At 51.9% G+C, this 141,214-nt stretch overlaps 1 protein-coding gene, 1 long non-coding RNA gene and 1 pseudogene across 6 annotated transcripts; 2 read left to right on the plus strand and 1 right to left on the minus strand.

Moving 5' to 3' along the window:
• Window positions 1-34,932: 34,932 nt before the first annotated feature.
• LOC123346985 lies at window positions 34,933-39,185 on the plus strand (annotated as a pseudogene).
• Window positions 39,186-43,556: 4,371 nt separating this feature from the next.
• On the minus strand, window positions 43,557-70,945 carry LOC123345405 (zinc finger protein 883-like). Of its 5 annotated transcripts, none has more exons than XM_044982244.1 (6): window positions 67,901-70,943; window positions 66,634-66,732; window positions 64,840-66,282; window positions 63,287-63,382; window positions 62,335-62,437; window positions 48,218-48,864 (listed from the first exon to the last, which is right to left on the minus strand). In XM_044982244.1, exons 2-6 carry the CDS (start codon window positions 66,695-66,697, stop codon window positions 48,816-48,818), a joined length of 1,755 nt encoding a protein of 584 aa, XP_044838179.1. In that variant the 5' UTR covers window positions 66,698-66,732; window positions 67,901-70,943; the 3' UTR covers window positions 48,218-48,815. The 5 variants fall into 5 exon arrangements, 4 of the variants coding, with proteins under 4 accessions (XP_044838179.1, XP_044838180.1, XP_044838177.1 ...); XM_044982242.1 differs by lacking the exon at window positions 48,218-48,864 and adding an exon at window positions 60,771-61,108 and having other exon boundaries at window positions 64,840-66,279; window positions 67,901-70,945; XM_044982245.1 differs by lacking the exon at window positions 62,335-62,437 and having other exon boundaries at window positions 48,219-48,864; window positions 67,901-70,941.
• Window positions 70,946-73,832: 2,887 nt separating this feature from the next.
• Window positions 73,833-88,702, plus strand: LOC123345435. Its single transcript, XR_006572784.1, has 3 exons — window positions 73,833-73,997; window positions 85,652-85,764; window positions 86,407-88,702. It is a non-coding gene; the product is annotated as an uncharacterized LOC123345435 (long non-coding RNA).
• The last annotated feature ends 52,512 nt before the right edge of the window (window positions 88,703-141,214 follow it).

Here is a 141,214-nt window from a genome sequence, read left to right on the forward strand (position 1 = left end):
TTCGTGAAAATTGCTAAAGAGGAGACGTTCAGTGCAAAGCACTGCTAGGCAACACTTTCTCCTGGAAACATTTTACAAATGCTATTCGGTTGCATTGCTGGCCATACAACTAATCTGCGAGTGTGAATATTGATAAATATGAGAAATTCATTCAGATTCATTGCTAGGCACAGATTTCTCTGAGAATCTTCTTTCACAAGCCAATAGCACCCCCCTGCTGGACATTTGGTACATGAGCAGCTCACTGATAGGTACGAATTTCTCTTTGAAATATCCACAAAATAGCATTCGGTTGCACAGTTAAGCCCTTTGTTAGAGCTCCTTCCGTGAAAATGGCAAAACATGACCCTTTTCGCTGGGAGCGAGGAAAGTCTAAAGGAATCGTCCTCCTTCTGAATTCTGATACACTGCTGAGAATGTGGCAGCTATACATTGTGAAAACAGCGAAACATGAGAAATTCACTGCGGATTATTAGTAGTCATGAATGTCTCCTAGACCCATCTTACAAATTCTATTCAGATGCACTGCTGTCAATTTGACAGAGGTACGATTTCAACGAAGGTTTCAAAGCAGCTAAACATGAGAAAGGATTCCACATCATTGGTAAGCACGAATTCCTCCTGTTCCCATCCTAAACTTGCTATTCGGATGCACAGCAAAAACATGACCGAGATACGCTGCGAAAACAGCTACTCATGATCAATTCATTCCAAATCACTCGTAGGCAGGAATTGCTCCAAGAGCCACCCTAAAATGCTATTCGATTACACTCCTGCCCATTTGGCAGAGATCCGTTTGTGAAAATTCCTAAAAAGGAGACGTTCAGTGCAAACCACTGCTATGCAACACTTTCTCCTAGACCTATCTTACAAATGCTATTCCGATGCTTTGCTAGCAATTTGGCAGAGATCCGTATGGGAAAACAGCGAAATGTGAGAAATTCATTGCGGATTATTAGTAGTCATGAATGTCTCCTAGACCCATCTTACAAATTCTATTCAGATGCACTGCTGTCAATTTGACAGATGTACGATTTGTACGACGGTTTCAAAGCAGCTAAACATGAGAAAGAATTCCACACCATTGGAAAGCAAGTATTCCTCCTGTTCCGATCCTAAACTTGCTATTCGGATGGACAGCAAAAAACATGACCGAGATACGATGTGAAAACAGCTACACATGAACAATTCATTCCAAATCACTCGTAGGCACGAATTGCTCCTGGAACAACCGTCAAAATGCTATTCGATTACACTCCTGTCCGTTTGGCAGAGATCCGTTTGTGAAATAGCTAAACAACAGAAATTCAGTCAAAATGTAAGCTAGGCACTTGAAAAGAGCTAATGAAGAATTATTAAGCCCACCTCAGTGCTAGACACGACTTTCCCCTTGAACCAACCTCCAATTGCTATTCGAAAGCACTTGTGGTTATTTGGCAGAGGTCCGGTCGTGAAAATTGCGAAAGAAAAGACGTTCAGTGCAAAGCACTGCTAGGCAGCACTTTCTCCTGGAACCATTTTACAAATGCTATTCGGTTGCATTGCAGGCCATAAAACTAATCTGCGAGTGTGAATATTGATAAATATGAGAAATTCATTCAGATTCATTGCTAGGCACAGATTTCTCTGAGAATCTTCTTTCACAAGCCAATAGCACCCCCCTGCTGGACATTTGGTACAGAGTCCTTTCGTGAACATTGCTAAACATGAGCTCACTGATAGGTACGATTTTCTCTTTGAAATAGCCACAAAATAGCATTCGGTTGCATTTGAAATGTACGCTGTTTCAGAAAAGGAACTAGAAATGGGTTCAAAGCCTACAGCTACCCACAGCTCACAGGTATTTGCCTCAGGGGGTTGGTTTTGGGCCGCTCTAGAGACAGCGATTAGCCAACTATCTAAAGTTTAGGGTGTTCAGATGCACGAATCTACCTAGCTATCTATCTATCTATCTATCACGAACACTAATGAGCATCTTTAATTTTTCTTGTTTAAGCAATGCCATTGGAACTGCGGCAGTTTTACTGACCACATTACTGAAAAATTCTACAGTTACCTTATCTATCTACATATCTAGCTATCCATAAACACTAATGAGCAGCTTTAATTTTTCTGACTTAAGAATTTCCATTTGAACTTCTCCTGGTCTACTTACAACTTTTCTCCACATTGATCTATCTAGCGATCTAGCTAGCTGTCCAGCGACCTAGACAGCTATCTAATCACTAAAACTAATGAGCTTTTATTTTTTTTGTTTACGCATTTCCAGCGGAACTTTCCCTGTTTCACTGACAAGTATCAGAGGGGTAGCCGTGTAAGTCTTAGGTTAATGAGCCTTTTTTATATTTAATAATGTCTTATGTATTCAGGTGCCTGTCTGATCCGCTAGCTAGCTAGCTAGATTGCTAGATCGAGTAACTGAATAACGCTTGAGTAAAGCTATCAGGAAAACATGGACTCTTATAAAGAGAAAAAGTAAAGCTTCTTGTCACTGTTCGTGATTAGTTAGCTCCATCGATCGAGCTAGAGCAAGAGACAGACAGTGTAACTGTATAAATCTTGAGAAATGCTGTCAGTGAAACAGGAGAAGTTCCATTTGTAATTGTAAACTGTACACAAGAAAAATTAATGGTGCTCATTAGTGTTTGTGATTAGATAGACAATTAGATCGCTAGACCGCTAGCTAGCTAGCTGTCTAGCTACGTTGTTAAAAGTGAATAAAGTTGTAAGTAGAACAGAGGGAGCTCAAATGGAAAAGCTTAAACAAGAAAAATTAAAGATGCTTATTAGTGTTCGTGATTAGCTAGATAGATAGCTATTGCATCTGCACACACTAAACTTTAGGTAGTTGCAGAGGAGCTCTGTCTCCAGAACGGCAAAAACCAAAACCCTGCGCCAATACCTGTGGCTGATGGTATCTGCAGGCTTTGAAACCATTTCTAGGTCCTTTTCTGAAAGAGCGTACATTTCAAATTGTTCCCTCGTACCTGGACATTGCTCTAGTCTGCAGCTGCCCTATGATTCGAGCGTGGGTGTCTTTCAAATCACTGGCCGACTAACTCTTCATTTCTATAGCAGATTTGCTCCAAGACTCCTGTCCCGACTGAGATTCCATACCTCAAGTTGTTTTTAAAGAATTCGAGAAAGAGAAAGAATGTAATAAGCCGTATTTTGAAACTAGGAAGGGGGAACTCAAAAAGACAGACGACTTTTCCAATAAAGGCATTAAAAAGTCAGGAACGAGAATGAGCCTAGGAAACTTCTTTCCAGAGACTAATTCTTTCCAAAGCTCCAAGGGCCTGGATAGAGAGGCTAATATTACAAGCAGCAGCTTAGCCATAGCTAGATTAAAATGGCTCTATAGCTGTGTAGGCATACACATAGATTGCTGTTACAGCTCAAACTCAGACACCTAGGTAGTGGAGACTAAGTGAAATCCTGTCTGTAAACCCAGTAAACTATGCAATTTGGAACTGTATGAAGTAAAATTGGAATGCATGTTCCCCTTAACCTGGGCTACACAACCTATGGCACGTGTGCCGAAAGCTGCACAGAAGCTGATTTTCGTTGGCACTCACACTGCCCGGTCCTCGCCACCAATTCGAGGCAGAGGATTATGGGGAGGGGGGCGCTCTCCATTTTAATTTCAATATAGATGAAGCGTCTTCATCATTTAAGAAACCTTATTTACTATACATACAAACAAAGTTTAGTATCAGAGGGGTAGCCGTGTTAGTCTGGTTCTGTAAAAGCAGCAAAGAATCCTGTGGCACCTTATAGACTAACAGACGTTTTGCAGCATGAGCTTTCGTGGGTGAACACCCACTTCTTCGGATGCAATTAGTTTAGTTATACATTTTAGACATAAAGAAAGAGACCTTCTGAAAACCTTGATATGTATTTCGGTCACGCGAAACCTCAAAAATGAGTGACTAAATGAAGACTGGGCACACCTCTTCTGAAACGGTGCCGAGCCGTGCTGTAGCCAGTCTTATTGCACGACAGAGAGAGTTTTTCCTAGAAACCAGCAAGGGCTTTTGAAAAAGCTCCGGTGAAGTAGTTTATTTTTCAAGAGCGCTATGCTAAATGGACTAGAAAAATGCCACGAAATGAGCTGCCCGGGGAGCGGGCGCTTACGGAGGGTCGCGCGCCGGCCGGAGGAGCGTGGATCCCGCTCCCTCGGTGGGTCCGCGGGGTCCAGAACATAGAAAAGACTTTACAAAAGAGGTGATCCATTCTACTTCACTCCGAAGTAACAGAGCAGGCTATAAACACTACTATAGCGACTCATTGAAATAGTCACTGCCACACATGGACTTCTTGTCCTCAGGCGCTCTCTGAACTCTTCCCGGCTACGTTCTCAGCCATACTCTATTTTGGTGACAAAACCCTCTAAGTTGTCTCTCTTCAGAACCACATCTATTTCGTGCATCTCCACAATAAATGTCGGAGAGACCCTCTTCTCGGGCTGTCCCACATTAGTAAGACTTCACCATAGGCGACAGGTACAGTATTGTCTCGCTCTCCGGGACCAAGCTCCGCAACCCCTTTCTCCCTCTCCTCCGGCTGTAGCTCCACATCCCCGCGGCCCTCTCACCGGCCAGAACCTCGCAACTTCAGAGCTCCCAGCCGGAGCACCACAACCCCGCGGTCCCGCTCCGCCGCCCAAGTACAGAAACCCCGCAGCCCCACTCTCTTGTCCCGGAGACCCGCAACCCTCCACCCCCAGTCGCCGGACCGCTTGTACTCACCGGGCGGTGCTCCGAGTCTTTGGTGGCACTTTGGTGGTGGGTTCTTCACTCACTCCAGGTCTTCGGCGGCACTGAAGGACCCGCCGCCAAAGTGCCGCCGAAGACTCGGAGCGGGTGAAGGACCCGCCGCCGACATGCCCCTGAAGACCCAGAGCGCCGCCGGGTGAGTAAAAATTAAAAAGGCGCCTCTAGCCAGGGAAGGGATTCTTACTGGGTACGGGGCCCTCTTAGGCGTGGGTCCCAATTCGGGGGAATTGGTGGAATAGCCCTAAAGCTGGCCTGCAGCTACAAATTAAAACTCCGCAGTGTTTGTTGGGGCAACTGGAGCCGTGGGACCTACCTGGAGATGCTGAAATCTAACCCTTGTCTCTCTCCTCCTGTCTCTACCTCCGAGCCAGGCACTGGGCAGTTCAGTGGGGAAGGGATGAACTGATGATCATCAGTTTGTTTTATGATGGGGGGGAGTGGTTTAAACTATTTCCCTGAATCACGTCTCCCTTGCAGGGGCGGCTCTAGGGATTTTGTCGCCCCAAGCACGGCAGGCAGGCTGCCTTCAGCGGCTTGCCTGTGGAGGGTCCACTGAAGCTGCGGGACCAGCAGAGATCCCCCTGGCTTGCTTCCCCAAGCACGTGCTTGGCGTGCTGGGGCCTGGAGCTGCTCCTGCTCCCTTGGCAGCTCAGTCACCATTTTAGATAGAGCACTGCTGTGGTGCCTGGGCACTGGGCCACGCGGGGCCTTTAACACCACAGCCATGGGGGGGGGGCTGAGAGGGACCATCCTGCGAGGAACACGAGTCCTTCTACCATCCACCTCACCCTAGTTTGGAACTGCTGCTGCCGGCTCACCCCATCTGTGGGGACGTCTATTCCCTCTGCCTCCCTCTAGCTGGGGGGTTTCCCTTCTGCACCTACCTGGCAGGGCATCCCCTGTCTGAACCCCTGATCCTGTCCCAGTTTTGTCCCTCTGCCCATCCCGCCCCTCCGATTTCCCCCCTTCAGGGGGATTTTCCGGCCTTTGATTCCAGGGAGCAGATTCTGATGGTGCGTGAGGGCAGCAGCTTGCAGCTGTTACTGAGCATGTGAGAAGAGCATTGGAAGAGAAGAACAGCCAGACTGGGTCACACCAAAGCTCCATCTAGCCCAGTGTCCTGTCGACCAACAGCGGCCGGTGCCGGTGCCCCAGAGGGAATGAACAGACAGGAACATCCAGTGAGCCACCCCCTGTCGCCCAATTCCCAGCTTCTGACAGACAGAGGTTAGGGGCACCATCCCTGCCCACCCTGGCCCATAGCCACTGATGGACCTGTCCTCCACAGAAACACAGAATCATAGACAATTAGGGTTGGAAGAGAACTCAGGAGATCATCCAGCCTAACCCCCTGCTGAAAGCAGGACCAGGAATCTCTCTAGTTCCCTTTTCATCCACAGGACCCTGCTCAGAAACAGTGAAGTTGCAAGTTCTAACAGGAAACAGCTTCAGAAAGAAGGGCAGCTCCTCTTCCTCCTCCCCTCCCGTGGGGATGAGCACCCCCCAATTGCCTCTCTGCCCCGGCCTCCTTCAACCCATTGCCCCCTTTAGCCTCCCCCAACTCCCCCCATCGCCCCCTTCAGCCTCCCCCAACTTCCCCCATCACCCTCTTCAGCCTCCCCCATCTGCCCCCATTGCCCGCTTTAGCCCCCCCCAAATGTCCCGTTCCCCCATCTCCCCCTTCAGCCTCCTCCAAACTGTTCCCTTCCCCCGATCGCCCCAGTCACCTCCAGCCCCCCGTTGCCCTCTTCAGCCTCCCCCAACTCCCCCCCCCCACTGCCCCGGCTCCACCACTCTCAGGTTCCCTTCCCCACAACCATCTGCTTCCTCACCTTGGGGAACAGGAGCAGAAAATGCTTTAGAAAAAACCTTCTGCAAAGTAAAAAGTAAAACAAGCCAAGCAACCCCCTCCCTGGCTTTGTGCTGGGTGCCCAGCTGTGGGCTTGTGTGTGTGTGGGGGGGGGTAGGCTGTTCTGAGCACACTCCGGTCAGGGAAGGGGCGGAGTTGGCCAAAGGGGCAAGTTGAATCTTTAGCAGAGAATTCCTTTCTCCATGGTATTAGCTAAGCGTTGCTGTTAAATGTCAGCCGACGAATGCAGCATTTGAAACAATCTGACTCTAAATCCCCTGCCCTCTCAGTTGCTGTAGTTCTCACATCCTCTGCTCTTGTGATGTCACCACATGACATGGTGTCTTATTCTCATAGTGTCCTGTGGGTTAGACAGGACTTAAGTTTATGAGATAAAAACTGAAGCATAACTCCGTCCCTTCCTCCTTTTGACTTTGGAAAAATAAATTCTGTCCCCTCCCCCAGTCCCAACCCAGCCCCACAGGCGCTGCTGCGGCTTGGAGACAGGTGCCCTCTCACCTGGCTCTGAAATGCTGTGGGGAGAGAGGGCTGGAGGGGGGAGTCCTCTCTCCCTGGGGCAACCTGCTTCCCAATCCCCTCATTCCCAGCCCCACCCCAGAGCCCTCACCCCCTGCACCCCAACCCTCTGCTCCAGCCCTGACTCTCTTATCCCCAGGCCCACCCCAGAGCCTGCACACCCAGCCGGAGCCCTCACACCACTGCGCCCCTACCCTCTGCTCCAATGCTGAGACCCTCATCCCTAGCCCCACTCCAGAGCGTGCACCCCCAGCCGGATCCTCACCCCCCCTGCTCCCAACCCTCAGCCCCCGAGCCCCTCCCACACTCCAAACCCTTCAGCCTCACCCCTGCCACACACCATCCATGTGCAGAATGAATTTTGTAAGGAGCGCAATATGCAGGTGATGTGTCACACCTCACCTCCATATTTGTGCCCAAAACAAAATCCATTCCGCACATGGACATAACAAATTAGAGGAAACACTGCTCTCAGTGTTCACCCTCTCTCTCACATCTTGAATTTCATACATTGAGTGATCAGAATAAAGTGCCCTCAAGTGAGCTAGAGACCAACAGTGGTTCATAGTAATTATTCAGGAAGTATTTTAGAAGACCTAGAACATTAGAGGAAATCATATGACCTGCCAAGAGACAATTAATTGAGAGAAGCAGCCAGATTAATTCTATGATTCTATGATTCTATGATCTTCTTAGATCTGAGCATCCCCTTCCACACTGTTCGCTTCCTGCAGCGAGTCCACCCGGACGGGGTCCTGCACCCCAACTCGGCAGTCAGCAGTGACTCTCAGCCAGCTAGTAAAACAGAAGGTTTATTAGTTGACTGGAATGCAGCGGGTAGAATAGAACTTGTTAGCAGAGAAATCAGTGACTTTCAGCCAAGTCCATCCAGAAGCTCTGGACACACCCTCTACCACACCTCCCAAGCAGACTGCCTAGCTTCCAACAACCCGACCTCCGGCACCCCCCCATTGCTCTGACTCCTTGGCTTTGTCCTGCTTGCCAGGCAAGTTACCTGGGCGTCACTTGGGTGTAGTCCCCATCCTGGGTATCAGGTTAGAAAGAGCACCAGTCATAGCATATGTGCAGGCAGCTGGAGCAGCCCCACCTGCCCCAGAGGTCTCAACCAAAGTCACACACCCCTATTCCCACCACCGAGGTATTAGTGCAGCATGCAGGGAAACTGAGGCACACACAGTATTCATGCAAAACAGTAAAATTCACATAGGCTCAACAGTAAGACACACATACACCATAAAAAGGGAAAATCCCCACTTTGTCACACTGATGCTTCAGATTCCTGCTGTCTCTGTCTTGGTACATCATTTCACCCCACTTCTCTAGACTAGCTTATCTTTTTTTCTTTCTCTCTAGTCTGTTCCAAGTCTGGCCGGCCATAAAAATGACTCAGCTCTGTTATACGCTGTACTCGGCACCACAGGCTGAAGCAGCGTGAGCAGCATCTCTCTGGGAATGAGAAAGCTACAGTGAGATGTTCTCCCAAGTCCATTGCATGAGTCAGGATCCAGGGGCCGAAAGCGCTAGCTGGCCTTGTGTCCTGCCTGCAGCATCTGAGAAAGAAGCTTCTGTTGTTTTCCATCCCTCCTGGGTGGCTGCCACGACAGCAGTGCTAACCTTAACAAAAATGACTGTGGATCTGCTATTCCATATTGAACGGCCTTTCCCGTTCCTCCAGAAATGCTATTAGGGGGCAGGTCTGATGGAGCTATGGCACCAGCTGAGGGGTTGCCTCTTCTTGCTAGCAGGAGATTTGGGGCATGATTTTCCACACTCACACTGTTGAAGATCAGTATTAACTCAGTGGAGTTGCAGCAGTCTGAATGAGAGGAAACTTGACCCATGCAGATGAGCTGTTTCTTAATGAGACAGTGTGGGGGGTGGGGGGTGGAGAAAAGGGGAAACTGAAAGGAGAGATAGTAATATGTAAGCAGAACAGCAAGAGATGAGTGTCAATCTCTGTCACGGAGTGTGGGGGAGTCAAGGCCCTGCACCCCCACCATGACTCTCAGCCAGGCGGTAAAGCAGGTTTATTTAGACGACAGGAACACAGTCCAAGACAGGTTTTTGCAGGCACAGACAACAGGATCCTCCCCAATTAGATCCATCTTGGGGTCCCAGGAGCACCACTGCCGCCTTGGGGGGGTCTGACCCCTGTCTGTGCTTCCCTCCATTCCCCAGCCAGCTCCTGAAAACCCCCTCACTCCCCAGTGTCTCCTCCGCCAGGCCTTTGTTCAGCTTCCCAGGCAGAGGTGTCACCTGGCCTCTAACCCCTTCCTGGGTTCTCACATTACATGCTCAGGCATCTTCCCTCAAGGCCAGTCTCCCATCTCCCAGTGCAGACCTTTCTCCCAGGCCAACACCCCCCACGCAGCATTCACAGACCACAGTAAGCAGGGGCGGCTCTAGGAATGTGGCCGCCCCAAGCAGGGCGGCGCGCCGCAGGGGGCGTGCTACTGGTCGCCGGTCCCCCGACTTCGGGGGACCTCTTGCAGACGTGCCTGCGGAGGGTCCGGTTGTCAGCTGGTGGGGGGAGGGAGGTGAGGAGATCAGCGAGCGACAGGGTGGGGAAGATGGGGAGGGGGGGGCCCTTGAGGGAAGAGAAGGAGCAGGAGCAGTGCTTTCATAGATGAGGTGCAGCAGGGGGCAAGCCATCATGCCTGTGTGAGGTCCACCGGAGCCGCGAGACTAGCGCACCCTCCGCAGTCATGCCTGCGGGAGGTCCACCGGAGCCGCGAGACTACCGCACCCTCCGCAGTCATGCCTGCGGGAGGTCCACTGGAGCCGCGAGACTAGCGCACCCTCCGCAATCATGCCTGCGGGAGGTCCGCTGGTCCCGCGCCTCCGGTGGACCTCCCGCAGGCATGACCGCGGAAGGTCCGCCGGAGCCGCCTGCCGCCCTGCCGGGAAAATGCGCACTGGGGTCTGGAGCTGGCCCTGACAGTAAGAACAGTCCCAGTGCGTCACACTCTCATTTTCTGTCTCTGAGTGACCTTGGCACCAAGCGCCCTGCTCTTCGCTGACTTTGGCTATTATCGTCCCAGGCTAGATGTGACCTTCCTGCTTTGCAGGCTTAAGCTTCTTATTCTGTTAGTCACCATTTCTTTCCCCTTTCCTTTTGTCCTATTTTAAGGAGCAAATCCCTTACGCGAATAGGAGGACGAAGCAATTGCCCTGAATGGGGAATTAAATTTATCAGGCAACCACAGATATAGATGCTGGTCTCATTTACACTAATGTCCCAACATTGGCATCCATCGAGTTACTCCTGTTTTACACCAAACATGAGATCAGAATCAGGCCCTTTGCCTCCCCAGACACTGTTTTTCCATGATTATCTTGGGATGGGGCAAGGTGGGTCAGTCCGAGAGAAAAACCAGCGGGCCCAATTCATTACCTCACCTGCACAGACGCAAAAGGGGTGGAAATTGCTCCCAAATCAGAGTGGTAGGTTTTTATTTCCATTTTTAATAAGCCCTCCCTGAAGCCCTCCCTGAAGCCCTCCCCATTCCCTGCCACAAAACTCAAACCGATCCCCCACAGCACACCAAACCCTACCACAGAGCTCAAAGCTATTCCCCACAGCCCCCCATTTCCTTCCACAGCGTTCAAACCCATCCCCCAGAACCCCATCACAGCCGCCTCGTTCCCTACCACAACGCTCAAGCCCATCCCCCACAGCCCCCCATTCCGTTTCACAGACCTCAAACCCATCCCCCACAGCCTCATCACAGCCACCTCATTCCCTCGCACAGCTCTCAAACCCGACCCCCATAGCCTCTAATTCTCTGCCACAGCCCTCAAACCCATCCGCCACAGTGCCACATTCCCTGCCACAGCGCTCAAATCCATCCCTCTCAGACCCATCACAGCCGCCGAAATTCATGCCGCAGCGCACAAACCCATCCCCCTCAGCTCTATCACAGCCACCTCTTTCCCTTCCACAGCGCTCAAACCCATCCCGCACATCCCGCCATTCCCTTCCACAATGCTCAAACCGATTACCCACAGTCCCATAACAGGCGCATCATTCCCTGCCACAGCCCTCAAATCCATCCCCCACACCCCTGATTCCCTTCTACACCGCTCAAACCCATCCCCCACAGCCCCCGATTCCCTGCCACACCGATCAAACCCATCCCCCACAGACCCCCATACCCTGCCAGAGCGCTCAAACCCATCCCCCAGAGCCCCATCACACCCGTCTCGTTCCCTGCCACAGCTCTCAAACCCATCCCCCACAGCAACATCACAGCCGCCTCATTCCCTGCCACAGCGCTCAAACCAATCCCCCACAGCACCCCATTCCCTGCCACAGACCTCAAACCCATCACCCACAGGACCCCATTCCCTGCGACAGTGCTCAAACCCATCCCCCTCAGCTCCATCACAGCCACCTCGTTCCCTTCCACAGCGCTCAAACCCATCCCGCACATCCCGCCATTCCCTTCCACAATGCTCAAACCGATTACCCACAGTCCCATAACAGGTGCATCATTCCCTGCCGCAGCCCTCAAATCCATCCCCCACACCCCCGATTCCCTTCTACACCGCTCAAACCCATCCCCCACAGCCCCCGATTCCCTGCCACACCGATCAAACCCATCACCCACAGCCCCCCATACCCTGCCGGAGCGCTCAAACCCATCCCCCAGAGCCCCATCACACCCGTCTCGTTCCCTGCCACAGCTCTCAAACCCATCCCCCAACCCACCATTCTCCGCCACAGCTCTCAAAGCCATACCCCGCAGCCCCCCATTCCCAGACCTCAAACCCATCCCCCACAGCCCCAACACAACCGCCTCGTTCCCTGCCACAGCACTCAAACCCATACGCCACAGCTCTCCATTCCCTAGGACAGACAGGGCTCTGATCTCGCAATGGGGCTGTGGGGCTCCTGGGGCCCCAAGATGGGCCTAACAGCGGGGATCTGGTTCTCTGTGCCTGCAAGACCTGTGTTGCACTGTGTTCCTGGCATCTGAATAAACCACCTGGTTTACTGGCTGCGCCCGTGTCCCAGTACCCAGTGACCTTCCTTAGATCTACGTCCAGGGGAACAAGGCACTCTATCCGGAGGGGAGCCCCGTGCCCATCCTGTAAACCCAAACTTCGGAGCCTGGAGCATCCAGCCCCCCAAGAGGAACTGACCTGGGGCCCTCCTCCCTCCTTCCCAGGTGGAACGCTGCCAGCCCCCCTTTCCTGGGAATGTTGCCCCTCATCCGACTGGGTCTTTACCCAGTCAAACCTCTGCGGGTTGGGTCTGCTCGGTCTGTCCCTGAGAGTCCTGGTGACTCGCAGGAAGCTGGGGGTGCAGGACGCTGACTCCCCCACACTCCGTGACAGCTGGTGGCAGGGGCGGAATGTACTGCACCCCGTGGACGGCGCTTCCTGCAGTAAGTGACTAGGGAGCAGTAAAACGAAGGGGCGATTTCAGGAGGCAATTAACCCCGGGAGCGTGTGACCAGCGCAAAGGACTTTGCAGTAACAGGGTCCCCGGGGGGATTGCAGGAGCAGTCCCAGGGGCGGAGGACTCTGCAGCACGACGCTGGCCGAGAGGGAGTGACCTGAAGAAGGGCTGGTGCACGAGGGGTCTCCCTGGAACCGGTGGGAAGCTGAGAGCACACGCCGGCGAGTGGCCAGCAGGAAGATATATGCTAAGCACCTTAAGAAAGACCTGGTGGAGCTGTGCAGGCAGAGGGGGCTGCGCATTGGGAGGTCCACCAAAGACCAGCTAATTGCCCAGCTGGAGGAGAAGGATCGCTTGGGTGAACCGAGCCCTGTCCCAGAGGGAAGCCGCCCAACAGATACAGTGTGGGCCGCGGGGCCTGACATGGCTGGGAGGGGCCAGACTGCTGCCGAGGACACCCCGAGACCCTGCCCACCTATACCTAGGGGAGGGGTTGGCGGAAGCCCAGTGAATACTGAGGGCACCCTGAGCCCGGCGGCCAGCAGGGGATCGTCCCGGCAGAGCTCCCCGTCCCTGGAACAGATGCAGTTGGAATATGACAGAGGAGTTGAGGAGGCAAGAACTGAAGGAGCGGGAGAACCAGCATAAACATGAGGCGAACCAGCGCCAGCATGAGCTGGAACTGGCCCGGCTGAGGAGCAGCGGGGCCCCAGCTACGGTGAGCGAGGTGGGACCCAAGCCTACAAAAATCTTTGCTAAAGGCTTCCTGGAGCGGGAGGACATAGATACCTTCCTGACGGCCTTTGAGAATACCTGCGAGCTGCACAGGGTTGACCCTGCAGACAGGATCCCGTTTCTAACCCCCTTATTGGACTCCACAGCCGTGGAGGTGTACAGCCGAATGAAAGGGGCGGAGTCAGGGGACTATGAACTGTTCAAACAGGCCCTGCTCCACGAGTTTGGGCTGACTCCTGTGGGGGATGGGTTTGAGCGGTGTGGCAGGGAGCGAGGCGGCTGTGATGGGGCTGTGGGGGATGGATTTCAGCGCTGTTGCAGTGAATGGGGGGCTGTGCGGAATGGGTTTGAGTGCTGTGGGAGGGAATGGGGGGCTGTGGGGGATGGGTTTGAGAGCTGTGGCAGAGTATGGGGGATGTGGGGGATGGGTTGAGCGCTGTGGCAGGGAATGGGAGCTGTGGGGGATGGGTTTGAGCGCTGTTGCAGTGAATGGGGGGCTGTGCGGAATGGGTTTGAGAGCTGTGGCAGAGTATGGGGGATGTGGGGGATGGGTTGAGCGCTGTGGCAGGGAATGGGAGCTGTGGGGGATGGCTTTCAGCGCTGTGGCAGGGAACGAAGTGGCTGTGATGGGGCTGTGGGGGATGGGTTTGAGGGCTGTGGCAGGGAATGGGGGGATGTGGGGGATGGGTTTGAGCGCTGTTGCAGTGAATGGGGGGCTGTGCGGAATGGGTTTGAGAGCTGTGGCAGAGTATGGGGGATGTGGGGGATGGGTTGAGCGCTGTGGCAGGGAATGGGAGCTGTGGGGGATGGCTTTCAGCGCTGTGGCAGGGAACGAAGTGGCTGTGATGGGGCTGTGGGGGATGGGTTTGAGGGCTGTGGCAGGGAATGGGGGGCTGTGGGGGATGGGTTTGAGCGCTGTTGCAGTGAATGTAGGGCTATGGGGGATGGGTTTGAGCGGTGTGGCAGGGAGCGAGGCGGCTGTGATCAGTGGTTTCCCCAGGAATTGAAATTCGGGGGGGTGTTCGAATTTACAGGGGGGGTGTCAGGACCAATGAGATATATAAAAGAGATATGAATAAAGTAAATGTTTTGTTAGGATGATGCAAATTTAACATAAGAATAATGCAAGTTACACCAAAACACATAACAGGTCTAGATTTCTAAAAAAATATACATTTAAAAAAAAAGTATTTAATTTAAATTGACTTTTGAAAAGTAAGCCATCATGGGGTAAGAGGAAAGTCCTCTCATAGATCAGTAACTGGTTAAAAGATGGGAAACAAAGGGTAGGAATAAATTATCAGTTTTCAGAATGGAGAGAGATAAATAGTGGTATCCCTGAGGGGTCGGTACTGGGACCAGTGCTGTTCAACATATTCATAAATGATCTGGAAAAATGGGTAAACAGTGAGGTGGCAAAATTTGCAGATGATACAAAACTATTCAAGATAGTTAAGTCCCAGGCAGACTGCGAAGAATTACAAAGGGATCTCATAAAACTGGGTGACTGGGCAACAAAAATGGCAGATGAAATTTAATGTTGATAAATGCAAAGTAATGCACATTGGAAAACAATCTCAACTATACATACAAAATGAAGGAGTCTGAATTAGCTGTTAACACTCAAGAAAGATCTTGCAGTCATTGTGGATAGTTCTCTGAAAACATCTACTCAGTGTGCAGCGGCAGTCAGTGATACCCAACATTCTGTTTGCTTTTTTAAAAAGAACAGGAGCACTTGTGGCACCTTAGAGACTAACAAATTTATTTGAGCATAAGCTTTCGTGGGCTACAGTCCACTTCATCGGATGTAGCCCACGAAAGCTTATGTTCTTTTTGCAATACAGACTAACACGGCTGCTACTCTGAAACCTTTGCTTTTTTAAGAAAGGGATAGATAATAAGACAGAAAATATATTGCCTCTATATAAATCCATGGCACATGTACACCTTGAATACTGTGTGCAGATCTGGTTACCCCATCCCAAAAAAGACATACTGGAAATGCAAAAAGTACAGAGATGGGCAACTAAAATGATTAGGGGTATGAAACAGAAGAAGAAATTAAAATGAGTAGGAATTTTCAGCTTAGAAAAGAGATGACTAAGGGGGGATATGCTAAAGGTCTATAAAATCTTCACTGATGTGAAGAAAGTGAATAAAGTAAATGTTTTGTTAGGATAATCCAAATTTAACATAAAGGAAAATGCAAGTTACACCAAAACACATAACAGATCTAGATTTCTAAAAAAATATATAATTTAAAAAAATGTATTTAATTTAAATTGACTTTTGAAAAGTAAGCCATCATGGGGTAAGAGGGAAGATCCTCTCCTGGATCAGTAACTGGTTAAAAGATGGGAAACAAAGGGTAGGAATAAATTATCAGTTTTCAGAATGGAGAGAGATAATTAGTGGTATCCTTGAGGTGTCAGTACTGGGACCAGTCCTATTCAACATATTCATCTGGAAAAATGGGTAAACAGTGAGGTGGCAAAATTTGCAGATGATACAAAACTATTCAAGATAGTTAAGTCCCAGGCAGACTGCGAAGAGCTACAAAGGGATCTCACAAAACTGGGTGACTGGGCAACAAAATGGCAAATTAAATTCAATGCTGATAAATGCAAAGTAATGCACATTGGAAAACAATCTCAACTATACATACAAAATGATGGCATCTGAATTAGCTGTTAACACTCAAGGAAGAGATCTTGGAGTCATTGTGGATAGATCTCTGAAAACATCCACTCCATGTGCAACAACAGTCACAAAAGCATACAATGTTGGGAATCATTAAGAAAGGGATAGATAATAAGACAGAAAATATCATATTGCCTCTATATAAATCCATGGTACGTGCACACCTTGAATAGTGTGTGTAGATCTGGTCACCCATCCTAAAAATATATATATTGGAATTGGAAAAGGTACAGAGATGGGCAACTAAAATGATGAGGGGTATGAAACAGGAGGAGAGATTAAAGTGACTGGGAATTTTCAGCTTAGAAAAGAGATGACTAGTGGGGATATGATAGAGGTCTACAAAATCTTGACTGGTGCGAAGAAAGTGAATAAGGAAATTTTATTTAATCCTTCACATAACACAAGAACTAGCAGTCACCCAATGAAATTAATAGGCAGCAGGTTTTAAAAAAACAAAAGGAAGTATTTCTTCACACAATATAAAGTCAACCCAGGGAACTCTTTGCCAGGGGATGCTGTGAAGACCAAAACTATAACAGGATTTTAAAAAGAACTAGATAAATTCCTGGAGAACAGGTCCATCTGTGGCTATTAGCCAGGATGAGAGGGATGCAACGCCATGCTCTGAGTGTCCCTAGCCTGTTTGCCAGAAGCTGGGAATGGGCAACAGGGGATGGATCACTTGATGATTCCTTGTTCTGTTCATTCCCTCTGAAGCACCTGGCCTTGACCACTGTTGTAAGACAGGGTACTGGGCTATATGGACCATGGGTCTGACCCAGTATGACCATTCTTATGTAAAAATTAATTATAATAAAAATGTTTAGTACAGAAACTCCCCAACATAATGACCTCCCAAGATAGCAACAATGTGAGATAACAACCTTGACAAATACTGCATTTTAAAAATCTTGGCCTACTGGGAAACATATTTATATAAGTTTCCATTCCCAGTCACAAATCTAGCATTCTGGAGCAAAGTGACTAAAATATAGTCCAACAAACAAATGTTTGCTTAATATGCCCCTCACTTTTCCCTCCACCGCACTCCACTCACCGGTGTTGTCCTTGGTCAGTGGAGACTCAGAGTTCAGAGGTGCTTTCACGTGAGTACACCTTCCAGGTGGGGGACAAAAAGGCACAGTTCGCTCTGGCCACGGCTGTTCGTTGTGCCACCGTTCACTCCACCACTCTGTTGCCAATGGCCCTGCACAATCACCTTCTGCTGTCACCTACCACTGTGACCTCTGCGAGTTGGTCTCTTGAGGTTCCACCAGCTCTCAGTGATTTCAGCTCAGTTCTCAGTGTGGGAACCTCGCTGCTAGTGCAGTCTGGGCTGTCTCTTACACAAAAACACTGTCCCCACAGGAACACTGTCCCCACAACAGGACTAAGCACTTAGACCTGATTGTCAGTGATTTCGGCTGCAGTGGTCACTTAACAGAACAAAAGACTGTCTATGGAGCCTAATCAGCTCTGTCTTTAAACAGTGGAGAGGGACAGGTCCCCACCCTCTCTCTTGATGCCTTCAAATCATCACAGACTAAGTACAGTTCTACTGCCCTTTACTCATACAATAAGAACAACATTTCATCCCCTCTTCCCCCACATTCAAGTGGTTTGAAACCCAACCCCAGCCAAAATCTATCACTTCGACGACACAGCTCTGTTTGCTGGATACCTAGGTAGATTAGGTGTGAATGTAAATATAATCTGGCTCTGAACCCTTAACCCCCAGCTCATCACTAGCTGTCAGGGAGAGCTCATTTAGACTTTGCTTACAAATCATCATTTGAAATTATTAGGTTGGCCAACATCACCGAAATGAATGCACTGACATCATAAAAAACAGCTGTAGAAGGAAGCAAGGAAGCTAGTCTATGTTCATACTTTTCAAATCTATTATACTTTTTCAGATACACATATTTTTATCATACACTGTATAAGCTTTTAAAGTGTGTATTAATGTTTCAGTTTAAATTCAGATTTCCAAACAGTCACTAAATTGGTATGTAACTAGCTCACAAAACTGGGGGGGGTGTTGGGAAAATTCAGGGGGGGTGTACACCCCCCCGGGGGGGGTAGGGAAATCACTGGCTGTGATGGGGCTGTGGAGGATGGATTTCAGCGCTGTTGCAGTGAATGGGGGGCTGTGCGGAATGGGTTTGAGCGCTGTGGGAGGGAATGGGGGGCTGTGGGGGATGGGTTTGGGGGCTGTGGAGGGGTCAGTGGCTGTGGTGGAGCACACTGGGTCAGCGCATTCAGCTGTTAACCCAAAGGATGGTGATTTGAGCCCACCCAGGGACAGTACTGACCCTATACTACCTCCTTGGACCCTCAAAGGAACCCTTTTGCCGCTTCAGAGCTGTCCCTGCTGGCCTCAGTGTGTTTAGCTGGTGGCCCGAAGAGTGCACTGGCTGCGACACAAAAATCCATCTCCCAGCAGCCATGTCGGGGGCTCGGGCTTAATCCTCAAGGCCGAGCGCAAAACCCTTCAGCCGGGCATCTTTTGCTCCCTTTCCGCTTCTTCAGCAAGGGAGAAACAGAGGGGACATGCCGGCTCTAAGGGTATGTCTACGGGTAGCGATCGGTTTATCAGGGATCGATAGATCGCTTCCCATCTAGACGCGATCTATCGATCCCCGAACACGCTCCCGTCAACTCCAGAACTCCACCAGGGCGAGCGGCGGTAGCGGAGTCGACAGGGGGAGCCTCGGTCATCGACGGGGGAGACACGCAAGTCGAAATAAGAGACTTCGACTTCAGGCAAGGCAAGCTATTCCCCTAGCTGAAGTTGTGTACCTTACATCGACCCCCCTCCACCCACCCAGTGTAGGCCAGGCCTAGGAGTGCCTCCCTCCCACTTCCCTCTTGGCTGCTGTGATAAATGTGGGTTGGGGGGTAGCTCCATTTTGTGGACACCCAGCCAGCCAGTTAGCTATATAGTCCCTCTTGGTGGCTGTTCTCTGTTTGGTTTACCTGTAAAGGGTTAAAAAAGCCTCCCTGCATACGTAAAAGAAAGGGAGTGGGCCTCTGATCAAAAGAGCCAATGGGAGGGCTTATTAAAAATGGAAATAAAAACCTACAACTCTGATTTGGGAGCAATTTCCACCCCTTTTGCGTCTGTGCAGGTGAGGTAATGAATTGGGCCCGCTGGTTTTTCTCTCGGACTGACCCACCTTGCCCCATCCCAAGATAATCATGGAAAAACAGTGTCTGGGGAGGCAGAGGGCCTGATTCTGATCTCATGTTTGGTGCAAAACAGGAGTAACTCGATGGATGCCAATGTTGGGACATTAGTGTAAATGAGACCAGCATCTATATCTGTGGTTGCCTGGTAAATTTAATTCCCCATTCAGGGCAATTGCTTCCTCCTCCTATTCGCGTAAGGGATTTGCTCCTTAAAATAGGACAAAAGGAAAGGGGAAAGAAATGGTGACTAACAGAATAAGAAGCTTAAGCCTGCAAAGCAGGAAGGTCACATCTAGCCTGGGACAATAATAGCCAAGGTCAGCGAAGAGCAGGGCGCTTGGTGCCAAGGTCACTCAGAGACAGAAAATGAGAGTGTGACGCACTGGGACTGTTCTTACTGTCAGGGCCAGCTCCAGACCCCAGTGCGCATTTTCCCGGCAGGGCGGCAGGCGGCTCCGGCGGACCTTCCGCGGTCATGCCTGCGGGAGGTCCACCGGAGGCGCGGGACCAGCGGACCTCCCGCAGGCATGACTGCGGAGGGTGCGCTAGTCTCGCGGCTCCAGTGGACCTCCCGCAGGCATGACTGCGGAGGGTGCGCTAGTCTCGCGGCTCCGGTGGACCTCCCGCAGGCATGATGGCTTGCCCCCTGCTGCACCTCATCTATGAAAGCACTGCTCCTGCTCCTTCTCTTCCCTCAAGGGCCCCCCCTCCCCATCTTCCCCACCCTGTCGCTCGCTGATCTCCTCACCTCCCTCCCCCCACCAGCTGACCACTGGACCCTCCGCAGGCACGTCTGCAAGAGGTCCCCCGAAGTCGGGGGACCGGCGACCAGTAGCACGCCCCCTGCGGCGCGCCGCCCTGCTTGGGGCGGCCGCATTCCTAGAGCCGCCCCTGCTTACTGTGGTCTGTGAATGCTGCGTGGGGGGTGTTGGCCTGGGAGAAAGGTCTGCACTGGGAGATGGGAGACTGGCCTTGAGGGAAGATGCCTGAGCATGTAATGTGAGAACCCAGGAAGGGGTTAGAGGCCAGGTGACACCTCTGCCTGGGAAGCTGAACAAAGGCCTAGCGGAGGAGACACTGGGGAGTGAGGGGGTTTTCAGGAGCTGGCTGGGGAATGGAGGGAAGCACAGACAGGGGTCTGACCTCCCCCAAGGCGGCAGTGGTGCTCCTGGGACCCCAAGATGGATCTAATTGGGGAGGATCCTGTTGTCTGTGCCTGCAAAAACCTGTCTTGGACTGTGTTCCTGTCGTCTAAATAAACCTGCTTTACCGGCTGGCTGAGAGTCATGGTGGGGGTGCAGGGCCTTGACTCCCCCACACTCCGTGACAGAGATTGACACTCATCTCTTGCTGTTCTGCTTACATATTACTATCTCTCCTTTCAGTTTCCCCTTTTCTCCACCCCCCACCCCCCACACTGTCTCATTAAGAAACAGCTCATCTGCATGGGTCAAGTTTCCTCTCCTTCAGTCTGCTGCAACTCCACTGAGTTAATACTGATCTTCAACAGTATGAGTGTGGAAAATCATGCCCCAAATCTCCTGCTAGCAAGAAGAGGCAACCCCTCAGCTGGTGCCATAGCTCCATCAGATCTGCCCCCCAATAGCTTTTCTGGAGGAACGGGAAAGGCCGTTCAATATGGAATAGCAGATCCACAGTCATTTTTGTTAAGGTTAGCACTGCTGTCATGGCAGCCACCCAGGAGGGATGGAAAACAACAGAAGCTTCTGTCTCAGATGCTGCAGGCAGGACACAAGGCCAGCTAGCGCTTTCGGCCCCTGGATCCTGACTCATGCAATGGACTTGGGAGAACATCTCACTGTAGCTTTCTCATTCCCAGAGAGATGCTGCTCACGCTGCTTCAGCCTGTGGTGCCGAGTACAGCGTATAACAGAGCTGAGTCATTTTTATGGCCGGCCAGACTTGGAACAGACTAGAGAGAAAGAAAAAAAGATAGGCTAGTATAGAGAAGTGGGGTGAAATGATGTACCAAGACAGAGACAGCAGGAATCTAAAGCATCAGTGTGACAAAGTGGGGATTTTCCCTTGTTATGGTGTATGTGTGTCTTACTGTTGAGCCTATGTGAATTTTACTGTTTTGCATGAATACTGTGTGTGCCTCAGTTTCCCTGCATGCTGCACTAATACCTCGGTGGTGGGAATAGGGGTGTGTGACTTTGGTTGAGACCTCTGGGGCAGGTGGGGCTGCTCCAGCTGCCTGCACATATGCTATGACTGGTGCTCTTTGTAACCTGATACCCAGGATGGGGACTACACCCAAGTGACACCCAGGTAACTTGCCTGGCAAGCAGCACAAAGCCAAGGAGGCAGAGCAATGGGGGGTGCCGGAGGTCGGGTTGTTGGAAGCTAGGCAGTCTGCTTGGGAGGTGTGGTAGAGGGTGTGTCCAGAGCTTCTGGATGGACTTGGCTGAAAGTCACTGATTTCTCTGCTAACAAGTTCTATTCTACCCGCTGCATTCCAGTCAACTAATAAACCTTCTGTTTTACTAGCTGGCTGAGAGTCACTGCTGACTGCCGAGTTGGGGTGCAGGGCCCCGTCCGGGTGGACTCGCTGCAGGAAGCGCACAGTGTGGAAGGGGATGCTCAGATCCAAGAAGATCATAGAATCATAGAATCATAGAATTAATCTGGCTGCTTCTCTCCATTAATTGTCTCTTGGCAGGTCATGATTTCCTCTAATGTTCTGGGTCTTCTAAAATACTTGCTGAATAATTACTATGAACCACTGTTGGTCTCTAGCTCACTTGAGAGCACTTTATTCTGATCACTCAATGTATGAAATTCAAGATGTGAGAGAGAGGCTGAACACTGAGAGCAGTGTTTCCTCTAATTTGTTATGTCCATGTGCGGAATGAATTTTGTTTTGGGCACAAATATGGAGGTGAGGTATGACACATCACCTGCATATTGCGCTCCTTACAAAATTCATTCTGCACATGGATGGTGTGTGGCAGGGGTGAGGCTGAAGGGTTTGGAGTGTGGGAGGGGCTCGGGGGGTGAGGGTTGGGGTGCAGGGGGGGTGAGGATCCGGCTGGGGGTGCACGCTCTGGAGTGGGGCTAGGGATGAGGGTCTCAGCATTGGAGCAGAGGGTAGGGGCGCAGTGGTGTGAGGGCTCCAGCTGGGAGTGCAGGCTCTGGGGTGGGGCTGGGGATAAGGGAGTCAGGGCTGGAGCAGAGGGTTGGGGTGCAGGGGGTGAGGGCTCTGGGGTGGGGCTGGGAATGAGGAGATTGGGGAGCAGGTTGCCCCAGGGAGAGAGGACTCCCCCCTCCAGCCCTCTCTCCCCACAGCAGCTCAGGGCCAGGTGAGAGGGCACCTGTCTCCAAGCCGCAGCAGCGCCGGTGGGGCTGGATTGGGACTGGGGGAGGGGACAGAATTTATTTTTCCAAAGTCAAAAGGAGGAAGGGACGGAGTTATGCTTCAGTTTTTATCTCATAAACTTAAGTCCTGTCTAACCCACAGGACACTATGAGAATAAGACACCATGTCATGTGGTGACATCACAAGAGCAGAGGATGTGAGAACTACAGCAACTGAGAGGGCAGGGGATTTAGAGTCAGATTGTTTCAAATGCTGCATTCGTCGGCTGACATTTAACAGCAACGCTTAGCTAACACCATGGAGAAAGGAATTCTCTGCTAAAGATTCAACTTGCCCCTTTGGCCAACTCCGCCCCTTCCCTGACCGGAGTGTGCTCAGAACAGCCTATCCCCCCCCACACACACACAAGCCCACAGCTGGGCACCCAGCACAAAGCCAGGGAGGGGGTTGCTTGGCTTGTTTTACTTTTTACTTTGCAGAAGGTTTTTTCAAAAGCATTTTCTGCTCCTGTTCCCCAAGGTGAGGAAGCAGATGGTTGTGGGGAAGGGAACCTGAGAGTGGTGGAGCCGGGGCAGTGGGGGGGGGGAGTTGGGGGAGGCTGAAGAGGGCAACGGGGGGCTGGAGGTGACTGGGGCGATCGGGGGAAGGGAACAGTTTGGAGGAGGCTGAAGGGGGAGATGGGGGAACGGGACATTTGGGGGGGGCTAAAGCGGGCAATGGGGGCAGTTGGGGGAGGCTGAAGAGGGTGATGGGGGAAGTTGGGGGAGGCTGAAGGGGGCGATGGGGGGAGTTGGGGGAGGCTAAAGGGGGCAATGGGTTGAAGGAGGCCGGGGCAGAGAGGCAGTTGGGGGGCTGCTCATCCCCATGGGAGGGGAGGAGGAAGAGGAGCTGCCCTTCTTTCTGAAGCTGTTTCCTGTTAGAACTTGCAACTTCACTGTTCCTGAGCAGGGTCCTGTGATGAAAAGGGAACTAGAGAGATTCCTGGTCCTGCTTTCAGCAGGGGGTTAGGCTGGATGATCTCCTGAGTTCTCTTCCAACCCTAATTGTCTATGATTCTGTGTTTCTGTGGAGGACAGGTCCATCAGTGGCTATGGGCCAGGGTGGGCAGGGATGGTGCCCCTAACCTCTGTCTGTCAGAAGCTGGGAATTGGGCGACAGGGGGTGGCTCACTGGATGTTCCTGTCTGTTCATTCCCTCTGGGGCACCTGGCACCGGCCGCTGTTGGTCGACAGGACACTGGGCTAGATGGAGCTTTGGTGTGACCCAGTCTGGCTGTTCTTCTCTTCCAATGCTCTTCTCACATGCTCAGTAACAGCTGCAAGCTGCTGCCCTCACGCACCATCAGAATCTGCTCCCTGCAATCAAAGGCCGGAAAATCCCCCTGAAGGGGGGAAATCGGAGGGGCGGGATGGGCAGAGGGACAAAACTGGGACAGGATCAGGGGTTCAGACAGGGGATGCCCTGCCAGGTAGGTGCAGAAGGGAAACCCCCCAGCTAGAGGGAGGCAGAGGGAATAGACGTCCCCACAGATGGGGTGAGCCGGCAGCAGCAGTTCCAAACTAGGGTGAGGTGGATGGTAGAAGGACTCGTGTTCCTCGCAGGATGGTCCCTCTCAGCCCCCCCTCCCCCCCCATGGCTGTGGTGTTAAAGGCCCCGCGTGGCCCAGTGCCCAGGCACCACAGCAGTGCTCTATCTAAAATGGTGACTGAGCTGCCAAGGGAGCAGGAGCAGCTCCAGGCCCCAGCACGCCAAGCACGTGCTTGGGGAAGCAAGCCAGGGGGATCTCTGCTGGTCCCGCAGCTTCAGTGGACCCTCCACAGGCAAGCCGCTGAAGGCAGCCTGCCTGCCGTGCTTGGGGCGACAAAATCCCTAGAGCCGCCCCTGCAAGGGAGACGTGATTCAGGGAAATAGTTTAAACCACTCCCCCCCATCATAAAACAAACTGATGATCATCAGTTCATCCCTTCCCCACTGAACTGCCCAGTGCCTGGCTCGGAGGTAGAGACAGGAGGAGAGAGACAAGGGTTAGATTTCAGCATCTCCAGGTAGGTCCCACGGCTCCAGTTGCCCCAACAAACACTGCGGAGTTTTAATTTGTAGCTGCAGGCCAGCTTTAGGGCTATTCCACCAATTCCCCCGAATTGGGACCCACGCCTAAGAGGGCCCCGTACCCAGTAAGAATCCCTTCCCTGGCTAGAGGCGCCTTTTTAATTTTACTCACCCGGCGGCGCTCTGGGTCTTCAGGGGCATGTCGGCGGCGGGTCCTTCACCCGCTCCGAGTCTTCGGCGGCACTTTGGCGGCGGGTCCTTCAGTGCCGCCGAAGACCTGGAGTGAGTGAAGAACCCACCACCAAAGTGCCACCAAAGACTCGGAGCACCGCCCGGTGAGTACAAGCCCCATGTGTTTTTTTAACGTGTTTTTTTTTTTTAGTCATCCCTGCCGGGGCCCCATCGAAACTGTTCGAATTGGGCCCCGCACTTCCTAAAGCCGGCCCTGTGTCCTACCCTTCCTCCCCGAGCCAGCTCCAGTTCCCCCAACTCCCTCCAGTCCCTCCTCTCTGCTCAGCCCGTTTCCCCGGACAGGAGGTCACCTGATCTCTTTGTCTCCAACACCTTCAGTTGGCACCTTTGCAGAGGAGGGGCCCAGGCCAGCAGTTGCTAGGAGACAGAGTGTCGGGCATTTAGGTGCACTGGCCTCTTGCTTTGCTAGATACTTAAGAACTGCATAGGGGACACTGAGGCACCAACACAACATTCACAGACCCCAGTAGGAACAGTCCACCTTTGTCACAAGGGTTGCGGAGCCCTAGCAGGGGTGATGCCGGGAGAGCAGGACCGCGGGGTTGGGGGGGCTCTGCCCCGGGTAGCGGGGCTCTCGCCGGGGTGTCCGGTCACCGGGGCGCCGGAGTTGTGGGGCTCCTGCCGGGAGAGCGGGACCACAGGGTGACGGGATCTGGCTGGGGTGTCGGGGCCCTGGGGCTCCAGCGAGGAGAGTGGGCCTGCGGAGTTGCGTGGTTCTGGCGGGGGAGCGGGACCGCGGGCTTGCGGGGTTCTGGCCGTGGGAGCGGATCCGCGGGACTTGCCGAGCTCAGCTGGGACAGCCGGATCGCTGGGATGCGGACCTCCGGCCGGGGGAGCAGGACCAAGGAGTTGCGGGGCTGCTGCCAGGAGAGCGGGGCTCCATGGTTGCGGGCTCCTGCCAGAAGAGTGGGGGTGCGGGGTTGCCGGGGGATCGCGGTGTGGCGGGGCTCCGGTCCGGCGAGTGGGGCTGCAGGGTTGTGGGGCTCTGAGTGGAGAGAGTGGTTGCTGCACTTGGTCTGGGGAGTGGGACCGCGGGGTTGCAGGGCTCCTGCCGGGAGAGCAGGACCCAGTGTTGCGGGGCTCGGTCTACGTTAGCCGGGCTCTGTCCGGGTTGGCGGGGCTCTGTCCAGCGTGTCGGTGCCCCGGGGCTCCGGCGGCGAGAGTAGGTCTGGGGAGTTGCGGACTCCAGCCGGGTGAGCGGGACTACGGGGTGGCAGGGCTCTGGCCGGGAGAGCGGGGCTGCGGGGTTGCGTGCTCCGGTCGGGGAAATGGAGCCGCGGGACTTGCCGCGCTAGGCCGGGACAGCGGGATCGCGGGGATGCGGAGGTCCGGCCGGAGATGCGGGACCAAGGGGTTACGGAGATCCGGCCGGGAGAACGGGTCTGCTGGGTTGCGGGGCTCCAGCCTGGGTAGCGGGAGGCGGTGTTGCGGGGCTCTGGTCGGGAGAGCGGGGCTGCGGACTTACGGGGCTCCTGCCGGGAGAGCGGGGCTGCGGGGTTACGGGGTTCCGGCCAGAGAGGGGGGCTGCGGGGTTGTGAGCCTCTGACCGGGAGCTCTGGGGTTGCGAGGTTCTGGCGGGGACGCGGAGCTCCGGCCGGTGGGAGCGGGACGAAGGGGTGGCCGTGCTCCGTTCGGGGAAACGGAGCCGCAGGACTTGCCGTGCTTGGCCGGGACAACTGGATCGCGGGGATGCGGAGGTCCGGCCGGGGATGCGGAACCAAGGGGTTGGGGGCTCCGGCCGGGAGCACAGGTCTGCTAGGTTGCGGGGCTCCTGCCGGGAGAGCGGGGCTGCCGGGTTACGGGGTTCCGGCCACAGTGCGGGGTTGCGAGCCTCTGACCGAGAGAACGGGGCTGCAGGGTTGCCGGGCTCCGGTCCGGCGACTGGGGGTGGAGGGTTGCGGGGCTCCGGGACAAGAGAGTGGGGCTGCGGGGTTTCTGTACTTGGGCGGGGGAGCGGGACCGCGGGGTTGTGGGGCTCCGGCTGGGAGCTCTGAAGTTGCGAGGTTCTGGCCGGGGCAGAGGGCCGCGGGGATGTGGAGCTACAGCCGGAGGAGAGGGAGAAAGGGGTTGCGGAGCTTGGTCCCGGAGAGCGAGACAATACTGTACCTGTCGCCTATGGTGAAGTCTTACTAATGTGGGACAGCCCGAGAAGAGGGTCTCTGCGACATTTATTGTGGAGATGCACGAAATAGATGTGGTTCTGAAGAGAGACAACTAAGAGGGTTTTGTCACCAAAATAGAGTATGGCTGAGAACGTAGCCGGGAAGAGTTCAGAGAGCGCCTGAGGACAAGAAGTCCATGTGTGGCAGTGACTATTTCAATGAGTCGCTATAGTAGTGTTTATAGCCTGCTCTGTTACTTCGGAGAGAATTAGAATGGATCACCTCTTTTGTAAAGTCTTTTCTATGTTCTGGACCCCGCGGACCCACCGAGGGAGCGGGATCCACGCTCCTCCGGCCGGCGCCCGACCCTCCGTACGCGCCCGCTCCCCGGGCAGCTCATTTCGTGGCATTTTTCTAGTCCATTTAGCATAGCGCTCTTGAAAAATAAACTACTTCACCGGAGCTTTTTCAAAAGCCTCAAGGAAAGAGCCTTGACAAGGCAACAGCACCCTCTGCTGGTTTCTAGGAAAAACTCTCTCTGTCGTGCAATAAGACTGGCTACAGCAGGGCTCGGCACCGTTTCAGAAAAGGTGTGCCCAGTCTTCATTTAGTCACTCATTTTTGAGGTTTCGCGTGACCGAAATACATATCAAGGTTTTCAGAAGGTCTCTTTCTCTATGTCTAAAATGTATAACTAAACTAATTGCATCCGAAGAAGTGGGTGTTCACCCACGAAAGCTCATGCTGCAAAACGTCTGTTAGTCTATAAGGTGCCACAGGATTCTTTGCTGCTTTTACAGAACCAGACTAACACGGCTACCCCTCTGATACTAAACTTTGTTTGTATGTATAGTAAATAAGGTTTCTTAAATGATGAAGACGCCTCATCTATATTGAAATTAAAATGGAGAGCGCCCCCCTCCCCATAATCCTCTGCCTCGAATTGGTGGCGAGGACCGGGCAGTGTGAGTGCCACTGAAAATCAGCTTCTGTGCAGCCTTCGGCACACGTGCCATAGGTTGTATAGCCCAGGTTAAGAGGAACATGCATTCCAATTTTACTTCATACAGTTCCAAATTGCATAGTTTACTGGGTTTACAGTCAGGATTTCACTTAGTCTCCACTACCTAGGTGTCTGAGTTTGAGCTGTAACAGCAATCTATGTGTATGCCTACACAGCTATAGAGCCATTTTAATCTAGCTATGGCTAAACTGCTGCTTGTAATATTAGCCTCTCTATCCAGGCCCTTGGAGCTTTGGAAAGAATTAGTCTCTGGAAAGAAGTTTCCTAGGCTCATTCTCGTTCTTGACTTTTTAATGCCTTTATTGGAAAAGTCGTCTGTCTTTTTGAGTTCCCCCTTCCTAGTTTCAAATTACGGCTTATTACATTCTTTCTGTTTCTCGAATTCTTTAAAAACAACTTGAGGTATGGAATCTCAGTCGGGACAGGAGTCTTGGAGCAAATCTGCTGTAGAAATGAAGAGTTAGTCGGCCAGTGATTTGAAAGACACCCAGGCTCGAATCATAGGGCAGCTGCAGACTAGAGCAATGTCCAGGTACGAGGGGACAATTTGAAATGTACGCTCTTTCAGAAAAGGACCTAGAAATGGTTTCAAAGCCTGCAGATACCATCAGCCACAGGTATTGGCGCAGGGTTTTGGTTTTTGCCGTTCTGGAGACAGAGCTCCTCTGCAACTACCTAAAGTTTAGTGTGTGAAGATGCAATAGCTATCTATCTAGCTAATCACGAACACTAATAAGCATCTTTAATTTTTGTTGTTTAAGCGTTTCCATTTGAGCTCCCTCTGTTCTACTTACAACTTTATTCACTTTTAACAACGTAGCTAGACAGCTAGCTGTCTAGCTATCTAATTGTCTATCTAATCACAAACACTAATGAGCACCTTTTATTTTTCTTGTGTACGGTTTACAATTACAAATGGAACTTCCCCTGTTTCACTGACAGCATTTCTCAAGATTTATACAGTTACACTGTCTGTCTCTCGCTCTAGCTCGATCGATGGAGCTAAGTAATCACGAACACTGATAAGAAGCTTTACTTTTTCTCTTGGTAAGAGTCCCTGTTTTCCTGATAGCTTTACTCCAGCGTTATTCAGTTACTCGATCTAGCAATCTAGCTAGCTAGCTAGCGGATCAGACAGGCACCTGAATACATAAGACATTATTAAATATAAAAAAGGCTCATTAACCTAAGACTTACACAGCTACCCCTCTGATACTTGTCAGTGAAACAGGGAAAGTTCCGCTGGAAATGCGTAAACAAGAAAAATAAAAGCTCATTAGTTTTAGTGATTAGATAGCTGTCTAGGTCGCTGGACAGCTAGTTAGATCGCTAGATAAATCAATGTGGAGAAAAGTTGTTAGTAGACCAGGAGGAGTTCAAATGGAAATTCTTAAGCCAGAAAAATTAAAGCTGCTCATTAGTGTTTATGGATAGCTAGATATGTAGATAGATAAGGTAACTGTAGAATTTTTCAGTAATGTGGTCAGTAAAACTGCCGCAGTTCCAATGGCATTGCTTAAACAAGAAAAATTAAAGATGCTTATTAGTGTTCGTGATAGATAGACAGATAGCTAGGTAGATCCGTGCATCTGAACACCGTAAACTTTAGATAGTTGGCTAATCGCTGTCTCTAGAGCGGCCCAAAACCAACCCCCTGAGCCAAATACCTGTGAGCTGTGGGTAGCTGTAGGCTTTGAACCCATTTCTAGGTCCTTTTCTGAAACAGCGTACATTTCAAATGGACTGGGTCCCCTTGTAGCTAGACATTGCTCTTGTCTTGTAGAGAGTACCTGAAAGCCGTAGTTTTCTGCTAGAAAGTGGGAACTCAAAAAGGCAGACGATGATTAGGAGAGAAGAATCTATTAGTTATGTAGCACTGCCAAATTCTCAGCAGTGCATCAGAATTGCAGAAGGAGGACGAGTCAATTAGACTTTCATCGTTCGCAGAGATAAGGCTCGAAAGGGTCATGTTTTGCTATATTCACGGAAGGAGCTCTAACCAAGGGCTTAACTGTGCAACCGAATGCTATTTTGTGGCTATTTCAAAGAGAAATTAGTACCTATCAGCAATTTTCACGAAAGGAACTCTGCCAAATAACCACCAGTGCTTTCGAATAGCAATTGGAGGTTGGTTCAAGGGGAAAGTCGTGTCTAGCACTGATGTGGGCTTAATAATTCTTCATTAGCTCTTTTCAAGTGCCTAGCTTACATTTTTGACTGAATTTCTGTTGTTTAGCTATTTCACAAACGGATCTCTGCCAAACGGACAGAAGTGTAATCGAATAGCATTTTGACGGTGGTTCCAGGAGCAATTAGTGCCTACGAGTGATTTGGAATGAATTGTTCATTTGTAGCTGTTTTCACATCGTATCTCGGTCATGTTTTTGCTGTGCATCCGAATAGCAAGTTTAGGATGGGAACAGGAGGAATTCGTGCTTACCAATGGTGTGGAATTCTTTCTCATGTTTAGCTGCTTTGAAACCTTCGTACAAATCGTACATCTGTCAAAATGACAGCAGTGCATCTGAATAGCATTTGTAAGATGTGTCTAGGAGAACGTGTTGCATAGCAGTGGTTTGCACTGAAAGTCTCCTTTTTAGGAATTTTCACAAACGGATCTCTGCCAAATGGGCAGGAGTGTAATCGAATAGCATTTTAGGGTGGCTCTTGGAGCAATTCCTGCCTACGTGTGATTTGGAATGAATTGCTCATGAGTAGCTGTTTTCGCAGCGTAGCTCGGTAAAGGTGCTAGCTGTGCATCCGAATAGCAAGTTTAGGATGGGAAGAGGAGGAATTCGTGCTTACCAATGATGTGGAATCCTTTCACATGTTTAGCTGCTTTGAAACCTTCGTTGAAATCGTACCTCTGTCAAATTGACAGCAGTTCAGCTTGATATCAATTTTAGGATGGTACCAGGAGAAATTAATGACTACCAATAATCCGCAATGAATTTCTCACATGTCGCTGTTTTCCCAAACGGATCTCTGCCAAATTGCCAGCAATGCATCGGAATAGCATTTGTAAGATGGGTCTAGGAGAAAGTGTTGCCTAGCAGTTGTTTGCACTGAACGTCTCCTTTTTAGGAATTTCAACAACGGAGCTCTTCCAAATAGCCAGCAGTGGAACCGAATAGCATTTTTAGCGTGTTTCCAGAAGAAATTCATGCCTACGAGTGATTTCAAATGAATTGCTCAAGTATAGCTGTTTTCACAGCGTAGCTCGGTAAAGGTGCTAGCTGTGCATCCGAATAGCAATTTTAGGATGGGAGCAGGAGAAATTCGTGCTTCCCAATAATCCGCAGTGAATTTCTCATGTTTCGCTGTTTTCACAACGTAGAACTGCCAAATTCTCAGCAGTGTATCAGAATTGCAGAAGGAGGACGATTCAATTAGACTTTCCTCGCTCGCACCGAAAAGGGTCATGTTTTGCTATTTTCACAGAAGGAGCTCTAACAAAGTGCTTAACAGTGCAACTCTGCTTTACGAAAGGGCTCTGAACCAAGAGAGCCCAAATCACAGCCCCCCCCAGACTGGAACGCGGGGAGAAGACCCCAGCCCAGCTTGAACCCCAGAAAATAGCATTCGGTTGCACTGCTGATTATTGGGAAGCACGAATTCCTCCTGCTCCCATCCTGTGAAAACAGCTACACGTGAGCAATTCATTCCAAATCACTCGTAGGGACGAATTGCTCCTGGAACCACCCTAAAAATCCTATTCGATTACACTCCTGCCCGTTTGGCAGAGATCCGTTTGTGAAATAGCTAAACATCAGCAATTCAGTCAAAATGTAAGCTAGGCACTTGAAAAGAGCTAATGAAGACTTATTAAGCCCACATCAGTGCTAGACACGACTTTCCCCTTGAACCAACCTCCAATTGCTATTCGAAACCACTGGTGGCTATTTGGCAGAGTTCCTTTCGTGAAAATTGCTAAAGAGGAGACATTCAGTGCAAAGCACTGCTAGGCAGCACTTTCTCCTGGAACCATTTTACAAATGCTATTCGGTTGCATTGCTGACCATGAGACTAATCTGCGTGTGTGAAAATGGAAAATATGAGAAATTCGAATTATAGTGCAGCTACAGACAAGAGCAATGTCTAGCTACAAGGGGACCCAGTCCATTTGAAATGTACGCTGTTTCAGGAAAGGAAAATAGGAGAATATGAGAAAATATGAGAAATTATGAGAAATTCGTTCAGGATCATTGCTAGGCACCGATTTATCTGAGAATCGTTTTTCACAAGCCAATAGCATCCCCTGCTGGACATTTGGTAGAGAGTCCTTTCGTGAGCATTGCTAAACATTAGCCAGTCATTGCAGCTCACTGATAGGTACTAATTTCTCTTTGAAATAGCCACAAAATAGCATTCGGTTGCACAGTTAAGCCCTTGGTTAGAGCTCCTTCCGTGAATATAGCAAAACATGACCCTTTCGAGCCTTTTCTCTGCGAAGATTGTTTAAGCAATGCCATTGGAACTGCGGCAGTTTTACTGACCACATTACTGAAAAGTTCTACAGTTACCTTATCTATCTACATATCTAGCTATCCATAAACACTAATGAGCAGCTTTAATTTTTCTGGTTTAAGAATTTCCATTTGAACTCCTCCTGGTCTACTTACAACTTTTCTCCACATTGATCTATCTAGCGATCTAGCTAGCTGTCCAGCGACCTAGACAGCTATCTAATCACCAAAACTAATGAGCTTTTATTTTTCTTGTTTACGCATTTCCAGCGGAACTTTCCCTGTTTCACTGACAAGTATCAGAGGGGTAGCCTTGTAAGTCTTAGGTTAATGAGCCTTTTTTATATTTAATAATGTCTTATGTATTCAGGTGCCTGTCTGATCCGCTAGCTAGCTAGCTAGATTGCTAGATCGAGTAACTGAATAACACTTGAGTAAAGCTATCAGGAAAACAGGGACTCTTACAAAGAGAAAAAGTAAAGGTTCTTATCAGTGTTGGTGATTAGTTATCTCCATCGATCGAGCTAGAGCGAGAGACAGACAGTGTAACTGTATAAATCTTGAGAAATGCTGTCAGTGAAACAGGGGAAGTTCCATTTGTAATTGTAAACCGTACACAAGAAAAATAAAAGGTGCTCATTAGTGTTTGTGATTAGATAGACAATTAGATCGCTAGACAGCTAGCTACGTTGTTAAAAGTGAATAAAGTTGTAAGTAGAACAGAGGGAGCTCAAATGGAAACGCTTAACCAAGAAAAATTAAAGATGCTTATTTGTGTTCGTGATTAGCTAGATAGATAGTTATTGCATCTGCACACACTAAACTTTAGGTAGTTGCAGAGGAGCTCTGTCTCCAGAACGGCAAAAACCAAAACCCTGCGCCAATACCTGTGGCTGATGGTATCTGCAGGCTTTAAAACCATTTCTAGGTCCTTTTCTGAAAGAGCGTACATTTCAAATTGTCCCCTCGTACCAGGGCCGGCTCCAGAGCCCAGCGGGGCAAGCACCCGCCTGGGGCAGCCCTTTCCCGGGGGGGCGGCAGGCTGGGCCGGCGGACCTGCCGCAGTCATGCCTGCGGGAGGTCCAGCGGAGCCCCGGGAGCATGACTGCGGAGGGGACGCTCGGCCGGCGGCTCCAGTGGACCTCCCGCAGGCATGATGCGGACGGTTCGCTGGTCCCGCGGCTCAGCTGCGGGAGGTCCAGCCGAGCCGCGCGACCAGTCATGCAGTCATGCCCGCGGGAGGTCCGCTGCTCCCGCGGCTCGGGGGCGCCTCCCGGGCATGACTGCTTGGGGCGGCCAAATTTGTAGAGCCGCCCCTTCCTCGTACCTGGACATTGCTCTAGTCTGCAGCTGCCCTATGATTCGAGCGTGGGTGTCTTTCAAATCACTGGCCGACTAACTTCATTTCTACAGCAGATTTGCTCAAAGACTCCTGTCCCGACTGAGATTCCATACCTCAAGTTGTTTTTAAAGAATTCGAGAAAGAGAAAGAATGTACTAAGCCGTATTTTGAAACTAGGAAGGGGGAATTCAAAAAGACAGACGACTTTTCCAATGAAGGCATTAAAAAGTCAGGAACGAGAATGAGCCTAGGAAACTTCTTCCAGAGACTAATTCTTTCCAAAGCTCCAAGGGCCTGGATAGAGAGGCTAATATTACAAGCAGCAGTTTAGCCATAGCTAGATTAAAATGGCTCTATAGCTGTGTAGGCATACACATAGATTGCTGTTACAGCTCAAACTCAGACACCTAGGTAGTGGAGACTAAGTGAAATCCTGACTGTAAACCCAGTAAACTATGCAATTTGGAACTGTATGAAGTAAAATTGGAATGCATGTTCCTCTTAACCTGGGCTACACAACCTATGGCACGTGTGCCGAAGGCTGCACAGAAGGTGATTTTCAGTGGCACTCACACTGCCCGGTCCTCGACACCAATTCGAGGCAGAGGATTATGGGGATGGGGGCGCTCTCCATTTTAATTTCAATATAGATGAGGCGTCTTCATCATTTAAGAAACCTTATTTACTATACATACAAACAAAGTTTAGTATCAGAGGGGTAGCCGTGTTAGTCTGATTCTGTAAAAGCAGCAAAGAATCCTGTGGCACCTTATAGACTAACAGACGTTTTGCAGCATGAGCTTTCGTGGGTGAACACCCACTTCGGATGCAATCAGTTTAGTTATACATTTTAGACATAAAGAAAGAGACCTTCTGAAAACCTTGATATGTATTTCGGTCACGCGAAACCTCAAAAATGAGTGATTAAATGAAGACTGGGCACACATCTTCTGAAACGGTGCCGAGCCCTGCTGTAGCCAGTCTTATTGCACGACAGAGAGAGTTTTTCCTAGAAACCAGCAGAGGGTGCTGTTGCCTTGTCAAGGCTCTTTCCTTGAGGCTTTTGAAAAAGCTCCGGTGAAGTAGTTTATTTTTCAAGAGCGCTATGCTAAATGGACTAGAAAAATGCCACGAAATGAGCTGCCCGGGGAGCGGGCGCGTACGGAGGGTCGCGCGCCGGCCGAAGGAGCGTGGATCCCGCTCCCTCGGTGGGTCCGCGGGGTCCAGAACATAGAAAAGACTTTACAAAAGAGGTGATCCATTCTAATTCTCTCCGAAGTAACAGAGCAGGCTATAAACACTACTATAGCGACTCATTGAAATAGTCACTGCCACACATGGACTTCTTGTCCTCAGGCGCTCTCTGAACTCTTCCCGGCTACGTTCTCAGCCATACTCTATTTTGGTGACAAAACCCTCTTAGTTGTCTCTCTTCAGAACCACATCTATTTCGTGCATCTCCACAATAAATGTCGCAGAGACCCTCTTCTCGGGCTGTCCCACATTAGTAAGACTTCACCATAGGCGACAGGTACAGTATTGTCTCGCTCTCCGGGACCAAGCTCCGCAACCCCTTTCTCCCTCTCCTCCGGCTGTAGCTCCACATCCCCGCGGCCCTCTCCCCCGGCCAGAACCTCGCAACTTCAGAGCTCCCAGCCGGAGCCCCACAACCCCGCGGTCCCGCTCCCCCGCCCAAGTACAGAAACCCCGCAGCCCCACTCTCTTGTCCCAGAGCCCCGCAACCCTCCACCCCCAGTCGCCGGACCGGAGCCCGGCAACCCTGCAGCCCCGTTCTCTCGGTCAGAGGCTCGCAACCCCGCACTGTGGCCGGAACCCCGTAACCCGGCAGTCCCGCTATCCCGGCAGGAGCCCCGTAACCTAGCAGACCTGTGCTCCCGGCCGGAGCCCCCAACCCCTTGGTTCCGCATCCCCGGCCGGACCTCCGCATCCCCGAGATCCAGTTGTCCCGGCCAAGCCCGGCAAGTCCTGCGGCTCAATTTCCCCGAACGGAGCACGACCACCCCTTCGTCCCGCTCCGACCGGCCGGAGCTCCGCGTCCCCGCCAGAACCTCGCAACCCCAGAGCTCCCGGTCAGAGGCTCACAACCCCGCAGCCCCCCTCTCTGGCCGGAACCCCGTAACCCCGCAGCCCCGCTCTCCCGACCAGAGCCCCGCAACACCGCGTCCCGCTACCCAGGCTGGAGCCCCGCAACCCAGCAGACCCGTTCTCCCGGCCGGATCTCCGCAACCCCTTTGTCCCGCATCTCCGACCGGACCTCCGCATCCCCGCGATCCCGCTGTCCCGGCCGAGCGCGGCAAGTCCCGCGGCTCCATTTCCCCGACCGGAGCACGGTATCAGACACTTAGAAAACTGATTGGTGGCAGCGTAGTAAATCTAAACTAGGATTTTAGTTTAGAAGAAGGATTCATGCAGGTCCCCACATTGGAACCCAACAGCTCCAAGTGGGGGTGAGAACTATGACAGAGACTCTGATGGAATCGTCTCTTGATGCTGATAATCTATTTTGTCCTTTAACCGTAGTCTCATCTCAAGTTCTTTCCACCTATGGAATGCTCTCTGGTGATTTGCTGCCTTCTCATGGCATGCCAAGATTTCTAGCCAGATTTTCCAGTCCTTTGTTCCTGTAGTGTGGTTGGCTTGGCGGGTAGCGATCGGTTTATCGGGGATCGATATATCGCGCCTCATCTAGACCTGATATATCGCTCCCCGAACGTTCGCCCGTCGACACCGGAACTCCACCAGGGCGAGCGGCGGTAGCGGAGTTGACAGGGCGAGCCGCGGACGTCGATCCCGCGCCGTGAGGATAGGAGGTAAGTCGAAATAAGAGACTTTGAGTTCAGCTACGCTAGTCCCATAGCTGAAGTTGTGTATCTCTCATCGACCCCGCTCCCTAGTGTAGCCCAGGCCTACGTAGCTCCTCGCAGTGATCCCCTCCCTGTGGCCACTCTAACGTTACTGGAGAGAAATCAACCGCCCATCCAGGAAAGCGGGGGACGTTCCCGCTGCCTCTGCTGGGGGATGCGAACAGCCACAGCTGGGGGTTACCTAACCGGAGGAGGATCTGTGACTCCTGGCTCTGGGCCCGATCAGCACCAGGGTTAGGGCAGCTGGATGGGAGGGTCCTGTTGTATCTGAGATTGTAAACTCCAGCTATGGAGCTGGACACGATGGAGCTTGGCTCGGACACCATGGGGAGATTTTTCAGTTAGCTCCTGGGAGACCTCAAGGAAACAAAACTGTGTGTGAGACTCAAGCCCCACAGACCCACAGACACTTCCCAGGGAGGAACCCAAAGTGCCCTGAAGAAACAGCCAGTGTCACCCGCCCACTCCCAAACAGCTGCCCCCCCCATTCCTCCCATCCATCAAACTTGGGGAAGGCCTTTCGTTTTTCTGGGAAAGGTGTCTGCAACATCCTTGCTGGGCAGAGCTGGCTCCACAGTTGAAACAGTGACATTTAAAGGGAGGACTCTTCTGTCTGCCACAGTGGATGCTGGATGTGAGCCTTTCACCAAGAAGAAAATCATTGGCTTCACTGTTGGCTCTATCTCTTCCTAGTTCTATCTGTTCTCCCGAGTGCCCCAGATCTACACTAATTTCAAGAGGAAATTTACCCAGGGGTGTCATACTATCTTTTCGCTTTGGTGATGCTGGGGAACTCGCTGTATGGAATAAGTGTGGTTCTGAAGAACCCAGGCCCAGGGCAAGCTGAAGGCAACTACATCATTCAGCACCTCCCCTGGCTGATTGGCAGCATGGGGGTGCTGGCTCTTGATGTGATTATCTCCTTCCAGTTCCTTGCCTATTGGAAGAGAAGACCTCAGACTTCTGATAAGAGAGAGGCCTTGCTTGGCAAGCAAGATGAATGAACGCTTAGACGAAGGAACTGTCCCCAAGCAAGAATGGGATACTGGACTTCAAACTAGGGCACAGCAAGTTGCCATCAGGTTCCTAGACCTGTTTTCTGTTAAAAGGAGTTGCCCAAAGAGGATGTAAGCCAGTGTATGGTATGATGCTTCCTGCAGAAAGTGCTTGGCCACCTGGCAGAGGACTTTCCTGGTAGATCTCACCTGCTTGTAGTGATGACTCAAAAGGGATGAAATGCTGTGACATTCGTGTACCTGTATCATAGTCACTGCATTAATTGGAGCAGAGAACCCCATCCGTCAAACTTCCTTCCCCCTCTCCCACCCAATTCCTCCCTCCCCTCCCTCCGGGCTCACAATTCTCCCCCTGCCAGCTCTCGATCAGTGTCACAACGATCCCCTTCCCTAATCCCCAGCCCTCAGCCCCAGGAACCCCTATCCTCTGCTTCCCCATCCAGCCCCACTAACTCTTCCTCCCATGTCTGGCTCCTTCACCCCAGGGGATGGGCATGGGGTCCCACTCACCGCAATGCTCTCCACGAGGGCCGCTTTCAAAAAGTGGGGCTCCAGAGAGTCCCACCCGATTCTGTGCCGAGAAACACAGACTCGGGACACCTTGGATGAAGCGGAGCTGTTTGGCCCTGTTCTCCACCAACTAGGAGTGGGGTGGTGGGAGAGAAAGAGAGCCTGTTACATAGGGACCTCCCTCCCCAACCCAAACCAGCTCCAGGGCTCAGGACTTCCATGGGGTGGACAGGGAAAGCCTCCCACTCCCGAAAACAGTGTCGCCCTGCACAGCCAGGGGTTGTAACTTGGACAGTGTCTGCGGGGAGCGGACACCTTGGCCTGTGTGGGACAAAGACTCCCACATTGGGGTGCCAGATAGCAGAGAAACTGTGTCCCCCCCCATTGGGGGTGAGGGATTCTCTGGTACAAGACACCCCCCCCCCCGCCAGGGTGGGGATGGAACAAGAGGCAGGAGAGACACGGTGGCAGCGCAGCTGGGGGAGTTTTGTACCTCATCTCTGCCCTGGAGCTGCTGCTGGATGACCCTGATGGTGGCTTGTCCAGGGGACACATCCTCCTCCTCTTCCTCCTCCACCCACTCCAGCTGGGCACTGGGGAGCTCTTCACCAGGGAGAGAAGGAGAAAGTATAATCCCTTCTGCTGCTGGGGGGAATGCAGTGGACAGAGAAGGCGCCATGTTTCCCCCTCATTTGTAAGGAACCCCTCGGCAGCGTGGGCCCCACTCTACCCCTCCCAGAGACGCCCTCAGTCCCATCAGCCTCAGGCCCCAAGGCAGTTAGCCCACACCACCCCAACCTCATTAGGGGAGGCTGGAGCTCCCCCAACTCCGCCCAGCCTCCCCTGCCGCAGGGCGTGTCTGTGCCACCCCCGTGACGTTATTGATATAAACCGGGACCATATAGAACATGGTTTGCAACCAAGGTCCTGTAGTGGCACCAAATCTTATGTCAAGGTGGGGGGTCATATAAGGTGTCTAAGACCAGGTTATGGGTTGGTGGTTATGATTATGCTGTCTATATGTATTTATCATTTTGTAGTTAAAGTTATAAGTATTGACACTAGACTATCTGTATTTCAAATGTGTGCTGTGTTTCTGGGTGACGCCCCAGACAGGTTGCTGTTAGCTCTGCCTAGCCTGCTTGATGGCCCATTAAGGACCATCAGCTACACAATTGACCCACTGAGAGGAGGCAGATACGCCTTGTAACTCAGCAGGGTGTGCAGGAACTTGCCCATGTGACTCCAGACGCCATTTGGCTGTATTTTTCCACAGTAGGAACAAAGAGGTGTTCTTACACCTGGAAAAGCCTATATAAGGCTGATGTCTCGTCTCCATCTGGTCTTCAATCCTGCTTCTTACCTCTGGAGAGACTTTGCTACAACTGAAGCTCTGAACAAAGGACTGTTGACCCATTCCAGCGGGGGATGTTCTCCAGAGACTTGATTTGAACCTGCAGTTTATTCCATCACTGCTACAAGCCTGAACTAAGAACTTTGCCATTACTGGATATAATTGAGTCCATTTATCCAATTCTAGGTCTCATCTCTACTTTTTCCCCTTTATGAATAAACCTTTAGATTTTAGATTCTAAAGGATTGGCAACAGCGTGATTTGTGGGTAAGATCTCATGTGTAGATTGACCTGGGTCTGGGGCTTGATTCTTTGGGATCAAGAGACCCTTTTTCTTTTATTGGGGTGTTGGTTTTCATAACCATTCATCCCCAGGATGAGTGGCACCGGTGGTGATACTGGGAGACTGGAGTGTGTAAGGAAATTGCTTCTGTGACTTGCGGTTAGCCAGTGGGGTGAAACCGAAGTCATTTTTGTCTGGCTGGTTTGGTTTGCCTTAGAGGTGGAAAAACCCCAGCCTTGGGCTGTGACTGCCCTGTTTGAGCAATTGGTCCTGAATTGGCACTCTCAGTTGGATCCCGCCAGAACCGCATCGTCACTGGTGTCAGTGGAGCTCACATGGGGGATGGGTTTGAGAGCTGTGGCAGGGAATGAGGTGGCTGTGGTGGGGCTGTGGGGGATGGGTTTGAGCGCTGTTGTGGGGATGGGAGGGATAGGTCTGAGCACGGTGATAGGAGATGGGGGGGCTGTGGCTGAGGGGTTTGATGAGCACTGTGGCAGGGGTGAGGGGCTGTGAGAGATGGGTTTGAGTGCTATGGCAGGTCACGGTGGGGTTGTGGGGGATGGGTTTGAGCTCTGTGGCAGGGGGCTGTGGTGGGTGGGTTTGAGCGCTGTGATAGAGGATGGGGGGCTGTGGTGGAGCTGTGGGGGCAGGTTTGAGTGCTATGGCAGAGCACGGGAGGGCTGTGTGGTGCTGTGGAGGATGGGTTTGAGGTCTGTGATAGGGGACGGGGGGCTGTGATGGGAGGGTTTGAGGGCTATAGCAGGTAACGGGGGCTGTGGTAGGGCTGTGTTTGAGTGCCTTCGCTGTGGTGGTGCTGTGGAGGATGAGTTTGAGGGCTGTAGCGGGGAACGAGGCGGCTGTGATGGGGCTGTGGGGGATGGGTTTGAGGGCTGCGGCAGGGAATGGGGTGCTGTGGGGGAATGGGTTTGGGGTCTATGGCAGGGTCAGGGGGCTGTGGTGGGGCTGTGGGAGAATGGGTTTGGGGTCTATGGCGGGGTTAGGGGGCTTTGGTGGAGCAGTGGGGGATCGGTTTGAGCTCTGTGATAGGGGTTGGAGGATGTGGTAGGGCTGTGGGGGATGGGCTTGAGCGCTGTGGCAGGGGATCGAGGGCTGTGGTGGGGCAGCTATGGCAAGTGTGATAAATGAAGAGGGGGTGTGGCTCCCTTTTATGGATGCCCAGCCAGCCAGTTAGCTATAAAGTCCCTCTTGGTGGCTGTTCTCTGCGTGCTTTACCTGTAATGGGTTAAAAAATTCCTCCAGGTGAAGGAAAGGGTTTGGTCAGTGGGCTCCTGACCAAAAAGAGCCAATAGGAAGGCTAGAACTTTTGTAAATAGGGAAAAAAAACTTCCCCTTTGTGTCTGTTGTTGTTCTCTGGGGTAGAGGGGAACAGGGCAGCAATTTTGCTATGAGTAGCTTTAAGCTAGGTATGAAAAATTATCAAATCATACCTCAAGCCTACTTATCTGAAACCCCAACTATGTAAGTAAATCAGTGAATGTCTAGGAAGACGCAATTAGGGTTATTGCTTTCATCTTGGTTAACCCCAAATGCTTTTGTTTTGCTTGTAACCTTTAAGCAGAACCTCGAGAAGGTTATTCTTGATGTTTAATTTTGTAAATGGGATTTTTTAAATCTAGTAAAAGCCTAAGAGGCAGATGTATTTTCTTGTTTTTGTTTTTAATAACATTTACCTATTTTAAGAACAGGATTGGATTTTTGGTGTCTCAAGAGATTTGTGCATGTTTTTAATTAGCTGATGGCAACAGCTGATGTCTTTGTTTTCCTTTCTCAGCTCTTCCCCTGGAGAGGGAGGTGAAAGGGCTTGAGAGTACCCCACAGGAAGACATGCCCAAGTTGTACCTTCCTGGGTTCCCAGGGGTTTTGCATTTGGGTGAGAGCAATCCCAAGCTCAGAGAAAAACCTTAGGAGTTTAATACCAGTCTGGATTGGCAAGTATTAATTTTTAGAATCCTTTTGGGGCCCCACCCTACTTGAAGTGCCAGAGTGGAGAATCATTCCTGACACACACACACAGCTGCCTAGTGTTCCGAGAACCTCCCTTGTGCGCTCCTGTAGCAACCGCCAGCCGGTGTGAGTGGGAAAAGGGACAAGGAAGCACTGCTGCCTCAGGCCAGGACAGGAGACCCTTGCCTCATGCAGGCCTGCCTCTTGCCTTCAGCCAGAGGTGCCAGAGAGCTCCCTGGCAGGCAGCCACCTCAGCCACCTTTTGCCTCATGGCCTAGGTGCTCTGCTGGTCATCACCTCGCTTGAAGGCCCAGAGTAAAAAGAAACTAGCACATCCCTAGCAGGGGATGGTTTCAATCCACCAACCTCTGGGCCTAGCACACTTCCACTGCACCACTCTGCTGTGTCTTTGCACATAGCACCCAGCTGCCAGCATCCGGACTAGGACGCTGGCAAGCAGCTGCGAAGGCTGCTAGGGAGAAGCCCTGCTAGGTGTCCCTGTTGGCCTCAGTGTGTTCAGCTGCTGGCCCGAAGAGTGCGCTGGATGCAACACAAAAATCCATCTCCCAGCAGCCATGCCGGGGGCTCGGTCTTAAGCCTCAAGGCCAGGGCCGGCTCCAGGCACCAGCATTCCAAGCTGGTGCTTGGGGCGGCATTCTGCAATGGGCGCAGAGGGCGGGGGCAGTCCGTGTGCCCTTAGGGCGGCAGGCACGTTTCCGCAGTGAGGGCAATTCGGCCGCAGCTTCTATGCTTAGCTGTCCGGGGCGGCTTCAGCTAAACATAGAAGCTGCTGCCGAATTGCCGCCTCCGCGGAAACGCGCCTGCCGCCCTAGGGCACAGGGACTGCCGCACCACCCCCACCCGCGGGGGCAATTCGGCGCACTGCTTGGGGCGACGAAAACTGTAGAGCCGGCCCTGCTCAAGGCCGAGCACAAAACCTTCAGCCGGGCATGTTTCCGCCTCTGCCCGACCAGCAAGGGAGAAACAGACGAGACATGCCGGCTCTAAGACTGCCTCCCTCCCACTTTCCTGTTGGGTGCTGTGATAAATGAGAGGGGAGGAGTAGCTCCCTTTTGTGGACACCCAGCCAGCCAGTTAGCTATAAAGTCCCTCTTGGTGGCTGTTCTCTGCGTGCTTTACCTGTAATGGGTTAAAAAATTCCTCCAGGTGAAGGAAAGGGAGTGGGCTCCTGACCAAAAAGAGCCAATGGGAGGGGTAGAACCTTTTAAAAATTGGGGGAAAAAACCCTTCCCTTTGTCTGTCTGTCAGAAGCTGAAGGCCAGGTATAAAACCCATCAAAATCATAGCTAGAATTCCTTATTTGGAACCCAGATATGCAAGTAGATCAGAAAATGTGTAGTAAGATGCATGTCAGGGTTCCTTCCCCACTCTGAACGCTAGGGTACAGATGTTGGGACCTGCATGAAAATCCCCTAAGCTTATTTCTACCAGCTTAAGGTAAAACCTGGTACGCTGCCACCACCAAGTGATTTAACAAGAAACAGGGAACGGACCACTGGGAGTTTCTCTTTCTCCAAAATATCCCTCCAAACCGTTATACCCCCTTTCCTGGGGAGGCTTGAGAATAATATCCTAACCAATTCGTTACAAAGTGATCAAAGACCCAAACCCCTGGGTCTTTGGACAATGGAAAAAACAGTCAGATTCTTAAAAGAAGGATTTTATTAAAAAGAAAATGTAAAAATCATCTCTGTAAAATCAGGATGAAAAATAGCTTTATGGGGTAATCAGCTTCAAAGAGCCCAGAGGAACCCTGTCTAGCCTAAGGTTCAAAGTGATAACAAAACAGGGATAAACTTCCCTCTAGCAAATGTAAAATTCACAAGTTGAGAAAACAAAGACAAACTAATATGCCTTGCCTGGCTGTTACTTACAAGTTTTAAATATGAGCGACTTGTTCAGAAAGATTTGGAGAAAATGGATTGATGTCCGGTCCCTCTTAGTCGCAAGAGAGAACACAGCCAAAACAAAGAGCACAAACAAAAGCCTTCTCCCCTCCCCCCGCCCCAAAGATTTGAAAGTAACTTGTCCCTTTATTGGGCCTTTGGGTCAGGTGTCAGCCAGGTTACCTGAGCTTCTTAACCCTTTACAGGTGAAAGGATTTTGGTGCCTCTGGCCAGGAGGGATTGTATAGTATTGTATACAGGAGGGCTGTTCCCTTCCCTTTATAGTTATGAGAATACCAGTATAATGGCATCCACTCTAGGGCTTTTACCGGTGTAATTATTTAGCTCTAAAATCAATCCCCTCAATTAAATCGTTCAATTGGTACAAAAATGGTGCCTAGGGTCAGAAAGCAAGGCAAAGGGGGGGAGAATGTAATCTTAAAAAAACCCCAAGCTTTCAGACCTTCTTTATAGATTATAACAAGATCTAATGCTTCTACAGTGTTTTGAGCATATAAAGTGCTATCAAACACCAAGTGTTAGGATTATTAAAAGAGCACATGACTAAAAAAAGCCTTTGCGTAATCGCATATTCTGAATCAATTCCAGTCTGGGTAGTTGTATTCGGCCCACTTAAATTTCCCTTTCCAGTTAGCCAATGGTGAGCCCTGCACCTTGTGTCATCATGTATATATACATCAGTGCAAAGACCTACCACATAGCTGGGGGAGTTGATTTTGAGGCAACTGAAGAATTACAGTTGTCTGTTCAAGAAAGACTGGCTTGAAGCGGAATCTTTTTCTGTCTTTGATAGCAAAAGAAAAATTAGTTACAAGGGTCAAGGTACTGTACGTGAGGCCTTGTGGAGGCTTCTGCTTCCACCTACTGGCCGTTTGCAAAACTATGAAAATGCAGGGGGGGGGGACTATAGCTTTCACATTACTGTTTGAAATGTATAAAGTATTTTTCTCTTTAGACAAGGTTAACCATTTGTACGTAGGAATATGACTGAATCTGGTCACACCTGGGCAGGTGTGGATCCCAACAGGCTTGGTCTCTACACTACACCTCGCCTCGGAGACGTCGTTCACAGGCGATTCCGTGCTATTTTTCAGTCTCATAATCCTGATTGGCAAGACGTGGGCCAACTTTTAGATTGCCTACTGCGCACGGAGGAGAAAGAGCGGGTCCTAAGGGGGGCCCGGGAGGCAGCGGATGCTGCCGGTGACAGGCGTGATTTGATAGCTCTCACTAACCCTACCCAATGGAATCCAAATAATTCAACCCACCAGGCAAACTTAAAGAAATTTTTAACCCATGTTTTGACAGGTATAAAACAAGCAGGAGAAAGAACTCTAGATTGGTCAAAAGTCCATAATACTGTGCAAGGGAAAGAAGAACACCCTTCTGACTTTTATGAGAGACTTTTTAAAGCATTTTGTACTTTTACTAATATAGACCCCAAGGCTGCGGACATACAGTCCACGGTCAGGCTTATTTTTATCTCTCAGTCAGCTCCGGACATTAAGAAGTGGTTGCAGCAGCTCGAAGGCGCTGAGGGAAAATCCCTGGAGGAACTGGTAAGCATAGCCACCCGTGTGTATCACACAAGAGATAAAATTCAAGAGACCAAACAGGTGAGAATGCTAGCAGCTCTTGTGAACGCGGGGAGCGAAAGACAAGGAGGGAGGTGGGGACCCCCCAAGTGGCAACCACAGGCAGATCAAGGGGGGGCCCCAAGCCGTGCAAATGATGTATGCCATTACTGTAAGCAACTTGGTCACTGGAGGAGAGAGTGCCCAAACCGACGTACCCGACAACAGCCCTGACCTCGATATCAGATGGAAGTAGAAAGAACAGACGCTGTCAATAATGCGGAATGACGGCGACCTGGGGGTCCACTTGTTACCTACTCAAATGACTTTACCACTTATGTTTGTTCCTCCGCAGACCCTCAAGTCCGTTTAACTCTGGGAGGAACCGCTTATTCTTGTCTTTTGGACTCGGGGGCTGCCCTTTCCACTGTTATTGCCAAGCCAAAGGAAGGAAACCTCACAGATAAAAGCATTCCGGTAATGGGTATAGGCGGAAAGCCATTCGAGTGTTCTGTATTGCAGGAGGCTGCTGTAGAAATCTCTGGTGTCTCAGCCTCCCATGCATTTTTGTTAGCTCCTGACAGCCCAGTTAATCTTCTAGGCAGAGACTTGCTGTGTAAATTACGTGCTCAGATTTTCTTTTCAGTTGATAAAATCATTCTTCGGTTGCCTCAAAATCAACTCCCCCAGCTATGTGCCGCATTAACCCAGGCTACCAAGGACCCGATCCTGCCTGCGAGCCCAATGGACCTGCCTGAACGACTCAGACAAGAGGTACACGCCTCCCTCTGGGGCGCTTCCAAAACAAACCTTGGCACTCTCCGGACAGAGCCTGTGCAAATAACCCTGAAGCCAGACAATATCCCATCCTCCAAAAAGCTCTGCTTGGCCTCCGGAATCTTATCAACACATTCCTACGGTTGGGAGTGCTTATTCGTACTTCATCCCCTTTCAACATCCCCATTCTGCCTGTTAGAAAACCTGACCTGGATCCAGAAGGAAAACCGGTATACCGATTTGTGCAGGACTTGCGTGCAGTGAATAAAGTTGTTCAGGCTAGACACAATGTGATACCTAATCCTCACACAATTCTGACTGCCATTCCAGCAGGTACTGCTTGTTATTCAGTAATAGATCTGTGTAATGCCTTTTTTAGTATTCCTCTAGATCAAGACAGCTGGGATATCTTTGCATTTACATGAACGGACCCAGAGACTGGGAGAGCAGAATAACTGACCTGGACTTGGCTACCACAGGGATATGTTCGAGTGCGAGAGCATAACACTTGGATTCATTACACCCGAGTCAAGCTAGCCCCTAGGCCGGGGCCAGAAGCAGACGACTCCGGACCTCGAGGGAGCCCCGCCAGCTCTTCCCACCGCGACCCGGAAGAGCCAGAAGCAGACGATACCTGGAAGACTGAGCCTCTCGAGGGACTAAAGCTCCTGTTCGGATGGAATAAGCCCTGAGACTGTTACTGACTATGGATTTCTGGGTGGTGGGACAATGGTTGCTTGCTTTCAGTTTGCCCTTTGTACATGCCATCCCCCACCCAGCAGTTGAATCCTTGCAGCGACTGGTCCAGAAGTGGCTTAGCATACTAGCCGTGTGTTAGATGCTATGAATGGTGAAATGGGGGGGGGGGGGGCTTGTGCTCGCATTGGGGAAATATGTTGCTTTTATGTTACTGACTCTGGCTTAATTGAAAGGGATTTATAAGCTATTAAGAATGCTGCTGTTGTATTTCATGCTGTATCTCTTGATCACGCCTTTAGTTTTGAGGACCTCCTCCCAGACCTTGGGTCTTGGTTCACTGACCTTTTCCGTACAATTGTTAAATGGATTGTTTTCTGTCTATTCTTCCTATGTGCAATGATAATGATTCAATGTGCAAAATGTCTGTGTAATACTGTAACCAAAAGCTTTGCTGTCTGTAAGACAACCCAATACCTGTCTCTTCAGCTTGATCGTAAGTTACGTAACGGGCCTGACAATCTGAGCTGGGGGGGGCCCAGGAAACCTCACCCGGCCCGGACACGGAAAGGATTGACAGATTGATAGCTCAGATTGTAAGGCCCGAATGGGGGAACTGTGAAAGCTATAGCCCCCCCCCCCCCCGCCTTTTCATAGTTTTGCAAACGGCCAGTAGGTGGAGGCAGAAGCCTCCACAAGGCCTCACGTACAGTACCTTGACCCTTGTAACTAATTTTTCTTTTGCTGTCAGAGACAGAAAAAGATTCCGCTTCAAGCCAGTCTTTCTTGAACAGATAACGGTATTATGGGGCTTGACACCCACCAATGAAGTGTTAACACGGCATGGTCTTTGTCTGAAAGTGTATAAAAAGCTTGTGAAACTTGTGTGCAGTAGAGTCTTCTGTATTTACTACAGAGCTCTCCTTTCTTCTGCAAAATAAAGCATTTTTCCTTATCCCTGTCAGGCTGTTATTGGCTCTCAGCTAGGCAGACCCGATATTTCGGTAACAGTAATTATCCCATATTTAACTGCTGTCCAAGTGGGGCTTAAAACAGGTCTTTGCATTAAAAAGGTTGTCAAAAAATTGTGCAATTGTATAAACATTCGAGAGCTTGGTTATTCCTTAAAAACAAGTTCAACTTGAAATGAACTTTAGAAACAATTCATTAATAATTTGGAGCTTCCTTGGAAGTTTTATTACTGGAAGCATGAATAATTAACAATCAAACCTATGGTCTTCACTTTAAAGTGTTAGGCCTGGTCTACACTAAAAAGGGGGTTCGAATTAGGGTACGCAAATTCAGCTACGTGAATAGCGTAGCTGAATTCGAAGTACCCTAATTTGAACTACTCACCCGTCCAGACGCGGCGGGGTCGAACTCCGCGGCTCCCCCGTCGACTCCACCACCGCCGTTTGCAGTGGTGGAGTACCGGAGTCGACCGCGGCGCTTCCGGAGTTCGAACTATCGCGTCGACCCGGATGGTAAGTGTAGACTAGCCCTTAGTTTCCACATTATTCTGAGTAATGAGGATTTTCAGCCCATATTTATCTATTTACTGTGGAACAAGCAATGTTTGTCCTTATGGAGCATTTGTGAGCTTCGCCATAGGGATAAAGCTATTGAAGGATGCGGCAGTGAAGTAGCTGCCTACTCTGTAAAGCCTCCATCACATACACTTGCTGGTAAATGGCCACTGGAAAAACAAGCTCTTTCCCAATTTGGAAGTTAAGATTCTATTAGAGTCCAACCGGAACAGTGAATGGAAGTTAAGATGCTCTGGTACTCGCTCTATTAGAGTCCAACCAGGAACAGTGAGCAGAAGTAAAGTTTCCTCCCGTTCGATAACTGATGGGGGTGGGGTGGCGGCAGGGACAAGGGAAATTGAGAATGGGGGTGCTGACGTGTTGGGGTATGGAGTTCACTACTTCAGCTCCACAGGCTGGAGCCTGCACCTCTCGGGACAGGCAGAGTCTGGTGCAGAGCATGGCATGGCAGGGAGATGACATCTCTGTCACGGAATGGGGGGGTCAGGTCCTGTACCCCTCTCCCTGGAACTCACAGTGACTCTCAGCCAGCCTGTAAAACAGAAGGTTTATTGGACAACAGGAACGCAGGCTACGGCAGAGCTTGTAGGCACAACCAGGACCCCTCAATCAAGTCCTTCTGGGGGTTCAGGGAGCTTTGTTCCCAGCTTGGGATTCCCTGCACTGCACCCCGCAGCCCAAAACCGAAACTGACCCAACCCTCTCCAGCCGGCCCTCTGCCTTTGTCTAGCTTCCCGGGCAAAAGTGTTGACCTCCCCTCCCCCCTGCCTAGCTCAGGTTACAGGCCCATCACCTAAAGTCATCCCCTGCCCTCCCATTCATTGTGAAGACAGTTCCTATTCCATCACATTTCTCCCCGTTCGAGACTGAACTGAGCGGGGTCACTCTGCCCAGTGACCTGGGGAAGTTCAGGGCCCCATCTCCGGGACAATGCAGCCACTATCAGGTTGGCACTTCCCGTCACATGGACCACGTCCATGTCATAGTCCTGCAGGAGCAGGCTCCACCTCAGGAGCTTGGCATTGGCTCCTTTCATGTGGTGCAGCCAGGTCAGGGGAGAGTGGTCGATATACACGGTAAAGTGTCGCCCAAAGAGCTATGGCTCCAGTTTCTTAAGGGCCCACACCATGGCCAGGCATTCCTTCTCGATGGCCGCGTAGTTCTGCTCCTGGGGTAACAACTTCTTGCTCAGGTACACGATGGGGTGTCTCTCCCCCTTTTCATCCTCCTGCATTAACACCTCCGTGGGCAAATGTGGGTATACCCGCATGTCCTTGGGGCCCTCCACTTCAGGTGTACCCTCGCCACGGGCACCTTGAATGGGGGTCCTGCCCAGTCCCATCAGGGACAGGTAGGTTTTGGGTACCATCCAATCTGAGGCCACCACCTCGGGCCGGGCCAGCGTCACCTCTGCACCCGTGTCCCAGTACCCACTGACCTTCCTCCCATCTACCTCCAGGGGAACAAGGCACTCTCTCCGGAGGGGCAGCCCCACGCCCACCCTGTAAATCAAAAACCCAGAGTCTGGAGCATCCAGTCCCCCAGAGGAGCTGACCTGGGGCCCTCCTCCCTCCTTCACAGGTGGTACGCTGTCAGCCCCCCTCTCCTGGGAACGCTGCCCCTCGTCCAGCTGGGTCTTTACCCAGGCAACCCTCTGCGGGTTGGGACTCCTCAGCCTGTCCCTGAGCTTGGGGCACTGGGCCTGTATGTGGCCTTGTTGGCCACAGTGATAGCAGCCCATGTCTCGTGGGTTACCTCGAGTGGGTGGGACGGACCAGATGCTGGGATGTTCCCCTTTGGTGGAGGTTCTCCATAGGTTCCCGCTGGAAGGGCCCATGGTGACTTTCTCTCTGCGTTGAGGCAGGCCTGCTCCTTTGAGACTCCTCCCTGTTATCCCCTGCCTGACTGTCCACAAATTCGTCGGCCACCTGGCCTGCGTGCTGCGGGTTCTCCGGCTTCTGATCCATCAACCACAGCCTCAGGTTGGACGGGCACTGCTCATACAGGTGCTCCAGTATGAATAGGTCAAGCAGGTCCTCTTTAGTTTGGGCCCCAGCTGTCCACTTGCGGGCATACCCCTTTGCCCGGTTGACCAGTTGTAGGTATGTGACCTCATGGGTTTTACGCTGACTCCGGAACCTTTTCTGATACATCTCAGGAATCAGCCCAAACTCGCAGAGCAGGGCCTTTTTGAACAGTTCATAGTCCCCTGTCTCCGCCCCTTCCATTCGTCTGTACACCTCCACAGCTGTGGAGTCCAATAAGGGGATGAGAAACTGGATAATGTCTGCAGGGTCAACTTTGTGCAGCTCGCAGGCCTTCTCAAAGGCCATCAGGAAGGTATCCATATCCTCTCCCTCTTCACGCTGGGCCAGGAAGCACTTATCAAAGCTCTTTGTCGGCTTGGGTCCCCCCTCACTCACTGCAGACGGGGCCCTGCTCCTTCTCAGCCAGAACAGTTCCAGCTCATGCTTATGCTGGTTCTACTTCTCCTCCAGCTCACACTGGCGCTGGTTCTCCCGTTCCTCCCACTCCTGCCTCAGTTCTTGCCTCCTTAACTCGAGCACCTCCCTGTCATATTCCAGTCGCATCCGCTCCAGGGACGGGGAGCTCCGCCGGGACGATCCCCTGCTGGCTGCCAGGGTCAGGGTGCCCTCAGTATTCGCTGGGCTTCCCTCAACCCCTCCCCTACGTTTAGGTGGGCAGGGTCTCGGGGTGTCCTTGGCAATAGTCTGGCCCCTCCCAGCCATGTCCGCTGGGCGGCTTCCCTCTGGGACAGGGCTTGGTTGATCTGAGCGATCCTTCTCCTCCAGCTGGGCAATTAGCTGGTCTTTGGTGGACCTCCCAATGTGCAGCCCCCTCTGCTTGCACAGCTCCACCAGGTCTTTCTTAAGGTGCTTACCATACATCTTCCTGCTGGCCACTCACCGGCCTGTGCTCTCAGCTTCCCACTGGTTCCAGGGAGACTCCTTGTGCACCAGCCCTTCTTCAGGTCACCCCCTCTCTGTCAGGATCGAGCTACAGACTCCTCCGCCCCTGGGACTGCTCCTGCAATCCTCCCAGGGAACCCTGTTACTGCAAAGTCCTTCTCTTTGGTCACACACTCCCAGGGGTTAATCACCTCCTGAAACCGTCTCGCTCTGTCTCTTCAGCCCATCTGGTCCCTGTCCGTCCCCCTTTGTTTTACTGCTCCCCAGTCACTTACTGCAGGAAGCGCAGTCCACAGGGTGCAGTAGATCCCACCCCTGCCACCAGTTATCACGGAGTGGGGGGGAGTCAGGCCCTGTACCCCTCTTTCTGGGACTCACAGTGACTCTCAGCCAGCCAGTAAAACAGAAGGTTTATCGGACAACAGGAACGCAGGCTACAGCAGAGCTTGTAGGCACAACAAGGACCCCTCAATCAAGCCCTTATTGGGGTTCAGGGAGCTTCGTTCCCAGCTTGGGATTCCCTGCACTGCACCCCCCCAGGCCAAAACCGAAACTGACCCAACCCTCTCCAGCCGGCACTCTGCCTTTGTCTAGCTTCTCGGGCAAAGGTGTTGACGTCCCCTCCCCCTCCCCGCCTAGCTCAGGTTACAGGCCCAGGTACTGTCCATCACCTAAACTCATCCCCTGCCCTCCCATTCACTGTGCAGACAGTTCGTACTCCATCACAATCTCCAACAATGCCGGGGCCCTTTCACAGAAAGGGTGGCACCTCCCCATGATAGCACGGACCCCACCCACTTCTCCTGCTTTCTCCTGACAACAGCACCACCCTTCATGGCACCACCTCATGGTAACTTCTGCTTCTGGACTCGCACCGGAAATGGGAAGTCCAGCCAGGCCTGGCAGTGGCTGACAGGAAATGGAGACAGGAGACACTGCCACTCCCAGGGTGCCACAGGGCCCACCATGGCTGGTGGGAGATCGATAGATAAATGTCTGTGTACCTCCCAGCACTATGTCTCCTTTAGTGCTTGTGTCCCCCTGTCCTGCTTAGTCTGTGTGTTCCTTACCTGAGCACACTGTGTGTCCCAGGCATGTTCTGTCTCACCTTTGGGTCCAGCCTAACAGGGGTGTCTGTCCCCATCCTCTCACCAGTAACTTCTCCCCCAATGCACACAGGACAGGGAGCTGGCTGGTGCCCTTCTATAAAGGGACTGCTCTGTGCAACAGAAACCAGCCTATTCCCCACCCCGCAAGCTGAGAGCTTGCTGCTTCCTTCAATCGCATCACAAGTCACAACAAATCTCTGAGACTAAACAGGATGGGGTGGAGCATGTCACCAGGCCATAATATTCTTGGTAAGCCCTTGATGACCAGTTTAGGATCATCCTCTCATGTGGCCTTCCTTGCCTCTGGCTAGCTGTGATGACAAGAGGGGGATATTGTCCCCCTTCCTCTGGCTCCCCTGGCTGGCAGAGGCTCGTGTTACTACCTTGGCATGTCAACCGGGGAGTAGAGCTCTTACCTCTGTTAATCAGGGGTTAGCCCCACAGCCAGTGAGGGGATGAGGTAGGGCTCAGTTGCTAATTTGGGGCCTGGGATTGCCCACCTCTACAGGCTCAAATTTGAGGGGGGGCAGTGGTCCCCCCAATCACACACACCTTAAAGTAGGGAAATGGCCTGCACCTACTTATAATTGCACCCTAAATAACCTCTGGGATACTTTATTTTTGGTCTCAGAAGGTGCCCATCACCATATTATCTGAGCTGACTGTCACAGAGTCCCCAAATCACAGAGACCCCCTCTGGAACTTCTCCATACGAGGCCAGTCAGGACTCTGGGGGACCCTCCTCTCTGTGAGCGCACTATCTCCAGGGCAAGATTCTTACACAGTTTCGACCTTCCTGGATCTGACCTCGGATCATTCAGCATCCCCTTCCACACTGTGCGCTTCCTACAGCGAGTCCACCCGGATGGGGCTCCTGGGGAAGCCAGAGGGCCCTGCACCCCAACTCCGCAGTCAGCAGTGACTCTCAGCCAGCTAGTAAAACAGAAGGTTTATTAGTTGACAGGAATGCAGCAGGTAGAACAGAACTTCTTAGCACAGAAATCAGTGACTTTCAGCCAAGTCCATCTTGGGGAGTCCTGAGCCAGAAGCTCTGGACTCCCCCTCTTCCAGTCCTTCCAAGCAGACTGCCTAGCTTCCAGCAACCCGACCTCTGACACCCCCATTGCTCCTCCTCCTTGTCTTTGTCTTGCTTCCCAGGCAAAGAGTCACCTGGACGTCACCTGGTTGTAGCCCCCTCCTGGGTATCAGGTTACAAAGGGCACCAGTCATAGCATACGTGCAGGCAGCTGGAGCAGCCTCACCTGCCCCAGAGGTCTCAGCCAAAGTCACACACCCCTATTCCCACCACCGAGGTATTAGTGCAGCATGCCCAGAAACTGAGGCACACACAGTATTCATGCAAAACGGTAAAATTCACATAGGCTCAACAGTAAGACACACAGACACCATAACAAGGGAAAATCCCCACTTTGTCACACTGACATTTTAGATTTCTGCTGCCTCTGTCTTGGTACATCACTTAGTTACACCGGTAAAAGCCCTAGAGTGGATGCCATTATACTGGTATTATACTAGTCTATCTTTTTTTCTTTCTCTCTATTCTGTTCCAAGTCTGGCCAGCCTTAAAAATGACTCCGCTTTTTTATACGCTGTACTCAGCACCACGGGCTGAAGCAGCATGAGCAGCATCTCTCTGGGGGTACGTCTAGACTACCCGCCGTATGGGCAGGTTGCGATCGATTTCTCATCTTAATGAGACAGAGTGTGTGTGTGTGGGGGGGGAGTTGGTTGGAAGGAAGGAAGGTGAACTGGAAAGGAGAGCTAGTAATATGTAACCAGAACAGCAAGAGATGAGTGTCAATCTCATTTTCTTTCTCTGAGTGACCTTGGCTCCATGTGCCCTGCTCTTCGCTGACCTTGGCTTTTATCGTCCCAGTCTTGATGTGACCTTCCTGCTTTCCAGGCTTAAGATTCTCATTCTGTCAAGGTATGTCTATACTACCTGCCGGATCAGCGGGTCGACTCCAGAACACCACCAGGGCGACAGGGGCGGCTCTAGGATTTGCGCTGCCCCAAGCACGGCAGCACGCCGCGGGGGGTGCTCTGGCGGTCGCCGGTCCCGTGGCTCTGGTGGACCTCCTGCAGACGTGCCTGCTGAGGGTCTGCTGGTCCCGCGGCTCTGGTGGACCTCCCGCAGGCATGCCTGCGGATGCTCCACCGGAGCTGCGGGACCAGCGGACCCTCCACGGGAACGCCTGCGGGAGGTCCACCGGAACCGCCTGCTGCCCTCCCGCGGGACGCCGCCCCAACCGTGTGCTTGGCACGCTGGGGTCTGGAGCCGGCCCTACAGGGCGAGCGGCGGGATCAGCGTCGACAGGGGGAGCTGCGGCCGTCGATCCCGCGCAGTGAGGACAGGATGTAAGTCGGAATAACATACTTCGACTTCAGCTACGCTATTCCCGTAGCTGAAGTTGCGTATCTCTCATCGACCCCCGCCCCCTAGTGTTGACCAGGCCTATGTCACCATATCTTTCCCCTTTTAACCTATTTAACAAGCAAAGCACTTAGGCAAATAGGAGGAGGAAGCAATTGCCCCGAATGGGGAATGAAATTTACCAGGCAACCACAGGGATCGATTCTGGTCTCATTTACACTAATGTCCTAACATTGGCATCCATCGAGTTACTCCTGTTTTACACCAAACACGAGATCAGAATCAGGCCCTTTGCCTCCCCTGACACTGTTCTTCCATGATTGGCCGTGCACCTTATCTTGGGATGGGGCAATGTGGGTCAGTCCAAGAGAAAAACCAAAGGGCCCCATTCATTACCTGACCTGCACCCATGCAAAAGGGGTGGAAAATGCTCCCAAGTCAGAGTGGTAGGTCTTTGCACTGATGTATATATACATGATGACACAAGGTGCAGAGCTCACCATTGACTAACTGGAAAGGGAAATTTAAGTGGGCCAAATACAACTACCCAGACTGGAATTGATTCAGAATATGCGATTACTCAAAGGCTTTTTTTAGTCATGTGCTCTTTTAATAATCCTAACACTTGGTGTTTGATAGCACTCTGACTTGGGAGCATTTTCCACCCCTTTTGCATGGGTGCAGGTAATGAATGGGCCCCTCTGGTTTTTCTCTTGGACTGACCCACATTGCCCCATCCCAAGATAAGGTGCACGGCCAATCATGGAAGAACAGTGTCAGGGGAGGCAAAGGGCCTGATTCTGATCTCATGTTTGGTGTAAAACAGGAGTAACTCGATGGATGCCAATGTTAGGACATTAGTGTAAATGAGACCAGAATCGATCCCTGTGGTTGCCTGGTAAATTTCATTCCCCATTCGGGGCAATTGCTTCCTCCTCCTATTTGCCTAAGTGCTTTGCTCATTAAAATAGGTCAAAAGGAAAGGGGAAAGAAATGGTGACGTAGGCCTGGTCAACACTAGGCGGCGGGGGTCGATGAGAGATACGCAACTTCAGCTACGGGAATAGCATAGCTGAAGTCGAAGTATGTTATTCCGACTTACATCCCGTCCTCACGCCGCGGGATCGACGGCCGCAGCTCCCCCTGTCGACGCTTCTCCCGCCGCTCGCCCTGCTGCCGTCCCGGAGTCGACGTGCGCGCGTTCGGGGATCGATAGATCGCGTCTAGATGAGACGCGATCTATCGATCCCCGATAAACCGATCGCTACCCGCTGATCCGGCAGGTAGTGTAGACATACCTTGACAGAATGAGAAGCTTAAGCCTGGAAAGCAGGAAGGTCACCTGAAGACTGGGACGATAAAAGCCAAGGTCACTCAGAGAAAGAAAATGAGATTGACACTCATCTCTTGCTGTTCTGGTTACATATTACTAGCTCTCCTTTCCAGTTCCCCTTCCTTCCTTCCTTCCAACCAACTCCCCCCACCCACACACACTCTGTCTCATTAAGACGAGAAATCGATTGCAACCCGCCCATACGGCGGGTAGTCTAGACGTACCCCCCAGAGAGATGAGGCTCATGCTGCTTCAGCCCGTGGTGCTGAGTACAGCGTATAACAAAGCGGAGTCATTTTTAAGGCCGGCCAGACTTGGAACAGAATAGAGAGAAAAAAAAGGCTAGTATAGAGAAGTGGGGAGAAATGATGTGCCAAGACAGAGGCAGCAGGAATCTAAAAGGTAGTGTGACAAAAAGTGGGGATTTTCCCTTGTTATGGTGTCTGTGTGTCTTACTGTTGCGCCTATGTGAATTTTACTGTTTTGCATGAATACTGTGTGCGCCTCGGTGGTGGGAATAGGGGTGCGTGACTTTGGCTGAGACCTCTGGGGCAGGTAAGGCTGCTCCAGCTGCCTGCACGTATGCTGTGACTGGTCCCTTTGTAACCTGATACCCAGGAGGGGGCTACAACCAGGTGACACCCAGGTGACTCTTTGCCTGGGAAGCAAGACAAAGACAAGGAGGAGGAGCAATGGGGGTGTCGGAGGTCGGGTTGCTGGAAGCTAGGCAGTCTGCTTGGAAGGACTGGAAGAGGGGGACTTGGCTGAAATATAGATAATATGGTGATGGGCACCTTCTGAGACCAAAAATAAAGTATCCCAGAGGTTATTTAGGGTGCAATTATAAGTAGGTGCAGGCCATTTCCCTACTTTAAGGTGTGTGTGATTTTCCCTTGTTATGGTGTCTGTGTGTCTTACTGTTGAGCCTATGTGAATTTTACCGTTTTGCATGAATACTGTGTGTGCCTCAGTTTCTGGGCATGCTGCACTAATACCTCGGTGGTGGGAATAGGGGTGTGTGACTTTGGCTGAGACCTCTGGGGCAGGTGAGGCTGCTCCAGCTGCCTGCACGTATGCTATGACTGGTGCCCTTTGTAACCTGATACCCAGGAGGGGGCTACAACCAGGTGACGTCCAGGTGACTCTTTGCCTGGGAAGCAAGACAAAGACAAGGAGGAGGAGCAATGGGGGTGTCAGAGGTCGGGTTGCTGGAAGCTAGGCAGTCTGCTTGGAAGGACTGGAAGAGGGGGAGTCCAGAGCTTCTGGCTCAGGACTCCCCAAGATGGACTTGGCTGAAAGTCACTGATTTCTGTGCTAAGAAGTTCTGTTCTACCTGCTGCATTCCTGTCAACTAATAAACCTTCTGTTTTACTAGCTGGCTGAGAGTCACTGCTGACTGCGGAGTTGGGGTGCAGGGCCCTCTGGCTTCCCCAGGAGCCCCATCCGGGTGGACTCGCTGTAGGAAGCGCACAGTGTGGAAGGGGATGCTGAATGATCCGAGGTCAGATCCAGGAAGGTCGAAACTGTGTAAGAATCTTGCCCTGGAGATAGTGCGCTCACAGAGAGGAGGGTCCCCCAGAGTCCTGACTGGCCTCGTATGGAGAAGTTCCAGAGGGGGTCTCTGTGATTTGGGGACTCTGTGACAGTCAGCTCAGATAATATGGTGATGGGCACCTTCTGAGACCAAAAATAAAGTATCCCAGAGGTTATTTAGGGTGCAATTATAAGTAGGTGCAGGCCATTTCCCTACTTTAAGGTGTGTGTGATTGGGGGGACCACTGCCCCCCCTCAAATTTGAGCCTGTAGAGGTGGGCAATCCCAGGCCCCAAATTAGCAACTGAGCCCTACCTCATCCCCTCACTGGCTGTGGGGCTAACCCCTGATTAACAGAGGTAAGAGCTCTGCTCCCCAGTTGACGTGCCAAGGTAGTAACACGAGCCTCTGCCAGCCAGGGGAGCCAGAGGAAGGGGGACAACAGCTAGCCAGAGGCAAGGAAGGCCACATGAGAGGATGATCCTAAACTGGTCATCAAGGGCTTACCCAGAATATTATGGCCTGGTGACATGCTCCACCCCATCCTGTTTAGTCTCAGAGATTTGTTGTGACTTGTGATGCGATTGAAGGAAGCAGCAAGCTCTCAGCTTGCGGGGTGGGGAATAGGCTGGTTTCTGTTGCACAGAGCAGTCCCTTTATAGAAGGGCACCAGCCAGCTCCCTGTCCTGTGTGCATTGGGGGAGAAGTTACTGGTGAGAGGATGGGGACAGACACCCCTGTTAGGCTGGACCCAAAGGTGAGACAGAACATGCCTGGGACACACAGTGTGCTCAGGTAAGGAACACACAGACTAAGCAGGACAGGGGGACACAAGCACTAAAGGAGACATAGTGCTGGGAGGTACACAGACATTTATCTATTGATCTCCCACCAGCCATGGTGGGCCCTGTGGCACCCTGGGAGTGGCAGTGTCTCCTGTCTCCTTTTCCTGTCAGCCACTGCCAGGCCTGGCTGGACTTCCCATTTCCGGTGCGAGTCCAGAAGCAGAAGTTACCATGAGGTGGTGCCGTGAAGGGTGGTGCTGTTGTCAGGAGAAAGCAGGAGGAGTAGGTGGGGACCGTGCTACCATGGGGAGGTGCTACCCTTTCTGTGAAAGGGCCCCGGCATTGTTGGAGATTGTGATGGAGTACGAACTGTCTGCACAGTGAATGGGAGGGCAGGGGATGACTTTAGGTGATGGACAGTACCTGGGCCTGTAACCTGAGCTATTGAGCATAACCCCTGGTTCTGCGGATGTTCTCATTTGTGGGCCAGCCCCACAGCCCTGACAGCCTGATTTTCTGAACCTGGCCTCTGGGTATGGGGGCAGGGGCAGTATCTGGCCTTTCCCCTGCTCCAGGGGTTGGGGTAGGGCATGGTGCTGAGAGTGAGGTGCTCGGCCTTGGTTTCTCTCAGTGCTGTGGTCTCTATGTCCGCTCTCCCCTGCCCCCCCCCCCCCAGGCACAGTGAGACAGAGCAGTACCTGTGCCAGGGTGTGGGAGTTTGTGGTTATGCGAAGAGGGGGCCCTTCAAGGCTATCCCATGGAGCAGAGCCCCTGCAGTGCTTTGGGCACCTGGTGCAAGCACCTGATGTTAAATAGATGGGCCATGACCTTCGCTGTAATGTACTCCTGCTGCATGGGAACAAGGATCAATCAGAGGCTTGGACACCCACGAGAACAAAGGGTATTAACGGCATCAGGACCCAGCAAAATTTCTACTCCACCCCCTACCCATCTCTGAGGGAGGGATTCCCCCACCCAACCCCTGAGATCAAATCTTGTCTCCTCTCTAGTGACTTCCAACCCCTCTCCCACCAATGTGGAATGAACTCCTGCCCCCACTCCTCTCAGTCCTCCCCTGAGAGCCGTTCTACCTCCCAACCCAGCTGGGGATTCAGCTCCGCTTCCCAGAATCCCCTCAGCCACCGTCTCCCTGTCCAGCTGAGGGGCTGGGAGGCTTTGGGCAGTAGTGCCATGGGGTGAGAGGAAGTGGACACCTTTCCCCAAGGGATCCTCCTGTCCTTCACATGATGCCATGGATAGTAGCTCTGGTGAATGGGGCACTTAAGCAGCCTCTGCTGACTAACTTCTCCAGTTCTCCCAGAGCAGGTGGTGGCTGGGATAACATGATACCAGAGCACTAGGAACTGGCCTGAGGCCCTGAGGGGTATAAAAGGCTCACAGAGATGGCTAGGGGAGTTGGCAGCCCCTAGCATGAGCAATGGCAGCGTGTCGTGTTGATGTGATGCCTGTTAGGAAATAGCCTTACTGGAGAGCTGGGTTTGCCCTGCTTTGAGCTGCTCAGGCACCTACCAATGGCACCTTCATCCTCCCCTTACTCCCTGGTCAGCGCATGGGGATGGGATGAGAGTGATTTCCAATGGCCTGGAGGTGAAAGGCCCTGGGGATCCCTCCCCAGTTGATCCCCCTTTGGTTACCTCATCCCCTATCAGCTGACTGGCTTCCCCCAGGATGGAATATGTGAGCACCAGCACTGGCTGACATGGAGCTGGGGGTCGTGTATGGCCAGAAGCGCCACTTGGAGGAAAGTTCTTCTTTGGTCTTCTGAAGACCTAAAACCTACAGCACCAGAGCCCTTGCAATTGTCCAGAACCAGGCTCCAAATCCCTCTAGTGGCTCACAAGGTGGATAAGAGTCCTGGGGCAGCCAACCTTTGGGGTCCCATGGACCAAGGAGCCCCCTTCAGTAGGAGGTTGCAGGCACTGAGGCCTCAAATAGCTCTTTCTGGAGGAGGATTCACCGCAGGTGTCATGAGATGCTGGAAATGTGTTTGCGCACTCTGGAACCCAACTCATACAGACAACAAAGGACACTCTACTGCTCCCAGCAGCAATATCTCCTGCAGCTCACCCACTAGAGCAGGGGTCGGCAACCTTTCAGAAGTGGTCTGCCGAGTCTTCATTTATTCACTCTGATTTAAGGTTTCACGTGCCAGTAATACATTTTAACCTTTTTAGCAGGTCTTTCTATAAGTCTATAATATAGAACTAAACTATTGTTGTATGTAAAGTAAATAAGGTTTTTAAAATGTTTAAGAAGCTTCATTTAAAATTAAATTAAAATGCAGAGCCCCCCGGACCAGTAGTCAGGACCCGGGCAGTGTGAGTGCCACTGAAAATCAGCTTGTGTGCCGCCTTCGGCACGCGTGCCATAGGTTGCCTACCCTTGTGCTAGAGATTAGGGGTCTTTTAGATCTGGTTCATTCCCATGCCTCATCTCACTGACATTTCCATGAGCCTCATATACTCTGCTGGAAATAAGTAGCAGGCTCTTGCTCTGTATCCATGACACACTCACTGCAGGGGGAGACAGCTCCACACCTGAGCACCGGTGCAATGCACTGGTGGAGAGTCCTTATCTCCCCCATCCTGGCCATGTTCCTATAGCCCAGGCACTCGGTGTCCTGGAGCCTGTCCCGACACCACAGCTCTCTTGCCTCTCTGATGTTCAGCCCTGGGGGAGAAGGACACACCCATTTGGGACATTTGGCATTTCGGTTTCAGTGCATGTTTCCTTCTGTTCCCATTGCTGGGTACACACTGGCCGGGGTCCTCGTGGCATCCATGGACCAATGGACTTGCAGGGTCCCCACCAGGTGGTTTAGTACCAGAAGGGGGATTTGTTTCAGTCACCGCAGTAATCATGGGACCCTTATGGCCATTGTGCTCTGGGAGTGGGTGCCTGTTAATGGTGGTGTCTAATACTGAGAACCCCCCCACCCACTGAAGTCAAGCCCAACTGGTGACATCCTATAAGCTTTGTGTCCTTCCCCTGTGGTTCCTGCTTCAGCTCCTGCCCTCATGATGGGCTCTTTCCCTCCACATGTCTCAATAGCTCCGTTCCTGTCCCCTCACTAGCTATCTGCCCCGTCAGAGGGCTGATTTCCCTGGGCTGGGGGACAGAGCCGGGCTCTGAGATAAAGCAGCCAATTTCCCTGGCCCTTTCACACTCACCTCCCTAATTCAGAGAGAGGGGAAGAGAAAGCGTCACCATCTAAGCTGGGGTCGGTCTCAGAGGAGGGGACTTCTTTTTGTAGGGTCCCATTGCCCAGCAGAGGGAGTCTCAAAGGAGGGGCCTTGTTTCTATTGGGGTTCCTCTGCCCCGCTACAGTGGGTCTAAATAGAGAGGCGTCCCAATGGCCAGCTGGAGCTAGTATCTGAGAGGCTCGTTTCCATGGGGTCCCATTGCGCAGCTGGGTTTCTTACTCCTCTTCTGCAGCAGGAGCCTGTGCAGCCCATATAGCCCACCTCTGGCTTGCCAGCTGATGTTGTTGGCTGGGTGAGATACATAGAGACCCAGCTGCAGCACAAAGTTGCCTGCCTTGGGGAAGTTGGAGGAGCTCTGGTGGCAGGATGAGGAGAGGGGAGTCCATCAACATTCTCCCTTCAGCTCTCCAGAGCTCTGCTCCCACCCCTCTATAGGAGGCGCTGGGGCAGAGGAGCAAGACCCCTCTTCCTCTCTGCCCCCAAGGGAGCTTGGAACAAAGGGACCAGGACAAGGGCCCTCGATGAGCACTCACTGCCTAGCTGCTCCAGAATATGCTATGGAATGCATATGGAATATGCTATGATATGCTGCTCCAGCTGCCGATGGAAAGCAATCCCTTACGGACCAATTAGCCAGGGGATGAGGACTCAAGCCCTGACTCTGCAGGATGCTGGGGGTCAAAGGTCACTTACATCAAATCCAGGCAAGGAGGTGGAGAATTTGAGCAGGGCAGCACTGCTCTGTATGGCCCTGGCTCTCCTCGGTCTTTTTGGAGAGGAGCCTGAAATGGATGTGCTGCGGGAGGAGGCAGGGGAGGGTCAGCGGGCAGGCGTACATGCTCTACAAACGAGCCTCTTCCCCTCCCCATGGGACTGAGACTTTGTGTTCAGGGTGGAAGAATAGCTGATTTGAAAAGTGACACTGCCCACATCTTGCTGGGCACAAGCTCATTGTCTCTCTAGGCTGGGACAATGTTCAGTCTTGGGTCTGGTCTATTTGCTCTGAACCCCTGATCCATGAACAGCATGTCAGGATCAAGGCACACGCCCTTGACCCCCAGAGCGCAGCTGCAAAGACCTTGGTAGCATGGATGGAACAGCCGTGAGGACAATCCCTCCAGGAACTCCAGTGTCCCTAGGACAGAAGAGCTGATTCCCTGAGGCTCCTCCTGTATCTCAGGGTCTCCCTAGAAAGGAGCCAATTACTTTTCTCAGAGGCCCATATTGTGCATCTCACAGGGGTTTCAGTCAGTCCGCAGCCAGGCCTGGTTTTCACTGTTAGTGCTTAATGCAACCTTGCAGAGCTCTGGATGACAGTCCCAGCTCCTTCCCCCTGCACTAACAGCTCTGGGAAAGTGTGGCCGGCTGGGTCCAAGCTGGGGGGAGGGATAGCTCAGTGAGCATTGGCCTGCTAAACCCAGGGTTATGAGCTCAATCCTTGAGGGGGCCACTTAAGGAACTAGGGTAAAAAAGCTGCCTGGGGTTTGGTCCTGCTTTGCGCAGGGGGTTGGACTAGATGACCTTCTGAGGTCCCTTCCAACCCTGATATTCTATGAATGGAAATAGGGCTCTTTTAGTCTGTCCTTTGCAGCCCTCCCACAGAGCTAAGGGGAAATTCCACCCCAGACCATCCCATTCTACTCACCTACAAGAGGTGCTGCAGCTTCTTCAAGGTGGGGGTCTCTGTCAGCAGGCCCCTGAGCATGGTGTTTAGGATCTGTAAATAGCTCTTGTGCAGAGCCTGCAAGCAGAGGGAGCACCCGTCAGTCATGGGACATGGGGCTACACCAGTCAGGGGACAATTAGGAGGGTTCTCCAGGAGCCCTGGCAAGACTCAAAAGGCACATCCTGGCCTCTCCCATTCATATCACTCCAGTGACACTTAGCAAGAGTTCATGGCCGGATGCCTGCTGCCTCTTCAGTCCTTGCTCTTAGCAGTTCTCTGTGCAGGGCCTGGTACCCAGCAGACTATGGAACAGCCAAACTATAATGAGTGGGAGGTAGGATCCCCGGGAGAGTCCAGGCAGCAGATCAGAGAATGAGGAGAGGAGGAAAGTCTGGGATCAGCCACAGGGGCCCTCCCTGACCAGTCCTTCCAACAAACTCTATAAAATATTCAAGAGGGAATGATCTTTTATTGGTCCCTGGGAGAGTCTTTTTTCTATTTTCTTCATACACATCCCTCTATCTGTCACCTTAAGCATTTCCATACAGACCATAATCATTGTATGTAAGAGAGCAGTATCAAACATCCAGCTGCCGGAAGTATTTGTGTGTGCCCTCTGGCATGTCCAGATTCTGCAGAATCTAAGCTTTCATTTGTTAGGGAAGGGAACCTTTCAAACGCAAGGTGAGTCTGGTTCAGTGGTGTCTGCAGAAAGCCCTGCCCCCTTTCCTCTCACGGTGGGGTTTCTACTGAACCCCTATGGCACTATACATGCCAGCCCGACTGTATCATTGCTTGTCCTTGTAGCAGAGGGGATGAGAGGAAAGGGAGTAATGGCTGCGTGAACTGCTGCAGCAGAGGACATGCTGAGGGAAGACAGGAGGAGAAATACAGAGGCAGGGGAGGGACACCTGGAAAGAAGGGCGGAGAAGACACTCAAAGGATGAAAAAAAGCAGCAGATTTTACCAGGAAGTGATGACACAAGTGACTAATGGCAGTCATTAAAAGTATCAGGATTGGCTTTCAGAGATGTTGAGACTCCAACTGAGGGGAATGGAGCATCCTAACCCTGCCCATTCTCCTCCTGCTTTGAGCAGGGGGTTGGACTAGATGACTTCCTGAGGTCCCTTCTAACCCTGATATTCTATGATTCCTTAACCCCCGGTCTCCAGACACTTAATACCCCTAGCAGCCAGCTGCCCCACTCTGCTTCCCACCACCCCCAATCCTGCCCCCTGGGTATCTCGGGAAATCCCAGCTGTAATGCCCTCCTCTAGTGCTTCTCCTGAGGCTGGTGGCCTGGGGAAGCAGTTAAGGGGACGGGGGATCTTTCAGTCCAGGGAGATAGAGACATTCTCCCTCCCTGCACCGTCCTGGCAGGAGGCAGAAGAGCTCGGCAGCTCGGCAGCGAGTTCAGCAGCACTTAAAAGGGGCTGGCTGAGGTCTCCCCTGCTCTGCCTGGGGTTTGCCAGACCAGGCATAGGCCGAGGGTCACTGATCAGTTTGGGGCTGGTTATGGCTGCCTCCTCACCCCACAGTTGGGCAGCCGGATACTCTTGAGCCCAGTTCCACGCCCGCCCGCTGGAATCGATGAACGTATGTTTCATTTCTGCCATCCAGTCGGGGGGCTTGGAGAGCATCTCTGCCTCATGGACCCTCTCATGCCTCGTGAGGCTGGAGAGTTGAGTGAAGCTTTTGCTGCACACGGAGCATTTAAACGGTTTCAGGTCCATGTGGGTGATCTGGTGCCTGGCCAGGATGGAGCGCTTGACAAAGCTCTTGCCACACTGGGTGCATTTATGGGGCTTCTCAGCTGTGTGGTGTTTGAGGTGAGCCCGGAGATTTGATCTCTGAGTGAAGCATTTACCACACTCCTCACATGTGTATGGCTTTCCCCCTGCATGGCTAATCTGATGGAGGAGCAGCTCTGAGCTCTGAAGAAAGCATTTCCCACAATCTGGATAGATGGTGGGTTTCTCGTCCGCGTGGATTCTCTGGTGCTCAGAAAGAGCTGAGCTCACCCCGAAGCTTTTCCCGCAGTTAGAGCACTGGTAGCATTTCTGCCCCATGTGGATTCGCTGATGTGTGACGAGGCCTCTGCTGTCCCTGAACCTTCTCCCACAGTCAGGGCATGTGTAGAGCTTCTCGTTTGACAGAAATCTCTGATGTGAGAGAAGGGAGGAGCTTTCCAGCTCCTCCTCCTTTGCATGCACGCGCTTGTGTCTTGCTAAATGGGACCTCACACTGAAGCTCTTCCTGCAGTCCGGGCACTCATAAGGCCTCTCTCCCGTGTGGGTCCGGCGGTGCCTCGTGAGGTCTGAGTTGTTACTGAAGAGTTTCCCGCAGTCGGGGCATTTATGGGGTCTCTCTCCTGTGTGGATTCTCTGATGGTGAATAAAGTTTGAGCTCTCGCTGAAGCTTTTCCCACAGTCCAGGCACTTGTAGGGTCTCTCTCCTGTGTGCAGTCTCTGGTGGGTGATCAGGTGTGAGCTCACACTGAAGCTCTTCCCACAGTCACTGCATTTGTAGGGCTTCTCTCCTGTGTGCAGCCTTTGGTGTCTAACAAGGGCTGATTTCTGGCTAAAGCTTTTCTCACAGTCAGGGCATTTATTGGGCCTCTCTACAGGGTGGATTGTCTGCTGAACACTAAGTTCTGAGCTCTGTCTACAGCTCTTCCCAGACACAGTGTGTGTATCTCCATTTTCACCTCCTTTCCTTTCTCTCGGACAGGCTGAGATGTCTTTTGGTTTCTTGAGTCTTTCCCCACAGCAAGTGGGTTTTCTCTCTCCCTTCCCTGGCTGGTTTTTCTGATGCTTCTCCAGCCTGCACTGACTCTCACAGGCTTCTCCCTGCTCATGACTCTGGGAAACATCCCTTTCAGCTCTTCCCAGTAACATCCCAGGTGGTTCCACTTGCTCGGGACCTTCCTGCTGAGGGGTCTCCTCCTTGTTCTCACTCACTGTCCCGTCACCTGCTGGAACAGAGAGAGAATCCAGACAGGCGTCATTCCCTATGCCGGGAAGACAGAGAACCTCACAGAGGGGACCAGGAAGTGGGGGAACAAACCCAAATAACAAATGGAGAGCCTGGAACACCAGGAGATGAATCCCCTGGAGGAAATGGGGAAGAGACATTCCCACCCAAACACTCCAGCTGACAGGCAAGGTGGATGGGAAGCTATGATGAATGACATATGCGATGAGAATACGACCCCCGTGGGGGACAGTCCCAGGGAAGGCAGAACTGGGGGAACACATGGGGTGCTGGTGGGAATCCCTCATTTTTACTTCACTTGCTGATGGCTACCAAGTTAGTTTAACCTCACCTGCAATCTCCCGTTCCTCACAGCCCTGGAGATCTGGGACCCACAGCTCTTCCCCTTGTTCCATCTGAGAGCTCACATTGGAGTTGTCAATAAGTAATCCTTCTCAGGAGAAAACACACAAACAACTGAGATCAGGGTTTATTCCATTTCCTTAAAGTGTTACATATGGTTTTAACCCAGCCCTATTCCATACTGAGGGGCATGAGAGCCGAACAGATAGGAACCTGGTTATGGAGACCCTTTGTGAGAGACAAATGCCTGCTGAGGAATGTATTGTTTCCCTTGTAGATTTTAAGGCCAGAAGGAATCATTATGGTCACTTCATCTGATGTTAGGAGAGGCAGGGAACCAAAAGAGCATTCTAAAGCACACACTAGCTATCAAATACAGAGCAACCCCCATCCCACTGGTGTCACGAGGCTAGCTTGGCTAAAGGCTTCCTGCCCACAAAAGAGAGAATCCCACTTTGTTTTCTGAGTGTGGATTTTTCATGCAAGTTCCTTAAAACCAGATGCTCCCAAGTGAGGACATGGATCTTAAGTAGCTTCTTGTTGCATTCAACAAGCATAAGAGCTTTGCTCTCACAATTCTGTACAAGATAGCCCCTCCCTCCACTATTCATAGACTCCAAGGCCAGAAGGGACCATTGTGATCATCTAGTTTGACCTACTGTAGGACACAGACCAGAGACCTGCCCCACAATAATTTGTGACAAAGTTCCTCCTCTACCTTGGTGGGTCCTGTGCTTACTAGTAGATTTGCTCGCCTCAGAGATTCATGGCAGCCCTCAGTTTGCAGGGGCGGCTCTAGCTTTTTTGCCACCCCAAGCATGGCAGGCAGGCTGCCTTTGGCGGCGTGCCTGCGGGAGGTCCACCAGTCCCGTGGCTTCGGCATACCTGCCACCGAATTGCCGCCGAATCCACAGGACCGGCGGACCTCCTGCAGGTGCACCGACGAAGGCAGCCTGACTGCCGCCCTCACACCAACCGGCAGGCCTTCCCTCCATGGCTTGCTGCCCCAGGCACGCACTTGGAGTGCTGGTGCCTGGAGCCGCTGCTGTCAGTTTGGCCACTTTCATGGCTCAAATCTGCTGTTTTACTCAGATAACTTCATCACCGGCCAGCAGGGGGAAAAGGAAGGAGAACAATCCCCGCAGTCTCTGCTGATCCGCCATGTGGGTTGGGGAACAGCCCAGAGACCTTCCCTATAGTCCGGGTCTAAAAATCGACTTCTATAAAATTGACCTAATTTCGTAGTGTAGACATACCCTATTACTTTCACTGGCCACAGCACGTCACCTTCGGCAACCCTGGCTGCTCTGCTCAGCCCCAAAAGCTGCTGCACTTCCAGGTACACTGATTTTGAGTATCTCACATGTCATGTGCCCACGGTGAGACGGTTATGGATCTTAAGAGGTGCTGGAGCCAATGGGAACTGCGGCTGCCCAAGGTGTCAAGCTGGGTTCCTAAAAAACGGAGGCTATCAGTGAGGCCACTTTTTAAAAATGTGTGCCATTAAATGGTCAGCTAAGAAAGATTCAACACAAGCATGACCTATTATTACAGGGTATTCTATTCTGGTGTACAGTAGCAGCTAGGAAGACATTCATGTGCATTTGTCAGCTCCTAGAAGGACCTTAGCTTAAATATGGAAGCTAGAAGCATAAATACTTTAAAGCAATTCCTTTCACTGCTTTGGGAAAGTTACTGTTAACTCTATGAGGGTCATTTCAGGGCAGTTCCCAGGAAAGAGGCAAATAAAGTTCATAACAAAACCTGGCAGGTGTCACAAAGTGGCACTGTTACACACAGTCTCCAAACCCTTTTCCTAGGCATGTGAGCAAGTTTTGACTCTTGGGATGATATATTGTGCTTCATTAGTTTTGGATTATGCCAGGTTTGGAGTAGAAGCAGCTTTGGGACAGGAGAAGCTACGCGAGGAGCAGGCAAGATTGCTCTGTAAATACAGTCTGCTCCAGACAGAGCTGCTGTCTGGGAACTGGTGTGGAGTTGAGATTCCTAGGAGAAGGGATTGCCCTGCATGCAGTTTGACCTTCTCATGTCAGGATTGGTGTACTGCAATTTACCCTTACAGTGTATACAGACTGATTTCAAATTTAAAAGTACGTTGGTATAGCACAAGTTTAGTGGCCACAGCATGTTACCTTGAGTCACCCATGTGTGATGAAAACCAGCTGGCTGGAAACCCTCATGGATAATCACTGATTTCTCCCCCACTGCAAAGTCAACCTGCAAGACCTCGGACAACTGCTACTGCTTGATAGAGGGACCAGGTTGGTGTCAGAAGGGGATACTGGTGTCAGAAAAGGAGGAATCCAGGCTGTTAGTGCAATTCTCTGTTCTGCTGTGATAACAAAACCATCCCTCAGAAGTGTATCTGAGTCCAGAGGGATAGAAATCCTGCTTGTACATGGAGCAGCATAATAATTAACGATATACACCCAGTGCTTAATCTGTAATGAAAGAGGTGCCGGGGCTCAAGATGAGCAGCTGGAGAGTGACGGCTGCTGGCTGGGCACCCAGCTCTGAAAGCAGTACTGTTGTCAGCAGCAGCACAGAACTAAGGATGGCATGGGATAGTATTGCCAATCTTCCATCTGTGCTGCTGGTGGTGGCGGTGCTGCCTTCTGAGCTGCGGCTGCTGGCCAGGAGCCCAGAGGTGTTGGTGCTATGAACTGCCAAGCCTCGAGGTGCTAGGGCTCAGCCCTGGCACAAATTAATCACTGCCTACACAATTATAGAAGACAGAAGTGACCATATGACAAATCTGTTTCACTAAAGATTTACTGTAGGATTTTGGCCACGGGGACGTTGTTATCGGCATGCCAGGTGACACAGTTATATTACAGGGTGTCACACACGTGCATTTAAGATTGTAGGAAAAAAACCATGCAGTGTATAGTACAAACGTAGGAATTTCCAGACTGGATCAGATCCAGGTATGGACTTAGCCCAATATTCTGTGTCTCAGAATGACCAGTGCCAGCTGCTTCAGAGGACGGTGTAGCTGTGTGGGATAGTGTGCCACCATATTAGGTCTTTTCCTGGTCTCTATTAGCCAGAACTTGGCTTCAGACCTGACGTGTGATGTCCATGTAAATGTCCAATCCTTTTCTGAATCTTATTAAATTCTTGGCTTCAACAACTTCCTGAGACAATGAGTTCTGAGAGATAATATGTGACCATGTAGTAAAACACAGTGTCCTAATGCTTAAGCAAAAGGGAGCAGTTAAAGATGCACAAGGGGTCCCTTACCTGTGGCCTTTCCTGGCTTTCTCATGCTTGACTGGAGTGATGGTGTGCCACCCAAGAGCCACCCCCTGGTAGCATGCTTGGTCCTGCAGACCTGCAGCTCTTTCTCGCTCTCTTGCAAGGATTACTCCCAGACCAGAATGCTCAGACCAACATTCTTCCTTTGTGGGGCTTATTTCATTAACTCAAAAGTACAAACCTTTAACCCTTCCAGTCCACCCATCTTCTGTGTGCTAATCCAGCCAGGCATTCTCTCCTAAACTCACAAGATCGCAGCCTCCTCCTGGGCCTGTGTAATCATTCAGATAAGCTAACTGACTTACATTTAGGTGTCTGACTACATCCCAGTTTCGGGTGCCATTTTATACAACCCCTCTCTCACTGCACATCTAAATTACTGCTGTAAAAGTTCTCCAGCTGCCTAATTTCCTGTTCTGGTCATGTACACCACTTCCTCCCTCTAGGCATCCAGACACTATCTCCTTTCTGAGCCCCAGCACAATCCCTGAACCAGGCTAAGCCAGGCAGGTGAATTCCTAACGTCCCTGCAAGGCCTGATCTGCTAGGTGCGCTCAGAGCATGCCTCAGCAAGGGCCCGTTCCAAACCCAGAGGAGAAGGTGCCCACAGTATGACTCAGAGACCAGTAGTTAGCATTCAGCTGGGATGTGGGTCAAACAGGTTCACTTCCCCCCTCTGCCTGGGGGGGGGGGGGAGAAGGATCTGACCAGAGATTTGTATACACCCCCTTATTGCTCCTGCTGCCCCATCCAGTCTCTCCCACTGTCTCCCTCCTGCCCCCTCTCCCCTCGGGCTGGGAGACTCGGTCCCTGACCCGGGCCCGGGCCGGTCGCTCTCCCGGAGCTGGCTTGGCTCCTGCAGGCGCTCAGGGGGGGCAGCAGCGCTGGGACTCGCAGACCCCCGCCCGGGAGCAGAGATGGGTCCCCTCCTCCGGCTGGACACAGAGGGGCGGTAGGAAACGGCTCTCCCCGCACAGATTCCGCTGGGGAGGGGACTGGAGGAGCAGCTACTCCGGATGGAGCAAGTGTCTGACCTAGGAAGTGCAGCCTGCATGCAGAAAGCAGGAGCAGCCTCCCGTCCCGCCCCCTCCCGGAGCAACATCCAGGGCCCGCTATCGACTGCAGCTAATGAGCTCCCCTCCCTGCGCTCCCCTAGAGGGGGGTGGGGAATCCGGCCAGAACTCTTCTCTCCTGCCTGAATAGAGAGAAATCTCCAGCGCGAACGAACCAGAGACAGAGCCCCACCGAAACTTGTCCCCTGCTGCCAGACAGGGCTCGGGGCAGCCCCTGGAGCCAGGTACCCATCAGCCCAGACCTCTTTATTTGGGGGTCTCTGGAATCTCCTTTCCTGTAAAAGCCACTCCCAGGCAGAGCGCTCCGGCTCCTCCCTTGGGGCTGGGGACGTTGCTCTCCCACATGCCCCAACTGGCGGAAGCAGCTCCCCCTCCTGGCTGGTGTGGTGAAGACTCCCCCTTTTCCAGTCTGTTTTAACCCCTGCAGCTGGGTCAGGCCTTCAGTCTCCTGTGGCATCTGAGGAGGCGGCAGAGGCTGTGTTGGGTCTCACGGGTGGGGTGATGCCAGGCTAGTGCTTTGTGTGCCCAGCACTGTGCCAACCCTGAACACTCCTGACACTTGTCCCTGGGGCTCAGTGCAGGGGCATGCATGACCCAGCTTCCTGGGTACTGGTCCCCATGCCACCCTTGCTCATGCCAGCACAGTTAGGAAGGGCCGCCAGGAGCGGGGCAAGTGGGGCGATTTGCCCCAGGCTCCGCAGGGGCCCCCACGAGAATGGCTGAGGCTCCTGCCTGACCCCACCCCTCTCCCTGAGCCTCAGTGCATCCAAGAGCTTCCCGGGACAGCGGCAGCGGCTCTGGTGGGGCCTCTGAGCTCTGCCCCGCTTAGAGCCTTGTGGTAAGGGGGCGGGGCTGCGAGCTCCACCCTGAGCAGAGGCAGCTGAGCTCAGCCTGGAGCTTGCAGCCCCGCCCCCTTACCACACGGCTCTGAGTGGGGCGGAGCTCAGACCCCGCCAAGCCACACTGCCGCTGTCCCAGGAAGCTACTGGATGTGCTGAGACTCTGGGTCAGGGCCGGCTCTAGGCACCAGCCCTCCAAGCATGTGCTTGGGGCGGCACCTTCTAATGGGCAGCACTCTGCCCCCAGGGGCGGCTCCAGGCACCAGCACGCCAAGCATGTGCTTGGGGCAGCAAGCCACAGGGGGCGCTCTGCTGGTCGCCATGAGGGTGGCAGGCAGGCTGCCTTTGGCGGCATGTTTGCGGAGGGTCTGCTGGTCCCACGACTTCTGCGGACCTCCCACAGGCTGCCGCTGAATTCGCGGAACTGGGGACCTCCTGTAGGCAAGCCGCCAAAGGCAGCCTGCCTGCAGTGCTTCGGGCAGCAAAATGCCTAGAGCTGCCCCTGTCCTCCCTCCCTTTTTATTTTTATTTTTTATTTTTTTGCTTGGGGCAGCATTGTCGGAAGCTGGCCCTGGCACAGCCACTCTCCTGAGCCAGGATCCACACCCCCTGCCCAGCCTGGCAGCACCCTGCACAGCCCACTCTGGCAGGGAAACGCAGCGCCGCCCTGGGGAGACTCAGAGTGGCAGCAGGACCCCTCCTCCCTGCACCCCGGGCCCCGCTTCCCTCCCTCCTGAGCTCCTCACACATTCCAGGAGCCTCTCTCACCACCACCGCAGCCCAGGCTCGGCTCCCCCTCCCTCCCATCACATGCTCCGGGAGCCCCTCTCGCAGCCGCAGCTCGGGCTGCGGTAGCGGTGAGAGGGGCTCCCGGAGTCAGGGCCACCCGGGGGGGGGGGAAGTGGGGCAATTTTCCCCAGGCCCCCATGAGAATGTCAGAGGCTCCCCCTGCCTCCATCTTCCCCCATCCCCCAGTGTCTCAGCTGGTAAGGGAGCGGGGCTACAAGCTGCCACCGAGCAGCAGGAACTCAGGCCCCGCTGGAGACACCATGCCGCTGCAGCGCTGTCCAGGAGAGGGGGTAAGCTGCATGGTAAGGGGCCGGGGCTGGAGCCGGGCACTCCCCCCAGCCCTGACCCCCAGCTCCGAGCCCAGCCCCTCTGAGCCAGGCACTCATCCCAGCTCCGAGCCCAGCCCCTCTGAGCCAGGCACCCCCCGACCCCATCCCCATCCCCCCCACAGCCCTGACCCCCAGCTCTGAGCCCAGCCCCTCTGAGCCAGACATCCCTGGCCCCATCCTCCCCACAGCCCTGACCCCCAGCTCCGAGCCCAGCCCCTCTGAGCTGGGCACCCCTGCCGACCCCATCCCCCACATTCCTGACCCCCAGCTCTGAGCCCAGCCCCTGTGAGCCAGGCACCCCCCGACCCCATCTCCCCACAGTCCTGAGCCCAGCCCCTGTGAGCTGAGCAACCCCCAACCCAGAGCCCAGCTCCCCACTCAGCCCTGGGCAACAGCAGCACCACCCCCCAGGCAGCAACAGTCCATTGGCACCAACCATCACCATCACCCAGGAACAGCCCATTATGTAATTGCAAATGTAGACATACCAGTAAAGCATTTAATGTTTTTAAATAATTTAGTGTATTTTCAAATTACTACAAATTAATTTTTGAATGTATTTCATGAGTTATTTTTTACATTTCCAAATATATGTTACTATAGTATTGCAACTTTTTTCTATGGAAGGGGCCCCCAAAATTGCTTTGCCTCAGGCCCCCTGAATCCTCTGGGCATCCCTGCCCAGAGTGTGTGAGGAGCTAGGGAGGGAGGGAAGCGGGGTCCCCTGGAGCCGAGCCCCGGCTGCGGCAGCGGCGAGATGGGCTCCCGGAGTGTGTGAGGAGGTGAGCAGCCGGCTGGGCTCGTTGGTGCTGAGCAGGTAGCCCTGCAGCCGGAGATCCTCGCCTTCCTGCCTGCTGCGGCTGGGCCAGGGCACCTTGAGGCTGAAGAGCAGCAGGTCCGGGAGGCTTTCCAGGTCCTCGGCCGCCAGCATGTCGAGGGTGAGGGCGGTGAGCACGAACTGATCCACCTCGGCCACCAGCAGCGCCGCAAAGCCCAGGGAGGGGACAGTGTTCTTCACCATGCCCCGCAGCCACACTGCCACCTGTAAGTACTCCTGCTCCATGCCGCCCAGCAGCTCCACCTGCATGGGGACAGAGTCGCAGCTGGGCCAGGGCTCGGCTGCCGTGTGTTGGTAGCGGATCCCACGTTTGGGGGGAAGCCCAGTGCTGGGGCTGCAGGGGGTGTGAGTGGGGTGGGGAGAGCTCAGGTCTAGGGGGAGGCAGCCAAAATTTTTTTTGCTTGGGGCGGCAAAAAACCTAGAGCCATCCCTGCTCTGGGTGAGGGGGGAGCCGGGGGGGGTTGTCTAAGGGGCAGGAAGTCCCAGGCACAGACAGGGCACAGGGAGGGGGCAGAGGTTGAGGGGGCAGTCAGGGGACAGGGAATGGGGGGGTTGGATCATGGGTGTTCCGGGGGTCTGTCAGGACTCAGCAGGGGGGTGGGTAGGGGTGGGGTCCCGGGTTGGTGATGGTGTCTTTGGGGGACGGTGAGGGGACAAGGGGGGGTGGGTAGTCAGGGGGCAGGAAGTGGGTGGGGGTTGGATAGGGAGCAGGGCCAGGCTGTTTGTGAGGCACAGCCTTCCCTCACCTAAAGCTCATTCAGCAGTTTGAGGCTTGCAGAAGAGCCAAGCTGTTAGCTTTTCCATTAGGGCTACCATCCTTTTCACTTCTCAAATGCCAAATTATAGTCTGTATTTAATTTCAGTGCCATAGGGAGATTCATGTCAGGGGAGGGTAGCTTCATTTAAAATTAGCCACTGGGGGAGGGATCAGATGAGAAGAGCAATATCCTTCCCAACCCTATCAAGAGAGACCCCCCCCCTACATTCCCTGAGGCTCCAGAGGGGTTAATTCAGTGGTTCTCAAACTTTTATACTGGTTACCCCTTTCACATAGCAAACCTCCGAGTGTTAAATTACCCCCCTTTATAAATTAATACCCCCCTTATAAATTAAAAACACTTTTTTATATATTTAACACTATTATAAATGCTGGAAGCAAAGCAGGGTTTGAAGTGGAGGCTGACAGCTCACGATCCCCAGTAATAACCTCGTGACCCCCTGAGGGGTCCTGACCCCCAGTTTGAGAACCCCTGGGTTAATTTAATTTTAGCACCCTATGTCCATTCACATGCATGTGCTATTTTGAGCATTTCAGTTTTCACAACATAGGCTCATCCCAGATTCTGGAACAAGCTCAAATGCTCAATTCATGGACTATGTACATAAGCTATACTAAAGACAAACCCACAGTAACCATCTCCAGTTTGTGAGGGACCACATGGAGTCAGTCTCTAGGAAACAGATAAATGCATGGAGGTTAAGTCCATTAATGGCTATTAGACAGGATGGGTAAGGAATGGTGTCCCTAGCCTCTGTTTGTCAGAGGGTGGAGATGGATGGCAGGAGAGAGATCTTTTGACCTGTTAGCTTTACTCCCTCTGGGGCACTTGGCATTGGCCATTGTCAGTAGACAGGATACTGGGCTGGATGGACCTTTGGTTTGACCCAGTATGGTTGCTCTTATGTTTTAAGCTAAATGAACCCAAAGTTATGGAGATAGATATGAGTCAAGGAAGCGAGCAGAGTATCAGAAACCTGGAAAAATCTCTGACTGGATGGGCTCAGGTGTTTGGTCACAAGCTGAGGCGGTTCAAAAGTTTTGGATTTTTAAGCAGAATTTTTTTATTGTTTCTTTAAACAATCAAACACAGAAAGCAGCAAATATTTGGCCACACACTTCTGAAACCCCAAACCATATTCAGGTTTTGGTAGACTAATTTCAGCTTTTCAATTAAAAAAACCACAACAAATTTTGAAGGAAAGCAGACATTGTCTGTGATTTTTTTCTGCTTTTTAAAAACCCCTAGTTTTCGATCCAGAAAAAGTTTTGATGGAAAATATTTGTCCAACCCTTTTAATGAGCTTTAGTGCCTTTTACCACTAGCTGATGCTGAGAACCAGTGATACCTTGTAAAGAAGTTCTCTCAAAACTGGGTTTGTGCCAAGATGCAGAAGGTTTATTTTTCCCAGGGCCGCCCATGGGTGCAGAGCAAGTGGGGCAATTTGTGCCGGGCCCCGCAGGGGCCCCCACAAGAATATAGTATTGTATAGTATTGCAATTTTTTTTTATGGAAGGGGCCCCTGAAATTGCTTTGCCCCAGGCCCCCTGAATCCTCTGGGTGGCCCTGCAGTTAGGAGAAAGGACCCATCCTGCTGCTCCCAGTGGGGTTGCCATGCATCCTGGTCTGAGTGGGGAGCAGGAGTCCTCAGCCTGTCTCCAGATGGCCTGAGCCAGGAAAAGAGGTGATCAATTTTCTCCCACAGTGACTTCTGGGGGCTCTGGGAGGTCCAGCAGCTCCTCAAAAGGTATTCTGGGAAAAGGTCCTAGAAAAGTGCAGATTCAGTCATCCACAGAGGAATCAGTGTGTCTGTGTCACAGCCTATGGACCTGACCCAAAGCCCATTGTAGACAAAGGAAAGACTCCCAGAGACAAGGGGGACAAAATGGCAGAATGAATGGCCACATTGGGGTACTGCCATTCACTACACAATTAGAGAGTTGGGAAAGTGTGATTTCAACAATATTTGTGATGGTAGCAGCTCATGCTGGTTTCTTTCCAGCAAGGAAAGGTTACAGATGGTCGTTCTGCAGCAGCCTGAAACCCTCAAAGCTGGGCTGACTGTCAAGATAATTATCCCTTGAATGTGCAGGGGGGAGTAGCCCCCTCACCAGCCTGAGAAGCCCCAAAGCCTTGTCTCAACCTGCCTCCCAGACACTCTCAGTAGGGCTGAGGCGAGGAGCGCACTCTGCTTGCTCCCCACTGGGCACACAATGGATGGGGGGCAGGGTGCTGGAACAATTTGCATAGTGGGGTTGCCAAGAGCCATCAAACCAAATTGTAAACCCTGTGTATGATGGTAACCACTTCAAGTCAGGGATGCAGCAGAACCCATGCACCCCTAGTTCCAGCACCTATAGTAGGGGGACACCTCAACAGCAGTCCCCCATTGCTCTGCACAGCAGATCAAGAGCCTCTTGGTCCCAAGCAGCTGCAGCCAGTGGCAGGTGTAGTGTATTAAACTGCTCCACATAGGAATGTGCTACTTGTAGCAGTTACTGATATGGAATGGATTGTAAAAAACTGCTATTGTAGTAAACTGCTACCTGATGTAGCAAATGCCTACAGGTAGCAGCTTCTTGCACTATAATATATGTGAAATTGCTCCATGTAGAAATGCGTTATCTGTAGCAGTTATTTATACATATAGATTATAAGAAACAGTGTAGATGAGAGGACTCACCCCTGTGGCACCTCCTGCTGATGACTTCTGGGAATTAGCTTGGTTCCAGCTCCAGAGCACCCTCTGCAGGCTGGTGAGCCACCTGTAGATGTCCCATGTCCCTCCCTGGACCCGGTGCCCTTTTACCTGGGGTGCTACCCCCTTGGCAGGAACCCCTCAGTCTTAGGGTCTCCCCTCCCTGGGGAACCCCCACCCGCTGTTCCCACCTTGCCTCAGTATAAGGCTACTACCAGTCATCATCTAGCCCCATGCCCTGGGGCGGACTGCAGTATCAGCCTACTCATCACTGGCAAGGTTGGGTTTGCACCTGCTGCCTTGGCCTACCTCTGGGCTGCCCTCTGCACCCCCCAGTACCCCTTGGCCTTCTGCTAGGCCACAACCTGGGGCTTTCTAGGCTGGAGCTCCCCAGTTCCTCTACCTTTCCCCAGCCCTGCTCCACTCAGGTACCCTGTCTCTAGCTCCCTGCAGCCAGGCCCTTCTCCCTCTACAAACAGAGAGAGACTTCTGGCTCACAGCCTCTTATAGGGGCCAGCTGGGCCTGATTGGGGCATGGCCACAGCTGAGCCTACTTTCCCCCAATCAGCCCAGGCTTCTTGCCCCAGCCGCAGCCCTCTCCTGGGCTGTTTTAACCCCTTCAGGGCAGGAGCAGCGGTCCACCCTGCTACAGGGACCTCTCTGTCTGCTGGGGCTGCCCTGCTGGCTGGAGTACTCCCCCTTCTCTGGCTGCCTTGCTGGCTGGAGCTCCTTCTCCCTTCCTGGGCTGCTGTTGCTGCTGGCTGGAGGGCTCCTTCCTGGACTGCTGCTGCCACTACTGCTGAGCAAGTGAGTGAGGGGTGGGGGGGGGCCTTGCTGGCCAGCCCCCACTCCCCCTCTCTGGAGGGAGACGCCAGGACCCCACCACCACTACAGCTACCACCTGTGGGGGGTCCTTCCTGCCTAGCCACCAGGGCTGCTGGAGAAGGAGGAGCTGCTGCTGCTGCTGGAGCTGTGTTTGTCCTGGGGAGCTACTGGAGCCTGGAGGAGGAAGAGGACTGAGAAGACCACCGGCTGCTGGGGAGCGCACAGGACTCTGAAGACCACTGTGGAGGGGGCCACCAAAGACTGAGTAACTCTTTAACTGTGCTCTAGTGGTGGGGGTTTAGACTGTGTTTGTGGGGACACGGGGTGTGGCGTGGAGCCTGCCCCCTGGTCCATCTGTGTCCCGTCCCCCCCAACCCCCACCACCACCGCTGCCCCCTCCACCACCCCTGCAGTCCCTTACCATCTGCCTCAGTTCCTGCCTCTGGGACTCAGCTGCTCGCCTGGCCTGCCATGCCCTATTGCCACCGTTTGGGCCCCCAGCAGCAGCCTGCCAGCCATTGACTTTGCACAAGTGCTCGTGGGTGCACGCACACCCCCCCTTCCCCGGACTGCCCCCCGCCCCTCTGCAACAGGCCCCCTAGCTTTGCCCCTGGTAGCCTTCCCCCACCCCGCCCAGCTTCAGTTTGTTTGCCTGCCCCGGCCGTCTCCCTTTGCAGCTTTGTTTGTCCTGCCCCAGCCCTGAAACCAGCCCCTCGGTCCCTCTGCCCCACTCCCAGCCTGGTTGCTCCCCTCCCTCCGCGGCCCCTCACCCTGATTAGCCCCTCCCCTCGTGCGCCCCTAGCCCCATCAGTGCGCTTGTGCCTCTCCCCTGTTTAAGTTGCCCCTCTTGCACTGCACCCCCCGTTGCTCTTGTTTCCCCTCCCCTCCCCTAGTGCAGCTAGAGGAGCCGGATTTCAATCTCGTGTCGGTGACTGACCCCCCGCCCCAGTCGTTGATACTCCCCCTATCTGCCCCCCTCCCCCAGTTTGGCACCCTCCTCCCCTGCCCACAGCCTAGCAGGGAGGAGTGGGTGACCTGTTCTTCCCCCCCGCCCCCTTTCTCCGGTGTTTGCCCTCCCTCCCGACTCAGCATGGCGGGAGACGCGGAGGGTGGGACCCCTGGGACAACGCTTGTCCCCCCTCCCCCGCCTGCTCCTCCCAACCCCCCCCCAGTCTCGACCTCAACCGCCGCTGCCGGACCACCTGCCACCGCTCCCGCTGAGGCGCCGGCAGCGGCGACCGATGGGGTGCCCTCTGCTGCTGCCACGTCCCTCGCCCCTTCCGCCTCTGGGGGAGCCCCCCCAGCCGGCGGAAAGGGCCAGGGCAAAAAGAAGGGAAAAGGCCCCGCTAGGAAGACAAAGCCCTCCATGGCGGAGCCTGCCACCGCTGCCGCGGCCCCGCCACTGGCCGCGGCGTCCCTCCCCGCTGTCCCCTCCACCAGCTCTGCGGGTGCCCCTCCCTCGGCCCCCAGAGTGTACACCCAGGTGGCGGCGGCCCCCCCGCCCGCCGCTACGTCATCTCCCCCGACCGCCGCCTCCGCTACCATCTACAGCGGCCGGGGCCCCTTCCCCACCTTGACCCGGAAGCACGGCGTCCGTTGCCTCCTGGTGCCCGCCTCGCCCCACGTGGAGACCTACGTGCGGGCGCTGGCGAGGGTGGTGGGGCCCACAGCCATCGTGGCGGCCTCCAAAATGTACGGCAAGGTGGTTTTCTTCCTTGCCTCGGAGGCCGCTGCCCAGGAGGCGGTGGAGAAGGGCCTGGCGGTGGGGGGCGTGTTCGTCCCCCTCGAGCCGCTGGAGGACCTGGGTGTCCGAGTGGTCCTGACCTCCGTCCCTCCCTTCCTGCCCAATGTCGCCCTGTTACCCGCCCTCTCTACTCTGGGGAAGCCCATCTCCATGGTGAGCCCTCTTCCCTTGGGCTGCAAGGACCCCGCCCTCCGTCACATCCTCTCGTTCCGCCGGCAGGTGCAGCTTCAACTGCCGTCGGCGGCGCGTGGTGGAGAGGCGCTCGAGGGGTCTTTCCTGGTCCCCTACCAGGGGGCCCATTACCGGGTGCACTATTCGACGGGGGAGGCTCGGTGTTACCTCTGCCAGGCGACGGGGCACGTTCGGAGGGACTGCCCTTTGGCCCGGCACGGGGGAGCGCCCGGGACCCCCGAGCCCCAGCAGGGTGCCGGCCCCGTCGTCGCCGGCGCCCCTGGCCGCCCGGTGCCCAGAGTCGCCCCTCCTCCTCCTCAGCCCATCATTGCTCCCGCTTGGGCCTCAGGGGTCCGTCCTCCAGTGCGCCCAGACGAGCGGGAGAGCCCTTCCTCTGCTGCTTGCACTCTGGCGGGGCCTGTGGAGGAGGGTGCGGCAGGGGTACTGCCGGGCGTGGGAGAGGGCTCTCCCCAGGGGGACTCTTCCCTCTCTCCTACTGTCCCCCCAGTGCCTCTCCAAGCCCCCGAACAGGCATCCTTGCCCCCCAACCCAACCCCTGTCGACCAGCCCGAAGACTATGCCATGGAGGGCTGGACCCGGGTACGGGGTAAGCGGGGCAAGCGGAAGGCTCGGGCTCCGCCCGTGCCACCTGAGGCGGAAACCCCCCGTAAGACCAGAAAGGGGGCCGCCGACACCGAGCCTTCCGCCGTGCCCCAGGGGTTGACCCATCTGCCGATGACGGCTAGGGCAGACATGGCAGCACCGGGGGGTGCCACCATCCCCCCTCCGCAGTCCCCCCCTGCGGAGGCCTCCGCTGCGGCCCCTCCTGTTCCCTTGCCGCCTGTACCCCCTGCACTACCCGAGGTGAGCGTCGCCTCGGGCGCGAGTGGGGAGGACCCCGGGGTGGTGGGAGGTGAGCTCCCCTCCATCTTTGCAGAGATCGAGGCCCTGGGTCTGACCCCGGTCACCCCGGGGGAGGACGACCCTCTGCCCACGGGCCTCGATCTAGCCGACCTCACCCCGGCTTCCCCTTCCCCGTGCTCCACCGACCCTCCTGCTGCATCCGCTCCCGCCTCCGAGGGGCCCCTGGACCCCTCAACCTGTCCGGCTGCAGACGGCACCCTGCTGCTGGCCGCCGAGCCTGCTGTGGCGACGGCCGGTGCCTCGTGGCCGGGAGAAGGGCTACCAGGGGTGTCCCTCGGTGGCGCGGGGCAATCGAGTTCCTTCCCGGGCAGGGGCCCCCCTGAGGGTTCTGCATCTCCCCTTGCCGAGGCTGCTCTACCTGCCACTGAGCCCGAGCCCGGTGTTGCTGGGGACCCCCTCCCTGCCCCTCAAATCCCCGTACCTGGCCGCGAGGAGCCGCTTACTGATGGTTCAGCTCCTGCGGCCCAGGGTCCCGTCTCTGTCCCTCCCCCCACCCCTGCTCCTGACCCCAGCCCTGCCCCCTCCACCTCCCACAATGTTATTGCCGCCCCTGGAGCTGTCTCCTTCCCTTTCCCGGAGGATGAGTCCCAGGGAGCGGCCTTTGAGTTTCACAGTCCCGACCCACTAGGGGCTGCACTCTTCCCTCCGCCGCCCCCCACTGAGCCAGGGTCCGCCCCTTGCTTGTCCGTCCCAATAGGCCACGGGGCTGCGCCAGAGGCCCCATCCCCCCATACGCTGAGGGAGGAGTTGCAGGAGTTCCTGGAGGACGTCCGGGGCTCCCGCAACAAGATCCCGCTTGCTCTCCAGCGCTGGGGGGACTTCCACAAAATCCTCCTAGCCACGAGGGCCCTCATGGGGGAGGGAAAGAGGACCGGGAAGCAGGGTGCTGCGGCTTACCATCGGGTGCGCAAATTCCGTGACTCCTTGCTCACCTTCGGGGTGCGCCAAGGAAACATCTCTACACGCTTGTGCTCCATACCCTTCACTTCCTCACCCTCGTGTCCCACCCTGACACCAAGTGGCGGGACCTTCTGCCACCTTTGGTGGGTGAGGAGCCCCAGTGGGCCAGCCTCTACTCCACCCTGGTCCCAAGGCCCGCCGGGGATATCAGTTGGTGGCTCCTCCATGGGGCTGTGAGCACAGGCGTGTACTTGGCGTGGTTTACCCCTGTCCCAGACACCTGCCCCTTCTGCGGCGTGAGGGAGACCCTGGTGCATGTTTACTTAGAGTGCGCCAGGTTGCAGCCCCTATACTGGCTCCTCACCAATATCCTGTTACGTTTCTGGCTGCACTTTTCCCCTCACCTCCTTCTCTACGCACTTCCAATCCGTGGCCCCACAAAGTCACGGGACCTCCTGGTCAACCTCCTCCTCGCCCTGGCTAAAATGGCCATCTACGCGACCAGGGAGAGGCGGTTGGCCAATGGAGACTCCTGTGACTGTGGGGCTTGTTTCCAGTCCTTGGTCCATTCACGTATCCAGGCGGAGTTCTTCTGGGCGGTGTCCACTGGTTCCCTTGACGCCTTCGAGGAGCAGTGGGTGCTGTCTGGGGTTCTCTGCTCGGTGTCCCCGTCAGGCTCCCTTCTTATGACCCTTTGACCACACTCCTGTCCCTGTTCTTTTATTAGTTGTCCCCCGCAATTAGTGAGTTTCTGAGGTCCCGTAGATCCTCCCCTTAGCCTGGGTGGGGGGGATCCTTTAGCATTGGGCGGGGTCCCGCCCGCCCAGTTTCCCAGAAACCCAATAGATACAAACAGCTTATGTAAAAAGATGCTACCTCCCTCCAAGGTCATGTTTTCTAGACCTTAATTTTTTTGTTTCTCTTCTCTGGACTCTCTCCAATTTGTTCACATCTTTCCTGAAATGTGGTGCCCAGAACTGGACACAATAATCCAGATGAGGCCTAATCAGCGCAGAGTAGAGCAGACATCCCAGAGTGAGCTTCTGGGTTTTTTTTTTTTTGCAGCAGTGTTACACTGTTCACTCATATTGAGCTTGTGGTCCACTAGAACCCCTAGATCCCTTTCCACAGTACTCGTATTCAGCTTGTGGTCCACTATGACTCACTACAGGGTCAAACTCTAAAACTGCTGCCCCACCTCCAGAGGGGGGCACTTTCTCCAGGGACTGGAACCAGCCTTGGGCTCTGCTGACACCAGCCCCTGAGCCGGAGCCTGCAGATGAGGGGAGAGACCCAGGGGAAAGGGCTGGGGCCAGGCAGGAAAGTGACTCTTCACCAACAGCCCCTCCTCACCCCAGCTCTGCTCCTGGGTGGGGGTCTGTGAGTCCCAGAGCTGCTGCCCACCCTGACCCCTCTAGTCTTTGCTCTCCTGAGCGCCTGAAGGAGCCGAGCCAGCTCAGTGAGAGTGAACACCCTGGGACAGGGCCAGGAACCGATTCCCCCAGCCCAAGGGCAGGGTGTGGGAGGAGAGACACAGGGAGCATGTGCTTCCCCATGTGAAATTGCATGCTCATTACCTAATGAGATAATTTGGATAAATGTAGAGGAATATAAACTGCAGCAAATGTTTTATTACGTGTGTGTGTGTGTGTGTCCTTGAATTCACCCCAGAAGCCACATCTCCTTCTCAGTGTGTGTGAGAGAGTCCCTTGGGGTGAAGTGCTGCCCTGTGGAAGGAAGGCTTTGTCTGTTCTCTGCCCCCACATTGAACTCAGCTCAGCTCCAGGTGGGGTAGAGAGGATGGAGTGGATAGCCAAATGATGAAAGAATAACTGAGTTTTCAGTTCAGTGGCCTAACAAAAACAATAATAATAAAATAAATAATTTTTAAAATGGTGTTTTGAACAAAAACTGATTTTCCCCCCAGTTTTTCTCATTGAAAGAACATTGTTTGTGTCCAATGCCATTTTGAAATGAAATGCCAAAGTGGTTAATTTAAAAAAAATGTGGAAAAATAATTTTAGGGTGGCAAAACTACTCATTGAATTTGCTTGGATATAGCAGATAGTTTTGGTGCCCTGAAAAATGTATTTTTCTGTGAATTTACTATTCCTCAGAGAAAATTTGCCCCAACTCTTATGTAGTAGTCACACAAATGGGACATTGATGTTTTTACCACCATGTCACTTTACAGCACATCTAGATGTTATGGTGGTGGTAGAGTTAATTGCCTGATTCCTGTCCATCCTAGTGCTCCAATTGTGGCTGCTCCTGTGTGAGTACACTGGTGGGAGGTTTCCAAAAGAAAACATCTACTCTAGACAAAGCCAGAGAGGCTGGGTTTAAAATCCTGGAACAGTCTTTGTGACATGTATGACAGATTGGATCACAGAAACCCTCTGGGGGTTGCTACCTGATGTGCCAAGACTACTTCTGCCCCTGCTTTCCTGCTCACCAGCCTGGGACTTCAATGCCCTGCCTGGTTTGAGCCAGACCCACTAGCCTGCTGCAAACCCAGACCCAGGTCTGAACCACGTCCCCTAACAGCTCCAGGCTTAACTGAAAGCAGTTTACAGAAGCGTTCTTGTCTTTAACACTCAGACGCCCAACTCCCAGTGGTGTCTAAACCCAAATAAATCCATTTTATACTCAAATTGTTCACCCTCTAAAACACTGGTAGAGATATTCACAGCTATTTGCCCCACCCCAGGTATTAACACATACTCTGAGTTAATTAATAAGTAAAAAGTGATTTTATTAAATACAGAAAGTAGGATTTAAGTGGTTCCAAGTAGTGACAGACAGAACAAAGTGAATTACCAAGTAAAATAAAATAAAACACGCAAATCTATGTCTAATCAAACTGAATACAGATCATCTCTCCCAAAGGCCTGGTCTACACTAGGGTGGGGGGTCGAACTAAGGTACGCGACTTCAGCTACGCGAATAGCGTAGCTGAAGTCGAACTACCTTAGTTCGAAGTACTCACTCGTCCAGACGCCGCGGGATCGAAGTCCGCGGCTCCCCTATTGACTCCGCCACCGCTGTTCGCGGTGGTGGAGTTCCGGAGTCGACGGGAGCGCGTTCGGAGTTCGAACTATCGCGTCTAGATTAGACGCGATAGTTCGAACTCCGAGAAGTCAAACTCTACGCGTTGACCTGGCAGGTAAGTATAGACCTACCCTTAGAGATGCTTCATCTTCCAGGCCTGGCACAATTCTTTCCCCTGGTACAGTTCTTGTTTCAGCTCAGGTGGTAGCTAGGGGATTCTTCATGATGGCTCTCCCCTTTGTTCTGTTCCACCATTTATATATCTTTTGCATAAGGTGGGAATCCTTTGTCCCTCTGGGTCCCCCCACAATGGAAAAGCACCAGGTTAAAGATGGATTTCAGTTCAGGTGACATGATCACATGTCACTATAAGACTTCATTACCCACTTGCCAGCACACACGGATACAGGAAGACTTACAGGTAAAACAGAGCCATCTGCAGTCAATTGCCCTGGTTAATGGGAGTCATCAAGATTCCAAACCACCATTAATGATTACATAATTAGAATAGGCCCTCAGAATTATATTTCATATTTCTAGGTTCAGATACAAGAGTGATACATTTATACAAATGGGATGATCACACTCAGCAGATTATAAGCTTTGTAATGGTATCTTACAAGAGACCTTTTGCATGAAGAATATTCCAGTTACATTATATTCACTCATTAGCATATATTTATAAAATCATATAGAGTGCAATGTCACAACACATTCTCAGCCAATATGTAACAAACCCAGATATGGCCTGTTCTTTCTCCTGAGCAGGATTCCAATGCCCAGACTTGATCTGACATCCCAGCTGGACCGAGGGGAAGCACCCTGGCTCCTGGCTCTTCAGGGCTCCAAGAAAAGGGAGCTCCTGAGAGGCACCTGCACAGGTGAGGAAGTGCTTAAACCAACTCAAAAGGCTTCTAAAGTCTCACGTGCTCTCTTAGTTATGCCTCAGCTCAGTCATTCAGAATTGTTACAAGTATGTGTTGTAGTCTCATGGCAGACGTCACTCATGGCTTCCCACCCATCCTACCTAATATCTGGCCACTAACCCTTCCTCCAGGTGCTCTCATGAGAGTCATAGATTCTAAGGCTGGAAGGGACCACTGTGATCACCTAGTCTGACCCCCGCTGTATAATACTGGCCAGAGAACTTCCCCAAACTAATTCTGAGACCAGATCTTTTAGACAAACATCCAATCCTGATTTAAAAGTTGTCAGGGATGGGGAATCCTCCATAATGCTTGGTAAATTGTTCCAATGGTTAATTACTCTCACTGTTAAAAAAACAAACAAACCTCTGCCTTATTTCCAGCCTGATTTTTTTTAATCTTCAACTTCCAGTCTGTTGAAGAGGATTTTCCCTGATACCCTCTTTTCTGTGGAACTCAGTTCCTGATTTTCAGTTTTACCAACAGAGATTTTAGTTTAGTTTTTATCCTTGTGAAAAACCCTTCCCCATTCCCCTCTCTCAGGTTCCCATGCCCACCAGCACAGGGAATGACTCCTATCTGTATCCTCTATCCCAGCAGGTTACAGGATGGTGAAGGAAAACGGGGAAGAGAATCCTCTGCAGGCAGGTCTGGAGCAAGTGGCACCACAAGGGAAGGGCTCGGGAAGGGCTCAGGAAGATCCAAAGGGAGCGTTTCCAAGAGTCCTGAGCAGGAAAAATCCTGTGACCGTCAGAGTGAGCCAGTTATGGAGAATGGACACCCTCTAAGGAAGAGAGGGAATAAGTCCACTCACAGGACAGCCAAGAAACCCCAGTGGAAAGAGATCAAACATGTGGTGAATGCAGGAAAAGCTTCCGTTGGAGATCCAGTCTGATCACCCATCAGCGACTGCACACAGGGGAGAAACCCTACAAGTGTGATTGCAGGAAAAGCTTCAATGAGAGCTCAGCCCTTAGTGTGCACCGGAGGAACCACATGGGAGAAAAGCCTTTTATATGCCCTGACTGCAGGAAAAGTTTCACTCAGAGCTCAAACCTCATTCAGCACCAGAGGATCCTCACAGAAGAGAAACCCTACAAGTGTTGTGACTGTGGGAAAAGCTTCAATGACAACAGGCACCTCATTAGACACCAGGCAGCTCATGTTTCTGGAGAAAAGCCATACAAGTGCCCTGAATGCTGGAAAAGTTTCAGCAAGAAATCAGACCTTGTTAGACACAAGGGAACCCACATCACGGGGAGACCCTACAAATGCCCCGACTGCGGGAAAAGCTTCAGCCAGAGCTCAGAACTCATCAGACACCAGAGAATCTATACAGGAGAGAAACCCTACACATGCCACAACTGCAGAAAAAGCTTCGGCCAGAGCTCAGCACTGACTAGACATCAAAGGATCCACTTGAGTTAGCCCTTCACCTTCGGGGACCTGCCCCATCCAAATCAGTGAAGAAGTGCATGGTGTGGGAGGGGTGGCTGGAGACCAACGTATGTTGGGAGATGGAGGGGAAACTGCTGGTCGCTGGGATCATTCAGAAACAGAGGATATTGGTGTTCTTGTCATTTACAATGCCTCCTTGTCCTGGAGTGTCTTTGGGCTGGAAGGAGGAGACACGAATCTAATGGGACTTGGTGGAGGATCAGTCTGGGATCTAATTGGAGGCTGTATGGTGCCCCCCCTTTGGGGTATGTAGTCTCTACACTCTGCGAGTGGCAGAGTCTGCAAGGAAACCTAGAGAACCCCACCTACTCTGAAGGAAGTTGATAAGCAGCCGGTGGTGGGTGGGCTCAGCTGATGTGGCTTTATTTAAACTGATGGGGCAGGAGGGAGGCTGCAGGTGAGCTGAAAATAATACAGTATTGATAAATGCTAGACATTTGAGTCAACACAATTAGACAAACACCACCAGCCCATCACCCACACATCACAAACAAAACACCAGCTGTGCCCACTGATTGCACCCACATACCTGTACACACCCATTGCCAGCTGTGCTGCTGAGTGCACTCATACCCTCACACACCCAATGCCAGCTGTGCCTGCTGAATGCACCCACATACCCATACACATCCAATGCCAGCTATGTCCATTGAATGCACCCCTGGCAGCACAACAATTAACTCCTAGTGTGTAACACTGAGTGCTTAGAGGCAATCAGCTCAGTTTACTGTGTGAAAGAGCTTATCAGCTGGTGGTCCCAGTGATGGTGCAAGAGATAGGGGAAAGATTCTCTCTACAAATGCTCAGTCTCTACATTTGAATAAGATTGTGGAATCTACTCCAATTAAACAGTTGTGGGATGGTCCTCAGCTCTACTCATTCCTTGCTCCTGGCAGGAGTGGGAACTTCCAAAGAGGGCAGGGGCAGGCAGGCCTGTCCTGACAAGGGTCTTTTCTCTCTTGACACTGGCCTGGCATGATCCCTGAGGTCCTGACTGGCAGTATAAAGGTACCTCGTGTCAGTAGCTGGCAGTGCCCTCTGAGTGGAGCTTTGGGTATGGAGTGCTGTCTCCCTGAAGCTACCCTGGTAGACTGCCCAACTTCAGGGCTCCCTCTCCCCAGCCTTTGGGGAAAAGGGCCTGGCTTCTGACTGGGTTAAAGGGCTCAGGTACCATCACTGGTTAGTCAAAAACAGGAATGTGGGCGGTGACAGAGGGATAGCTCAGTGCTTTGCACGTTGGCCTGCTAAACCCAGGGTTGTGTGTTCAGCCCTTGAGGGGGCCATTTGGGGATTGGTCCTGCTGTTGAGCAGGGGGTTAGACTAGATGACCTCCTGAGGTTCCTTCCAACCTTGATATTCTATGACTGAAAATTTTTTATTTGTTGTGACATTTTCAATAAAAAAAATTGTATTTGTCTTTTATTCTTCTCCATTTTTGAAATATTAAATGTTCATAAAATTAATTATTTTGGGGTTGTTTAATCTCCTAGTGAGATTGTTTTGGAGGTTGGGCACAGAGGGGCATTAGTGAAGGGATCTCCCCACACCAACCCCGCTGGGGAGCAGCAGCACCCAGGTATGCTCAATCTGGGAGATGGTTAGCAAAGAGAGCTGCCTCCTTCCTCTCCCCTAGAAATAACCAGAACCTTCTGGTGGTGACAGCTAATGATCACCCCTGGACAGAAACAGGAAAAGGAGGGTGAGGGGTGGGGGAGGATCCAGGTCAGGTCAGAATCCTTCTATTTTTCCTGAACAGAGAGAAACCTCCAGAGCAAATGGACCAGAGACAGAGCCGCAGAGAAACCTGCCCCTGCTGCCAGCCAGGCTTTGGGGCAGGCCCTGGGGCCAGGTGCCCATCAGCCCAGGAACTTTTTATTTTGGAGGCACCCTGGGACAGCCCCAGGTCCATCCTCCTCCAGTTCTGCAAGAGTCTCAGATCCCTGTCCCTGGGGGAGGCTAATGAGGATGCAGCCATGATCATTAGATTCCCCTGTTAGAAGGCAGAGTAGGGTTGACAGTCAAGGTCCCATAGGGGCCCCAGACATGTGGAGTCTCACAGGGTTCTGGACAGAGAAATGACTGGCTAATCGGAGCCATCAGAGGCCATGGCTGGGATCTGATATGTCCATGAACTGGGGGTTCTTGTAGCAGGGCAGTTCACCTATTAAGGGCTGTAGGCAGGGGTGAGCTTGAGCCGGTTCGCACGAACCGGTTGTTAAATTTAGCAGCCCTTTTAGAACCGGTTGTTCCAGGACAACCGGTTCTATAAGGGCTTTATTTAACAAAAGCTCCTGCCCAAGCTCACTTCCCCCTCCTCTCCTGCTCCGCCCCCCTTCTCCTCCCCCTCCCCTGCTTCCCACGAATCAGATGTTCGCGGGAAGCCTGAACAAGCAGCAGGCAGGCAGGTAAGCTGGGGAGGGGAGGTGCGGCTGGCTCAGCAGCTCCCTCAAGCACAGCTCCTGGTCCTGGAGCGCGGCTCCCTCCAGCCTGGCACCCCCCGGCCGAGCGCCCCCAGCCCGGTCCCGGCCCCCGCCCCCGCCGAGCGCCCCTAGCTTCGGCTCCACAGCTCCAGCCCGGCCCCCGCGGTGCCGGTGCTGGCTCCGGCCTCGTGGTTGTGGCTCCGGCCCGGCCGGTCCTGGGTGCCGGTGCTGGGCCCAGCCCCTGCGGTTGCGGCTTGGGCCCCACGGTGCCGGTGCTGGTCCCGGCCCCCGCAGTGCCAGTGCTGGTCCTGGCACCGCAGCTCCGGCCCAGCTGGCTCGGGCCCCACAGCGCCGGTGCTGGTGTTGGTCCCGGCGGAGCGGCTCCAGGCAGCGCTGTAAGAGAGCAGGGAGGGGGTGTTGGAAGAGGGCAGGGGAGTTTGGGAGGTCGTGGGGGGGTGGATAGGGGTGGGGCGGTCAGAGGGCAGGGAACAGGGGAATTGAATGGGGGCAGTCAGGAAGGAGCAGTGGTTGGATGGGGCAGGGGTGTCAGGGGGCAATCAGGAATGAGAGGAGGGGTTGGATGGGGTAGCAGGGGGTAGTCAGAGGTCAGGGAAGGGGGGTGGATGGGGCAGGGGTCCCAGGGGGGCATCGAAGAACACGGGGGGTTGGATTGGGTAGGAGGCCCAATATTTTGGCAGCTCATCACTGGCTGTAGGGCCTGGGGTTAGCAATTGCTGATGACTAATGAGGCACACCTGGGTTAGATTAGCTGTTTCCCTACAAAGAGCAGCAGGAGGCACTCAGGAAATTGCAGAGTGAGGAAGGTTGCTGTAGTGAAGACCCTATGACTGGGGAGTTGCCCCAGTTAAGAAGGGCTGAGGGTTGCCCACTGACTCAGGAAAGACTGTGCAGAGGGAGTTTGTAGGGAGTACAGCAGCTGCCTGGGGAGGGTGGGCTCCAGCAGAGAAATCTTGGCTTTGGGGAATGAGACAACAGTCAGGAAAGGCTGGGGTACGTGGGTGGACTTGAGAACTTTATTCTGCATGCTGGTTAATGTAATAGAGCATGATGTGTGAAGGGATGGGACAGGACAGGTCAGGTGTTTATGAAACATCCCACTAAATGAAGGCTGCCTGTGGTGTGAGTCTAGAGGGATCACTGGAGGTGCCCTGCCTGCTTACAGTTCTGTTATTTCTGGGTGTGTTTTCAACACCAATAACTTGGGCAGGGGGAAGCAGTGGGAGGGGGTGAAATTTGCAAAGAGAAAAGTGAGGCTGAGTCTCTGGAAAAATGTCCTGGCAGTGAGATCTGTGGGGCCAGGAAGCATGTCCCTGGGGGGCTTGGACTTAAGGAGTCAATGGAAAGGGTTGGTACTGGGTGAGGGGGTCTCCTCCCTTTATGGGCAATGTCGGTGTCCCTGCCAGCAGGTAGGGGATCTTGGGGGACAATTACTGCACTGGTGGGGTGCAAAATAAACTTTATTAAGCAAATACAAAAACAGAGAAAATTCAATAGTGGGGGGTATGGGGTTTGTTAAGGTAGACAATTGGGGAGGGTATCAGAGGGGTAGCTGTGTTAGTCTGGTTCTGTAGAAGCAGCAAAGAATCCTGTGGCACCTTATAGACTAACAGACGTTTTGCAGCATGAGCTTTCGTGGGTGAATACCCACTTCTTCGGATGCAATTGGGGAGGGGTTTCTTTTGGTGAACAGTAAGGGGGTTTCAATAGTGGGGTACAACACAGTAGGATACAATACAGTGGGTAACCAATTAACACTGAAGTATAAATGTAACAGGTAGCTAACAATTTCTATGTAAAAAGGTGGGTCACAGCAGCATATAACCAACTAACAGTTATGGATAAAATATGTTAAATAGCAAACAATTTTAGGTAAAAATGTGTCACAGTGGTGTAAATGTAGAATGTGAGGTGTATCAGAGAGGAAAAAGTAACCAATGGGGGTTTTATGCTAGATTGGGATGGGGGAAGAGAAGCACGTGGTGGAGCAGAGAGCAAAGACAGAGGCGCTGCAGAGGGAGATTTAAACTCAGAGAGACACAAAGAACAAACAGACTGTAAGTGGCTGGGGAAGCCGGAGGGGGGGGCTGACAGTGGGAAGACAGACTTAATCACAATTATACAGAACCCAGCAAAATCTTACCTATGATCTAACTTAATCAAGACTACACAAATTAGCAAGTAACAAAACACAATGTAACAATTCTCTAAGCCTAACTTACAGAGTACAATGCTAAACCTAACTTAATCACAGCTATGCAAAATGAAATTACAATTTATTTACACTAAAGGCTAAACCTAACCTAATGGGTGCACCTTATGCTAAGGGTAGTTTTAGAGGGCAGAGTGGTGTGTGCCCAGTGGTGGCTGCAGCAGTGGGGCGGCTGCAAGCTAGAAGCAGATTACAGATACAGACCAAGGAGTTAACTTGGGTCTGTCTGTTGGGGAAAGAAAGCCAGCAGCTAGGACAGGGGGGGTTTGCAAGAGGGAGTTCTTACCAATCCCCAGGACAGCAGCAAAGGCAGAAGCAGGTACAGTAGTTTCAGCATCAGAGGACTCAATTTGCTCACAATAATCAGGAGCTCTCCAGGCAAAATTCGTTGTTCGTGGGAGGGGAGTTTAAAAACGGGGTATGCTCAAAAACAAACGAGAGCGGGGAGAGGGCCTCCCAAAGACTCCTAGCTGATCAGACCAGGTGGCAAAGCAAGGACCTTCTCCGAGGTCTGATTAGAAAATGTCTGGTTATATAGGCAAACTTAGGCAGTTTCCCGCCAGTAACTTTGATTGGTTCCCCTTCTTACAGGGGAGGAGAGAAGACTTCAGGTGAGCACAGACATGTCCGGGCTAGCTCTAAGCCACAGGCATGACTCACATGCTCAGCTATGTGGCCATATAAGGTCTTGCACATCTGGGCAGTGCACCTCTACACTGAAGCCTGGTCTACAGTAGGCATTTAAATCGGTTTTAGGAGCATAAAACCGATTTAACGCTGCACCCGTCCACACTAGGAGGCACCTTATATCGATTTTAATGGCTCTTTAAATTGGTTTCTGTACTCCTCCCCGACGAGAGGAGTAGCGCTAATATCAGGATTAACATATCGGAATAGGGTTAGTGTGGCTGCAAATCGACGGTATTGGCCTCCGGGCAGTATCCCACAGTGCACCACTGACCGCTCTGGACAGCATTCTGAACTCGGATGCACTGGCCAGGTAGACAGGAAAAGCCCCGCGAACTTTTGAAATTCATTTCCTGCTTCCCCAGCGTGGCGAGCTCATCAGCACAGGTGATCACGCACAGCTCATCTGCACAGGTAACAATGCAGTCTCCTGAGAATCGAAAAAGAGCCCCAGCATGGACTGCACGGGAGGTACTGGATCTGATCGCTATCTGGGGAGAGGATTCAGTGCTAACAGAACTGCGTTCCAAAAGATGAAATGAAAAAGTATTTGAAAGAATTTCTAAGGCTATGACGGATAAAGGCCACAGCAGGGACTCAGTGCAGTGCAGAGTGAAAGTTAAGGAGCTCAGACAAGCCTACCAGAAAACCAAAGAAGCAAACTGAAGGTCCGGGGCAGGTCGAAAAACATGCCGCTTCTATGCTGAGCTGCATGCAATTTTAGGGGGCTGCACCACAAGTACCCCACCCCTGACCGTGGATTCCGAGGTGGGGGTTGTAATCTCTGCCATGGCTGAGGATTATGCAGACGGGGAAGATGAAGATGAAGAAGAGGAGGAAGACCTAGCAGAGAGCACACAGCACTCCGTAAGCCCCAGCAGCCAGGAGCTTTTTATCACCCTGATGGAATTACCCTCCTCCCAGCCCTCCCAAGCAAGTATCCCAGACAATGACGCCATGGAAGGGAGCTCTGGTGAGTGTACCTTTGTAAATAGCAAACATTGTTTTTTAAGCAAGCGTTTTTTTAATGATTGATTTGCCCTGAGGACTTGGGATGTATTCGCAGACAGTATAGTTACTTAGAAAAGTTTGTTAACATGTCCGGGGATTGAGAGGAAATCCTCCAGGGACATCTCGATGAAGCGCTCCTGTAGGTACTCCAGAAGCCTTTGCAGAAGGTTTCTGGGCAAGGCAGCCTTGTTCCGCCCACCATGGTAGGACACTTTACCACGCCATGCATGTAGCAAGTAGTCCGGTATCATTGCGTGGCAAAGCATAGCAGCGTATGGTCCCGGTGATTGCTGGCATTCAAGAAGCATCCACTCTTTATCTCGCTGTGTTATCCTCAGCAAAGTGATATCGTTCAGGATAACCTGGTTAAAAATCAGGAATTTAAGTAAGGTGGATGGCCATTTTCCTACTGGGTTCGTGGACTGCAGCAGCTTAAAAAAAAATCCTTTCCTCCATGTAGCCAAGCGGGGGGAGGGGAGGAATGAAATGCCGATGATCTTTTTTGTGTTTGGCCAGCGGGGCTTCCCCAAACTACCAGCCACGCAGTGGGAAGGGTGTTGATTAGCAAGGAGATAGCGTGGTATTAGCCATGCATTGGGGGGAGGGGTAAATCACTGCAGAAGCCGAAAGACAGTGGCTTACCATGGCTGCATGCAAGCTGAATTCTGATGCCTGGACCTGTGTCTGTGAGATCTGTAACTACAGAGCTGCAGGCACTCAGTATTAAGATGAAAAATGCGACCTTGTAGGGAAATCACATGGGCTATGTAAGGTGAATAGTGCTGTTCACTGTGAAAGAGTATAACCATTGTTCTGTAAAATGTATCTTTTTAAATATTTCTCTCCCTCTCATGCAGCTGCAAATATTTCAAGCGTCCCTCCTCCATCCCAAAGGCTAGCACAGATAAGGCGCAGGAAAAAGAAGACGCGAGATGAGATGTTCTCGGATATTATGGAAGTTACACGCACTGAAAGAGCTCATCTGAATGAGTGGAAGGACGTGGTATCAAATTACAGGAAAGAGGCCAGTGAACGTGAGGACAGGAGGGACAACCGAGATGAGAGGTGGCGGCAGGAAGATCAGCGGTGGCGGGATGCAACTCTGGGGCTGCTGCGTGATCAAACTGACATGCTCCGGCGTCTGGTGGAGCTTCAGGAACGGCAGCAGGATCACAGAGTACCGCTGCAGCCCCTGTGTAACCACCCTCAACCCTCACCATGTTCCATATCCTCCTCACCCAGACGTGTAAGAACGCATGGGGGGAGGCTCCGTGCACCCGCCCACTCCACCCCCGTGGACAGCCCAACCAGAAGGCTGTCGTTAATGTGAAATTTTTTTAATGGCCTTCTCCATCCTTCCTATCCTCCTCCCAAACCACACCCTTACTTCTCTCCCTCTTTTTATAATGAATTAATAAAGAATTCATGATTTTTAAACGAGAGTGACTTTATTTGCATAAGTAAGCTGTACTCGAAGGGGGAGGGTGAGTTGCTTACAGGGAATGAGTCAATCAAGGGGGGTTGGGTGTTCATCAACAAACACAGCAGTCACACTGTACCCTGGCCATTGATGAAGCTCGTTTTCAAAGCTTCTCTGATGCGCACCGCTTCCTGGTGTGCTCTTCTAATCTCCCTGGTGTCTGGCTGCACGTAATCAGCGGCCAGGTGATTTGCCTCAGCCTCCCACCCCGCCATAAAGGTCTCCCCCTTACTCTCACAGAGATTGTGGAGAATACAGCAAGCAGCAATAACATAGGGGACATTGGTTTGGCTGAAGTCTGAGCGAGTCAGTAATGTCCGCCAGCGCGCCTTTAAACGGCCAAATGCACATTCCACCACCATTCTGCATTTGCTCAGCCTGTAATTGAACAGATCCTGACCACTGTCCAGGCTGCCTGTGTATGGCTTCATGAGCCATGGCATCAAGGGGTAGGCTGGGTCCCCCAGGATAACGACAGGCATTTCAACATCCCCAACTGTTATTTTCTGGTCTGGGAAGTAATTCCCTTGCTGCAGCCGTTTAAACAGAGTAGTGCTTCTGAATACGCGAGCGTCATGAACCCTCCCTGGCCATCCCACGTGGATGTTTGTGAAACGTCCCTTGTGATCCACCAGTGCTTGCAGCACCATTGAAAAGTACCCCTTCCGGTTTACGTACTGGGTGCCCTGGCACTGCGGTGCCAAGATAGGGATATGGGTTCCATCTATCGCCCCACCACAGTTAGGGAATCCCATTGCAGCAAAGCCATCCACTATGGCCTGCACGTTTCCCAGAGTCACAACCTTTCGTAGCAGCAGCTTAGTGATTGCTTTGGCTACTTGCATCACAGCAGCCCCCACAGTAGATTTTCCAACTCCAAATTGATTCCTGACTGACCAGTAGCTGTCTGGCGTTGCAAGCTTCCACAGGGCTATCGCCACTCGCTTCTCTACTGTGAGGGCTGCTCTCATCGTGGTATTATGGCGTTTCAGGGCAGGGGCAAGCAAGTCACAAAGTTCCATGAAAGTGCCCTTCCGCATGCGAAAGTTTCGCAGCCACTGGGAATCGTCCCACACCTGCAACACAATACGGTCCCACCAGTCAGTGCTTGTTTCCCGGGCCCAAAATCGGCGTTCAATGGATAGAATCTGCCCCATTACCATCAGGATCTCCAAAGTGCGGGGGCCCACGGTTTGAGAGAATTCTGTGTCTACGTCCTCATCACTGTCATCGCCGCGCTGCCGTATCCGCCTCCTCCTCGACTCGGTTTGAAGGTCCTGGTTCAGCATATACTGCACGAGAGTGCGCGAGGTGTTTAAAACATCCACGATTGCGGTATTGAGCTGAGCAGGGTCCATGCTTGCTGTGTTATGGCGTCTGCACAGTTCACCAAGCAAAAAAGGCGCGAAACGGTTGTCTGCTGCTTTCAGGGAGGGAGGGGTGAGGCTGTACCCAGAACCACCCGCGACAATGATTTTTGCCCCATCAGGCACTGGGATCTCAACCCGGAAATGCCAAGGGGCGGGGGAGGCTGCGGGAACTATGGGATAGCTATGGGATAGCTACCCACAGTGCAACGCTCCCGAAATCGACGCTAGCCTCGGACCGTGGACGCACACCACCGATTTAATGTGTTTAGTGTGGTCGCGCGCAATCGATTTTATACAATCTGTTTTACTAAACCGGTTTATGTAAATTCGGAATAATCCCGTAGTGTAGACGTACCCTGAGCCCAGGTCTAATCAAAGGAGCCAAAAGCCCACCCCCCCTGAGCAGAGCAATGGCTCCGGTTAGTCTGCAAAGGCCATTCCAATGAGCAGGGCCAGGCTATGACTTTTGTTAGCCCATGGCCGGGAGGGGCGGACACACAGAGAGGAAAACAAAAAAGGAAAGCAGCAGGGAGACAGCTGTAACAGACAGTCAGCAGCGATTTTACAATTTTTTCCCCCAAGGGCTTTAGGGCTTCATTCCCTACCCCAATGACACTGACAGAATCTGCTCTCTTCTCTATCCCCTCCCCAGAGATGCCCACAACATTGTCAGCTTGTGCATGCAGAAGGGAAGGAGAAGCATGGGCCATGAATATTTCTGCTAAAATGATCTGCAGGGAATTTAATTCATAATGTTGCTATGGAAGTGTCATCATTAGGGGTATGGCTACACTTGAGATTTGCAGCGCTGGTGGAGGCTTTCCAGCACAGCAATTAGTAACTGTCCACACTTGCAGGGCACATCCAGCGCTGCAACTCCCTGGCTGCAGCGCTGGCCGTACACCTGGGTCTGCTTGGGGAATAAGCATTGCAGCGCTGGTGCAGCAGTGCTGGTCGTAAAGTGTGGCCACACACCAGCGCTGTTATTGGCCTCCAGGGTATAAGGATATATCCCAGAATGCCTGTTCAGTCACTCTGCTCATCAGCTCGGACTCTACTGCCCTGGCCTCAGGTGACCCGCCCTTTAAATGCCCTGGGAATTTTAAAAATCCACTTCCTGTTTGCTCAGCCAGGTGTGGAGTGCAGTCAGTGACTCTTTCCAGGTGACCATGCCTCCACATGCCAAACGAGCTCCAGCATGGAGCAATGGCGAGCTGATGGACCTCATCAGTGTTTTTGGTGAGGAATCTGTGCAGGCACAGCTGCGCTCTAGCCGTAAGAATTATGATACCTTTGCCCAGGTATCAACGGCCATGCTGGAAAGGGGCCATGACCGGGACGCACTGCAGTGCAGGATTAAAGTAAAGGAGCTGTGGAGTGCCTATTGCAAAGCACGCGAGGGAAACCGCTGCTCCGGCGCTGCCCCCACGACCTGCCATTTTTACAAGGAGCTGGACGCGATTTATGGGGGTGACCCCACTGTAAATCCAAAGGACCACGATGGACAGTTCAGAGCAGGGAGAGGAGAGGGAGGTGGAGGGGGGGATGGAAACAGACAGTGAGGGTACTGGGGTGGGGGGAAACACCCCGGAGTCCCAGGAGACATGCAGTCAGGAGCTCTTCTCAAGCCAGGAGGAAGCTAGCCAGTCGCAGCACCTGGAACTTGGTGAAGAAGAATCACAGGAGCAGGTCCCAGGTAAGCAGCTTTTATTGCAATGGAAATGTTTTGGGAGAGGAAGGGGCGGGGTATGGCTGCATGCATGCATGCCTAGACGTGGAATATCCCATTGATGTGGTCTATCACGTCGCGGTAATCGGCCTCGGTAATCTCTTCAAAAGTTTCAGCAAGAGCATGGGCAATGCGCTTGAGCAAGTTTAAAGGGAGAGCCAGTGTGGTCCCTGTCCCAGTCAGGCTAACGCGTCCGCGCCACTGTTCCAGGAGGGGTGGGGGGACCATTGCTGCACACAGGCAAGCTGCATAGGGGCCAGGGTGGAATCCGCATTGTTGTAGAAGACCCTCCCTTGCTTTCCAGGTAACCCGCAGCAGGGAGATATCTTCAAGGATTAACTCCTGTGGGAAATGGAGGGACACTGTTCATTGCAGGTCCCAACAGCAGCTTTCTGCTTTTACCAAAGCACAGAAACACCAGTGCAGCCCTGAACCAATCAGCCCCCCTTCCCAGGCAACCCGCGGCAGGAACATATCTTCCAGGATTTATGAACTTCTACACTAATGTTTTACCCTTACTCACCATGTCTGCGAGGCTGTGAATTCTCTAGTTGTGTTTGGAATGTGTGAGGAATGCTACAGTGTGAGACTGGAAACTACCTCACTGAGATTATACACAATGCTGGCTCTCTTAAAATGTATCTTTTGTTGTATTTTTTTTTAGTGTCCTTGACTAGTCCTAGAAATGGACCGGCCTTATCAGAGACTGAAAAAAAGCTTCAAAACTTAAGAAGGAAACCTAAAAAAAGCAAGGAAGATTTGGTGAAAGCAGTTATGAATCAGTGTGCAAGAGACAATAAAACTACGCAGGAATGGAGAGACAAAATTCAGCACTGGAAGGAAACACAAACCAGGAGAAAGGAGTTGTCGCTGAAGAAAACCATGAGGCAGCTTATAAGCCTCATGGCAAGCCAAACGGACTGTATCCAGTCACTGGTAGCCATGCAGGCAGAGCACTACCGTGCCAACCCCCTCCCTCCCAAACCTCTTGCCCTTGTGCACCAATGTCAGCTCCAAACCCCGTTCCCCAGCATCCAGGTTCTTACCTACACCACCAGCAGCTGCCCCCGACACCTGTACGGTCACCTATGGGCCCAGAGAACTACAACCCTTACCCTCTGCACTCAACCCCCATCACCATGCAGTATTATAATCCTGAAGTGCACAGCACTCCTGGCAGTACATATGCAAACCTATGAATGTACAGTTCAACAACCAACCCCCCTACCCTTTTACTTACTTTAAAAAAAAAAGATTTCTTGGAGTATGAAAGTTTTTATTATTGCATAAAGTGAAAGATAACAAACCCCAAGGAAAACACAGGCACTTAAAATCACTGTACCCACTGCACTTCACTCCCGTTTAAGGCAAAAACCATTACTGTTGGCTTTTAGCCTCAAATTCCTCCCTCAAGGCATCCCTAATCCTTGTAGCCCTGTTGTGGGCCTCTCTAGTAGCCCTGCTCTCTGGCTGTGCAAATTCAGCCTCCAGGACTTGTACCTCATTGGCCCATGCCTGGCTGAATGTTTCACCCTTCCCTTCACAAATAATATGGAGGGTACAGCACGCAGATATAACCGCAGGGATGCTGCTTTCCCCCAAGTCTAGCTTCCCATAAAGCGCTCTCCAGCGTCCTTTTAAACGGCCAAAAGCACACTCCACAGTCATTCGGCACCGGCTCAGCCTGTAGTTGAAACGGTCCTTGCTCCTGTCCAGCTTCCCTGTATAGGGTTTCATGAGCCAAGGCATTAACGGGTAAGCGGGGTCCCCAAGGATCACAATGGGCATTTCAACATCCCCTACTGTGATCTTCCGGTCTGGGAAAAATGTCCCATCCTGCAGCTTCCTGAACAGGCCACTGTTCCGAAAGATGCGTGCATCATGCACCTTTCCAGGCCAGCCTGTGTAAATGTCAATGAAACACCCACAGTGATCCACAAGCGCCTGGAGAACCATAGAGAAATACCCCTTCCGATTTATGTACTCGGAAGCTAGGTGGGGTGGTGCCAGAATAGGAATATGAGTCCCATCTATCGCCTCTCCACAGTTAGGGAAACCCATTTCTGCAAAGCCATCCACAATGTCCTGCATGTTCCCCAGAGTCACGGTTCTCCTTAGCAGGATGCGATTAATGGCTCTGCAAACTTGCATCAAAACGATTCCAATGGTCGACTTTTCCACTCCAAACTGGTTCGCGACCGATTGGTAGCTGTCTGGAGTTGCCAGCTTCCAGATTGCAATAGCCACACGCTTCTCCACTGTCAGGGCAGGTCTCAATCTCGTGTCCTTGCGCCGCAGGGTGGGGGCGAGCTTAGCACACAGTCCCATGAAAGTGGCTTTTCTCATACGAAAGTTCTGCAGCCACTGCTCGTCATCCCAGACTTCCATGACGATGTCATCCCACCACTCAGTGCTTGTTTCCCGAGCCCAAAAGCGGCGTTCCACGGTGCTGAGCATTTCTGTTACCGCCACAAGCAATTTCATGTCACACGCGTCAGGCGACTCCAGATCATCGTCGGACTCCTCACTGTCACTTTGGAGCTGAAGGAATAGCTCAACTGCCAAACGTGATGTGGTGGCAACACTCATGAGCCAAGTCCTCAGCAGCTCAGGCTCCATTTCACACAGAAATCGCGCTGCACTCACAATGGCAAGAAACGTGGACAGGAAAACTGTGACTGCTGGGATGTGAAGCGATGCACCATGGGGCGTTGGGACAGGAAGCGGAATGACCCGCACCCTTCCTTCCCCTTCCCACAATACTCAGCACCAAAATGGGACGAGGTGCTCTGTGGGATAGCTGCCCACAATGCACCTCTCAATACAGCACTGCAAATGCTGCAAATGTGGCCACACTGCAGCGCTGGTAGCTGTGAGTGTGGCCACACACCAGCGCTGCCCCTACACAGCTGTACGACCAGCGCTGTAACTCCCAGCGCTGCAAATCTCAAGTGTAGCCATACCCTAGGTCCCAGCATCAACATCATACTTGAATGGACAGAGACTGAATCTTCCAGGAGCAAAATCCTTTCAGAGGTGGGGGGCTCTGTGCTGGTGCCAGTCTTCAGGGCACTGGGACTCCTTATCTACCTGAACAACAAGAAAGGGAATTGGCTCAGGAGTGGGGCAGGTGATCTGCTGGGCAGTGGTCATGGAGCCTTTCAGATTTTACTAGAGCTTAGGCTCATCATGACGACTGACTTTAACTTCCTCTTCAGGAGGAGACATTAGGTTGTTGTGGACACATCTGGTAGAATCCAGGAATCATGAAGTTCCTTTTTGTTTAGAAGAGCAATCTGAACTTCTGACCCTGAAGTTTAGTTTGTTGAATAGGAATGGTTTATCTCATCCTGTAACCTGGATCCCCTTGCATCCAGTTAAACATTTGACAGATTTGGAATTGTTGTATATCAGGAAACCCACAGGGAAGAGAAACTGTGGGGAAAAATCATCATTCAGTGCTCCTACCTGATCACCCATCAGAGAATCCATGAGGCTTAATTTTTGAAATCTGTGATGCTTAATTTTCCCTGCTTCATTTGAACACATCAAGAATTGTGTTGTTTAAGGATTGAAAGGGGATTGACGTCTCTGGCAGATGCAGAGGAATCCCGATATTGTTGAGACTGAGAATTTTGGAAATTCGGGTTGGATAGTATTTGGGACACAGACATGATTTTCAGTGCCCCTGTGAAATTCCATCAGGTTACCAACCAGCCCGACAAAATTGCCTTGGGCATATGTGCAGAAAAACTTCAAGACTTGTCCCTTAACCCTGAATATTCCATTGCACATGCTCCAAATCCCTGTGAGCCTCCTACATCATATCATATATGCCAGACACAGAGTTAGAGCTGCAGACGTGACACTGGGTGGACCATGGATTCATAGGGTGAAACCCTGGCCCCTTTGAAGTCATTGGAAGCCTTGTCTTACCACACAACTTCTTATGGTGCCACCTCTCCCAACAATAACCTTTATCCTCAATTTTTCATGGGATATATCCTGGATGGCCTTGAAAAGCAGGTGATTCCCTTACTAGGGCTAAGGCCAAGCACTCAAAAAAATCATGAGGAAAGCCCCCAAATATCCTGAGATTGGCTTAAAAATCATGATTTTAAAATACAATACAATTGGGGTTCTTTTTATTTGCCTTCTGGTTTTTGAGCTTTTAGGGTTCCAGTTTTCCAGCTTTGCCCCTCTCCCATGAGGGCTAGTATCTTGTATTTGTTGTTGTTAATAGCTGAGATTCTCACATACTCACAGGCCTCTATGTGGGGAGGCTCTGAAAAGAATAATAAATGTCACTAGATCAGTGCTTAATTTGTAATGAAAGGTGCCAGGGCTCAAGCAATTTTTTTACTTTCATAACTGATGCAGCAAGCCCAAAGGTACCAGGGCTATGACTTGCCAAGCCTACAGGTGCTGGGACTCAGCCTTGCCAAATGCTTGCACAAATTAAGCTCTGTGATAGACTCATAATAAAATGGTTAGAGTTGGCAAACACAGAGGAACTGAGCTCTCAGGACAGGGCAAAGACTGAAGGTAACTGCTCCTAATTGCTCCCCCCCCCCCCGTCCCCCATTAAAATTGGAAGTGCAGCTTTGTGAGGCCTGTATTGTGAGGCCTGTAGTGCTGGGGAGGAGCCGGTGGTCGTGGTACATGTAGGTACCAATGACATAGGGAAGGGTAGGAGAGATGTCCTGGAAGCCAAATTTAGGCTGCTAGGGAAGAGACTGAAATCCAGGACCTCTATGGTGGCATTTTCAGAAATGCTCCCAGTTCCACGCGCAGGGCTGGGTAGGCAGGCAGAGCTTCTGAGTCTCAATGTGTGGATGAGACGATGGTGTAGAGAGGAGGGGTTCACGTTCATTAGGAACTGGGGAAACTTCTGGGATGGGAGGAGCCTATACAGGAGAGATGGGCTCCACCTAAACCAAAGTGGAACCAGACTGCTGGCACTAAACATTAAAAAGGTTGTAGAGCAGTTTTTAAACTAGGAGATGGGGGAAAGCCGACTGCTGCAGAGGAGCGTGTGGATCGGACACAGACTTCTCTTAGGGGAGAGTCTGATGATAGAGAATCTCCAGGTTATAGTCAGGAGCAGAGGACTGAGAAGTATAATGTAAGGGCCGGATCAGATGATAAACAGTCACATAAAAAAGAATCTGGCACATCAGAAAAAGGCAGGCTAATAAACAGGGACAAGTTTTTAAAGTGCTTGTATACAAATGCCAGAAGTCTAAATAATAAGATGGGTGAACTAGAGTGCCTTGTGATAAAGGAGGATATAGATATAATAGGCATCACAGAAACCTGGTGGACTGAGACCAATCAATGGGACACAATCATTCCGGGGTACAAAATATATCGGAAGGACAGAACAGGCCGTGCAGGGGGAGGAGTGGCACTATATGTTAAAGAAAGTGTAGATTCAAATGAAGTAAAAATCTTAAGCGAATCCACAGGTTCCACAGAGTCTCTATGGATAGAAATTTCATGCTCTAGTAAAAATATAACAGTAGGGATCTATTATCGACCACCTGACCAGGACAGTAATAGTGATGATGAAATGCTAAGGGAAATTAGAGAGGCTATCAAAATTAAGAACCCAATAATAGTGGGGGATTTCAATTATCCCCATATTGACTGGGAACATTTCACTTCAGGACGAAATGCAGAGATAAAATTTCTCGATACTTTAAATGACTGCTTCATGGAGCAGCTGGTACGGGAACCCACAAGGGGAGAGGCGACTCTAGATTTAATCCTGAGTGGAGCGCAGGAGCTGGTCCAAGAGGTAACTATAGCAGGACCGCTTGGAAATAGTGACCATAATACAATAGCATTCAACATCCCTGTGGTGGGAAGAACATCTCAACTGCCCAACACTGTGGCCTTTAATTTCAAAAGGGGGAACTATACAAGAATGAGGGGGTTAGTTAGACAAAAGTTAAAAGGTACAGTGACTAAAGTGAAATCCCTGCAAGTTGCGTGGGCCCTTTTTAAAGACACCATAATAGAGGCCCAACTTCAATGTATACCCCAAATTAAGAAAAACAGTAAAAGAACTAAAAAAGAGCCACCGTGGCTTAACAACCATGTAAAAGAAGCAGTGAGAGATAAAAAGACTTCCTTTAAAAAGTGGAAGTCAAATCCTAGTGAGGCAAATAGAAAGGAGCACAAACACTGCCAACTTAAGTGCAAGAGTGTAATAAGAAAAGCCAAAGAGGAGTTTGAAGAACGGCTAGCCAAAAACTCCAAAGGTAATAACAAAATGTTTAAGTACATCAGAAGCAGGAAGCCTGCTAAACAACCAGTGGGGCCCCTTGACGATGAAAATACAAAAGGAGCGCTTAAAGATGATAAAGTCATTGCGGAGAAACTAAATGGATTCTTTGCTTCAGTCTTCACGGCTGAGGATGTTAGGGAGATTCCCAAACCTGAGCTGGCTTTTGTAGGTGACAAATCTGAGGAACTGTCACAGATTGAAGTGTCACTAGAGGAGGTTTTGGAATTAATTGATAAACTCAACATTAACAAGTCACCGGGACCAGATGGCATTCACCCAAGAGTTCTGAAAGAACTCAAATGTGAAGTTGCAGAACTATTAACTAAGGTTTGTAACCTGTCCTTTAAATCGGCTTCGGTACCCAATGACTGGAAGTTAGCTAATGTAACGCCAATATTTAAAAAGGGCTCTAGGGGTGATCCCGGCAATTACAGACCGGTAAGTCTAACGTCGGTACCGGGCAAATTAGTTGAAACAATAGTAAAGAATAAAATTGTCAGACACATAGAAAAACAAACTCTTGAGCAATAGTCAACATGGTTTCTGTAAAGGGAAATCGTGTCTTACTAATCTATTAGAGTTCTTTGAAGGGGTCAACAAACATGTGGACAAGGGGGATCCGGTGGACATAGTGTACTTAGATTTCCAGAAAGCCTTTGACAAGGTCCCTCACCAAAGGCTCTTACGTAAATTAAGCTGTCATGGGATAAAAGGAACATAGGCGGCAGGTTTGTATAATTTTTGGTGGGGCCCAAAATGGTGGTGCCCCCCTGCTCCCGCCCTGTAAGCCGATATAAAATGAAGCTACAACGCGTCAGCGCCACAAGATTACAAGGGTCAATTAAAAGTGGAAAGTCAGAAACAGCACTTGCCTACTTCAATATACAGTATTATATTTTGTTGTACCTGTTGTGATGAAGTGGGAATGTTCTTAATATTTTCTCTGAATACTGTGTGGGTGCCTCAGTTTCCCCTGCAAGATGCCAACTGAAGGTGTTGGGGACAAAGAGATCAGGTGGCCTCCTTGTCCGGAAGAGACACAGAGGCCAGAGGAGGGAGTGTCAGTTTGGAGCTGGCTGGGGAAATGGGGAGAGACTCAGAAGATGGACCTGACCGAGGGGTTCTGTTTTCTGTACCAACAAGCTCTGTTTAAACTGTGTTCCCATCATCTAATAAACCTTCTGTTTTACAGTCTGGCTGAGAGTCACATCTGACTGCCGAGTTGGGGTGCAGGGACCTCTGGCTGCCCCAGGACCCCGCCTGGGCGGACTCACTGCGGAAAGTGCATGGTGTGGAAGGGCATGCTGAATGCTCTGAGGTCAGACCCAGGAAGGTGTAAGCTTCTTGCCCTGGAGACAGTCTGCTCAGAGAGGAGGCTCCCCCAGAGTCCTGACTGGCTTTGAAGGAGTGGTTCCAGAGCATCCCAGCATCTCCTTCCACCCCATGCACTTCTCAGAAGTCCACACAGGCACTAACACTCCCTCCTCTGGCCTTTGTCAAGAAGGCTAACATCATTTTGGGCTGTATAAGTAGGGGCATTGCCAGCAGATCGAGGGACATGATCATTCTCCTCTATTCAACATTGGTGAGGCCTCATCTAGAGTACTACGTGCAGTTTTGGGCCCCACATTGCAAGAAGGATGTGGAAAAATTGGAAAATCCAGTGGAGGGCAACAAAGATGATTAGGGGGCTGGAGCACATGACTTCTGAGGAGAGGCTGAGGGAACTGGGATGGTTTAGTCTGCAGAAGAGAAGAATAAGGGAGGATTTGATAGCTGCTTTCAACTACCTGATAGGGGGTTACAAAGAGGATGGATCTAGACTGTTCTCAGTGGTAGCAGAGGACAGAACAAGGAGTAATGATCTCAAGTTGCAGTGGGGGAGGTTTAGGTTGGATATTAAGAGAAACTTTTTCACTAGGAGGGTGGTGAAACACTGGAATGGGTTACCTAGGGAGGTGGTGGAATCTCCTTCCTTAGAGGTTTTTAAGGCCCGGCTTGACAAAGCCCTGGCTGGGATGATTTAGTTGGGAATTGGTCCTGCTTTGAGCATGAGGTTGGACCTTATTGACCTCCTGAGGCCCCTTCCAACCCTGATATTCTATGATACTCTAAACTGACCACCAAATTTAAGTTGCGTGTTTTTCCGGTCAGGTGAGGACTCTGGGGCAGGGCTGGGGATAAGGAACTTGGGGCGCAGACAGGCTGCCCCAGGGCTAGGGCCAAAGAGGACTCCCCTCCACCCTCCCTGGCAGCAGCAAGCTCCAGGGGAGGGACCCCTCCTCTCCCCCACAGTTCACTGCACATGCTCCTAGGGTCCCTCTCAGGTCCAGAAGGCCCACTCAGCTCCCCTATGGTGGGTACCGAGGGGGGAGGTTGCCATCACGTATGGCCTCCCCTGCTGCCACCCCTCACCATAGCCTCACTGGGGATGGGGCTGCCCCTTGCCCAGCATGGTGCAGGAGTGGGGACTGCAGGGTGGTAGCTGGGAAGGGGCACAGTATCACAAAATTCACCTAAGCCCCAGCTGCACAGGTCTAGGAAGCTCCCCTCCCCAGTGGTGTAGCCAGGTTCTAACATCAGGGGGAGCAAACATATCCAATTACTAAAAAAGATGCCAGCCAACATATCCAATTACTAATCAGGTAGTTCTATAACAGGCTGCCCTGACCCCATCACCCCCTGAAGCACAAGGTAGGGGTAGGCACCACCATGTTGTGCAACAAACACTTGACAAAATTACTGGACTTAGTGACGGACAATGCAGGCAGGTGGGTATTATGTCATTCAATCATTCAACCCATAAAATTGCACACATTTTGCCTCAGTGAAATTAAATATCCAGAGAATTACTGGGCCTGTGATGATGATGATGATGACCAGGGCTTGCTCACCTGTGGCTCCCCCTCCCTGTGCTGTGGAGGCACAGCCAGGCAGGTCTGCATCTGCAGGCAGGCACCCTGCCTCAGGTGCAGCTCCCATGGGCCCTGCTAGCTACTAGACTGGGAGCCTCCCGGCCAATGGAATGGGCTGGGCTGGGCTGGGGGGCGGAAGGCAAAGGGGGAGATTGTAGGGAGCTTTGGAGGAGAGGAGGGGAGGGGAGTGGGCTGGCACAAAGGGGAGGACTCTTTGGAGAGGAGTGACAGGGGCACAGGGGTCACTGGGAGTCTCTCGAGGGGGCAGAGGGTTGTGTGGGTCTCTGTGGGGCAGGGGGCTGTGATGGGCGGAGCCAGCTGCAACCTGGGTCTGCTCTGTGGGGGGTGTTGCTATAGTCCCTTCAGGAAGCCCCCCCATCCTGTGTATTTTATACCAGCCCCGGGGTGCCCATTGCTGCTCCTTTCCCCACCCACGACTCCATCTGTCTGTCCCCACATCTCCCCCGGCTGTGTCCGTCTGTCTGTCCCACAACCCCCTGGCTGTGTCCTTGTGTCGGTCTGTCCCACAACCCCCGTCTGTGTGTGTCTGGCTGCCCCCACCACCCCCGGCTGTGTGTGTCTGTCCCCCTTCCCCCCCGCTGTGTGTGTCTGTCCCACAACCCCCGGCTGTGTCTGTCTGTCTGTCTGCTCCCCGCTGTGTGTGTCTGTCCCACAACCCCCAACCCCCTGGCTGTGTCTGTTTCTCCCCACCCACCCCCGGCTGTGTCTGTCTGTCTGTCTGTCCCCCCTCCCGCTGTGTGTGTGTCTGTCCCACAACCCCCTGGCTGTGTGTGTTTGTCCCCACCAACCCCCCCTCCCCGGATGTGTGTGTCTGGCTGCCCACAGCTCACCGTCTGTGTCTGTCTGCTGCTCACAATGCCCAGGGCTCAGCCGCTGCCTGTGGCTCGCTCCCCCTCCCTGCTGTGGAGGCGCGGCCAGGCAGCTCCGGCACCGCCCCCGGCAGCTCCCATTGGCTGGGGTTCCCAGCCAATGGGCTGGGAGTCCAGTCACTCCTGAGGCCCCTCCCGGGAGCTGCCGCTGCCGCTGCCGTGAGTGAGAGCACCAGGTGTTGCAACGCGGGGACCCCCAGCACAGGGCCTGGGGCCCAAACATTGGTGGGGCTGAGCCCAGCTCCTGGATTATTGGTGGGGCCTGGGCCCCACGGGCCCATATAACTCGCCGCCCCTGAAAAGGAAAGGTCCTTTCATGGATTGAGAACTGGTTAAAGGACAGGGAACAAAGGGTAGGAATTAATGGTAAATTCTCAGAATGGAGAGGGGTAACTAGTGGTGTTCCCCAAGGGTCAGTCCTAGGACCAATCCTATTCAATTTATTCATAAATGATCTGGAGAAAGGGGTAAACAGTGAGGTGGCAAAGTTTGCAGATGATACTAAACTACTCAAGATAGTTAAGACCAAAGCAGATTGTGAAGAACTTCAAAAAGATCTCACAAAACTAAGTGATTGGGCAACAAAATGGCAAATGAAATTTAATGTGGATAAATGTAAAGTAATGCAATTTGGAAAAAATAACCCCAACTATACATACAACATGATGGGGGCTAATTTAGCTACAACGAGTCAGGAAAAAGATCTTGGAGTTATCGTGGATAGTTCTCTGAAGATGTCCACGCAGTGTGCAGAGGCGGTCAAAAAAGCAAACAGGATGTTAGGAATCATTAAAAAGGGGATAGAGAATAAGACTGAGAATATATTATTGCCCTTATATAAATCCATGGTACGCCCACATCTCGAATACTGTGTACAGATGTGGTCTCCTCACCTCAAAAAAGATATTCTAGCACTAGAAAAGGTTCAGAAAAGAGCAACTAAAATGATTAGGGGTTTAGAGAGGGTCCCATACGAGGAAAGATTAAAGAGGCTAGGACTCTTCAGCTTGGAAAAGAGAAGACTAAGGGGGGACATGATAGAGGTATATAAAATCATGAGTGATGTTGAGAAAGTAGATAAGGAAAAGTTATTTACTTATTCCCATAATACAAGAACTAGGGGTCACCAAATGAAATTAATAGGCAGCAGGTTTAAAACAAATAAAAGGAAGTTCTTCTTCACGCAGCGCACAGTCAACTTGTGGAACTCCTTACCTGAGGAGGTTGTGAAGGCTAGGACTATAACAATGTTTAAAAGGGGACTGGATAAATTCATGGTGGCTAAGTCCATAAATGGCTATTAGCCAGGATGGGTAAGAATGGTGTCCCTAGCCTCTGTTCGTCAGAGGATGGAGATGGATGGCAGGAGAGAGATCACTTGATCATTGCCTGTTAGGTTCACTCCCTCAGGGGCACCTGGCATTGGCCACTGTCGGTAGACAGATACTGGGCTAGATGGACCTTTGGTCTGACCCGGTACGGCCGTTCTTATGTTCTTATGACTGCTGAGCAGATGGATCAGACCAGACTGGCTCAAGTTGTAAGAGGGACTCAGTATCAGAACCCGATCCTACTTCATTTCCGACTAAGAGAACAGTAGGATCATCCCCCAAGTTACTCCCAGCTGATAAAGGAGGTCAGGGAAGAGGAAGAAAGGCAGGCTGCCAGCGAGTGTTGGGAAGCCCAAACATTGGAACCAGCCAGCACAACGCCACTGCAAATGGCCAGTGTACTGATGGTGAGCACCACAGAGGAACTTGCCCATCAAATGTAGGTCCTGACGGAACGGATAGCTGAGCTGCAAAGCACCATTGACCAAGCTAAGATTTCCAGGAATAAGGATCCTCAGACTGTGACAATGGAGAAGTCAGTATCTAGAGCCACTGTCCCACCCCAGCAAAGGGGGAAAGGACAATTCTTTTGCTACCGGTGTGGTCAGGATGGGCACAGTGCTGCTAACTGCCATAAGGAAGAGAACCCCTCCCTAGTGTATGAAAAGCTGAGGATCAGTTGGGAGAGACCCAGTAGCTGTCAGAAGGTCTGGGGACGGAGACCACCTAGGCCTACAGGATTTGAGGATTCCCCCAAAAGAGACCGTCCAGCTGGGATCCCTGCAGGACTGATAGGGCCTCAAGCAGAGGTCATGGTGAGGATTGAAGGGGCGGAGTGTAAAGCCGTGCTTGACACTGGATCTCAAGTGACTATTATATTTCAGTCAGTCATTCTACCAACAGATGCTTAGGCACCTGCCTATACAGCCACTGACTGGCATTGGTCTGTGTGGCCTCAGCATGGATGAATACCCCTACCAAGGGTATGTCATAGTGCACCTGGAATTCCCAGAGGAGGTTGCTGGGGTAAGGGAAGAGGTAGACACAGCTGCCTTAATATGCCCTGACCCTAAAGGGACCTCTGATGTGTCTGTGCTGATAGGGACCACCTCCAGTCTCTTCAAGGTGGTCGCAGATTACTGCAGACGACGGGCTGGGGACCAGTACCTGAGTAACCTGATGATCCATACGCTTTGTGCTGAAGCCTATAGGAAGATTGAGAGTGCTAAAAAGGAGACATCTAAGCTACCGACTGAAGTACATGGGCACAACCCCCTTAGTAGTGCCCGCAAGGACAGAGCAAGAGGTGCTTGTCATGAGTACCAGGCTGAAAGGCAGTAAAGGGGCATTAGCAATGATAGAGCAGCCAGTTGAAGGAGAGCTCCCGGAAGGAGTGCTGGTCCCCAGTGGAGTCATAACCCTACCTGCTGAAGCCCAGGAAAAGGTGACTATACTGATTGCTAATGAAACAAGTAGAGCTGTTGTTGTGAAGCAAGGACAAAAGATAGCAGACCTCTTCGAGCCTGAATCAATTGTGAAACCCCAGTGCGAGACTCAAGTTCCGACAATAGACCCAGCAAAGTTTGACTTTGGAGATTCACCATTGTCGGAGGAGTGGAAAGATCACCTGAGGAGGAAACTTTGTGAAAGACCCAAGGTGTTCTCATTGCATGAGTGGGATGTGCAAAAGGAGTAGAGCACAACATCAGACTACATGACTCCTGACCTTTCAGAGAGAGATCTAGGAGGCTTGCTCTCTCCGAGATGGAAGATGTGCGACAACATCTTCAAGATCTGGCTGCAAATGGCATCATTACAGAGTCCCGCAGCTCATACGCCTCACCCATTGTGGTGGTCCGTAAAAAGAATGGGAAAATCCGGATGTGTATTGACTACCGCACCCTAAACCGCCGTATTGTGGTTGACCAGTACACAATGCCTTGAGTCCAAGATGCCTTAGACTGTTTGCTGGGAAGCCAGTGGTTCTCTGTGTTGGATCTTCAGCGTGGATATTACCAGATCCCTCTGGGTGAAGAAGATAAGGAGAAGACAGCCTTCATCTGCCCATTAGGGTTTTATCAGTTCGAACGCATGCCCCAAGGGATTTCTGGAGCACCTGCCACATTTCAACGTCTTATGGAGAAAGTTGTGGGAGACATGAATTTACTGCAAGTGTTAGTTTATTTGGATGACCTGATTGTGTTTGGAAGAACTTTGGAAGAGCATGAAGAAAGACTTCTTAAAGTGCTTGATTTAAGCACTTTAAGGATTATGTTGGAGGATTATGGTTTGAAGCTTTCAATTGACAAATGCCAGTTCTGCAGGACCTCTGTGAAGTATGTGGGCCACATCGTGTCCCAAGAGGGTATGAGTACTGATCCTGATAAAATAGAAGCACTCACTACATGGCCACATCCAAGCAACTACAGAGAACTCAAGACTTTCCTTGGGTTTAGTGTCTACTACCGCAGATTTGTGAAAAACTATGCTACAATTGTAAAACCCCTCAATGATCTTACCAGGGGATATCAGTCCAGCAAGAACAAATCTAAGACCAAGAATAAAGGGCCTTCCGTGCAGAGACACTATGGCCCCTTCAAACCCTTTGGGCCATGGTGGAATGAGAGATGTGAAAGGGCTTTTCGAGAAATCATTACTTGCCTAACTCATGCCCCTGTCCTAGTCTTTGCTGACCCAAGCAAGCCATTTATCCTGCATACTGATGCCAGTTTGGAGGGTCTGGGAGCAGTACTGTACCAGGAAGTGGAAGGCAAGCATAAACCTGTAGCCTTTGCCAGCCGAGGACTGTCTGATAGTGAAACACACTATCCCACCCACAAGCTGGAGTTCTTGGCCTTGAAATGGGCCATCACTGAGAAATTTCGAGACTACTTGTATGGTGCTCAGTTCCAGGTGTGGACAGACAACAACCCACTGACTTATGTGTTAACAAGTGCTAAACTGGATGCTACAGGGCAAAGATGGGTGGCCGCTTTGGCTAGCTATGACTTCAGCATTCAATACCGATCAGGGAGAAGCAATGTAGATGCAGATGCATTGTCCAGGCGTCCACAAGCACCCTCTGGGTGAAGAAGATAAGGAGAAGACAGCCTTCATCTGCCCATTAGGGTTTTATCAGTTGCTGTGATACCCACGGATGGAGTGAGAGCTATTTGCAGTGTGAGTCGCCGAGAGCCGGAGGCCCATGAGAGCCTTCATGGATGCGTTGCTGAAGCTTTGGGCCTGCCCCCTGAATGCGTGCCTTCTGCTTCAGTGAACTATATTGCTTTGGACCAATCTCCCTTGCCCGTGCTCAATGTGGCTGACTGGCAGGAAGCCCAGCTGCAAGATATTGACATTCATGATACACTACTTGCCAAAAGGGAGGGGCGAGGCCCAGCTGCGGTTGTCCCACCTACCCCAGAGGGCAAACTACTATTGAGAGAATGGACCAAGCTAAAACTGATTCAGGGAGTGCTACACCGCGTGACCACAGACCCTCTACAAAAGCAACGGAACCAACTAGTGCTGCCAAAAGAGTACAGAGCCCTGGCCATGAGGGCCCTGCATGATGACTTTGGACATTTAGGGATGGAGAGGACCCTGGAACTTATCCGAAGTAGGTTCTATTGGCCCCGGATGGCTGAAGATGTTCGCAGGAAATGTGAGACCTGCGCTCGATGTGTTCAAAGGACAACTCTGCCCATGAGGGCTGCATATCTGAAGAACATTACCAGCAACAAACCTCTGGAGCTGGTTTGAATTGATTTCTTGTCTTTAGAGGTGGACAAGAGGAATATTGGGAACATTCTAGTAGTGACCGACCATTATACGCGATATGCGCAGGCATATCCCACACGTGATCAGAGGGCCGCCACTGTCGCTCGAGTACTATGGGAAAAATATTTCTCAGTTTATGGATTCCCAGCCCGGATACACTCGGATCAGGGACGAGACTTTGAGAGTCACCTTCTGAAGGAGGTCCTGATGATAGCAGGAATTAAAAAGTCAAGGACAACGCCTTATCACCCGCAGGGTGACCCTCAGCCAGAAAGGTTCAACCGAACCCTGTTAGATATGTTAGGGACTTTGCAGCCAGAGCAGAAGGCAACCTGGAGCCAACATGTTGCATTTCTGGTGCACGCCTACAACGCCACCAAGAACAATGCTACGGGAGTCACCCCATATCTCTTGATGTTTGGGCGAGAACCAAGATTACCCATAGACCTGTGCTTTGGTGCATCAGAGGATGGCGATAGCTATGAAACCCATCAGCAATATGTATCCCGACTATGAGAAAAGCTGCGGGATGCTTACCACTTAGCTACATCTGCAGCTCAGAAGAATGCAGACCGTAACAAACATCAATATGATGCTAGGGTACGTCTGCAAGAGCTCCAGCCAGGGGACAGAGTCCTGCTGCGAAATTTGGGTATCGCTGGCAAACACAAGATAGAAATGCAGGGGCCTATGCCAGTATCCGAGGGGAACTCACAGGAAACCTCCCCATCCATCACTCAAGAGGATGTCCCCCCTACCACAGCAACAGAGATTCTCAATAGGCAAGACAGGGTAATAAGACCAGTGAAACGGTTAACTTATGATGCCCCTGGGGTGATTAGTGAGGAGCCAATACATTTAGCACACAGGTTTGTGAAGGCTAAAGTGGGCTATCTGAGGCCCTTTGGAGGGAACCAGTAAGTTAGTATAGTAGGGAATGTGATTTGTCAGGACAACAAATTCTCGGCTGGGGGAGGATGTAAGCAGAGTCAGGATGAGCTCTACCCTGTCATCTGGTGGTGAATTATGGGGAGTGTGGAAAGAATTTCAAGGAGTGGCAAGGATTTGCATTGCAATAGCAGCATGGGATGATTATTTTGGCAGCTGGGATCCCCAATTTCTTTGTTATTGGGGCAGGAAGGCAAAAAAGTGCTGTCACCCTAATTATGTGAATGAGGAACTATGAGACTGCTTTATGACAGAAATGACTCAACCTACATTAAATAGTACTTGCTAGACAAGGGACATGGGTTCCAAAACCCAGTAAAATAGAGAGGTTGGGGACTGGTGTGTGTACTTGATGGTATGAGCCCCCTTTTGAGGGCCTGGAACACCAATTGCACAGCCTCCTCTCTCTCCTGTTAAAGAGCAGAGCTAATTTTGAATCCTTTAGGAGTTCATCTAGAGGCTGCTGACCTGAATTCATGTTGGGCCAATGTTGCACTGGCACTGGGGCTCCCCTACTACAAGCTGAAATCACTAAAAGAGCTAAGCTTACTGAGCTGAGATCATGGAGTGCTGTGTTAACTAGTGGGGGAGACTGATCGCTAAGTGGCTGGCAGAGCGGAGCAGTCTGCAGCATGTTGGAGCAGCCCATGGAACAGTGAGCAGTGTGGCGCGGTTTGCGGGGATGGCTGATGCGGTTCACGGGTCGGCTGGAGGAGCAGCACAGCTGGTGGAGTGGAGCTAGTTGTGGTGAAGGCTGCAGCAGAACTCCACAGAGAGGCGGAGCAGTCGGCCCTGGCCCATGTAAGGTGTCCCTTAACGCCCTGTGTGCGTGCCCCCCCTCCCCATTTCCACCCAGGCTGGGTGGGGGGGTAAAACTCTGCAGATAAACTTTTGAACTCTGGGGTGGCACTGACCAGAGACAGAGACTTTTGGGTTGTTGGACTTTGGGGTGATTGGACTTAAGACCCTAAGGGGGAAAGGACAGTGCCAAATGTACTTGGAGGTGGGTTTTTGCTTATGGTTTGTGTATAGTCCTGTTTGTGGTGTCTCTCCAATGTGATGCCGCATTGTTTCCCTCCTTTATTAAAAGGATTTTGCTACACTCGGACTCTGTGCTTGCGAGTGGGGAAGTATTGCCTCCTAGAGGCGCCCGGGGGGGTGGTATGTAATTGTCCCAGGTCACTGGGTGCGGGAATCGAGCCGGTTTTGCAGTGTGTTATTGAAACGGAACCCCTGGATACTGAACCCGGCCCTTGTTGCTGCCAACTCAGAGGGGCAGAAGGGTTACATAAAGTTTTCAGTAATCTCCTCTTGCTTCTGGGAACCAGGTCACCTCGTTACTTATAGATCGAGTGAATCAGGGGGGAATTAGCCTGGCTGGGTGGCAAACAGTCAGGAGCTCAGGCCCTCAGGCAGGGGCTGAGCAAACAGATAAGTTTAGGAGGTGGGCTGAAGGACCAGGGAGAGGGGGAGACTGGGTGGCAGCAGGGATACAGGCCCTCTTACTCTACTGCATCCCAGCCCGGGGCCCTAGCAGCGGTAAATGACCCACTGCTGCATCAGTGGGGATCCTGACTGCAACACACTGACATTGGCTCTGGGTGTGCTGCCCCCAGGCTACTTCCTACCTCCCCCTCCAGAGGTACCTGTGTCTAGACAGTCTTCCAAGGAGTCAAGCACCATGGGCTCCTCTGGATACCTGGTGAGCAGTAATCTTGGCAGCTCCTCTGGGTAACTTGGCGGCAGCAGCAGCAACAGCAGCAGGTTTACCAGCTTCTCCAGGGTCTGATAGGCATCTGGCCAGTCCTCAGGTCAGCCACAAGCTGCAGGAGTCTCCCAATCAGGAGCTAGGCTACAGGCATCTGGCTTCTCTGGCAGCCAGGCCTCTAGTGAGCTCTGGGGTTGGGCCTTTGTACTTCCTGTCCTGCACCATGACCTCTAGGGAGTGGGCGCAAGCTCCACTGGCTCCGCCCACTTTGGCAGCCGGAGGGGCTCATCTCCCCCCCCCCTCCCCGGGCGGCTAGGAATCAGGCCATCTCACTACAGTCACCCATACTGTTTGCAGTAGGATTCAACCTGCGGCTTGGCTGCTGACTCTTTATTGCTTCCTGAAGAGCTGGGAGCTCAATATTCATCTCAAATAGATACTATATGCAGAAGCACAACTCTGTATATGGGGATGGGGAGTGGGGGATTATTGACCTTATGCATATGTAATAGTGTTTGTTTGTAAGACAAGGTATAATAATCACACTTCCAAATTGCAATGAACTGGGGAAAAGCTCCTGTTTGGTGTGAGAGATGTTACTTATACCTAGATGCATTCCCTGTCCCCACCCCCAACCCTAGCCACCTCCACCTCTCCCACCTGCTTCCTGAGAGATTACACCAGCAGGCAGCTTTCACACTGGATGGTCTCCATTCCTGGCTTTTTGTGAGTGGAAAATGCAGGACACAGTCTCTGAAAATCCACACCAGGATCTGGGTAGCGGTATCCATGGTTGTCTGTCGGGATAGAGGCGCAGGTGGAGGAGACAGGAGCAGCGCTGGCACTGGTGATGTGGCCCTTCCTAATCATAGGAATTATATAATGACTCCCTTCCACAAACTCCCCTGTTGGCTAGCTCCTCTGGGTTGTGTAGCCTCTGGCTTTTGAGGCCTTAATATGTTACATTAATTTTATAGCCTGGACTTTAGCTAAGAAAACTGACACTCAGCATATTTCCCAATAATTCATTATGTGGGTTAATTAAAATAGTTTCACCAATATGTATATTTTATGTGTAACAGCAGAGAACTACACATGGTGATGATAATGTCTTGGAACGCAGAAGAATAAATAACTTACAGCAAATGGCCAAAGCCGAGGGTTAGAAAGAGACTGTCATCTTCCTGGGCAAGTTGCTTCTCCTCTGTATGCATAAGTTTCTGTCACATGGGGATACTGATACAGACTTCTTTTGTGAAGTGCTCTGGACTCTGCTGATGCAAAGTACTGGGTGTAATTGTGGTGCTGGGGGACTGATTCTGATCACCCTCCCACGGGTGTAAAATCAGGAGCAGCTTACAGAAGGCAAAGCTGTGTAAAAACTGGTGCATGTGAGCAGAGAATTAGGTCCTCTACATCCATGATGGAGTGATAGCGCTTGGTCTGCAGTTCAGGTTGCAACTGGATTTCTGGTATTGTGCCCTCCCCTTCTAAAATCCACAGAAAATGTCACATTGGCCTTGACATTAGCAAGCTAGCTCTGGAGCTGAAACAGACATTGACTAGACAATTAGATTGAGATTTGACAGGGTGTGATGCATGGCTAGAAAGGGTTAAACATCCTGCAAAATAAATAACCCTCAAAAGACATGTGGGGAGATAATGTTTGTGATTTTGTGTAAATACACATTCAACATTCTTCAATCCCCACTTCTCTTCCAGATTATAGGGAAAACACTGCGAAAAGCAGGGAGATCAAATTGCTGTCACTGGGCTTGCCCAGCTGGTATGTAGGGTCTTGGGCCATCAGGCAGGACAGGGCCTCCTCATCTCTCACTGTACGGCACTTTCTGGAACTCTTCCAGCCCCAGGGGACAGCAGGAGCCCTGACTCTCATCTGGACTGTCTAAAATCCATCTCTCACCCGTTTCCCTGCACAGACAGAGCTCACGGTGCCAGCTGAGCTCAGGGGGCCTTGGCAAAGGGTTGGTAAGGAGATGGGATGGGAGTGGCTGCCTCATGGGAAACTCCCATTGATTTCACCCTTGTTTTGGGGAGGAAGTGGGAGACCTGGAATGACTATTATGTAGTGACTATTCCTGTCCAGAGGAGCACAGGGTGAGAGGAAGGAGCAATCTTCCGGAGCTCGGGAACTGGGATGGGAGCAATTAGGATCTGCCTCCTCACTCCCTCCGCAGTGGGGTTACTGCCTGACCAGTATTTGATCAGTGGGGCTGGGTTTTTTTATGGATTTGCCAGTTGTCAATTGCTGGCGGGGGGGAAAGGTGTGTTTGTGGGCCTACGGTGGGATCCTCTACACTGGGATAGCTAATGTTAAAAGTTTCTGTGTCCAGCTGAAGATGCTGCCATGTTCCCACTTCTGTGGTTTAAGCAAGAACAGATCAGAACGGTTGAAAATACAACAGCTGTGTGCCCACCAATAGGCAAATGCGTGGCGCAGGTGTGAGAGAGATGGTTTGAGTCACCTGAGAGCATGGAGACAGACGATTTTATCAATCTTATCTAGATGTATCATTTCCCCAGATGTGATAAGTGACTTTTGAAGGGAGGTTGGAGAGTTTTCTTGTGGTTGGGGGTTGTGGAGAGCTTGCTATGTGTGTGTGGAGGGGGGATGGATTTTTGACCCACACACTCTCTCTCTCTCTCTCTCCCGGGGAGCGGGGGAGGAGGGGAGGGAGAAAAACCTCAGCTGGGATTGAAGACTGGCAATTCTGGACTAGGGTTGCCTGCACTCCAGACTGTGCTGGATTGAAGATTAATCTATCAAGAAAGATTCTGCCATGTGATGAAACCCATTCATCTAACCACAATGGACAGCAGCCCTGTCTGCACCCGGACCCTGCTCTGGCAAGGAGCTGGCTAATGAAATCTTGCCCAGTAACACCAGAGGGCCCTGCTCTTCTTATTACTCCGGGAAGGGAGACGGCTGCTGTTTGCCCGTCTGCTCAGCACATCGGGGGTTGGACTTCCCGGGTCAGACGCTGCTGCCGCCTCCATTGTGAGCCGAGAACCTGGGCTGAGCCGCTGCTTCTCCCTAGCGGGGTGTGTGCGGGGAGAGCCCTTCCCTAGCGCCCCTCTGTGCCCAGCCGGGGGGGACTCTCTGCGGGGGCTGGAACCAGCCCCTGGGGCAGCCCCGGGCTCTGCCGACACCAGCCCCTGAGCCGGAGCCTGCAGGTGAGGGGAGAGACCCGGGGGAAGGGCTGGGGCCGGGCAGGAAAGTGACTCTGCATCAACGGCCCCTCCTCGCCCCAGCTCTGGTCCTGGGGGTCGGGGGTCTGCGAGTCCTAGAGCTGCTGCCCGCTCTGGTTCTCACAGCCCCCCCCGCACCCCGGCTGCTCTGACGCTGCAGGGCATCAGCCGAGGACCCAGAACCGCCCAGGGGACTCGGGGGGCCTTGGGGCAAAGCGGGGGAGGTGCAGCGCTAGTACTCACCCGGCAGTGGTCTGGGTCTTTGGCGGCGAATGGGCTGTTCCGTGCTGCCAAAGACCCGGAGCGACTGAAGGCCCCACCGCCACCAAAATGCTGCAGAACACCTGGAGTGCTGCTGGGTCAGGGCATGTGGGCCCCCCGGCTTGGGGCAAATTGCCCCACTCTCCCCCCCCCCGGCGGCCTTGTGAGGACCTAGTCCTGGGGTTTGCTGGCTGTGTGTGCTCTGCCCCCTGTCCCCACCCCTTAGTGCCTACCTGCCCCAGCCAGAGCGCTGTCCACCCTGGGCACACAGCTCCAGAGCGCATCCTGCCAACTGTGTCTGTGCCGGGGCAGCAGCAGGAGGAGCAGGGGTGGGGGCTGAGCTCCCTACAGCCACTAAGAGGCGCGTGGAGAGGCTGCAGGTGTAGTGAAGGATACTGCTCCTCGTAGGAATGTGCTACCAGCAGCACATTCTGATACTTATAGATGTTAGAATCTGCTGTTGTATTAAACTGCTACCTGATGTAGCAAATGCGGACAGGTAACTGTTTTGTGCACTATAATCTATGTGAAATTGCTACATGTAGAAATGTGCTATCTGTAGCAGTTAGTGATACGTATAGATTGTAAGAAACAGCTTCTGTAAAAAGATGCTACTTTATTTGTACATACTTGAAAACTGTTATCATATTATCTCAATCCTATGCCATTATCTCAATCATTAAGATTTTGAATAGAAACGTATCCACAACATTGTCATTCCCATCTTATTTATCGTTCTGTCCATCTTGGTTTCATTTCCAAAGTTTGTTTATGATAAGGTCATGTAGGCTTGTTAGCTTTCTTTAACAGTGTATCAGGTTGGTTTTACATGTAAATGGTTGAAATACCTTTTTTTTTTTTAAAGAAAAGTTTGACCTTTCCCTGCTGCTAGCAAAGTTTGACCTTTCCTTGCTGTAGGTAGCACGGTCCTACAGATAGCATTTTCACTCACACATGTGTGTATGAAACTGCAAACTATAGGGATGTGCTGCTACCTGTAGCACTGCAATGTGATGAAGCTAATTCCTACAGGCAGCAGTTTCTCACACCACTGGTATGTGAGACTGCTCTCTGTAGGAATCAGCTACATCCCATGGCCTATTTTTTAGCAAAGTTGGACCTCTCATTGTAGGAATTAGCTTCATCACATTGCAATACTACAGGGAGCACATCCCTATAATTTGCAGTTTCATACACATGTGTGTGTGAAAATGCTAACTGTAGGACCGTGCTACCCACAGCAGCGAGAGGTCCAACTTTGCTTTAAAAAAAGGCCATTGGATGTAGCTGATTCCTAAAGAGAGGAGTCTCACATGCATACAGGTTGGATAAACACAGTCAACAGCCATCTTGCATAAAGTATATATTAGCTATGTCATATCCATATCATAAGCATATTTTCATAAAGAATGTAGAGTATAATGTCACACCCCACATGTATGTTTGCTGATCTGCAAATAATAAAGGAGCATGCACCTTTGGGTGCAAACGCTTATGACAATAGTACAGAGCCATGCAGGCTCCATGATTCTGTGTGAGATGGCAGACAGTGAGGAGGGCCAGGAAGGTTAGTGGGTTTAGAAAAAAAGGTGTAAACCTTATGTATACTTTTATGCATTATAAGAAGTTTGATCCCCTGGCCACAACCACCCCTGTCTGACCTGTTTGGTACCCAGCATACACTGCCAAACCAAAGCTTCCCAAAATACAGTGCATACATGCAAAATACAAGTGACATAGTAACCGTAGTAACTCTATGGTGACATAACTTGAGTTAACCCACACTTAAACTGTAGGTATGGCCTTAGGTATATTAAATGTTTGGGAGAATGAGGGTAGACTACGATTCATTCACGTGTTTCGGCTCAAGGCATTGGAACTGGCCTTACTGCACCCTACAGGCTTAGGAACAACAAGGCCCAAAAAAATATCATTTATTTATTACAATGTCTTGACTCGAGGGTGTATAACTCATGATTTTAAAATTCTTGTGGTTGTAAAGGTATCTTGGGGTTGTAGATGTGTGTTCATTATATTTTGAAAGGAAAAACTGTGAGTGGGTCGAACAAAGAATTAGATCAGTCCCACAGGATAAGTAGATTGGCTATTAGCCAAGATAATCAGGGATGCAGGCCCAGGCTCTGCATGTCCCTAAACTGCCAGATGGTGGGAGTAGACAATGGGATGGTTCAATGAGTCATTGCCTGGTCTGATCATTCCCTTAGAAGCACCTGGCATTGGCCACTGTCACAAGACAGGATTCTAGATGAGGTGGACTATTGGTCTGACCACCAATATTTACACCATTGGTGGATTGACTCAAAACAGAGTTTTGACAATAGGCCAGAAATTCAGTCAGAGTGAAAGTCAGATGATCCAACAGAATAAACATCTGCTCTAAAAATGAGAAGAAAAAAATAGAATAAAAAATTCAGGGAATTCAGGGAATCCCAGCAGCAGATAAGACAACTTGGGAAACTGCTGGGAGACTCGATGCATTCAGAAACAGTGATAAGGGATTCTTTGTTTCAGAGGGGATATATGTAAAATGTTTCACAGAATTAAGTATCAGGGGTAGCCGTTTTAGTCTGTATCTACAAAAACAAGAAGAAGTCTGGTGGCACCTTAAAGACTAACAGATTTATTTGAGCATAAGCTTTCGTGGGTAAAATCCTCACTTCGTCACACACCCCGAGCGCAACAAGTTTGAGCGCTTTAAAGCTCTAGCATGGACAGGCTCGTCTCCCAGTGCTCAGAGTTAATCCCCTCCTCGAAGTGGATTACCAGGAGCACAGCGCTTTGAAATTTGTAGTGTAGACATAGCCTCAGTAGGTTAGATCTAGGGTGACCAGATGTCCCAATTTTATAGGGACAGTCCTGATTTTTGGGTCTTTATCTTATATAGACTCCTATTACCTCCCACCCCATCCCAATTTTTCACATTTGCAGTCTGGTTACCCTAGTTAGATCAGACAAAGAGGAGCTGCATTGATGTGCCTGTGCCTTTAGGAGCCCAGCCCTGGGAAGCTGATGCTGAGAGGTCCTGTCTGTGAGAGTGGAAATAAAAAAGCCCCTCTGCCCCCCACTATTTTTGCAAACATTGGTGTCTGTCACACTGGGGTAACTGCTACCCCCTCTGCCCCTGACTGTGGTGGGTTTTGCCCTTGGTCACCCTCTGCCAGTGCCTCACCCTGAACTTAATGCCTGGTCCTCCCCCCCCCCTGATTTTGCCCTTTAGCGCCTCTCCTAACCCTGCCTCCAGCTGCCTGACCCCCCTGACCAGCCAATTTCCACCTCCTGCTCAGACCCTGTGCACCCCCCTTGCTCCGATTTGCCCCGTTTTAACCCCTCTAAATAGCAGTCAGCAGTTTTTCATGGCTAATAAGGGCAGGGTGAAGGGCAGTGGCTTCAGCAGCTGTTACTGAGCATGCTCAGTTCATGTGAACGTACAAAAAAGCCACTTTGCTCAAATAAAAAAAACTCTGCCCCCCCCAACAAACTCTTTTGCCACGCACTAGTGTCCCCATGCCAATGTAGTAACTGCTGCCCCCTCTGCCCTGGCCTGTGCCAGGTTTTGCCCTCTGTTACCCTCTGCCAGCGCCTCCCTCCTGAGCTTAACTCTGCCTCTTCCCCCCAATTCCTGATTGTGCCCTTTAGCCCCTCTCCTAGTGCTGCCTCCAGCTGCTTCACCCTCCAGACCAGTAAATTTCCACTTCCTGCTCAGACCCTGGCCACCCAGTGGGGAGGGATAGCTCAGTGGTTTGAGCATTGGCCTGCTAACCCCAGGGTTGTGAGTTCAATCCTTGAGGAGGCCACTTAGGGATCTGGAGCAAAAAAATTGGTCCTGCTAGTAAAAGCAGCAGGCTAGACTCAATGACCTTCCAAGGTCCCTTCCAGTTCTAGGAGATTGGTATATCTCCAATTATTACCTTATTACCACCCCCTGCTCCAATTTACCCCCTTTGCCACTTTTTAACCCCTGTCAAAGCAGTCAGCAGAATCCTATGGGTATAAGGGCAGGGGGAAGGGCAGTGGCTTCAGCAGATGTACTGAGCATGCTCAGTATGCCATAAGTAGCACATTTCTACAGGAGCAGTATCCTTCCTTACACTGGGTGTGAGGAGTGTAGTGCCCAGGCAGCTGTCAGTCAGGGTTCACTAGCTGGATGACTATAAGCCACCTGTGTGGTGTGACTGCAAAGCAGGCAAATGTGATCCTAGGATGTATGAGGTGAGGCATTTCCAGTGGAGCTAGGGAAATGTGTGGATGTCCTCCTGTGAGGCGCTGGGGAGACCTTCTCTGGGATGCTGGGCATAGTCCTAAGGTAATAATTGGAGATATACCAATCTCCTAGAACTGGAAGGGACCTTGAAAGGTCATCAAGTCCAGCCCCCTGCCTTCACTAGCAGGACCAAAGGACCAATTTTTGCCCCAGATCCCTAAGTGGCCCCCTCAAGGATTGAACTCACAACCCTGGGTTTAGCAGGCCAATGCTCAAACCACTGAGCTATCCCTCCCCCCATTAGTTGGTGCCTATCACCCATGGCCAAAAATGATGAATTCAAAGTGGTCCAGGTGCAGAGAAGTGTTGGTAGGATGATGGAGGGCCAGTCTTCTGAGGGGAGGCCAGAACAGTTGGCTCATTTAGCCTAGGAAAACTGAAGGCTAAGAGGGGATGTGATTTCTCACTATAAATACATTTTGGGGTGCGGGGAACACTAGGGAGGGAGAAGAACTCTTTAGGCTAAAGGATAACGTTGGGCAAGAACATATGGGGATAAACTGGCCATGAACAAATTCAGGCTGGAAATTAAAAGATGGTTTCTAGCCTGGGGACAAACCACTTAATGCTTTGTGAGAGAGAGCTGGACAAATTAATGAGGGAGATAGTGCTATGGGATTGTATATGATGGGAAGAGGGTCAGCTGGCCTGGTGATCCTTTCCAGTTTCTGTCTTATGTTCCTAAAGCACATGCTTCAGGGCTTCAGTGCAGGGGTCAGGAAGGGATTGCCCCCATTGCTCTCAAGGGATGTGGAGTGGTTTTAGTCTGTTTCCTTTGAAGTATCCCCATGGCTGGAGATAGATACTAGATGGTGTGGGCAGGGCTCAGAGGTGGCACTGAGCATTCTCTTGCTCAGGTGCTAGGCTGGCTGGTTCCTCCTCCCACGCTCAGGGTTTGTCTGGTCGCCATATGTGGGGCTAGGAAGGATTTTCCCCTGGTGCAGATTGGCAGTGACTTTAGGTTTTCACACCTTTCTCTGCAGTGCGGGTCACATGCCAGGATTATCTGCATATATCTCACTTTGACATTCCCCTGCCATTGGTGGGGCCTTGGGCATTGGTGCACCTCAGTCCCTCCTGCCTTTGCCTAGGCACACAAATCTAGTCTCCTGTGGGCTGTGATAGTTTGGTCTAATTCTGGTTGTTATGCTTGGTGTGTAGGCGCTGGGTAGTGTTGGGGGCCTGTGATATGTGGGAAAGCAATCTGGCTGATCTGGGGGTCCCATCTGGCCTTAAACTCTGTGACACCAGAGTGGGGCATAGCTGGGGTTGGGCGTAGCATACATGCAGTGCGCAGGGCTGGGAGAATGGTAGGGGACAGCATCGCCAGGGGACAGAGACCACTGTCAGTTGTTGATCCGCTTCAGCCCACAAAAGCCCAGTAAAATTTAGATATGAATATGTTTGCATAAATATACATATATTTGCAAACATCCCCAGTAGAATTTAAATTGATGATCTATCCAATCTGACGTCTGGCTGTGAACCCTCCCCTCGTTCCTCTGAGGAGTTGATTGTGGGACATATCTTGTCAGTTTTCCATCTCCCCAGCACATATTGGGGTTAGTTCCCCTTTCTGGGGTTCTCATTCCCACAGCCACAGGGACTGACTCCTGTCTGGGTTCTCTCTCTGTCCCAGCAGGTGATGGGATGGTGAGTGAGAATGAGGAGGAGAAATCTCAGCAGGAAGGTACTGAGCCAGTGGAACTACATGGGATAATATTGGGAAGAGTTGAAGGGGATGTTTCCCAAAGCCCTGAGCAGGAAGAAGCCTGTGAGAGTCAGCTCAGGCCAGAGAGGGCACATGGAAACCAGCCAGAGGAGAGACTGGATAAATGTACTCGTGGGAAAAGAGGGGACAAGAACGTCCATGACGCTGTCCAACAAAGAAACTCAACTGAGGAGAGATCGCTCGCCTGTGGTAAATGTGGGCAAAGCTTCCCCTGCAGCTCCGCCCTCAGCCTGCACCAGAGGAGTCACAACAGTGCCAGAGAGAAACCCTACAAATGTGAAGAGTGTGGGAAAAGGTTCAGCCGGAGCTTGAACCTCATCATTCACCAGAGAGTGCACACGGGAGAGAGACCCTACAAATGCCCCGACTGCACGAAATGTTTCAAGAACAGCTCTGGGTTCCTGAGGCACCAACTAGCCCACACGGGCGATAAGCCCTTCATCTGCCCAGACTGCGGGAAATGCTTCAATCGGAGCTCCACCCTCGTCACACATCAGAGGACCCACACGGGGCAACAGCCCTACAAGTGCACTCACTGTGGGAAAGCCTTCAGCCAGAGCTCCAACCTGATCAGACACCAGAGAACTCATGTGGGAGAGCGCCCCTACCCATGTCCCGACTGTGGGAAGAGCTTCACCCAGAGCTCCAACCTCATGACCCACCAGAGAATCCACACTGGGGAGAGACCCTACAAATGCACCGAGTGCGGGAAAGGCTTCGTTCAGATTGCAAGCCTTCTTTCCCACGAACGAACCCACATGGAGGGGAAACCTCACGAGTGTCCTGACTGCGGGAAAAGGTTCCGCTATGGTTCCAGCCTGACTTCCCATCAGAGAACTCACACAGAGGAGAATCCCTATAAATGTCCCGACTGCGGGAAAAGCTTCCCTCAGAGCTCGAACCTCAGCAGGCACCAGCGAATCCACACAGGAGAGAAACCTTATGAGTGTCCTGTGTGCGGGAGAAGCTTCATTCAGAAATCAAACCTGTTCGCTCACCAGAGAACCCACTTGGTAGACAAACCTTCCAAGTCCCCTCCCAAATGAGGGCTAGGTCTCTGTCAGAGTCCAGGTGTTACCACAGAAGGGAGTTAGGGCTCATTCACAGCCTTTTAACTTACAGGGTGATGTTAGCCTGGTTTAATAGGCTGTGTGAACACGCTATAATCCAGATTTATTTTGGTTTAGCCTAAATTGATTAGGTCAGGTCTCTATAGACAAAAAATTGCCCCAGTCTAAGGGCCTCTCCGAGCAGGGAAGTTATTCCAGAATAAGGGAGAGTGTGAATTTGAAGTGCTACAGATATCCCTAATGACACCGCATACGGACACTCTCGTATTGAGATTTAGGGTCCATGTGGGGATTTGTTCTAAAATAGCAGTAGCCAGTCAGTTTCCCCATGTAGACAAGCCCTAATTAAAGGTAGGATTATAAACTGATTTAGTTTAACAGGCACAGCTGTATGTGTGATGCTCATATCATTTCCAACCTTCCTTGGCTTTGTTTAGCTTGAGGTGTCTACACCATGTTAATTAGGCCTTTGTGAGTTTGTGTATGGATAAGGACTTTGCTGAAGCACTGACCTCCACTCCTATCAAAGGCGTGAACTTTGGGGACTAAAAATTAAAAAGGAAATGAGCAGAAAAAGTCATTCACAGTAGGTAGAAGATAAACAATTACATGATTGAATCAAGCAGAATCTACAAACTAATTGTAGGCAATGGAATAGGAAGATGTGAAAGAAACAAACAGGAGCCGACAAATCTACTTTGTCATTTACTCCTTCCTTGCTATGTTGTGATGTAGCTGGCCCAGTGACCACAGCATAGAATCATAGAATATCAGGGTTGGAAGGGACCTCAGGATGTCATCTAGTCCAACCCCCTGCTCAAAGCAGGACCAATCCCCAACTAAATCATCCCAGCCAGGGCTTTGTCAAGCCTGACCTTAAAAACCTCTAAGGAAGGAGATTCCACCACCTCCCTAGGTAACCCATTCCAGTGCTTCACCACCCTCCTAGTGAAAAAGTTTTTCCTAATATCCAACCTAAACCTCCCCCACTGCAACTTGACACCATTACTCCTTGTTCTGTCATCAGGTACCACTGAGAACAGTCTAGATCCATCCTCTTTGGAACCCCCTTTCAGGTAGTTGACCGCAACTATCAAATCCCCCCTCTTTCTTCTCTTCTGCAGACTAAATAATCCCAGTTCCCTCAGCCTCTCCTCATAAGTCATGTGCTCCAGCCCCCTAATCATTTTTGTTGCCCTCTGCTGGACTCTTTCCAATTTTTCCACATCCTTCTTGTAGTGTGGGGCCCAAAACTGGACACGGTACTCCAGATGAGGCCTCACCAATGCTGAATAGAGGGGAATGATCACTTCCATCCGTCTGCTGGCAATGCCCGTACTTATACAATCCAAAATGCCATTAGCCTTCTTGGCAACAAAGGTACTCTGTTGACTCATATCTAGCTTTTCATCCACTGTAACCCCTAGGTCCTTTTCTGCATCACTGCTGCCTAGCCATTTGGTCCCTAGTCTGTAGCAGTGCATGGGATTCTTCCTTCCTAAGTGCAGGACTCTGCACTTGTCCTTGTTGAACCTCATCAGATTTCTTTTGGGCCAGTCCTCTAATTTGTCTAGGTCCCTCTGTGTCCTATCCCTACCCTCCAGCATATCTAAAACGCCTCCGAGTTTAGTGTCGTCTGCAAACTTGCTGAGGATGCAATCCACGCTGTTCTCCAGATCTTTAATGAAGATATTGAACAAAATGGGCCCCAGGACCAACCCTTGGGGCACTTTGCTTGATACCGGCTGCCAACTAGACATGGAGCCATCGATCACTACCATCACTAGCATCATTTATTTGTGTTAACCTCCTCCTTTCCAGCCCCTTCATCCAGTTACTGGTTGTAAAACCCACCTGCTGCTTTTCCCTCATTGTACAAATGTGATTAAAGCTGTTGAAATGTGTATCAACAGTGGTGAAAAGAGTGAAATGTGATTTTTAGCAGCATTGGCTGGAATTGCTGAAAATTGGCCTTTGGGTTGAGTTTGAGCTATATTTTACTATAGCAGAAATACAATATACTAAGATGCATGTTCCTTGAGAGGAGAGCTGGTCACAAACAGAATTCCTGTTCCACAAAAAATTCCAAGAGTCTGAAATTTCATTTAATCCCTAATTGGGACAAAAAGTAGAATTCTCAGAATTTTTCACAAAATGAAATATCCAGAACAATTTCATTTTGACATTATGGAAATGTTTTGGTAAGATCTAAACATTTTATTTTAATGTTATAATTTGACTGTATTTCATTATATCATATTATTATAGACTCATAGAAATTTGGGCTGGAAGTGACCTCAAGAAGACATCTCTTCCAGCCCTCTGAGCTGAGTCGGACCAAGTAAACGTAGACCATCTCAGATAGGTGTTTGTCCAACCTGTTCTTAAAAGCCTCCATTGATGGGGATTATAATATCATATCACATAATTAATATAGTTGAAATAACATCAAATTTAAATGTTTCAATAATTTCCCATAGAAAATTTTAATGAAGTCAATATATTCCTGAGGAATGTTTTGATTTAATCAAATCAACATCTTCTGATGGAAAAACATTCCACTGGAAAACTGTTGAGCAATTCCTTTCTAGTGAAGAAACGTGGCTGCTTCTGACTTTTTCACATGAAAACAAAAAAGCTATGCTTATTGTTTTGTACAATGTCATTTTTCAAATAAGAGGAATAAGCAGTGTTACCCCCTCACAATTTTATCACCAGTCTTGCAATATGTGGTATTTTATTAATACCCCAGCTCCCAGAATCATGTGTTTATGGGTGAATCTTAGTTCCCACTGGTGAAAAAAGTAAGTTTCTAGACCTTGAAGCTGCAGAGAAAAGCTTGAAAATGTGACCCCTGAAGACTCAAATACCAAAAGGCAAATGAAAGGAACCAATGCATATTATTTTCTTAAAGCAATCTCATGATTTTAGGGGATTATGATTTTTAAACATTGGATTTGGCAATACTGAGATGGGGGTTAGCTTTGAAAAGACAAGTATGGGTCAGAGACCAGACTTTGTGAGAGAGAAAAAGAAGGTAGCAGAGGGGAAATTGAAAGTGAGGTTCAAAGTAACAGGTGTACATTCAATAAGAATAGCCAAAGGAATAGTGAGGCTGAAAGCCTAGGTTAGAGGTTAAAAATTCTTCTCAAGCCTGATCCAGCAGAAACTGAGGACTGACAACTCATTACTCTAGTAGCAGGCAGAATTACTCAGCGGGTCCTTCCTCCTTAAGAGATTTTATTTAGGACACCAGTACGTCCACCCGTTCCTGCTGAGTCCACAGATGGAATCCAGAGGGGGAGGCTTATTGCCTGAGATCAGGCTGTGGGAAAAGACCTGAGTCGAGCTAGATACACGAATGGGAGAATCCTGCTCTAGGCCTTGCCCTGTTCCTGAGTCCCCACCTGGGCAGACAGCAGTGCCTCATGCTCCCTCAGTTAGAACACCTCTGAGATCCACCATGCTGCCCAACTAAGGATCCTGCGCAGACCCCTTCCAGGGGTTATGGCAGAGGCATTTGCTAGAGCCCTGGGTCCCTTGTGAATGGGCGAGTTTAATTCTCAAACTCAGGCTCTGGCAAACTGGGACATGCTAGGTTACAGTGCCCCTTGGATTCCCCCTTAGAGAAGGTTAGAAGGAAAAAACAAAACCCAAATGTTGGAAGACCAGGAACTGCAGAGTAGAGGTGATGCCTCCCACCCCAACACAGCCCCACAACCTTAATTCTGCCCCAGGGAAGGAGAACCCAGCCGTGTACCACTCCCTCTGCCTCAGCCAATGGGCAGCAAATGCTTCCCAGTTCAATAGTACTGCATGGGGGATTTTCTGGCCTGGGCTTGCATGAGATCAGTCCAGATGACCTCATGGTCTCTTCTGGCCTTAAACTGTATGAAATGTGGTGACTCACATTGGTGGGGCTTATTAGATGGGTGGAGCTTGGAAGAAGGAGTCACTTTTCTATGCCATTCTCATTCTGGGTGTGGGAGGCCTCTTGAACAGACCGTATGACCCCTCGGTTACCTGCTGCATTCCTCTACCAGCCCCAGTGGGGTGTGAGGGACAGAGAGAGGAGGGAAGCTGGTAGCCAGGGAGCTGAGAACTGTAGCTACCAGCTGGAAGCAGCGCTGGGTGGGGACCTGGAGTCCATACGTCACACTGGGGCCCTGTTCAGTGAGAAGGGTCTCTGCACTCCCTTAGCCCCAGGAGTTGCGGGGGGGAAGGGGAGGCACAGGTGGCCTAGACCGCAAGGCTGGCCAAACATTTTCCACAAAAACGCTGTTCCGACTGATTCATAGACTCATAGGATTAGAAGGAACTGCTAGGATCATCTAGTCTGAGCTCCAAATTGGGGACTGAAAATTGGTTTTTCACAAACAGTGTCTGGTTTCCATGGGACACATTTTTGTTGCCAGAAACCAAACACCCGAAAACAGAAATATTTATACTTGGAAATGGTGCTGCAATGCATCATAGGAGTTCACTCTCAGTCACTTGTCCTCTATGGCCCCAAGATCCTTTTCACAGTCACTGCTTTCCGGGACACGGGCCCCAACTCTGTAGGTATTGACTGCATTCCTTGTTCATAGATGTGTGATCTTGCATTTGGCTATATTAAAACACGTTTGAGGGGACTCAGCTTACCAAGCGATCTACATTGCTCTATGTGGCTGCCTTGTCATCATTATTTACCACTCCGCAAATTTTGTCAGCAATGATTTGATATTTACTTCCAGATTGTGGATGAAACTGTTGAATAGAGTGAGGCCTGGTATTGATCCCTGCAGAACCCCGCTAGAAATACCCCCACTCACAGATGATTCCCCGTGGATGACCACTTTTTGAGATCTGTCAGTTAGCGAGTACTTAATCCATTGATACTGCATAGTGCTATTTTTTTTAATCAGAATTCAGGACAACTGCACCTGTGTTTCCCCCTCCATGGTCCCTTGAGAGCACCCACTCTAGGCTCTCAGCTCCCCCTTCTCTTGGGTAGACACCCTTATCTCTGTCCCTCCTGCCAGGGGTTTTACCAGACTGCACAGTTCCTTGCTTACACTGTGCTATCCGCAGCCAGCCAGACTGCCTAACCCGGCCAGCCTCTGGGCTTTGCTTTCTCTTCGAAGGCTATGAACAGTTGTAGTTGCCAGCAGCCACAAGTTGCCATGTAGTGCTTTATAAGCTAGCACATTTATTCTTACTGTGGCAGCATTACAGAGAAAACATATTAACACAATAAATGTTCCTATCTGCATGCTAAAAGTTCACCAGACGTCACCCAGCAGTCTTACCAGGCCTCCGGAGGCCAAAGTCCTTGTCAAAGAAATCGGATTTCATACTCTGATGAGATTACCTGTTTGGCTGATGATGATGTTTCTGTAATATACTTGCACTTTGTAAGGCATTTGGGTTGCTTTCTCAGCTCTGCTAATCTCGGTGCTATGTGTCTGTTCCATGCACCTCGTTTACCCATACTCAGCACACCTGGTCTCAGCACTGGGTGTGGGCACCGTGCACTGAATTTCCCTGTTCTCAGCTCCTTGGTCTTGCCTCTATGTGTCTGTGGCATCATGATCTCAGTTTTCCACCTTCTCGGTTCCCCAAGTTGTAACTCTGTTTTTGGGCCATATACTGAGTTTCCCTGTTCATAGCTTCTGAGGTATTAGTGCTGTGTTTCTGTAACATGTACCCAGTTTCCCCATTAGCTCTCTTGCTCTCAGCACCATGTATATGTGTCCTACACCAAGATTCTCTTTTCTCCCATCTTGTCAGAGCACTGTGTGTCTGTCACATGCACTGATTTTATGTTCCCAGCATTTCAGTTCTGTGCTATGCACCAAGTTTTCCTGTTCTCACATCCCGTGGTCTCTGTGCTATTTGTCTGTCCCTGTATTGAGATTTGCCATTCTGAGCTGCACTGGAACTCTGCGCTGCGTGACGGTGACATGCTGACATTTTCCCCACTCTCAGCCTCTCTGGTCTCAGTGCTGTGTGCCCGTGCACGTGTGTGTGTCATGTAAAACTTTTCCCATTCTTACCTCCCCTGATCTGTACACTGTGTGTCTCTGTCATGCACAAATTTCTCCTGTTAGTTCCTATTGTCTCAGTGTTTGCTTCTGTTCAATACACCGAGTCACCCCATTCTCAATTTCCTGGCCTCAGTGCTGTGTGTCTGTGGTTTCCATGGGACACATTTTTGTTATCAGAAACCAAACACCCGAAAACAGAAATATTTATACTTGGAAATGGTGCTGCAATGCATCATAGGAGTTCACTCTCAGTCACATGCACCATTTTCCTCATTCTCAGCTGTCCTGCTTTCAGCTCTAGATGTGTGTGCTATGCACTGAATTTCTCCATTCTTAGCTCACTTGGTCTCAATGTGACTGATATGTTCCGAGTTACCCAATTCCCTGCTGTTCTTCTTCGAGTGATTGCTCCTATCCATTCCATGTAGGTGTGCACGGTTCTTCGGAACATTTTTAGCCTAGCAACTCCGGCGGGCCGGCTGGCGCCCCCTGGAGTGGCGCCGCCATGGCGGCGGATATATACCCCAGCCGGCCCGTCCGCTCCTCAGTTCCTTCTTTCCGCCCGTGACGGCTAGTAGGAACAGTGGAGTGATCTGCTTTCCTCCACAGCCTTAGCGTTCTCCGATCGTTAGTGTATATAGTTATCATAGTTGTTAAGTTTTGTTAATAGTTCTATAGTTAGTGTTACGATAGTCATTAGGGAATTAGAGGGGTTAGCCCTCTTCTTCCGCCCCGGTGCGGGCTTATGCCCGGACCGGCGGGTTTCAAGCCCTGCGCGGCTTGCCAGCGGTCTATGCCGGTGAGTGACCCGCACGACTCCTGCCTCCGCTGTCTTGGAGAGGCGCACCGGTCGGACAAGTGCCCCATTTGCGTCGCTTTCAGGCCTCGCACGAGGAAGGAGCGGGACTCAAGGTTGAAACAACTCCTCATGGAGTCGGCCCTCCAACCTCCGGCACCAGCACCGGCGGCGCCAAAGACTGCCTCAGCTAGCAGCGCGCCGACCGCACCCAGCCGCCCCGGTGCCGATGATGCATCTCGGCACCCGGCACCGAAGACCCGGCACCGCTCCATCTCCCTGGGAAAGAAGCGCAAAGTGCCGAAGATGGTCTCGGACAAGCACAAGAGACCGTTAGCCCATCTGCCCGGCTCCCCGGTACCTACCGAGGAGGAGCTGAGGCTGCCGTCCACGCCCGAGGCGTTCGCGACGGCAAGACATTTGATTGACCTTACCGCTGATGCAAGCGCTCAGCTGCCGGTGCCACCGGTGCGGACTCTCAAATCTATTGGGAAGCCACTTATGATGCGCCCCCCGTCCCCGGGCCTCCGAGCTGATCGCAGCACCGCCGCCAGATCTCGGTCCCGATCTCGCTCACGGCACCGCTCTCCACCGCACCGGGCACGACGATCCACGTCGAGACGACGCTCCCCGTCTCCTCGCCGGTCGCAGTCCCGGTACCGCTCCCAGTCGCGGTACCGGTCGCACTCCCGGCGACGTTCCAAGTCCCGGTCGCCGAGTCGCCGGCACCGCACCAGGTCCGGCTCCAGGCACCGCGAGAGGCGTCGAGACTCACGCAGTCGCTCCAGGCGCCGCCGCACGCGGTCCAGATCCGCATCCCGGCACCGTTGGTCGAGCTCCCGGCACCGTCGGTCGCGCTCCCGACGCCGCAGGTCGCGCTCCCGACGCCGCAGGTCGAGCTCCCGGGGCCGCCGGTCGAGCTCCCGGGGCCGAAGGTCGAGCTCCCGGCACCGCCGGTCGAGCTCCCAGCACCGCGCCACGCGCAGGTCCCGTTCGCCGGCTAGACCACGTGATGACCGGCACCGTCCGTCGGCACCGCGGGGGCACTTTACTCCGGCACCGGACGTCCGCCCGGCCACCGCTTCGGCCCCCCCCGGCCATCAAGAGAGCCCTCAGTCGCTTCCCCTGGGGGCAGCGCAATTGACTTCCGGGCGGGGTCCCTCCCACCAGAACATGGACCTCAACAATGGGGATTTTGGGTGCCTTGGGCCGAACATGAACAGGGGCCTCCCCTTCCGCCGCGACAGCCAGGCTCGGTGCGCTCGGTACCGGTAGCCACGGTCAGCAGGCCACCTCCGTCCCCCACTCCACAGGCCGCCGCTCACGGCACGCACTTAGAGCATGAAACGCGGGCACCTATTCCCGCAGACACGGAGCAGGCACCGGAAGAAGTGCTACCGGGTCCTTCCTCATCCTCCTCCCCCGATGAGGCGGTGGCAGGGGCGTCACCGTCGGAGCCTCCGCCGATCGACCTCAAGGCTCACCAGGATCTTCTCAGAAGGGTAGCTAAGGCCATCAACCTACCCGTGGAAGAAGTCCAGGAGGTCGATGACCCCATCACGGACGTGGTGGGGGCGGAGGCCCCCGTGAGGGTAGCGCTCCCCTTCATCCGGACAATTCAAAAGAACAATGCCGCTATCTGGCAGTCGCCCTCTTCCGTCCCGCCTACAGCGCGCGGGGTTGAGAGGAAGTACTCGGTCCCCCCGAGGGGGTACGAATACCTTTACGTTCACCCGGCTCCGGACTCTCTAGTTGTCCAATCTGTCAATGACCGGGAGCGACACGGACAGCCCGCCGCTGCGCCAAAGTCGAAGGAGTCCAAGCGCATGGACTTGTTAGGCCGGAAAATTTACTCAGCGGGCGGCCTCCAACTCCGCATCGCCAACCAAATGGCCCTGCTCTCGAGATATACATTCAACATCTTGGGCTGCCTAGGGAAATTTGCAGAGCTCACCCCGCAGGATTCCCGCCGAGAATTCTCGGCACTGCTGGAGGAAGGAAAGCTGGCTTCCCGAACCTTAATTAAGGCAGCGGTAGACGCAGCGGACTCGGGGGCCAGGACCATAGCGTCAGGGGTAACCATGCGACGCATTGCATGGCTTCAGTCCTCTACTCTGCCGCCGGAGGTCCAATACACGCTCCAGGACCTTCCTTTTGAGATGCAGGGTCTATTCTCAGAAAAGACTGATACCCGCATTCAGACCCTAAAGGACGGCAGAGTGGCGATCCGCACATTAGGAATGCACACGCCGGCCACCCAAAGGCGTTCCTTCCAGCGTCAACCTTATCGCCCCTTTCAACACAACCGACCTCGCCCGCCTAACAATAGGCGCTCAGCCCCCTTCCGCCGCAGACCATCGGGCGGGCGGCGTAATCAAGCCCAGGGATCGTCCAAGGCCCCTCAAGACCCAAAGACGGCCTTTTGATGGGACGCCCGAGGGCTGCTCACCTCTCTCCAATCAGGATCCACCCCTTCTGTTTTCCGATCGCCTTTCCCGCTTCCTCCAGGCGTGGTCATCTATAACATCAGACAGTTGGGTCCTCAGCACTGTCCAATACGGCTACCGCCTACAGTTCATTTCGCCCCCTCCCTCCCACCCACCCTCCCTGTCCCTCTTCAGGGACCCCTCTCACGAGCAAGTCCTCTTACAGGAGGTCCAATCTCTGTTGAGCGTGGGTGCCATCGAGGAGGTGCCTCCCAGCAGGCGAGGCAGGGGATTCTATTCCAGATACTTCCTCATCCCCAAGGCGAAAGGAGGCCTTCGTCCCATCTTAGACCTCCGGGAGCTCAACAGATACCTGTGCAAGCTCAAGTTTCGAATGGTAACCTTGGGGTCCATTATCCCTTCCTTGGATCCTGGAGACTGGTTTGCTGCCCTCGACATGAGGGATGCCTACTTTCATGTGGCAATCTACCCCCCCCACAGACGCTTCCTGCGCTTCATGGTCAACGGAGCTCATTACCAGTTCGCAGTGCTCCCCTTCGGCCTCTCCACCGCGCCGAGGGTATTCACCAAGTGCATGGCGGTCGTCGCCGCAGCCCTCCGCCGTCGTCGCATCCACGTCTACCCATATCTCGACGACTGGCTGATTCGGGGCCGCTCCCAAGAGCTGGTGGCGAATCAGGTGACCGAGATTCTACATCTGTTCCGGTCTCTCGGCCTGCTTGTCAACACCGAGAAGTCCCTCTTAGTTCCAGCGCAAAGAGTGGAGTTCATAGGAGCGGTCCTCGACTCCAATCTGGCCAGAGCGTGCCTCCCTCGCACTCGGCATGAGACGTTGGCCTCCCTCATTCGGGCACTGCAGGCCTTTCCGACGACAACGGTGCGATCCTGCCTCCGCCTCCTGGGTCACATGGCAGCGTCCACATTTGTGACCGCACACGCCAGGCTGCGACTTCGCCCATTCCAAATGTGGCTGGCGTCGGTGTACCGCCCTCATCGCGATCCCCTAGACATGGTGGTAACGGTGGCAAAGCCCGCTCTCCAGACGCTCACCTGGTGGCTGGACCCGGAAACGGTCTGCGAGGGAGTTCCGTTCCGCCCGCCTCGCCCGTCAATCACCCTGACGACGGACGCCTCGGCGCTGGGCTGGGGGGCTCACGTAGGAGACCGACACACCCAGGGTCTCTGGTCACCCCAGGAGCTCTCCCTCCATATCAACCTCCGGGAGCTGAGAGCGATCCGCTTAGCTTGTCTCGCCTTTCGGGCTCACCTGCAGAACCGCTGTGTAGCGGTCTACACGGACAACACCACAGCCATGTTTTATGTCAACAAGCAGGGCGGAGCGCGGTCCTCCCCACTTTGCAACGAGGCATTGCTCCTCTGGGATTTCTGCGTAGCCCACTCGATTCGCCTCGAAGCGTTTTTTCTGCCAGGAGCGCAGAACACGTTGGCCGACCGCCTCAGCAGGTCCTTCGCCTCTCACGAGTGGTCCCTTCGCCCAGATGTGGCTTATTCCATCTTCCAGAGGTGGGGCTTTCCCCAGATAGACCTCTTTGCTTCCCGGTCCAACCGCAAATGCCACAGGTTCTGCTCCTTCCAAGGTCAAGCTCCAGGCTCCCTCTCAGATGCGTTTCTCCTGTCATGGACAGAGCCCCTTCTCTACGCGTTTCCTCCGTTTCCGCTCGTCCACCGAGTGTTACTCAAGATCCGGAGAGACAGCGCCCGCATCATACTCGTCGCTCCGGCCTGGCCGAGGCAGCACTGGTATACCCTGCTGCTCGAGCTGTCGGTTCGGGAACCCATTCCCCTTCCGCTGTGGCCGGACCTCATAACCCAGGACCTCGGCAGGCTTCGTCACCCGAACCTGCAATCGCTGCATCTTACAGCTTGGTTCCTGAGTGGCTAACCAACGCAGAGAGGGATTGCTCCGCAGCGGTGCAGCAAGTTCTGCTCGAAAGCAGGAAACCTTCAACGCGAACTACTTACCTCGCCAAGTGGAAGCGCTTTGCCCTCTGGTGCGACCAGAGAGGTATCAACCCTTTCTCGGCCCCCATCCAGACTGTCCTCAACTACCTTTGGTACCTCAAAGGTCAAGGTCTTGCAATCTCGTCCCTCAGGGTGCACCTGGCAGCGCTGTCAGCATTTCGACCAGCTATAGGAGGTCGCTCGATCTTCTCCAACCCGATGGTATCACGATTCCTTAAAGGGTTAGACCGTCTCTACCCGCAGGTGCGTCCTCCTGCTCCGACATGGGATCTTAACCTGGTCCTCGCCCAGCTCATGGGCCCACCCTTCGAGCCCCTCGCTACGTGCTCTCTCCTCCATCTTACCTGTAAGACGGCCTTCCTCGTGGCGATCACATCCGCCAGACGGGTCTCAGAGCTCCGCGCCCTGACGGCGGGTCCCCCATATACCGTCTTTCACGGGGACAAGGTGCAGCTCCGACCACACCCGGCCTTCCTCCCCAAGGTGGTGTCGGCCTTCCATCTCAACCAGGAGATCTTCCTCCCGGTCTTCTTCCCGAAGCCGCATGCCTCGCCTCGGGAACAGCAGCTGCATACCCTCGACGTCCGCCGAGCACTCGCGTTCTACATCGACCGCACGAAGCCTTTTCGGCGTTCGTCCCAGCTGTTTGTGGCAATAGCTGACCGCATGAAAGGCGAGCCAGTTTCCTCGCAGCGGATTTCTTCCTGGGTGACGTCCTGCATCAGAACGTGTTACGAGCTTGCTCGCGTTCCCCCGTGCCGACTCACCGCACACTCGACGAGGGCACACGCCTCATCGGCCGCTTTCCTGGCCCATGTCCCCATCCAGGACATCTGTAGAGCGGCCACCTGGTCTTCAGTCCATACCTTCGCTTCCCACTACGCGTTGGTGGACCAGTCTCGAGACGACGCAGCCTTCGGCTCTGCGGTATTACACTCCGCCACGTCTCATTCCGACCCCACCGCCTAGGTAAGGCTTGGGAATCACCTACATGGAATGGATAGGAGCAATCACTCGAAGAAGAAAAGACGGTTACTCACCTGTAGTAACTGGTGTTCTTCGAGATGTGTTGCTCCTATCCATTCCAATCTCGCCCTCCTTCCCCACTGTCGGAATAGCCGGCAAGAAGGAACTGAGGAGCGGACGGGCCGGCTGGGGTATATATCCGCCGCCATGGCGGCGCCACTCCAGGGGGCGCCAGCCGGCCCGCCGGAGTTGCTAGGCTAAAAATGTTCCGAAGAACCGTGCACGCGCGGCGCGCACACCTACATGGAATGGATAGGAGCAACACATCTCGAAGAACACCAGTTACTACAGGTGAGTAACCGTCTTATCTCATTTGAATCCTATGTTTGGGTGCCAGGCACTGAGTTTACCTAGTCTCAACATCTCTTTTTTTTTTATTGTATGTCTGGGGTATGTTTTCCTGTTTTCAGCTCCCCTGGTTTCCTTGCTTAGTGTCTGTGGCTGAAATATTGTCAGTTTGCCCATTGCCTGCTGAGCTGAGCTGAGCCCTGCATGTCTCATGCTATCGACCAGATTTCCCTGTTCTCAGCTCCACAGCTCTCAACACTGTGTGTCTGGGCTCTACGCTGAGTTTCACTGCTTTTAGCTCCTCTGGTATGAGTGCTGTGTCTCTCTGTCATGCACGGACTTTCCCTATTCTCAGCTCCCTTCATCTCAGTACTTTGTCTGTGACCAGGGGCAGCTCTATGTATTTTGCCGCCCCAAGCACGGCAGTCAGGCAGCTTTTGGCGGCGCGCCTGTGGGAGGTCCACTGGTAACGTGGATTCGGTGGCATACCTGTGGGAGGTCTGCCAGTCCCGTGCCTTTGGCGTACCCGCCGCCGAATTGATGCTGAAAACGCGGGACCGGCGGACCTCCTGCAGGCACACCGCCGAAGGCAGCCTGACTGCCGCCTTCGCAGCGACTGGCAGGCCACCCCCCGCGGCTTGCCGCCCCAGGCATGCGCTTGGTGCGCTGGAGCCTGGAGCCGCTCCTGTCTGTGACATGCATCACTTTATCTGTGACATGCATTATTCTCACCCCTTCTGGTCTCAGTGCAATGCACAGCCTTATCTCACTCTCTGCTCCCTGGTGTTAGTGCTGTGTGTCTGTACCATGCACAGCCTTCTCCCACTCTCAGCTATGCTGGTCTCAGTGCTGTGTGTTCGTCCACTGTAACCCATAGGTCCTTTTCTGCACCACTGCTGCCTAGCCACTTGATCCCTAGTCTGTAGCAGTGCATGGGTTTCTTCCATCCTAAGTGCAAGATTCTGCACTTGTCCTTATTGAACCTCATCAGATTTCTTTTGGCCCAATCCTCTAATTTGTCTAGGTCCCTCTGTACCCTATCCCTACCCTCTAGCATATCTATCACTCCTCCTAGTTTAGTGTCATCTGCAAACTTGCTGAGAGTGCAGTCCATGCCATCCTCCAGATCATTAATGAAGATATTGAACAAAACAGGCCCCAGGAGCAACCCTTGAGGCACTCCGCTTGATACTAGCTGCGAACTAGACATGGAGCCATTGATCACTACTCGTTGAGCGCAATGATCTAGCCAGCTTTCTATCTACCTTATAGTTCATTCATCCAGCCCATACTTCTTTAACTTGCTGGCAAGAATACTGTGGGAGACCGTATCAGAAGCTTTACTAAAGTCAAGGAATAACATGTCTACTGCTTTCCTCTCATCCACAGACCCAGTTATCTCCTCATAGAAGGCAATTAGATTAGTTAGGCATGACTTGCCCTTGGTGAATCCATGCTGACTGTTCCTGATCACTTTCCTCTTCTTGAAGTGCTTCAAAATTGATTCCTTGAGGACCTGCTCCATGATTTTTCCAGGGACTGAGGTGAGGCTGACTGGCCTGTAGTTCCCCGGATCCTCCTCCTTTCCCTTTTTAAAGATGGGCACTACATTAGCCTTTTTCCAGTCATCTGGGACCTCCCCAGATCGCCATGAGTTTTCAAAGATAATGGTCAATGGCTCTGCAGTCACATCCGCCAACTCCTTTAGCACCCTCAGATGCAGTGCATCCAGCCCCATGGATTTGTGCCCATCCAGCTTTTCTAAATAATCCTGAACCACTTCTTTCTCCACAGAGGGCTGGTCACCTCCTCCCTACACTGTGCTGCCCAGTGCAGTAGTCTGGGAGCTGACCTTCTTTGTGAAGACAGAGGCAAAAAAAGCATTGAGTACATTAGCTTTTTCCACATCCTCTGTCATTAGGTTGCCTTGTGGAACCCTGTTCTCTAGACAGGAGTGACTCTCAGCCAGTGTAAAATAGGAGGGTTTATTGAGTGTCTGAACACAGCATAGGAAACTCTGAGGTCCTCAGGC

The sequence above is a fragment of the Mauremys mutica genome, chromosome 12, assembly GCF_020497125.1.
Source record: "Mauremys mutica isolate MM-2020 ecotype Southern chromosome 12, ASM2049712v1, whole genome shotgun sequence".
Taxonomy (NCBI): Eukaryota; Metazoa; Chordata; order Testudines; family Geoemydidae; genus Mauremys; species Mauremys mutica.

What these genes read in the sequence shown, in the direction of transcription:
- LOC123345405 (XM_044982242.1), bottom strand. Translation starts at nt 66,697, where the DNA reads ATGGAACAAGGGGAAGAGCTGTGGGTCCCAGATCTCCAGGGCTGTGAG. An exon ending in TCCGGCTGCCCAACTGTGGG is followed by an intron (nt 63,383 to 64,839) that starts GTGAGGAGGCAG and finishes CTCTGCTTGCAG; the next exon opens with GCTCTGCACAAGAGCTATTT. An exon ending in AGCTGCAGCACCTCTTGTAG is followed by an intron (nt 62,438 to 63,286) that starts GTGAGTAGAATG and finishes CTCCTCCCGCAG; the next exon opens with CACATCCATTTCAGGCTCCT.